A 141,842-nucleotide genomic window follows, 5' to 3' on the forward strand; every position below is an offset into this window, starting at 1 on the left:
AGAGAATGAGGTGATTTCTTGTTGATGACAGGATCTGGAATGACAACGAGTAGAGTTAATTGACAAGAACGCAAGCAGGAAAACACTAATAAGATGGAGAATTCGTGACACGTACGCATCGATATGAGCTGAACGCGCGTCGGCGGACTTTGATGGCGACAGTGGAAGCAGGTGCAGTATATTGCAGCGAGAAGCTTGACCTGAGTAGTAGATTTGTCAAGGAATGCGACGGGTCAGAGGCCAAATAAGTCTGACAGCTGATAATATAGTGTAATATAATCAAAGGTAAAAGAGCAGATGTACCACGTCTAAAGTAAAACTTGTGTGAGCTTTCAGAGGGTTATTCAATCCTATTAACGTCAGTATTCATACTCAGTATGTAAGTATTTGGATCAAGAGTAGTGATACTCAAAGAATTGACCCCCCCGTCCCCATGGAAACCGTTGAAGGTTGGGTGACTTGGTGCGTGGAGCTTGAAAATTGGTGCGTGGAGCTTGAAAATGTCCTCCTACGAATAAAATCACGATGCATGTGAGATTTTTTTTTGCTGCGGTTTCGCATACTCGGGTGTGACTAAAATCAGCAGGATGATCTCTTTGGGATCCATGTGTCAGACCTGTATCATACATCCGGGCTGAGATGGCCTACGTTTTCATGGAATCATTCAAGGCATTTCTCCGGAACTCCTAAAAGATTATTCCTCACACTGTTGCACCAATCAGCTGTTTTTTGCAGGGCAAACAGAGTATCAGCAGACTGGCTCAGTGAGGAGAACAGAGGGAATCTCAGGCATTTGATGTTGGCCGAGTGTGGCCGTTCCTTAGCGGCGGCTTCGCTGCCTTTTTAGAGTCCCAGCTTCAGGCCGTCCCCTGATCCCCTCGTGTCCCACACGACTCTCCTTTTTGAATGCTTGCCAAATCTAATAGCAGTGAAACAATTATTTTAAAAGGATATATGTATTTTATTCTCCTAAATATGTTCTGCCAGCCTTAGTTTAATGATTCTTTCCTTACTCCAGCGAGCAAACAAAAATGTGTTGGCAGGAGAAGCCCTCCAGTCGACATTTTACCTTTCGAACCCGCCTAAGTATGTCACCCAGTTTGATAGAATCCACACCGTAGAGCCGTGCGAAATAAGGATTTACTGCCCATTAACTGGGATCCCAGTGTGCAGTCGGAACGCTTAAGATGCTGTGAACCCTTGCTGCAATGCAAGCAGAGAATTTGGCATACAAATTGAGTGATTTATGGCCTTGAGGAAGAACATGAAAGGCAAGGGCACAGATTAAATGCTGATGTGCAATTTTTGAAGATGACCAACATAATTTAGTAATAAATCAAAATAAACGAGCAAAATATAAGAAACCATCCTGCAGCTGAAGTGACTTTCATGTGCAAGCCCGACAACGACTGTTTGTTTGGTTATTAGGAATGTGAGAGGATTCTCTGTGAGCCAGCATAGCTCGCCGGCTCGCCCCTTGACCCTTGGTGACGCAGTCAAGGGCCTCTGATTTGTCAAGATGTACTGAAGGCGCTAATCACTCCTTTCTCACTCATTCACCTTTATAAACGCACTCATGCAAAAACAAATTTAGACACAATATGTTGTCGTTATCAAAAATGAATAAAGGCCTGCTGTGGTTTCAAAACAAAATCCCTGTTTAAAGAAATACATTTATATTATACAATATTTACTGTTTGTAAAATAAAAAATCTGCAGCCAGTGATAATCATCTCCATATCTTGTTTTTTTTTCTCCTCTCCCTCTGGTTCCCGTGCCAACAAAATGATTATTATGTTGGTCATGCTTCACCTTGAATGCGATTTCATTATTCCAAAGCACAATCACCAAAGTGAGACTTGCCAACAGTTAAACTCATATTGATTGCTATGCTGGAGGGCAGAGTGATTGGATACCCCCCATCGTCCCTTCCCTCCCCGCCCATCACACCTACTCTCATTTTCTTTTTCATTTTAATTTCAATTTCTAATGTCTTTTTCAGACGAGGAAAATGTCCAACTGTGCAGGTAAACTGTGGCTAGTGTGCGATAAGGTGAATATGGCAATCTTAAAGACTGTTCTCATAGCAAGCTATTAGTGCAAGTCTCCATGGCTGCTCTCAGGCCCCGGGTATATACTGATGAGGGGGAAATTAGCTTGATGACTATAAAGAGCCGTGGAAAGTCTCTGAGCAGCGATTTTGGGGGGCTGTAAAAGATAAGAAATGTTACCCCGCGTTTCTTTTTGCATTGCGATTTGTTATTCTAGTGTGTCTTCAATGGCTGCTTGTATGTTACAACCGACCAACTTGCTTATTGGGGTGTCCACTTCCATCACACTGATGGCAGTCTATGTCTTCTCCTATGGGTCAGTGAGGTGCTTTAATCAGAGCATTCAACAATGAAGGTGATACATATGCCCCTTCGCCTGCTCTCATCTACATCTACGTACGTAAAATTATAACTTCATGTCCGTATAAACAATCGTGATTCCACTATGATTGTATTAATTATATATTGCTCTAAGCCATGTTGTTGTTGGCTTTCGCCCATGAATCTTTAATGCATCAATAGCTCGTTTGTCTTTTAATTGCATATTGATTCAGCCAATTCAATGTGGATGTACTTTTTTGGTCAATTCCCTTTAAGACAGCACAAATCCCTGTAGCCTGATAATAGCCTGATACAATCTTTATTTTCCCTTCAGAGGTGTATGAAAACATTTCTTTGGCGCATAATGCTCATTAGCATACCTTTGGAATTTGTTGAGCACTGATCGTTTGCTGTTTACTGGACACATGACGACAAAGGCGGGGTTGTGGCAATACACGGATGCCAAAAGAGTGCTGTGAGATTTCACATGGCAGCAAACATGAACATCCGGCGTTGTTGAGTACCTCTCCAACACCTTCCCAGACAAATTAGACACAGCTCACTAGCACTCAATGGGCTTCGCCCCTGGGAAATTATCACACGATAATGGGCTTCCCATATTCCCTTTTGTTCTGAGGGGGAAATGGATAAAGTGAGAAAAAAATAGTTTGATGACTTCGCTATAACCCCCCTCCCCTCCATCAAAAAAAAACAAGAGCTTTGAATGACAAGTCATTTTCTCGCAGGTTTCTCAATGCACAGTTGGATCCCCGGGACTCCATAGAACTGTTTTTTTTCAGTGTTTTCAAGATGATGGATGCTCGGTGGGTAATGTAGGTGACAGGAGGATGTCAAGGCTGCTGCATGGCTGCTCAATGGCTGACGACTTGCCACCGGCAGCCGTAACCACAGCCTCATTACACACATAGCACGAGCTAAACTCTTTATCCTGTAGCATGAGCACGAGACAGGTGATCTCAATAGTCTTGCTCGATTAACTAGGAGGATTTACATCCTTGTCCTGTTAGGTGGGAGTCTGTTAAGGATTCCAATCTATAAATGAGGATATCATAAAAAATAACTGCCTAGAATGCTGCAGGTAACGCCACACTCTGAGGTGCACAAGCAAAGACGTTTAATAACCCTCTTGAGAAATGCCAAAAAAGATGTTCATCGCATACAAAATTGAGAAAGCGCTTTCTTTTAGGGATGTTTTCTTGCAGGAGTCTTATTTGCATATGAGTGTGGAGCGGCACAGGTGGGCAGCGTCGACCCCTGTTATCAAGATGCACTGACCCGTTTCAAGCTGTTGACCCACACAAGCCAGGGCGCGTTTCTTTGGCGACTACTGTTTAGTGAGAGGATGAAGACGACAGTTGGAGTGCTGAAAAAAATGAATAATGTCAAACACACATAAGGAATACAGGAATCGTGTATTGGAGTGTGCGTTATTATCTCATATCTCATACCGGGAATCTCCTTTTTTTTCTATTACCACCACAACAACATTAAATAATAAATTGTGATTTGCTGCTTTTCCTGTTTTGAATAACATTAGATGTGTATCTATATGGGTATGGATAGAACAAGCGCTTTGAGGAAATGACTCTGATCTGGTCGCATACTCGCGGCTCTGTGAGGCTATACTGACCCACTACTGGGTTGGCTAAGTGTAAGCTAAGTATGCTAACCAGGGCAATAATAGGATGTTAACTGTTTAGAGAAACGTATGCGACATCCAGTATGTAGACTCACTTCCCCAGTGATCTCTACTGATTAAATCAGTGAGTCTGTTAGCCTGATGGCAGAGCACACACTAGACGAATGAGTATTTCCCATTGAAAGACCCAGATGTGTTTTCTCTGGGAAACGGCCACCTTGGCAATAACCAGCGGTAGTTTATTAGATGTATCTTTATGTGCTGTGAAAGCTGTGAAAGCTGGAGGTAGTTGTCTTACCCATCCTCCTCTCTCCGACTATTGCCTCGCAGCAGCTGTAATTCTGAGCCTGTTAGGCTGATAGCAGATGTCTGAAGACCTCACATTTTCTACATTAATCCGAGCAAAGTGGAGTACCGATCATTCGTTACATTCTTACAGTAAAAAATAAAAGATTCTGAATCCCTTGACCTCTGATTTTTATCACCGCAGACGGCCTGTTGTCCATAAATTCCCCACGTTCCTTCTTTCACAACATTATCACACGCGTCATTGAAAATACCGTACGTATGGTGTGAAGAATTCAAAACCAAGAATGACCTTTTTAGGCCCATAACACAGAATTCTTTGAGACGCACTTCTGTGATATCCAGCATGACCGTGACGCTGGTTGTCTTTGGGAACATCGGACTAGAACTGATGGATTGACTGTGATTCCACAAGAGTTTGGAACATTTCATAGTTGAATACTTACAGGCTCAACTGTCGACACACATCTTGAGTAAATGGCTCCACTCCACTCTCAGGTTAAGGCTTTAATCCGATCCAGTTTGGTGGTAGAAGGCGGCCAATTGAGTTTGTGACCAGACGTTCACCAAACCGAGGTCAACTCGTAAAGTAATTGAACAATTCTTAAAAAAAGAAAAGAAAATGGATATCAAGGTCAGACAAGCAGTGTGTGATGATTTTCTTTAAAATAACAATAACATGCGTTTGGAATATGTTAAAGGTTTTGAATATGCTTTCAAATAACTTGATGTATAAGCGATATATAAGAAGCGACATTAACCCAAGAACGCAGGAGGAGGACATTAGGAAGGTATTTTGTCCAGCAGATATGGATGCACTGAGACCAGCATCGTATTAGATCCTGGCATCCAAAGTGTTGTCAAATGTAACTTGGCATTGGTTCATCCATACCAGCAGTGTTACAGTAAGTGTGAAAGGGGACTTATTTTGCATTTGTGCAGACCAGCTTTGGCATGACAGATATTGAGTTCCAGGAGCGATGTGCACCTTTCTTTGCTTCCCTCAGGATACCAATCGCTGTGACAGCTCCTCCCCTGAGAGAAGCGTCTGTATCTTCACCAGAGAGAAAGTTCTGTGAAGAACGAAGAGAGAGAGAGAGGAAGAAAATGAGAGTTTCTGTACTAAAAATATCCATATGCACCAAGGTAGTCCACTATGCTACCGGGTCATGACCTTTGCACTTTCTTTTATGGCTTGAATTAAAAGTGTGGCAGAAATTAAGAAAACTGGAACTGAAGGTACAATATATCATAGTGTCTTAAGAGTGATATATATATTTAATGGTAGAAAAGGGAAATGGTTGAGGTAAAAAACTAATTTCTTCTGTTTTCATTAATCAATAGCCATTTTTTCCTTTTCAAAAGGTGAAGTGCTAATACTGCTATTAATGCTGGAGACAGACATGTGACCAGATCACAATCTATAGTTCAGGACTGCATAAATCGATGACGGATCCATACATTTGCCGTTGCAGACGATTCTTTTACCATGCAGGGCTCCATTTTCATCATTCCCTCAGATGGATGCACGGCATGTCCCATCTGACTGAGCATAATTAGCACCCAGTGATAAAACCAAGTCCCGCGGGAGCTGTCCACTCACAATATATTTAATTGAAGCAAATCATATAAAAGGATAAATTGTGAGTTATATTGAGCTGCCATGACCAAAGGGTTCAACCATAAAGTATTATACACAGCAGAGTCATTTTCTTTGGAGCATTCATTAAATAAAATGGCTCCAGGCAAAGGACTCAGACGGACTCGACCCCTCCTACTCCAGCTCCTCCTCCCAACAACAATGTGTGTGGATGCAGACTTGTAATGTGAACGTGCTTTTTCGCTGCAGTATTTCTTACAGTCTGTACTCACCTTTCTGACCTGGTCTGTCTGAAAGCATTCAGAGGTCAGGGCTTCTGGAGACAGGCTGCCGGGGGTTCTGATCCACTGACTTTTATCAGCGTGCACACGGAGTATGCACACAAAATCAAGTGAACAATTGCAACACGCACACAGACACCCAAAATAAACTGAAGTTGATTGACGCATAAAACCCCACAATGACTAAACAAAGACATGCACGCCTGCACGCACTCAATCACTTCACGGCGCTCGAGGGCTTCCTTAACACTTAAGACCCCAAACAAACTAAAACAATCCAATCGCAATGCAAGGAGGAGGTTTAAACGTCACATTTACATCCGTTTCTTTCTCCAGGTAATATGTCCTTACAGAGATTTGCTTTTTAATTCCAGGTAAATTTGTTCTTTTTTTTTTCAGCAAGCAGCGTGTGGGGAAAAATCCCAATTGCTTCCTTTGCTTCAAATCACTGTGTGTGTGAGTGTTTGCTTTTGTTATACAAACTGTTTCCACTTCCCAACAGAATCTTTTTAACATCAGGTAAACTTAGAAATACCATCTTGAAAAAAATAAGTGCTGTATAGGAAGAACATTTGGGATGTTGAGCTACATTGCTGACTTAATGTGTTAATCTTGATGCACACACACACAACGATCCTCGAGTTTGTACAAGAGTACAAACGGGATTGTTGGACCTCCTCAGTTAAATTTAACTGAGGATTAAGGGAGGAAGGTATTTCTAGAACAGAACGTGTACAGAAATGTTTCGTTTAACACGGTAATAGTGTGAAGGAGAGGAGCAGATTGACATAGACCTCATAATGCATGAGTGAAGATTGACAGCAGGCAGTGATTCAGTGGTAAGAGCAAATTAAGAAATATAAAGGAAGAACAAAAAAAAACTCACAAAGAATATTATCTGACTCATATAAATTCCCAGTGGGTTTACATTATAATGATTCAGCTGGCACTCCCATCAAAGATGAGTGAACAGGTAAAGTGCCAGCGGCGCGTTAAAGGCCACTTTGACACGTGACTCCAGTCAGTGACCTTTTCGCTGACGCCCGTCTACGTTCGGCACTTCACTCCTGCCTAGAAAAGATCTGCAGCATTCTTTACCATGATCGTCTGCTGCATTTCAATGGTGTGGTGTGTGTGTGTGTGTATCTATGGTTGTTGGTATCATATCCCTTTACCTTCTGGATGAATTACCATGACATTTTGTGCATTATTGTTCCTGTCAGGATGCATAGTAATGACTTTGGTGATCTCCTGTCTTCTTGTCTTTCTTTTGATTTACCTGCCGAACCAATAACAGTCCTATCCGCCTCAGCTCAGTTAATATTAATATGTTCATATAACAAACTAAAACGGTGGTAGACACGGTACCAGCAAAAAAAAACATGCTACAGTCTTGCTCTGGCGCTGGCACAAGATTTGAATCATCTTCAGATGAGGCGCCAACACACGTTTTACAACAAAAGTAAGTAATATAAATGTAAAGCTTATTTACACTGTTTGAAGTGGCTTGTGGAATTTTGTCCAACAGTTTAGTCTATTGACATTAGTTATGACAATTCAATTAACAATCAAACTACCTAATGAGACACCTGTAACTCTATCTTAAATATTAACAAGTCAGGAGGTGAGTTGATTCTTCCGAAAAAGACCACAGTTTCAAAATAAAAGGAAAATCTATTTCTCATCTTATATTTGGCCTAAATAAACTGAGGCATCATCCAAAACATTATGGGTTCAGTTATCAGATATCGTTATCCATAGAAATGTCACCTACAACTTCCGAGACAATAAATCGTTCAAACAATTAATAAACTGTGAAATATTCATCCGTTGACTTGTTGATTGACTAATATGATTACATCCATACTGTGTACTTAAAAAAAAATCTTATTTCATCACTTCACAATTGCCCCTAAACTACTGTAATAACTCATATTCGGCAGAGTAGACTCTGTATATACACAGTAAATTTGCCAGTGTCAAAAAGGCAGTGTCAAACTATTTTAATTCTTCCGGAGTTCTTCCAACAATGGACAGAGTAAAATTGAACCAGAAAACTTCCAGTGTTGGTGAAAATAATCGGAGTTAACAGAGGTTTTACTCTGTCAGTGTTATTGACTCTCTCAGGCCCTGATTCAACACTGATTAGAGCAAGATGCCTTCCAGAGTATCACAAAGAATACTCTGGAGAGCCCCGCCCACCAACTTTCCCGGTCAAACTGAGAATGTGGATTCTGGCATCGCCATCTTCCTCGCATCGAAATACTGTGGTAAGTCTTTCTACTATAAACTATTCCCGTTGTTTTTCTTCATTCCAGTAGAATCTGTATAAGAATAAAGGGACGTATTCATTCACCACACTAGTCAATGTTGGGTTCGTGTCTTCAAATACCGAATTTCAAATGGCTAACGTGATATCGGGTCGGCGGTTAGCTTAAATGTAGCAGCCACATGTCTGACCACCAACACCAAACTGAACAAAAACGACACGAGGTAACGTTAATGTCAGCGAGGACGAGCTGTCGTGGTGTGTTATGTGTCATGCTTGCACATTTATTTCAGTAAAATGACGACAAAAATTCGTTGAAGCAGTCATATTTATTATTTCTATTTGAGCCGGAGCAAATCGCTTTAGCGTCACAATTTGGTCGAGCATAGCGGGACATGTCGCGGACATGCGGACGTGCTCATAGGACCCGCTAGTTCACCGGCAGACGGCGGAATGCACCGAGTCGACCCAGTTAACGTGAACGGAGCCGCGGCTCCGAGAGGCTCGGTTCCCGTTAGCTGCTGCTGTAGCCATAGACATATAAAGAGTAGACGCTGCACTGGCTGCTGAGGCGCAAACAAATATGTATTATTATATTATATACCAGAATATTATTACTGTTACGCCTACTATGAATATTAAAATACGCCGAATCATGTTTTCGGTGTCATGCCTACAAAATCCCGTGAACATCCGCTTTTGTATTCAGCGAGTGACGCGCTGACACTTCGTTGCGCCAGCTGGCACTGAGTGGAGCGGGTGACCGGTCCAAGTTGGCGGCCCCGCGGCTCGTCAGCACCACTAGGCAGCAGCGGTCGATGTCTATTCTTTATGTCTATGGCTGTAGCTGCTGCTTAATTTATGCTTCCACGTTACGGCGGCGGCGGGTGTGGCTGTGTGTTTCTGCGGGTGCCGAATCCTTGGTGAGCCGAAGCTCATATTGAAGCGCAGGCTACGGAGAAGACGTGAATTTACAACACTGGTTCACCCACTGAGGGACCTGGACGAGCAAGTGCACTTTCGATACTTTCAAATGTCAGCAACTGCCGCAAATTACGTTCTGAGCGGACCAATCACAGCACTTGCGATCCACGTCAACTCGACTCGCAGTTTGATTTTTTCGGAGGTGCACGTCAGGCTACGGCGGAGGGGTCTACGTAGTTATGTAGTTACTTAATATGTATATTTTCCTTTTTTCTTTCAGATTGTTCTTTAATGTACTGTGGTGCTCTGGTGGTAAGTAATAAGTTGATGTACTTGACCGAAAATGTAGTTGTGTTTGTAATTTTTAAAGCTGAAATAGGGTATTTTCAGGTTGTCAGCTTGTATGGGGTTGTAGATCATAATGTTGATTTCAGTTTGCTGTCTTTGCAGATACCATCATGTTGATCAAAACATTCCTGTCATCCAGCACCAACCAAGATCTTTGCCACTGTGATAAGATGTGAGCTTTACATGTTTTAGGTTTACTTTTGATGCCAATATTTCATGTTTACTTGGAATAAATATGTATTGCAGTATGGATACAATTGTCTGTGTGTTTTTCCCCCTGCATAGATATGCAACACTGGTAGGAGTTGGTTAAAAATCAACACTCTTTGGAGTGATTTCATAATCAACATAGTGTAAAGTAGGTTTAACACTGGAAAGGTTATTTCTTTTATAACTCTTTAGTGTTACATGTGAATAACACTATGGGTGTTACTTCTTACACAGTGTAAAACTTGATTGACACTTCTTAGAGTTAATATTATTACACTACACTGCACCTAGTGTAAAATTTTAACTCTTACCAGAGTAAAATTGACTCTGGAAATTTAACTCTGTGTTCAGTGTACATTTAACACTCTGTAGATAGGGACCATATGTTCACTGAGGTAGTGTTAAAATTGACTCTTTAAGTGTTGTATTAACACTGGCGATTTTACTGTGTACATGTGTGTGTGTGTGTGTATAATTGCATCTCTGCCACTGCATGAGATCATGAACTTGTATAATAAAAAAAATGCACACTGTGCACAAAATGCACAAAAGCCATTGTGTTTACTAATGGTAAAATGATGTCACAGAGGCTTTTTGAGCCACTTAGCTCTCCAGCCAGATCAATAGTGTAGCTTTGAGATTATTTACACCGTCCACGTCTCAATTTAGGCCAAACGCACGTTCATCACTCACAGATAAACGTTGTGTTTCTGCAGCAGGCAACTGAATAAAGCGAGAGTTGTTTTGGGTCAAACAGCCAATTTGATGGACCTGATTAAGTAAGGTGGGTGTCTATTAGCGTATTGATTTTTAAGTCATTCTGGTTGAGATCATCGGCTAAGTGGGGTGCCACAAAGAACTGAACATAGGGCTGAATTATTGACCATTGAAGGGAATGAAGAGTACATGTTTACGTTTGGAGCAAAAGTCTGTGAGGTCTAGTTAAGGTCAGAATACAGTAGATTATTTACACTGATCACATTACCTGACAATAATCCAGAGGGAAATGACAAACTTAAACATTTATGCTTACACTGTTACAGACCCTGGAATTAATAAAGAGGGAAAGCTTGAAAAGCTGAAAGTAGGTCATACAAGCATACAATGTTGAACTAATGTGCTGCTTTGTATTGATTATTTTTGTTTTTCAGCTTCAACGGGCAGCGTTACAGCTAGAACAGCAGAGAGATGTGCTTAACATCGTGCCAAAACAACTGAGGTATAAAATTCCAACATTTGGCAGATATTCAGTCCTCCGTTAATCTAAAAATATCTACTTTGCGAAGCAATCTGAGAAGGCTCAGGCTGTCCAGTGTGAGTTTCCTGCTCCTCACTTTCAATGCACCTTCGGTTTGATTCTGACATCCAATTGTTTATTCCAGTAACTCCATCCCCGCCCTCAGAGGCCAAGCAGCAAGGAGTGACGGTAAGATCGCGTAACATTGCATCTTTGATTCCTGAACCTCTGCCACGGTCCCGGCCAAAGCCCCCCCGCTATGCTCGGCTACCGTGTCTCCCCACCTTTTTCACCCCGTCACAGATGAGAGAGGAATACAAATGCCTACGGTCCCTGAAGCCCAGCCCCTCCCCCTCCCACCACCCTCCTCCGACTCCACCCTCTGCCTGACTCCCTCCATCCCTGACTGCTCTCCTCCAAGGACAGCCAAAGACATTCTCCCGAGCGCGATAAGAGTGATTTCAGCCGGCAGAACATGGCAGCGCTCGCACGGCCATCTGTGGCGGCCGCCTGTGGGTGTTACTGGTGGAGGCGCCATGAGATTGAGACTTTAGATGCATACGTTTGGCTTGCTGTCGCACCACCAGTGATGTGTTGCACTGTAAAAACCATCTATATTTGTCCTTCTGCATCTACGAGCGCAGCCTATCAAAGCAGGAGGGGCCTGTCATGTTATATGTAGACATTCACGAGGCCCAGGTTGAGAGGCCAAGGCCTGCAGCAACGAATGATGAATGAATGGGACATATTCTCAACAGTCAGCAAATACTTGTTGTGCGTGAGGGTCTCATTTTTTCTCCTTCCTTTTAATCCTTTTAAAAATACCTACTTTTTGTCTTTCACCTAGTTGATCACTCGATCCTTATTGTGCACAGAATGTTTTCGTGCTATTTTCATTTTATCCACATGGAAATGTGGATAAAATTCAAATTAATTTTGTTTTTGATGCATTGTTATACCTTGAAAACAGTTCAAGGGTACAACTGCAGCAATAAATCACAGAGTGTCTCCAGTCAACTCACTAAATTGAATTACTCATTCTAACGGTATCAATTAATCTGCATTTTGTGCATTAGAAAAAAAACACACACACTTTAAAAGCTGTGCCGCTGAGAGGAAGACACAAGGCAAAAGATGCAGCAGGTGACTTGTGAACCCAGAGACCATGAATTTGTATTTGGACCCCTACACAGTTCCTGACAGGCAATGTATGGGTTTTATGACCATCATCTATGGAGTTATTTGGTTCCAGAAGGACGAGGCAGAAAGAAGGTGATTAAAAAAGCAGAATGGAATGTCACACCTAATAGAAACAGAGCCGCTCGGAGGAAATGGGAAAGTGGAGCGGGAGGGGAGAGACAAAAAGCCTGGAAGCAAAAAAGTCTATTTAAGTGCATGTCTGTGTGTTTGTGCACACCCTGTGTATCTATACATGTGTACTGTGTGTGTCTGTATAAGGGGGCCTGTACAGTGTTTGTGAACGGAGGTGTTCTTGGCTCCCCCAATCTCAGGTGTAATTACCGAGACAGAAAATGAGACTTAAGTGGATTAGACAGCCTTTCTGAGTCCCCCTTTCTTCGATAAAGCCTCCTTCCTCCTCTATGCAATTCCAGTAGGACAACATTTATAGCAATAAAGAGTACAGTATACTGTACACCACCTCGGCTTGGAGGATCTAGTGGAGGTTTCCAGCACCGTCGGCATGTCCTTTCAAAAATGTGAAATGTTGTAATGCTGACCTACTGCTTGGGTATAAAGGCAGTAAATATATTATATGGCCATTAGAATTTAAAATAGTAAAAGGTTGAAACAAACACGCTTGACATCAGCAGAAAGTCCTTAACTGAAAATTACTAAAGTTTCATGAAAAATGTGTGCAATGATGGTTTTAATTGCTTTTCTCTACTGCCAAGGAAGCGCTGCAACTGGAAGCCGACCAGTACTCCCACTCTCTTCCACTGAAGCAGTTCCAGCTTAAGGGTGCATGTGGTTCTGGAACCCCAATGTTGGCTCTGGAGTTTGTACCTTTGCTTTCTCCACAGAGAACTTATTTCGCTTTAGTGGAAGTTTCCTGGTGCGGTGTGTTTGTTCCATGGGAGGTCCAGGCAAAGTCTAAAACTGGGCAACCTCATATTCAAACTCTCAAACACACACAGGATCTTCAACCATCCCTTATCCTTGGCAAGGAAATAAACCACAGTTGTCTTTTCAGTTATGGAAAGGTTACGGCGAGAAAACAGACTTTTTAAATCCTTCAACCTCAAAAAGGAAATATCTGACTGATCTGGGGAATAATCTGATGTTCATCAAAGCCCTTTTGTGGATTCCGTCTTATTTATTATTACAAAAAGTTGACATTTACAAACCTGTGTGGTGATTTACTCAAGCCAATGGAAAATGCAGGTAGATTTGAGTGCCAGGGCGAAGGTTCGGTTGGCTCAATTGAACTGATTTGGATTGTATGTTGGACCCAGGCAAATAGTTTGGAATATTTTGAAAGTTACATTTGATCTGGTAAAACCTTCAGTAGTAGGAGTAGTAGGATTTGAAATGTCTTGTTCATTTCCTGGTTAAGACAAATCTCATACACAACTATGCAAAGATTGCCGTTTTCTCTATGTTGTTGTGTAAGGCAGCACCATTGCGCTGCTAATTCCTACAGTAATAACCATCAGTGGACACGCAAAAGGAACGCTGCCATGTCCTCTTCATGGCGCTTTGAACCACCTGCGTAGGCTGCGTATTAAATCTATTGAAAGCGACTGATGTTGTTCCTTTTTCAACCTAATGCATTCTGTGCCTGCTCAAACACCAGACTCTCTGGATACATTGATCTCTGTTATTTTTAGGCCAATTTGCTTCAGACGTCGCCTCTAATAGGTGAAGACCGGCTCTTTCTCTCTCAAAGCTCACCCAAGGCTGTTTTGAAACATGGCTCCCTGTCAGATTGTTAAATTGTTGAGCTATGATATTCAGGTCTGCGGCATTTGTGCGGAACGAGGCCTAAATGCAAGGAGACATCTATTACAGTGTGACCTTCTCAACAGACACCCCTCCTCTCCCCACCTCCTGTCTCGCTCCCTTCTGCATTCCCACTTTGCATTCTTTGTTTGTAACATTTGGTTTATATGAGTTATATTTCACCGTCCCTGCCTTTACTAACTGAAGAAGATTTTCCATTGAATGACAAAGAAATACAAACTGGAGAAGACAAACAAATAATGGATCTGATAAGGGGAAAAACGAAGAGATGCAAAATTATGAATATCATTTTCTTCCTTTTTTTGTCATTTGAAAATATGAATTACGGTACAGTGGAAGCTCAAACCAAATCATTATGAGGGGAGTAACAGACCAGGATTCACCCTCGGGCGAGGGGATGGAAGTGGCAGGTGGTGGATACAACCAGGCCGGGTAAAATGGAAACAGAGTAATTCACTGTGAAATGTGCACTCAGGAAAAAACTATTGACACGATTTGGAGGAAGAATACTCACCCCTCCAAATGTCTAGTAAAACACGTAATGTGCGTGTCTGTTAAGATGTATTGTTATATATGCTTATTTATTTAAGTATTTTGCATGTTTGAAAACTTTGAATTTATTCTGAAAAATGGGCTTGTATCTACAGTACAGAGTCTGGACACGTTTTCTCATTCAGTACTGTACATTAAAAAATAGAGTCAAAATCTTCATTTCTGGAGCCATACACTTCATAGCTGGAAAAGTAATGGACCCGAATTTCTATTCCACCTTCCTAGTGTTCAGACAGCTGGTCCCCACATGTGAACATTCTCACACACACACACACACACACGTTCATACACTGATGGCAGAGGTGCCCCCTGCACATCAGGACTCTCCACTAATTCAGATTTACGAACATTCCCACACCCTTCGGGAGCTATTTGGGTTTAGTGTCTCGCCCAAGGACACTTTGACATGCGGACTAGAGGAGCCGAGGATTGAAGTACTGATCTTCCGATTGGAAGGCGCCTCGCTCTGAGCCGCAGCCTCAGAAAGTACAGGAACTGAATGAGAAACATGTTATCTTCCTGCAGCAAGTGACTGCTGGATTAGCGAAGCCATAGCTCAAGCTGAGGCAGAGCTCCATGGTGCACGTTAGTCCTGTTGCAATAGATTTATTGATGCATGGTAACAAGGAACTCCCCCCAAGCTTTGAGCTGATGTGGTGTCTTGTAAAGGTCATACCAACATTTTAAAAAAAATTTGAGAAGAAGAATCGGATATTTGTGTGACTCACATGCTCATTGTGCTAATTTTCAACCCTGTTTTCTCCGAGTCGTCTCAGCTTGAAGAAAAATGCATTCATGTGTCGTAACATTTCATCACAAAAAAACATGCTGCTACATTTTTTTTAAATAAATTTAATTGCATTGGTTTTACTGGTCAGCAGGCATCACATGAGCCCCTTTACATTGACAAGCTTTCCAGGATAAGATGAGGTCCTTTTGTTAGTAATACCAGACCATTTGATCGACTAAATCCATGAACAATATTCTTCCGAATATATTATTTGACACCTAATATAGTTTAAAATTAAACAATGGCTTCATGCCTTTCTGGCAATGCAATTCTCATGCTGCTTCCAGCTCTCTCACACTGCATCTCTCTCTCTCTTACGCACTCACATATTCCAACGCACAGATGGTTCAGTGTCAGCAGAATGCAGTTTTATAATCAATTTGGACTCGGGGGCGGAGTGGGTTGATGCTCCTTACTGCAAAGTAAATCCTAAAGCGACTGTTGCTCATATAGTGCAAGCAGGGCAATCACTTTCACCCGTCTGACCACTGGGAAGCCGGACGCTGTGAAGGATCGGAGCTGAGCCGGAGTTCAGGCAGAGAACAGTTTCCTCATGTTCCCTCAGAGCGGGGGTACACTCAGCTCCCTCTGCCCCCATACGGAACTCCGTTTTTGACTGAAAATCCTTTTTTCCGCTCCAACAAGGACACGTTGTGGAGATAGGTGTGAAATCATATCGTAGGCTGCACTTGCATTCACGCCGAGGAAATACTGTCATGTGGAGAAAGATGAATTTCCAGTGGAGGCACGTAATAGGAATAGCAGTTCCCTTCCACTATCTTAAGCTATCTTTCCAAAATAGGCGGCCACTGTTGTCTTGAATATCCATTTTCAATGTGTTCCCTTATAATGCGATGTATTTTAAAGAGAGAAAATTTAAGATCACGTTTTTTAAATAATTAGTGTATTAGGCCAATTCAACAATTAACTTTTACACAAAGCAACAAGCAAATTATTAATGTTGGTTAAGATATGAGGCTGGATAAGTTAGGACATTAAAGAAAACAAAATAAGAACACTGCAGTGCTGCATTTCAGATACATATCACACTTTGAAGCAGGAGTTGCCAATTTGATGTAGATTCATCAAAGTCATTTGTATTCCTCAGAGGTTCCCTGGTTTTATTGGCAATCTCACAAATGTGATTCTCTGAAGTTGTGGGCTACTTTGACAGTGGGGCCACCAGGTTTTTAATCTATCTTAAAAGCCCATTAAAAGCTGTGAATCAGTGGGCGAGATAAGGAACTGTGGAGGACGCTGTGGCCGTTGCCCCGTTTAAGAACTGTGCGATAACTTCTCTCATGTTTTATATAGGTTAATGAGAACACATTTTGCTGGGAATCACTGACAAGCTATATCTCATACATAGAGATGAGGAGAAATGTCCCCTTTGTTGGGTGGACTCTTTGTCTCTCTAAGATCTTGTGACCTACGGCAGTTATTTCCTGATTGCGACTGGGAAGTTATTGCACCAAAGTTTTTTTTAAGGACCTCATGAAACCTTCTGTGGGCTGCACCAGATGGGGGTCCATCGGCCCACTGGTCTTATGGCTTCAGCTCTGTCTTTCTATGTTGACTGACAGACGGACTCAAGGAGTTGGACCCAGAAAGAAGGTCTAATTGTGGCAGAAGGGGATTGCTTATGGGCCCGACTTGTTTACCCCCAATGGGCCAATTATTACCTCATACCTCGTCCTCATATGGGACCCACTTTCAGCTCACACCTGCAAATCAACATAGCAAAGCAAATTGCCTGCTAAGGTTATAGCGCCACCTTTGGGCCAACAGAATGACGTGTCATGAAAATGGCAAGTGCCTCCTCATGCGTGTGCACGAATAAAAAATAAAAAGAAACCGGGAGCCACTTGCACTGTGTTAAAAAATGTGTGAACGTGGCAGCAGCCTGTCTCTTATTTCCTAGACCGCTGCTGGTCTACACCCACAGAGCTGTTGTAGAACATTCAAATCCATGCCAGTGAGCCAAAGCACACCTGTTGAAGTCCACTGGTCGGGACCAAATCCGCCTCTTCAAAGTCCCCATGGAGCTGGACACTTGGTTAGTCTTCCAGCCCCCCACGCTCTGTGCACCACTAGGGCCCACGCACACCTGTTCAAAGTGCTGGTCTCCTCTTCTTGTCGACTAGTTTGCGATTCATATGAAATGAATGCATGGCTAAGGCTCAAACTGTTGGCTTTCACTTCAACTCTGTATTTTATCTGGAAAGGTTCCTGGATAGGTTCCACAACCTAAATGTTTCCTGATTCCTGAACCTGAAAAAAAATCATCATAGCTATTGGTGTGTTTGTGTGTGTGTACGAGATGTACAGAGATACTCCTGTTCCTTGCCTCACATATACACGATTATTACCACGTTCAGTCGTTGTTTCATGCAGCTCCACAAATTCTCTTGCATTGTAATACAATCTTCATGTCATATATTAGTGGTTGTAGTCATTTCAAGTCATTTTCTACTTGCTGGTTGCAGTGAATAAATCCCTTTCTACACTGTAAGAAATGCATTTTAAAGATAATTGCACCTAATGAAGACTAGTGGATTCCTTCCCTTAACTATTATTTCTTTTTGTCGCATTAGAATGGGATCTCTGCGCAGACAGTAACAAGAGGGAAAATGATCTTGTCAAATATCTTTTCTACATAGCGTAATGTATGTCAAATAGGAAAACAAACTGTAGCCTTAACATAGGAGGCGCATCTCAGTGACTATGCATCATTATTCCGCCTCCAGGCATCGTTTTACCAAACTGACAAGCAGCAACTGAGTTACCAGCTTGAAGCTACAGCCCCTTAATGGCCAACCAAAGACAGCAAAACAGGCCGCATACACCAATCAATTATTCATTTATACCCATCAATTTCTCACTGTCTTCTCTTTGTCAATTTCAACTCCCATTCTTGTGTCCCCATCTATCACTGGTCCTTTCTCTTCCTGCCTTGCCTCCTCCATATGTGTCTGTCGCTTTCAGCTCTCTCATCAGTCTCTCCTCCTTCCTCTTTCTCACCGCTTCTTCCTCCCTTTTTGACTCTTTCTGCCGCCTGCATTTTTCCTCCATCGATGTTGGCACAAGTTCCTTAGGCCTCGCTGATGTAAAATGACATGTGGAATAAAGCTAATTGAAGGGTCAGGCGCTACTTAATCCCATCTGACATCAAATCAATTTCTCCCTTTCCCCCTTTCTGGACAACATTCATCAACTCAGAAACAAACTTGTTGCTTGAGGTATGTAAGGATCAATCATAAATTAGTCACAAACTTCCCCTTCAACAGGAGAACGGCGGTATATTTGCCACAGTGTTCTTGGCATGTGTGACTGATAGCCAAGAGCAGGCTCGTATTAATGCTGACAATGGTAGCTATAAGTAAAGGATTGACACCCTATTCGTTTCCCACCTTTCGTTGTGTCGCAAACCTAATGGACTCTTCAAATGTTCAGGGTTTTGCAGCGGAAACAGGACTCAGGATGCAAACCAAGGTTTCCAACATTTTTTTTTGGAATAATTACAAAGTATGCCTGGAAGGAGGCAGGAAGAAGGCAAAGAAAACCGTCGAGGTAAATCAAGAGCAGGCAAAGCAGACGGGGGACACACATGGTTTAAATACACTGGGGAAGTGCAAGTGATTGGACGCAGGAGAGAAAAATCAGGGACACGACAGACAATCACAAAGGGGGAAAAAACCCACAGGGGAGGAAGTGAAGTTAACCCAGGGACACGGGAGGCCGGGAACTACAACATAAAACCAACGCTGCGACACAAACCACGGACGGCCAGAGAGCGACGTTTCATTCGTTGTAGGAAGACAAAGCAGAGAGAGAATCTTCAAAACACACAGATAACAAAACATTCTGGTTTTAGTTGAAACAGTTTTTATACAGTTAGGTCACCTTCATCATCGTGGTTACACTATTATAACCGCACCTCAACCTTTGGGATAATTCCCTTATGATAGGAAAATGTATTCTTGTAATTAGCGCAAAGGCACTTCCAAGGTCCCCTAAGCATGTCATCCACTGTTGTATAATCCTTCTATATCTCCACAGAGTTTGCCAAGGCAGTGAATTAATAATACCGAGGGCTGCGGCTCAAAGCTCTCTCAGAAATGAGGTCTGACAAAGTCTCAGCTCTAATTGCATAAGCATTGCCACTTTTCGTCCGCTCCCAAGCACATCAGTGGGAGTGATGCTTGCGAGAGCTGCCCCCTTGGCCTCGGCGCTGCCGTCATATCTCCTCCCCGCCAGCCGCCCCCTCAGCGGGAAATCAAATACGCTTAATGGAGAGGGGAAACATTACGACTGTAATCGGAAGCTTGAACGAGATAAGTGTGTCACCAATCGCCACCTCCCTGCATCTCGCTGCTGTAGTGGAAAAAGCCTTTAAGGATAACTCCGGCGTCAGCGGTCTTCATGATTCCCCTACTCAATTGGGGGGGGGGGGGGGGGGCGACATGGCGCTTCATGCACTGAGCGTATTCGGCGACCTTCACTCACGCGGAGCCGTTTCAAAAGCTTCTGATTTAATTTCACCCATGCACAGCAGTCAGTCCTTAACAATCATGGAAATCCGCTTTTCAAAATACCGTTACCAATTTTGCAGAAAAGGTTGATGGTAGCGTGATCACTCAATGGGTTTTGTGTTCCTGTTTCTTTGGTTTTTCGTGGCCTTCTCAGCCACACGTCCATCCAGTGGGCTACAGAGTGCACGGCCAGTGGATCAAGTTCTCCCCTTGATTGAGGTCAGTGTTCCTGAGAGCGGAGGCTTAGTGGTGCCCCGGCTCACCACAATCCAGCTCCGGTTTCAGGGGAAATGGGCCGACCTCAGAGGGCAACCTCAAGGTGAAAGGCCGGATAAGTGTTGGGGAGTAGTGGAGGACCAATGAAATGTCCACATCGAAGACGCGGAGAGCTTCCGTTGAGTCAAAGGACCGAGGTTTCTGAGAGATGCGGACAGACTTTGAATATAAAGTTTGTAATTATTTTGCGTTAAAGTAGTTTATTGGATTTCTGTCTGGGAGCTGTTTTTCAAATGAGACATTTGCTGCTGCTGCTGGGTTTAAGAAGGACGGGATATACGGCAAACAGTTGTACCAGTTTCCCCAGTTTGACAACAGAAGTGAAAACCCGTAACACTATAAGGCAGCTCTAGAGATTGTGTCCCATTTTTGCAAATCAACAAGTCGTGTCCAATAATTAGCACTAAATAGCCATTCCAAGTCATGTTAAAATAATTTAAGTGAGCACTTAAATTCGTATGTTTTAGTCGCAGCAATATCAGTAAGAATTTCTTTTCTCGTGATCTGAAATTTGTAAGTACATTTCTTCTGAGTATAACACTGGGAATATTTAATTTCTCGGCTCGGATGGAAACTAATGCATGAAAATGAATCTGGAGAACACCGTGAGCCATGAAGTGTTCAATTATCCTTATAAAATACAATTGCACGGAAATAGCCATTGTTAAAGGAGCTCAGTCTATTACCTCATTGAGGAGTCGCTCCCTGTGCAGCAGCCCAGGTGACGCCAGACGGCACCACACTTACACCCATGTTCACAAATGCTGACATCAGATTCATACCATCTTGATTTGTATTAGATTCCTTTGACTGTAAATATCTTAAATATTCGTGACTTACTTTATTTATAATGATAAAGTGAGAAATATTTTTTTTGCTTTTACAATTTTTTAAAAGTATTTACTGGCTTTAATGTAACATAACGTTGAAATGACTGTAGTGTAGTTTTAACCACAACATAAAAAAGCAGTTATAACTTCAGAAATGACATCACGGTTGCAAATTCCTGTGATTACTGGTAGAAACAGTTCAATTACATATAATAACCATGTGGCCCAAAATACTGCATCACATGTGCATCAGAGTCCAAAGCACCGTCCAGCCAACTCTCCGATCCTCCCGCTGTCAAGAGCCAATCTGGTGTAGAACACACAGGCTTCTCCATTCTTCATCATGGCAATACAGTAATACATTAACAACAAATAATGAAGAAATTCATCAGAGGAGACTTTGCATATAGATAGCCTACTTAAGACGGAAGCATCCATTAACATAACTTGCAGGGAGCGTTGGATAATTAGAGTGACTCCTTCTGTCCTCCCCTTTCTGTGACTAACAGAGAACCATGGCGACACGAGGAGGACATGTAAAAGGCTTTTAGCTTAACAACCTACGATGAATCATCCATTCAATGGAAATACATTTGATATAAATCTTCAGTACGGTTTTGTTTCACCCATATTCACAAACAATGAATGTATTTTACATCCTAAACCTTTAAAATCAGTCTTTGAAAGTTGTACATTCAAAGTTCAACCAACAAATCTATTCTACCTCCACTATAAAAGAAATAAGCCAATACTGCACAGGACAGGTTCAAAATCCCCCCTCGGTTTGTTTTTAGGCCAAAACCGGAAACCGACAGAGAAGATACGACAAAGCGATTACCTGAGACAGTTTCACTGCAGTTTGGCCTCTGACCACCTGTAGACGAACAAATCTCAACCCAATAGACGAGGCGCTCATCCCTGCTAAATCCCTGACAGCACTCAACTAATTATACCAATCATTATTAAATATCCTTTGGATTAAGGCCCCGTCTATCAATCATCGTGTCTCCACTCATTGGACAGGATCGATCGTGAGCCCGTCAATCACTATAGGAAGCAGGTGGAGGAGTTGGGAGCAGACGCCGGACAGTTGAAGTTCCAGAGTTGCAGCCTGGACAGAAAGCGTTGCTTCTTGTGTCATCAACGGCAAAAATCTGCTGAAGCATTATTTTTATGATGCATCTTTCGGTCCCTGCAGTGCCAACTGAGATTTAAACAGGCGGAGATGCCGCTGTTATTATATCCAGGCGTTTTTGATAACTTTGGATGGCGCTGGGGAAATAAAGCCTTTCCCATGATTCCGTTGTAGAACAAAAACCTGCAGATGTTCTTCGTGGGGAAAAAATGCTGTTTAAGCTCTTGTGTCAAAGGTGAAACTCTAGTATCCAACTTATATTATTGATATACTTTTTGACCCTGGAAACTAACACACACCCTGAGTCATTTATCACATTAATTATTATTATTATTACCATTACAGGTAATTTAGCTGACGCTTTTTATCAAAAGCGATTTACATTTTTACATTTTTGCCTTTACCTACTAATCCTTGAACCGACTTTAATCTTAATCTCGCTTTAAATCTAAAACAGCGATATCTGAAAGGCCGCTCTCAGGCCAATCCGAATCATCCACGCAGCTTCAGCAGGATGAGGAAGGCCTGGGACGTTTCTCTCGTTGAGGAACGAGACGGGAGGAAGGAGAGAAGGTGGAGAGATCAGCGGCGGCGTTCGCTGTGACGCCACCTCACCGCCGACGATGGATGACTGCAACACTCCCCCGTCACCGTCGGCTTCTGATGAGCCCTCTTTTGAGGCCCAAGGTGGCGGGCCCTCTTAATGGAATTGCTCTCATCCGGGTAGCGGTGGTATATCGACTGCTGTCTCCAGAGAAAGAGGACCCCCCCCCCCCCCCCCTTCCTTCCCTCCCCCACCCCGCCTTCTCCCTTTGTGAATCGAATGAACTGGGAGATTGATGAGCCTTAGCTGTGTGAAACCAGCACAGCCCCATCTCCAAACCTCGCCCGCAGCCTCCAAAGGGCGCCTATTTAGGGGGGTTAATACGTACGCATGTGAAAATGCAATGCCTCCACCGGGATGTTAGACAAGCAAAGTAATGGCAGCGTATGTCCCGCTCAAGTACAAAAACACCTGGAGGTCCTCCATGTAATTGGCAACAGAAAACACCACGTAATGTAGGTCTCTGTCTCAGCGTTGTGCATCACCACTCTTTTAGTATGTGATAACATATACTGAAAAAGACCAGAGAAAGATGAACATGTTTGTGTAATAGTTCAATAATAAATGGCTCTGCATATACACTTTTAGCTCGACCTACTTTCTGCCTTAATTGATACGCTGTCAGGGATGTATGCGAGTCCTTTGTCTGCAGCTAGCGGCGGCTGTCTTGCATTCTGTAATACAGCATCCGGAGAGTTCAGGAGGAAGAAGACAGGCCGACAAGACACTTAACGCCTCTGAGACTCCATCAGCTTTGTCTTGGTCTCTCTCTAACCTTTTGTCTGTCACGCGGCCAAACGATGACTCGTTCTCAATTCAGATCTGTGTGGCGCAAACAAGTGGTTCGTAACTTCATTATATCAAAAGTGGCACAAAACATAGACGACTGCAAATTAATATAGAAAATGGATCTTTGATTGCAAAAAGGTAGTTCTGAAATTTAGTTTCTATACTAATATATACATATATTACGGATTCCATCTTTGCCTTTTTAATTTCACTACTTTGCTGTTAGAGCGAATAATTCAATTAAATTAAATGTAGAGTTTGGGACCAAGACAATTATCAGAGACTGTGAACAAAGAGTAAGCTGGCTAATAAACAACAAACAACCTCACGGGCCAGATTTGTATCATCCATGGTGATTCATCAAGCCTCAATCATCAGGGCTTCTGCAAAAGTTTAACGTTGTACATTGTTGTTTTACTTAAAGCAATGTCACCATTATCAAAAAGTCAACATCGCCCACCCCTTATTGCAACGTCTTAGGAATGATTAACACCAGCATGAGATGATGCCCTATACTTTTGTGCAAATATTAATTCAAATATTGCCTCATGGCAAAAAGCCCATTCTGTTAAAGCAATTGTCCCCCCAGTAATGGAGAGTCCTTTGTCTTTTCTGGTGGCCCCTGTCTCTTCAATGGGGGTGTAGCCATTTGGCCAATGTAGAGATCTCATTCATCAGGCCTATGAGTGCCCTCGTATCAGATCATCAGTCACCAGCGTTCCGTACGTCCTCCACATCACTCCTGCTGCTTCTCAAAATAGAGCAGGAGATTAGGAAGAGCGGAGCGTTTTAGCCCAGTCCCAGGGAGGTCCATCACCTCCCCTCCTACAAAGCTCCCAGGTCTCCACCCCCTCCTTCCCCAGTCCCTCCTTTTTAACGTTCACCCTCTCCTCCCTCCTCCTTCTCCTCCTCCTTCTCCTTCTTGCTTCTTGTCCCATTTCCTCCAGAATCCTTACCTGGTGGAGCCATCAAGGGAAATCATTGTCCAGAAGATGTGCTGTGTGCAGCGGGGGACCACCATCAGTCACAGGGAGACAGACTCGTCCAGACAGGGACACGCACTGGCGGGGAAGAAGGGATAAATATTGAGTAACTGCAGGTGCTGAATGCACCGCCACTTGTATTCGACGTCCGGGTAAAAACTCCAACATTGTTCATTTTTAATGAATTTCAAATGGTCTTAACTCAAACACTAAGTAGCGGAATAGAAATAGAGAACAAATAGAAATGCTCGCACAGTTTAATACCGTAATATAGTATCTTACTTTGTGGTGATCACGGTGACAGGCGGCTTATTTGGATCGACAGGTTGGAGGCAGATGAAATCATATATAAATGCTGTTCACACGCTACTTTGCTCTTCCATTAAGAGTCAGCACGCACAACGACAGGACCCTGGAACGCAGATGCACAAATGGCCTTCAGACACAATTAATATTGTCAGTTACACGTGTGTGTTTCCTGTCAAAATGTCCGCTCTGAAAAATGAACAGTCATGAAGAGGCCAAACTATGTGGCAGGCAATTTTTAAAGGGGTGGCGAGACCACCACCTCTTCCTTTAGTGCCTGATTGGATGCAGAGGCATTGTGCAACACTCCATTCGTGCTGTGAGCTTAAAACCATTTAAATTAACTAATTCTGAGTTAATTCAGAATAAATGATTTGAGTCAAGTTGAAATGTCCGTTTATGGCACAATTTACATTATCCCTGTTGCTGCGATAATGTAACAAGTTCTTTGGACGTACAGCGGATTACTAAATACGCACACAGGGGACGGTGGACCTCTCGGCCTGCAGACAATAATGGAAGAAAGAGAAAGTACGCACAACACAGCCAATAAATGCATTTTCAACAAATTCAGAAACTAATCCTTCCACCAAATCATTAGCAAATTGCAAAGATTTAAAAGCTGTGTCCCAACTCAAATTCCACACCCTTTGTATCAAATGAGCTATTTTCATTAAGATCCCTCCAGACTTCTGGGAGAGAAGAGAAGTGCTGCTTCGTTAGGCAGTTTGAAATCAATGCTCAGACAATAATTCAGTTCCAGCTCTCCTCTTCAGTCGAGGGGCTGCATAAGAGAATCACAGCAAGACGGATGGTCCATTTCACTGGGATCATTGCCTTTCCTATTGATCGCCCACTGCGGGTTTAGCCCGAGTCCAGGCGCTGCTGAGGAGGTATACGTAGCAGCAGTATAGGAACATAACATGCACCCACTGGCCCGAGCAACAACCCCCCCATCCGACCAAACAGTGTGGTAGTTTGAGCCACGCGGGCTGATCAGAAAGCATTTTAACTGAACTAAAAAGTGCCATCAGCTGTTCTGTGTTGCTTACTTTGCTTTTGTAGTTAGAATGTTTTCCTCTGCATGTGCATGCATGCTTCTTTTGCCAGACTGCACCCGAGCTACAGTCTCCGCCTGGTCCGATAATTGCCACACAGCACGTCTCTCTCCGGACGCCGGCTTATTTACAGTAATGTCTGGTTTTGTTGTCCCTTTGTTGTGTGTAAAGGAGACTGTCCGCTACAGTGCCCACACCGTATTGAGTAAGCATCTGAGATGAGTCATAGCCCTTGTAATGGAAATCCATTTAGCTCGGACTTGAAGTATAAGTCTGCGCGGGGAAGCGTGGCGTCACGCTGAGCTGAGCTCTTCAGCAACGGAGGGACGAGCGGGACACATTCAAGGTGAAAAGAACAATCAACTAAAACGAAACTAAAGAGCGTTTGCAGCTGACAGGCACTTTTAAAAAAAAAAAATACTTTTTTGTCTATTTTTTCACAGTTAACACAGTAAAAACCTGGCCTCGGGAACCGGGTGTCCTCAGGTTGTCTATTCCGAAGGAGAAGAGCCACAGAAGCTCCAGAATATGAAGCAAAATGCAGATCAGTGGATCATTAATATTTACACATCCTTCAAGCCAGGGAGAATTGGATTCTGAAGCTGGCCTTTTAGTGTAATATATGCGCTGTGGCTCTTGATTGTGACGTTAGCGCAGCCTGAGAGGCAAACTGTGAATACATTTGAAGTGAATCTTTTAATGGAGACATGAAAGAGAGCCGGTGAAGGTCACTCTCTCAGTGGTGCTGCGAGCTTTTGCACTCTCTTAAAATGTTTGAGTTACTTGAAATGAATCAAGACTTGGCTTCCCTTCCGAATGGGAAGTTGTGCATTGTGCGATTGTGCTGTTTTCTCCTTTTCCACTGGAAGGGCTCAGTGTTTTCTCTGGATGAGGGGATCATTACGGTAAAAGCAGAAATGTCAGGAATGAAGCATTGCACAAACATTGTGGAACAAAGGCGTTTGATATCACTAAACTAGATTTATCTAGTAATAATCTGTAACATATAAAAACAATCAAGAAAAAACACCAATAGTTAAGCTATCATACTCCTACAGAGGTGGACCTGAATGAGTAATGAGCTCTATCACCTTTTCATCTCTTTGTTCAACTTGTATTATTTTATTCTCTGTGTGTGCTCAATAGATGTGATTCATTTACAATTCTGGGCCCCATCAGCAACCAATGTAGTTCCAAGTCCTTCAAGGTAAATGTGTCCCTGACCGCTGATGTGTGTAACATCACCTCCCAATGACGCAGTGATAATTAGAGATCAAATAAATAGATGACAGACCACAGATGGATGGACAGAAAGGTAGAAGCCGCGAGACCTTCTCATCCCCCCTGAAAGCTCCTCTGCGTCCATTTGGAAAAAGTCAAAACATTAATAAATTCTGAAATATTTAGAGGATAAACATATGGGTCCACATTGGCTACTGAATAAAATATGCTCAATCACAGTGATCTCCCTGTGAAAATTGCTCCCCACATTGCCATTCCCCACCATCAGAGAATCAGAATACATTATACCGCCTCTCCAGACACCAATCACCCATTTACACAGCGCCGTTTGAGTTGTACATCTCTGCCATTCTTTTCATTTATGTGGAATATATCGTAACCTTTCATTCTAAACTGAAAGAAAGCGGTGTAGCCACAGTGTCTGTGGCGACGGCACCTGTCGCACTGCTTTCCAGATGTTCCACTCTGACGTCACAGAGGCATCGGTTCTTCTTCAGCCGCTGATTCTCCGGTATCTTTTAAAGCCAGACGTTGTTACTGCAGCTCTGGGCCCGTGTTCCCAATTTACTCCAACAAAGGCTCAGACGGACCACCATAAAAGCGTTTCACAAATCACACACTCCCTGTGAAAGTGTCTGCTTGTTTAGAGCATATTTAGGACCACAGACCAGAGATATTGTCACAAAAATTATTGTTTTGGACTTTTTCTAAGGATGAAACAAAACAGATGCATTGTGTTCATTGAGGTTAATAGGCGCTAGTAGGCGGACAGAGCTATTCTAAGTTAAGCTAAATGGCGGCTCGGTGCATATTTGAGATATGCGAATAGCATCAGCCTTCTCATCTAACTCAGGAAAGTCAACCAATCTGTACCACGATCCCTTCAAAATGACATCAATATCTGCATCCATATTGGCTCCTGCTAAACAAAAGCGACTAATGACTCCCACTTAAGCGGTGATATTGCATCCAACCTCATTGGTCAGTGGAGAGCGACGAAGCAATCAGGCCAATGGCAAAAAAAACCTTTGCAGCTTTCCCCTCTCGGACTGAATCTGGGTTTACTGCAGCGCGCTTGCTTTGGGAGGAAAAGCAGTGCCAGTCGGGCTCTGACGGATGCAGGGAACGCGGCCCACCGTGTGCCGTGCTGCGGCCCGGGGTGAAGGAGGAGCAGTCGGCTATTTCTTGCCTTCTCGGCGTGGGCACCGGCAACTTAATCACAGAGATGCACGGGCCGCTCTCCTTCTCCGATTGGCTGAAGCCGGATAAAGAAGCGTGCTCCTCTCTGGCCAAGAGGCCGGGCCCGGGCCAAAACCACAACTCAAAAGAAATAGAAAAGTGCTACATTTACAGGCATTTAAGCCTTTCGTTGGCCGACTGCAGACTTCCACTAATCTCTCTCTCTGCCACAATCTGCCCTTTTTGGTTTGGATAATGTTCCGGGTATCTTGCGAAACCTTGGTTCTTGATTTCCAAAAAAATCACAACTATCGGGAGAGGAAAAGTAGACCACAAACTCGATGGTTCGATTGAGCCGTTTATCATAGAACTGACATCTATAAGAGCGGCCCTGGTCCCCCCCCGACCACAATATCTGATTCAAACACACTCATGTAGAATATGAGCTGTCCCCATCAGAAAAATGACCTTTATTCATCCGACCTTGAAGGAAATGAGCCACAGAGGTGGCGAGAGCGCGAAGGAGAGTAACAATGGCGCTGACAGGAGTTGTGGAACGTCGACAGTGAGGGGGGAAAGAAGAAACAGCAGCCAGGAGTTAAAGGAGCGCTCCAATACCATCTAGTGGTGGTTTTTACACACACGAGAAAGAGAAAAGCCACAAGAACAAATGAGTAAGTGCTGAGAAATTTAAAAAAAACAAAAACATTGCGAATCAGATTTGTATCCACCGCAAATTCGTTACGGTTTGAAAACTGATACCTGTGCATTTGCTGATTTATTATTCTATGAATACATGAAAATGTTTAATGAGCCATGTTGCCACATGTTGGACATAAATCAAAGCTACCCTGCAGCGCGGCCCCTGAAGTGAATTAACACCTTGGTTTGAAACAGCAAGTCAGTAGCTGGTACACCTCGGACACGGAGGCCTTTAAACACACACGGTTCCACGTCAACGAGAGCAACAGTAATGCAGGTCACAGGTGAGCCAGGGCCTCGAGTCCCCGCGAAGGAGGCCGCTCTGGATAGAAACACACGTGTGAGTATTTTGGTAAACACCACCATCTCCTGGAAAAGACAAGAAACACACCAGGATCCACAAGGGACGAGCGGAGGTTGGAGTCACGTCACGCACGTGCGAGGTTCATCTCCCGGTAAGCAGAGAAGCAGCTGGACCTCCGTCTCAGAGCGTTAGTGTCAAAACAAGTTAGCTAATCAATACTTTTTATTGGTTGGTGATACATTTTCATTCAACGGCATGGAGATTTTGAATGGATTACTCTTCCAGGAAACAAATAGTTGTACACTTCCTATTGATAAACACCTCATTTAGAACAGAAAAGTGATATTTAATAAAATTCTTTATTTATAAACTTGATGCAAGTTTACAAATTACTTTACATGGACAAAATCACCCTTGCAATGGGGAAAAAAAAAAGAATGAACCCAAACCAAAGCATGCTAACAGTGCTTTATAACCCGGCCACTGCGGTTAACGAAGCAAGGTGAAGAACCCAGGACGAGGCCCATTCAGACCAACATGTCGCTCGCCAAAGCAGAGAAGGATTTTGTTAGTCAGACAACGGGAGCCTTGAATACACCAATATTCCAAATGTCAGGTCAGAAGGTGTGTGGGTTTACTGCCATTCTGATGGCACGCAAATCGGGACTGCGGCTCCTGTTGGGGATCCGAGCAGGTAGACGTCTCGTTCAGTCCACGCGTCTCATTAGGATCTGACCTGGTTAAAATAAGCGTCACGCGGGGAGAAACCGCCCGGTGCGCTGATGTAGGGAACCACGAGTAAACAATTAATGAACAACCGATACATCTACGTCTTTTTTTAATCACCCTACCCGACCACTCTTTGTCTTCAGTAGCTCGGTGCAACACACCCGTTGGATATATTGACATGCACAATACAGCAATATCAAAGAGACGGGGTACATGTGTCCTGAACCCTCTCATCGGGTTATTCCGAGGGCGGGAGCGCACCGCTGCTCCACATCAGATTCCCAAAAACAATTCCTTTTTTTTTTTCCTTTCTTTTTTTTAAAACCTCAAAAAAAGGGTTTTCAGAATTTAAACAGCAAAAACATACCGCTATAGCTTTTGGTAAAACAGACGTCTCATTCAAATGGCCTCAGAAACGAAATATCGACACGTTCAATCTTGCACTTCGTGCCGACGTTCTGAAGCAATCCTTCGCAGAGTCGAGTGTGCAGTATGTATTCCTGAGTTTGCTTCTCCAGAGAATGCGGGGGGTGGGCTCGACAAAAGTGACCAGAATGAAGTGATAAGCACGTTACCGATGGCATCACAACAGCTAACAACCATGCCAATGATTCAGTCAGGTTGGGATTTCTGCTCGTGGGGAAAGCGAGTCAAATCAAAATGTCAGACGTGTGCTGAATGCAAACAGGCTGTATGATATATATATATACGTACACCCATCTGTACCGGTTTGAAAATTATCGGTGTGCCGTGACTGAGGTCAGTCTAACTGGTGGAAATTCTAAATCAACTTTTTTTTTAAAAAACAAACGGGGGAAAAAAAACAAGGAATGACTGTAAGAATTAGCATAACTAAGCTTTCTATGCTGGTTTTCAGGACAATATACTTAAAACAATGCAAGTAACCACACAATAGAACACCCACAACAAACGTGTAACTGCATTAAATCGGAATGCTCCACACAGTTTTCTGCATATTATTCACATTACATCAAAAGACCCAGCGCGCTGAGGGGTACGGCAGCGCTGAGAGTGGTTATGAATAGTAACCAGAGAGGCGCTAATGGGAAGAGCTGTGGCAAATCGGAACCAATAATTATCGAACCCACACAAATATTCTGGAAATGGACCAGACTCCAGTCGATCTTCCCAGGTGTGAAGGTATTAGGCCGGGACTATTGCTGTGAATTTGAAAAAGAAAAATCGGGCTGCGTTTTAAAAACCAGCCGTGAGGTTGCGGAAAAGTCGGACGGTAAAAAGGTCACTTACACACCCCCCCCCCCTCCTCCAAAAGACTGGTATAACTGCAGAAGTGCTCAGGTTGTGAAACGAGCTGCAAGAACTAAGCGGGCGACGGCGCTGATGAGACTCGTCTTCCTCGGTACGAGCGAATCGTCTCCTCGCTGAGGTTCCTCCGGTTTGAGTGATACGATGTGAACGGCCGATTTCTCTGGAACGCCACGCGAAGCGGCGCCGTTATTGTTAAGAGGTGCTGTCGTAAGAGAAGAACGGTACTGCCAATAACAAGAGGATTAGAAATCAATATTTAAAAAAAAAAGAAAAGAAAAAAAAGAACAAGAACAAGAAAGGGGAACAAAAGCGCAGTAGTCATTAAGCTTACATCAGATCACGGTGAACTTTTGTTTCCTTCTGCAAGAGTATCCATGAAGCCACTTCTTTTTCTTAACTCTAAATGGGTCTTGTTGCGGCGCCCCTGCTGTTAATAGTCAAGGGTTTTTATAGTAATACAGTCTTTGCCCAGTCAAAGACCCAGACAAGGTTACATTATAAACAATTAAATCATTTTTGCAGAAATACAAATTTACATGTTTACACGTGAAGTTAAAATCAACTACATTACAGTGTGATCCCAACCGAAAACATGGCCCTGCTTGGCCTGGTCATGTTTCTTGGGCCGCCAACACACCAAACCTGTCCTGATGGGAGGGGGGGGGGGGGGGGGGTGTTAGGAGTCGTCCAGTTGCTGGTTGAGACGATGGCGGTGGTCCCCCTCACCCCCCAACAAGAGGCTGTTCTTCATTATGTGCTGTCCCACCTGGGCTGCTAAAGTCTCCACGGGGCTTTAAACAAAAACAAAAACAAAAAAAAAAGGCAAAAGCAAGCCAGCCCCGGACGCCGCGTGATTCCCAGAGGAGGAATCTTGGCATTGCGAAGATAATACGTGAGCACAATATTACAGAGGACATCCATGGAGAGAAAAGGAGAGCGGTTCTTCCACCACCAGCATTTAAATGTCCCTCTCGGGCCACCGCTGCATCACGTCGCGGTCCAGTCCGAGGCCAGAGAGGAGGAGGAGGAGCAGGTGTCCGCAGGAGCAGCCCGACGCCACTGGCGGATAAAGTCACGCGGCACCCTTTGAATTCGCAGCCGGCAAGTAACCTTTGGCTTACCGCCAAAAACAAAAAAGGGGGAGAGAGAGAGAGAGAGCGCGCAACGCTGAGCCGATTGTTTTCCTGGAGGAGGGGGTGAATGTCGCAGTGGGAAAAGCCGATTTGTCAGACAATAGACGTACAGAGATAAATATTGAGGAGTAGCTGATGAGCTTGGATGTGCATTTCAGGTAGATGTGTGTCTGAGTGAGTGAGTGTGTGTGCGTGCGTGCGTGTGTATGTGTGAGCTAGTTTCTGGGCGGACACTGAATGAGGAATTTGGTTTGAAGTTCAAACTCTCATGTTAGAGAGCCAAATGGTTTCGCAGGATAAAAAAAAAAAAAAAAAAAAAAAGATATTGGTCACAAGGAAAAAAGGAATCGAAAACATGTGGTCCCAACGCAGGAAAGGGAGGAGTCTGTTTTAGCCGTCTTCCTTCGGAGGGGTGTACCAGCCTAAAAGGGGGGAGGGGCAAAAACAAATGATGTCTATTCAGTCAAAACAAAAAGAAAACCATCAACAGTCCTCAGGTCTCCACCACAAGGGGAGTCATGGTTACACAGCGGACATTAAGTATCCGTCTGCTGCTGCTGCAAAAAGGGTCACAGTCTTCATCAACACCCCCAAAAGGTTCCGTGCACTATTGTTAGGTCAGAGAGATACAAGTGTGCACGAGTTATGGAGTTTAGTCGGTAACAGACTTTAAACAGAGTCACAGGGACAGAAAAGACCAAGTAACATGGTTACTGTTGAAGTAGGAATCTCGTCCTCACAGGCCTGTTGTACTTGTATTACGATTATCCTGCTAATTACTTTACAAATTTGCTGTAATAACAACAACAATGGATGTCAATGTCGTCCGTGTTTTGGAGATGCACAACGGTACAAGCAATCATTTCCCTCTGCTCTGATGCATTGGAGGGATTTAGTTTCAGTAAACACGGTCAGTAATGCGCACCGCAGGAAAGGGGAGACAAAAGCACTCACCGTTCTTTTCGTGGATCTGAACCAGGGATTTGTAGGACTGCTGTGCTCGGGCGAGATTGTACTGGTTCTGTGGCACAAGAGGAAACATGGAATCAACCTCGGTGTGCACTGAGGTTTATCACCAACTGAGTAAACAGATCAGGAAACAGCAGTTGATTGTTACTGGTGGCTGCCCGCATCCCTTTCACTACATCGGTACCTGCGTACCGTTCGGCACACAGATCGGGTCCAGTCGACCTCTGGAACACGGTCAGACCTTACGTCCCCGTCCTCCCGCTGCGCGTCCCTCCCCCACAGAGAGCTAAACACCCAACAACATCGCAATGGTTTGCTTTCCTGGGGCCTAAATGGTGGAATTATTCAAACTTACTTAAGAGCACTTGATTCTTGTTGCTCTGGTTCTGTTCCCTCTTGATTGAATGCACTTATTGGAAGTTGCTTTGGATAAAAGAGTCAGCTAAATGAAAAATGTAAATGTGTATGGTACGGCTAACTCTTTGGGTTAGGCTGCTTCTCGCCTGCACCTGAAATGCACTTCTATTTGAAACAATACAGCATTCTACATGTTACACATTGTGTGCGTTACGCAGCACACCGAAGCGTGCAAGTGGTTGTGAGCTACACTCACTACACCGCCTGAACATCTGTGTCTACGTGAAGCTGCTATGCTGCTTCGATATGTGTAGGAACGCAGGAACAATATGCATGTGGACATGACAAACTTAAAATTGGTTGCACATTAAAACATCCTCGCATTTAGAATAGTTAAATAAAGATTGAGAATAGATGAAAGGGAAACACATGAAATTAACTAGCGGAGGAATTTTAACCAATTTGCAGCCATGAGATTGAGACATGAAATATATATATATATGTTAACGAATTAAACTCTGGGAGAAGCCCGATTAGGATTCGGTAAGAGAACAGCACAAAAAGATAAGCATCTCCCTCAGTTCTCCCAGTGGTGACACTTTACCCTCAACTACACTCCCATGGGATAAAATAAGAAAAACACATATTATCAGGTTGGGCTGAACAAACAGAAGATGTTCCCACGGGATAATAGAACACTACTTAAGAGCAGGGACACTGAACCAGGCCTCTGTGTCAAAGCGCATTCATTGTGGTCTACAACATTCGCCGTGACTCTTGAAAACTTACTTTGTTGGCTCCAAACTGCACTCTGGCTTTTCCTTTGACTAAAGTGGCATTGATCTGCATGATGACAGACTCAATGGAATAGGCACTGCTCCAACCCTGCACAAAACACAAAACTCAATGTCGACAAAAGTAGTCTTAGAATATTACATACATATGCCGCAGTGCAAATTTACATTCATTCGCTACTTGAGGAAATACAGTACCTGTTTGGTGAGAAGTTCCATGCACAGGGCACCTCCTCCAAGAACGTAACTAAGCAAACACAGAAAAAATAGGTATGACAAAAACATAATTAAGACTCAAGTGAGAAAGTGGTCAATGGGGATGGAAGAGACTGAAAAGCGAACCAGCCAAATTCACTTACCCTCCAGAAAGCACAGGAGAAACCACCCGGACAAACGGGGGATCAAAGGGGAAATTATCCTGCAAAACAGGACCAGCAAAAAAAAAAGCTCCAGTCACAGACTGCATAGACTAAAATGTTTTATCTGTCATAAATGTAGAATAAAATGTACTCACTTTATATGAGAAGTTTAGTAAAATGTAATCCATTCCTTCCTTTTCCTTGAGGACTTGTAAATCGCTGTGTAAGGGGCTATCTGGATCCACCCTGCAGGTCGGTAAACAGTCAAGTCAGTCAGTGTTTATGCTGACGTGGAGAAAAATAACACACGACCCAAAACCCGGCCGTTACTTACGTCCTCAGCTTGATGTGCCATTCATACAAGCTGTCGTTAAGCAGCTCGACTGAATAGATGCCTGCAAAAGAAATGTATTATATTTGGGTTCCCAGAATTCTACCAATGTACAGTCTAGTAAAAGGATCCTGTCTTCCGTTTCATTTTATAAAACTGACAGGCGATGCAGTGGGGCAACGCGTAAAATGTACATGACTGATGTCCCTCCACTGTCTACTGTCTAACTTCTAAGCAGCATGGCTCTTGTACTACAAAGTCGGATGTTCACCAATACTCGTCCATCACATCCAGTGAATAGAACAGCCGATACGGTTTGGGAGGGTTTGTCGTCATGCATATGCTTGTTTCTGGGTCAAGTGCTTACCCGTCTTGTAACTCTGAGACCTGTAGATCTCTCGAAGCTCCTTCATCAGGCGGTCAGAGGCTTGCACAGAACCAGACACGGCTCCCTGCAAAATCAAAAACAACAGCTGTAACAATGCAGACCGCCAACACAGCTGTCATCTCTACTTAACACGGGCAACAATCTATGTACAATAGATCAGAGGTTCCATAGCTTATATTAAATTGCATTATGAGACTTAAAAAGATTTACTTCATTGAATAAATACTTACATTCAAGTGGTCCTGCCTCTGGTTCTTTCGGATTTTCTCCAGGATGGCCAAATTCTCCTTCTCGATGCCATCATCCTCGGACTTTTTCCCGTCCACAGGCTCCTCCTCTTTCATCTCATAGTGGTCCAGGTCTTCTATGTCCTGTTGTATCATATTTCATAATTTAGACTATTTCAATACTTACTGGAAACACAACAACACAGTGCAGGAATCCAAACCAAAAGATGTGCTAAAATGCGCTTGTTCACTAGAATACCATCGCAACAAAGCAAACATTGATTATGGAATATGAATATGCAGGGTGACTAGAGCATAATCAAATCAATATTTGCTGTTGGGGTAAGCAAAGAGGATAACTCACCTCTCCCATCTCCTCCTCCTCCTCTTCTTCAGATGTGACCTCTTCTGTCCCATGCTATATCAACACACACAAGGCATTAAGTGATGCTAAATAAAGTAATGTGAAACAGTCTCCTGAGACGACTGGTGCTCTTGTTTTACATAAGACCTTCTTTAGCTGATCAGAACCACAGAAAGCGCCTACTGATCAGCTAGCAGAGCAACTTCACAACAATCACCAAAGTCCTCAGTTGTGTAGGCTGCTATTTCGGTACTGATAAGATACGATTGTGTCCAATTCCTTAAAAGTGATCAAACGCGTCCTGGCCGAGCCAACTAGGCAGCCTTGCCTTTCGGTCTTGTGCAACGGGTCCTGCAGGCAGGGGCTGGTCGAGCATCTCCACATCTGGATGTTGGGGAAGGTTGTACAGCCGACAAAGATCACAAATGAGTTTCTTCAACTGCTGCAAAAGCTGTGAAACACAAACAGGAGGGGATGAAGAGTTAAACAAAGCATCCAAGACTGCAAATGCAGTTAAGCAGCAATGCTATGTGACAGAAATGTGACAGATTGCTTGTGTTACATTTATCTGATGCTTTAAAAAAAATAAAACAAACAATTATCAGGTTGGTCTGAAATTATAAAGCCGATCGGATTCTGAATCTGCTTTACAATCTCTACACAATACAGAATGACAGCAGTCCTGGGATTTATTATATAATTCTTACAATCCTAAACAATTTCAATAACATAACAAAGATATATATGTTTTGTAATCACAGGACTTAAAACTTGTGATTATACAAAACAGAAGACAGGGGATGATTACATCATTCGCAGAGTGCCGTGTTTATGGCATTCAACCTTAAACTGTGGAATAATGTACTAGAATCTTGCAATCTGTAAATGTAGCAATAAAGTTAGGGGCCAATTACTCACACATGATTATAATGACGGGTTTACACACGAGTATACTGACATAGTTTGTACTCTCTGACAATCATGAAAGTGCCCTCAGCTACCGTGTTGCGCCTTTGCAAAATGTGGTGCAATTCAAATATACGGTCTCTCGACAACATCTGTGCAAAAGTAGAACAATGCATTGATCTTATCTATGCACGGGAAGGTATGGCGTGTCGCTTAAATAACAGAAAAATAGATGTTAATATAGCAATGTAGACTAATTATCATGCAAACTGCAAACAACCGTCAAAAAACCTGACAACACTTCTATAAAAAGCACATTTTGAATCCTACAAAACAGAAGCATGAATAAGTAGGATAAAGAAGCTCAGGGTGTCACAACACTCGTAGGATTACATAACAATCTGCTCGTCAGAGCCACATTTTGACCTCAAAAGTCGTCCCAGTGATCTACTGTCAGTCATTTGCCGTGCTTAAAACATGCCTGTTTGCAATCGCCAGCTAAGTTTGACACGTTCAACTCATTCCAAGTCACACACCTTCATGCAAGGCGTGCCGCCCGTTTTGTTTGTGCTTGAAAACAGAAGAAATTCCACATAAACTCCAAGTCGTGTGCATCGTGTGAAGGCGGCACTAAAATGAGCATAAACCCATTACTAAGCGAACTGAGTGATTCGATGGAAGCTGCCTCACCTAATTACTCCACCTCCCTCTGATGGAGCTCAACACAGCAGACCGGCATTAAGTCAATAAATGCACAGAAAAGGCTCCTGCAGCCCTGGGCAACACTTGTTAGGCCAAGCAATTAAATGAAGTCAAATAGAGTGTTTTCCTCATTCCGGCAGACGTATCACTCGCATGGAGGTCAAGAACAAGTCCGCTCGTCATTCTTCTTAACTCGAAGCCAACAGCCGCAGCGCGTGAAGCCCGAACGTTGTGTCCCCGTAAGCATCCACGCAGAGGTCTCAACGTCCACCAGGGAAACTAAAATGGTCAGCTGTAGATCCTCACTTAGAGGGCACAGATCAGCCAAATGTTCCTCGGTGACACATAGTGGAAGAACCAAGAGAAGAATGAGGAGGAGAAGGATACCTACCAGGGTGCTGCCCTTTCTCACATCTTCCAACCGCTCCAAAACTTGCGCCAGACTCGGGTCATCAGAGTCCACAAACCATATGGGCGGCGTAGATGGATAAGATTCCTAAAGACAGTGAAATCCAGCAACAACAACAACACAAAAATAAATAATCGGATCGTTACATCAATACATCTGACCTATATTCACTCGCGTGTCGCAGGGCTAAACATAGAACCAGTACATAACGTTAGATTTGACTTAGCCACATTAGCATTCAGAATGCAGCGTTAGCCAACAGACACGGCTCATTCTTAGTTATTTGTTAATGTCGCGGTGTTAAGACAAAAATAAATCCCCCATATTATGACTGCGTAGGTCCCGCTGACACCTAAGAAACTACGCAAAACCCGTCCCGCATAGCGTCAGATTGTTTAGTTGTCGGGGAGGGCTGCTACCTGACTGGCAAGTTAACCAGCTAACTTTAGCTCGCTAACGACCAACAAGGGAAGAGTAAAAAATCCCGGCACTTGTGTTATAACTTACCGTTATATTACAGTGGATAATTAACAGTTTTTCCCCAGTTACATTAAACTGGCAGCTCAGTTCGTCGGGCTTCCAGTCAATGATCCTGAATCGTTCGTGGTTTGGATCAAAAATGGACTCCAAAAACTTCAGTTCGGCCTTGAGCCCCGACACCGACATCTTCCACGCATCTCCGGCTGGGCCGCTGGGGAGGGGGAGAAGTCGGGACTTAGCCTTTAGCTAACGTTAGCTAAAGCCACAACGCAGATTTCTGTGCAAAAAAAATGGTTCAAACGTGGCAAAGAAATGTCGGACTGTCCCGGCAGATGTACCTGGAGACCCAGTACCAGCTACGAAAGCGCCTGGACAAATTAAAGCGATTTGCTGGTTACGGTGCTAACGTTAGCTAGCCTCCAGTTAGCATTTGATTAGATGCTAGCGGGCGAGTTAGCGAGCTAGTCCGTTGTTGTTGTCTTTCCGTCTATTGTTGTTGTCAGACTATAACATACAGTTTTAGGTACTCGCAGTGTCCCGTGACCATCTCCTCACGGTATCCCCGGACTGTTTGTCATTGTTCATTTAACCAGGGTGCTGTGATCCGTTCTCCGCGATTTGAGGTTATATCCTGCTGTACGGGCAGTGTTTTTCATCCCGGTGTACAACTGTAGCTGGCCTCTTGTGGGGTTTAAAGATGGCGTCCTGCAACCTCCCCGTTCCCGCAGAATCCCGGCGTACTGCGCGTCCTCGGTATATCCGAGGGTGAGGCAAAATAAAGGAAAGTTTACAACAGTTGATTATTTAGTCAGTTATTAAAGCATGACAGTGACTTTATTGGGGTTTGATTTTTTTGATTTTTTTTTTAAAACAAAGCCTATTTCCTGAATTAGGTAATACGTGCTAGAGAATAACCGGTTCACAGAACTTGGATGGAGTTGACCCTTTGTCATATAAGTGCATCTTTTTTTGCTTTGGTACCACAAGGATGAAATACATTTAATCATTCAGTGTCTTCCATAAATTAGACATTCGTAATCTTACAACTCAACATACGTCTTGAATTCACGCAATCATAACTTTCCATTTGGCCCATATACAAAATTCTGTTGCTATTAAAATTGAATTGACCGTTTGAGGCAACGGAACCGTTCCGTCTACACACTATTCTTTATTATCTGGTTTAAGTTCAGCACATGGCTAGATGGTTTCAACTCGTTAATCTACATTCTAGTCAGTAGGTCCAATGATGGCCATCTAGTACAGAATGGTCTCACTAAGAGGGAACATTACGCAGCTTCTATATCCAAAACAAAAGTTAATTCATTAGTTGCCTACTAGAGCGTTCCTAGTCATATGATTTGTTTTTTACAATAAGCATATGTTCTCATTTTCTCAATGAAAGTTAATTCCTAATCATTCAGAATCCCTCGTGCATGCTCTTGATTTTTGCATAGCTCTGGATCAATTGCAAATTATTGGAGAATCTTATAAATGAGGCATTTATAGTATAAATCAAACTTATCATTTCCCACCATAAATAAAAAAATAAAGCTTGCTGGGGGAAAATTCACCTTTTGTTTGTAAAAAACGAAATATAGTGTGCTCACAGGGATGCAGGAGTAATATACTCCACTCTTCATCTTTCCCTAGAGGAAACAATAAAGAGTGTATCAGATCATGTCTGCTGTAGTCTCTGGTGCACACTAGGAGGTAGTGTTGGCTCAGGTTTCAAATAGTTCCAGGTTCCAGTAGGGTTAGATCATATGTTGTTGGTCATACGCTCCAATAACTGGTGGTTACGTGTTTCAGGATACACACATATCTACTATTCATCCTTGTGTATATACATGTTGACGCCTTTTGATTGTTGAATAAATGACAAAAGTGGTTTCTGTCTCCTGTCAAAGCTTTGACGTATTTTTAACTTTTCCTGTTTCAGGAGGCAGAGAGGTTCAACACCAAGCAGATGGCAGGAAATCTCAAAATGAAAGAGATATTTTTGTCCTTTCGTTTGGTTACACAGGTTTTAGGACTTCATGAAGCACACAAAACCTTAAAAGCAAACTTTTAAAGCCATCCTCTTTGTAAATGAGTCTGTTATCAGGAACGATTTTGGAGGAGCAGACGGTCCCAGAATAGTTTATTTGTTTGTCTGCCCATGTAATGAAGTATCGAATTGGAAAGCCTATGATCGTAATAATTAATTATCATTAATCTAGAGTTTTTCAACAAGTTTTGAGTAATTAAGAAGGGACATTATTTATTTCCACGTTGGCATCATAATATTACAGCCATTATGTGGAAGTACATCATTGATTGGCCGTATGAAGGGGCTGCAGAAATAAGGAAAATCAATTCACTGTATTGGTCATGAGCAAAAAAGATTATAACAAGATTTAAACGTTAAGCCTGGTCAGATAGATCGCTCATTAAATATCCTTTACTAGACTATGTCTGTTAATTCAGTCACGCTGGAATTGCATTTTCAGGTACCTATTGTTGGATGCCTGGTTATGGAATAGCAGTCATATACCATACAGACAAAAACCCACTCCACAATTTTTTTGGGATGTTCCCAAAATGTACAGTGTAAGTTGGGTTTGTTCTCTAATCAGTATTAATAATAACAGAATATGTAATTTCTTCATGACTGACATTCCCGAGTAAAATACATTATGCATATGTTGCTTGAGGCTGAATACTGATCGCAACGAAAGTATTACATCCTTTTCACTCCTGGAGAGTACGTGGAAATGAGCGGGAGGAGGCCGACAATAAGGGATCAGTGCTTATTTCATATATTTCAGATGGTGTATACAAAACATTCTTGGTAGACCTTATCATTGTTCAGTGATGTCACCAAGGCCAGTGCCATTCTTCTTTGGGGTCACAACACACCTAAACTAAGGTCTATCGTTGAATCCTGATTGTCTTTTTCAGGCCCGTTTTATGATTGAGCAGCTGACGGGCAGTTTGTCAAAGCGTGCGCTCTAATAAAGAGGCAGATTGCTGTTGTCCTTTGTGATTTATCCTGCTCTTCTGTCCTCCATCTGCACCAGACAAAAAACTTAATTAAAACCCTGCCTTGTCTCCTCATTTCATCACGGACAGCGCGAGCAAATCATCTCCCGCCATTTGCGGCCTTTATTATTTCTTTATGACAGCAGCCGGGCCGAAGAACCGGGTGGCATGAAGGCGCCATATGCCCTCTTTTTTGTCTTGAACTCAAACCTCATCATAAGACGTAAACGCATAACTGCAGACGCGTTTTATTTACGTCATCCCATTGACTTAATGGTACAGAAGGAGGGAAACCGAACCATCTGATCCCTCTTAAGCTCTACTTTGAAGGGAACTGTGCATCGGTTCGGCAAGTTCAGCTCATTAGTCCTTATCAACAAGGTTAGTAAGATAAGTGTTCAGATACAGCACTTGGGCGCTTAAGCAATGTCTTGTAGGGATTTGCGGGTGTTCAGATGTTTAACTCTGGATGGCTGGAGCCATTCCTCAAACGCCCGTGCTGCTGATTCACCACATTGAGCAGGGCAGTTTGTCAGAGGAGAGTGCACCAATCTCAACAAGGACGAGCGACATTCAATTTTCTTCTGGGGTGCAACACACGTAAACGAGCAGAGACTGAGATGGTTCATGTGCAGGACGCAGAGCCCTCATAGTGAAAGTAGCATACGCCCTTGCATCATTTACGTGAGTGACAGGGATGGTGGTTTGTTTTCCAGTATTTATGTCTCAAACCAAGCGCTGGATACAATGGCTTCATTTAGACGATACGCTACTATCAGTAAAGTCTTTCTGTTTTTCTGCAAATAGGGATAGCATATAAAAGTCCAATGCACCATAATGTGAGCAAGTTATGGTCCAATAAATGCAACTGATCTGAGGTGCTTTATTTTGTGTTGGAACCTGACGAGTAGCACAGCCTGTAGCCTTATTTCCCAGGCCTAATAGGAGGGGGCCCCCTGATACTGATGAACATTTTTTATACATTTTACTACCAAACTTTTTACACCAGTGTCTTCCAAAAAACAGTCAAAAGAACAAACAGTGAAAAGAACTAAAGACAGACACAATGAAATTATTAGGTTAATTGTCGTTTACGTACACAGTGTATTTTATGTTGTTTTGTTTTTTAAGTGTTTCTTCCATTAGCCAACGGAGGCCCATTACTCTCAAACGGTACTAAATCAAGAGCAAATGTCACCTTGAGCTGCAGTGGACTTGCCAAAATGTCTTAATCGTCTTTTAGCTTCATTAGTAGAGAAGTTAAAACCACAGATGGAGCCAGTTTTTAAGAAAGAATCTGAAGGATATTTCAAATTATATTATATGAAAATATGACAGATGCTTCACACCGATTAGCTGTTGATGATCATTCTCAAGTTTACACCCCAGCCAGTGATGAAGCCCAAGAAGAACGGTGGCAACAGGTGCAGGAACATATCATCAATAATACCGTGTGCAGCCTTCTTCATCTCAGGATAGCCAGCTGCTCACATACCGTCATATGTCTGTAACAAAATGTCAAGAATCAATCCAGATTGAAGTCATTACACACATTGATATATATATATATATATATATATATATATATAGAGAGAGAGAGAGAGAGAGAGAGAGAGAGAGAGAGAGAGAGAGAGAGAGAGAGAGAGTAAAGGTGTGGAAAAAAGCCAATTACAGAAAAACATTATTGGGAAATGGTAACATCCCAAGGAAAGAAAAGCAAAGAAAAAAGCATTGATGGCAGTCGTTATATATTGTATAGTCATCAATTTTTTGTTTTACAGGATAATGGATAAATGGACTGTGTTGTGCCAATCTAATTGGATAAAGGTTATTTGTACAGCATCGCTGTTCAGTGGGATCTGTTGTTCCTCATGTGGTCTAACCAAGTAAACTGCTGCCTAATCACATTCAAGCCAAAGTCGTAATACCTTCTGGGGCACTGCTGCTCTGGCAAGAGGCAAAATGGGCCAGTGGAAAGGGTCTCGTAAATGAGTGCACCACTGCCAATCTATCCGTCCTAATGCTAACACACTTTACAGGACCGGTGGGAGACCCTGCCAGGCTGACAATGGGGGAAGGAGGCCCAGCTTAAATCAATTAGCTAAGAGGACAAATATCATCTAAATCATACTCTGCTTAGCCCCGGGCAACGGGCCTGAATTGGATGGCACATGCAGACAGAGTGAAGCCCTAACTCAGTCCTGGCAGGCCAGAAATGGTTCATTAGGAAATATTTTAAATAAATATTGTTTTTGGCCTAAAAAAGATCACGAAAAAAGTATCATATATATATATATACACTTGGTCAAAAATGTATGGACTAAAAGGTAAAAATATATTTGCTGGAAAAAAGTAAAAAAACAAAATATAGTGTGCTCACAGGGATGCAGGAGTAATATACTCCACTCTTCATCTTTCCTCTAGAGGAAACAATTAAGAGTGTATCAAATCATGTCTCTTGTGAAAAAAATGTCAGGGAAAGTAAAAAATTGCTTTGGTTGAAAAATTATGTGAAAAAAAAATCTTTTGTGAATTTATGAAAAAGTGTATATCTATAGATAAGAATATAGTTGAGAAACTGAGTGTGGCTGATAGCAGCGACAATGCATCTGATCACAGTGGAGTAGTGGAGTCTCAAGGGGAGCAACATGCCATCTGGAATCTCGCGAACTGTGACATATCCAATTTACGGCAGCCTGTGGACCAGTCTGTAACCTCTCCGTACTCCTCACCAGGGCACCGACTAGATGTAGTCCCACCTGACACCACACAACTACCTGACAGGTCAAATTTCTTTCTAAAATAGAGCACAGCAGATTCAAGATTTTCCTTTTCTTCACTGGCTGAAAGTATTAATGTATATCTTATTCAACTGTACCCAAACAATCAATAGGATGGTTGCTGAGGTTGTTATTAGCCACTGGACGCTTCCCACATAGGCGACCAAGATGCACATACACAGGGACATAATTAGTTTTATGATTAGCAGTCCAGACTAAGTTATTCTACTCCGGGAATTAAACGTACATTAAGCCAACAACGTCTCCTTAACCTCCCTCGCTGGTTGGATGCCAGGGAGAGGCTCTTTCATTCATACCATCTCATAACCTGATCGTTAAACTGGGGATGAAAAGTCATCCATCATATTTTGCAGCTTGAAGATTTCTATGATTTCTATTAATCATTTATCTTACTTCCAAACAAATGTCTTCAGATTTGACAAACAAAAAGGGAAAATAAAATAAATAAATGCCTTATTGAAAAATGAATCACCCTCATATTACACTACCGGTAAATCTCACAAATCTAAAGTCTAATTAATATTCAAGGGCATAAGACATGCAATTTACTGTGTTGTAATTTCAAGCCAACGTCAGAACTGTCATAATCATAAACCTGCCACAAGGCAAATATGATATGGATTAAATAAAAGTGGATGTTGCAGTACTGTATAGCTCATTGTACTCATACCTTGCATACAATAAGAAAATGTACCTAATACAAATATTCACGTCAGTGTATTGTACACATATTTGCATAAAATTCAAGGAAATTCACTTTTATTAGACTAATCTTTAATTTTTTTTGTATTGTAGTGCTTGTGTCAACGAAACCCCAAAGAGAGATTTTATCATTTGTAGAGACAAGCTGTACTATTCTCTGTTTTCTTTGACAAAAATTACCTCATAGGTCAAGATCACAACATCTTCTGTTTGTTTACCTTAAAGCCATTTCACTGGTAACAAAATATCCCTTTCAGCCTGAGGGTATTTGCTTACAACTAATAGATGGATGGTTACATTTCCATGTGGGAAATGCAGCTTCCAATCCAATCTGTTTCACTTATTTTGGAGCAACCACCGGCCGTGATGCCTGTGGTTAGCTGATTATCTCTGCCCTGCATCATTAGCAGCCAGCCCAGACCGACACAGAGCAATCAGTCACTCTGCCATCTGAACCCAGCCCCCCCAGGATGAGCTCTCTGCGATGATGACGGCCTCCTGGGCCCCCCATGGATGACAGACAAGCTTCATCCTCCCCATCCTTTTCCCCGGAGAGTTGGTTTGATGGTAACACACACACACACACACACACACACACACACACACACACACACACACACATACACACACGCTGAATTAAATCACAGAGACATAACAATCCTGGTCAAATGTACAGACATCATTAACCCAAGATACAAACTGAGCAACGGCTAAAGGGATACGGTTGTGTCATGAAAGTAACATGCAGGTCAATCACGTAGCTCCTCACTCAGTAACGTGAACTTTTACGCGTATTCCGTGTCTGTTTTAGTAATTTCTATGTTTTAAGGGACCAAGGGACGACTAATGGATGATGAGTTTCCTACCTCGTCCACCAGTGGATTGAATACTGTGCTCTTAAAGATGCATCCTCCCACTGAGACGCCCCTCAGATGGTGTATTACCAATCTCAAACAGCTGGTCTGGTGCAGGCTGGACTTTTTCATGCCCACCATTGAAAGTCATTGATTAAATCTGCGCAGCTCGTTCTGTCCCACTCATCATAACAAGGTCTAGCCAGGACCAATGTCTGCAGTTCTTCCTGTTCCACACAAATGTGTTTAGAGGATTTTTTTTCATGCAATAATAAGATCAAGATGACATGATTGTGTGCAATGCAATACTGGGATTTTATGTATTTTTGGAAAACTGCGTAATACATTTTAATGACGAAACAAAATGTCAAAAAGCAAAATTCGGACTTCCAATTGATGATTTCCACGTACCTCTAGAATTTGGAGTAATTTATTTGCTGCTTGTCTAATTTTTTTGATATCTAGCGCCACCATCTATCGCCTACGTGTTCTTCCTAATCTACTTTGGTTTTTTTACTGACTGATTTGTTTGTCTGTGTCTCTGGCAGCATTGTTACGGACGTCTAACCCTTTCTTTTGACCTAAGAAGCAGAAAGAAAAGATTTACAAACAGACCCAGTTTGCTGGCTTTGCTTCGATCAGTCCTAGCATACCTCTCTAAACACATTAAGATCTCATCTAGGGCACAGAGAATGGATTCTCGTCAGCTGTGATTATGGTGATGCATGTCAGTAAATAGTGCCTATGTAGAAGCCCTCGCAGTGACAAATGAAATCAATTTTACAGCTCTGTTAACACTGAAGGACCGTTGTTTTGTTCACTAAATTACACACAAGCAGAAAACCCCCTCGCAGCAAGATTAAAATATGCATGTGCATCTGTCATTTTACCCATGACCTTTAGTGTGTGCACAACAAGATCCGTGACCCTGTCGCTGTTTCTTCTTGATCATCTTTTTACATTACATTACATTTTTCCGTTCCACTCAGCACCATCAATATGAGTTATTCCAGTTTCCGGTGTGTCAGATCGGGGATTTCCCAGACCAATAAAGCCCTTCAGGATTTGTGGTGTGGTGTCTCAAGTGAGGGGAGGTTTAACATCCCATTCTGAGCTGTAAGAAAAAAGGCCCTGCAGAGCACATTCATTGGGTCTCATTCTGCAGGTGTGACGTACGACCATTTGTCTTCCTCACTCTCGCTGAACGACATATTGAACACCACACCCGGGAGCAGTCTCTGTCTATCGCAGAGAAGCTGAATTAATTAACAAACAGGCTAATCTGTATTCTCCAGGAACCATTCATTACTGACCGACAGATATGAGCGGTTGAGATAAAAACCTCCATCTGGCTAATTACAATTTTGTTCTCCTATTTTGTATTTTTTTTCCCCAATTTCTGTTGCTGCTACTTTTTTGAGCAAAAAAACCCAGAGACAAGCCGGGCATGTGAAAAAAAGGCTCTTTAGTGAGAATGGCCATTCCCCCCCCCCCCCCCAGAAATATTGCAAATGTAGTGAGGATTTTGGATAAACATGTTTAGCCACTTTTTGTCCAGTTTCCTTTTTCAGTTTCCACCACATTGCTTATTAAAAAAACTGCCTTGGGAAATTGTTTTCTCACAGGAATATGAAATCGATGAGCAGTAATTCATTATTTTTGTGGTCAGTGTGTTTCTGCCTTTCTGCAGAGTTTGTGGATGTTGATTTGGTGGTTCAGGTCAAGTGGAAGCGCGTATTATTGGATGCCTGCCAGGGCTCAGACAATCAGACAACTTCCATGTTCCGTGTATCAGCACAGTAAATATCTTTTATAGTTGATCCAACTGTATCATTGTTGAATCTCAGAGTATTTGGATCTTTGTGAAGCATGTTTATTTCTGAGTAGCTGCGTGGAAGACGTATTCAGATAATGTATTTTCATGTAAAATTAACAATACGACAATGCAGGAGTAAAGTTTTTATATTAAATGTATGTAAGTTAAAATGCTGACTACAAGTGTTGAAAAACAAATACTTTATTTTTGGAGTTTTTACATACGGTGTAACTGGTATTTAGCTCGTAAAGCTCCGCAATTATACCGACTCATACATTTCATCATCACATTTCTTTTTTGTTTTTAAATCCAAAGTTTATCCATAAAATGTGGTGGGTTAGTATTAAGTATAGTGAAAACCACAAAATGGAAACACTCAACTAAAGTAGTGTCGCTTTACCTCAACATTTCACTGAACGCCCCATGAACAGTTTGAGTGGTCTTACAAATTTTGCGACAAAAAAATGTAGTTGTCAATCGTATCCTGAAGCTGTCATCGTCACACCGAAACACATCCCATGAACCATCGAGACGGGTTGTTCCCCCGCTGGCAATGGATTGTGGGTAATCAATATCTTCACGTGAGGCTGCGACTCGCTGGTACGGGAGCCAAGCACTCCGGCTAATGAACTGCCTGTTTGATATACACACCCCTCAGGGTGGGATTGCTGTGGTGCAACATGGTACTGAAACAACAGCAATTCTTTGATTAGATTTCTCTTCCATCATACTTCCCCACACGGGGAACTCACGCAGAGACGCGTGCTCTCTGTCTGCATGTTACCCAGCACTGTCAAACTGTGGCTCGGATCAAACTCTATATTGAAATATATATACTGAAATATATAGCACCAGGCACTTGTCATTGTGCCGGATAGGTTTGGATCCTCAATTGTTAAGAACTGTTTCCTCTTTTTTATTGTATCCACTGAGAATCCACAGACTTCCTGCTCGAGTGAACTTTATTAGGATGATTTAGAGACGTGAGCGAAAGGCTGCATGAGCCGATAATACTAAGCATCCAGAACAAGATAAAAAGGGTCTCTGCTGACATCTGAGCACAGCATCTCAGATTTCTAGACAACAGACTTCAGATGATATATATGCCGTGACCCTTGAACCTATCGGCTGTTTGTCATACTGCGGAGCATAAAATATATTGCCAGATAGAATTTTACTGCTTTACTTATTTTTAGTGTCAGAGAAGAGATTTTTCAACTAGAAACTATTTTTTGCCATACTTGTCTTACACTAGTTTTTAATTAATTTTTTAACGACATGGAGATCTAAAGCAGAAATTAAAAGTTCATAACCAAAGATACGTTCTGGTGGCTTATAAAATTACACCCTAAATTTGGTGTCTTATTCCTCGACTTCTCAGACTTCAAATCTCACTGTTGATTCTTTCAAACCAGTGATGTCATCGAATCATAGCGGACACACTTAGCCCTTAGCTCTGCAGATTAATCTGAATACTGCACACACATCATTCTTGGTTTAAACATATGACTGAGGTATGTAATGGAAATATGTATGTAACCCTTCAAAATGTTTCATTGAATGAACAAGGTTAGAAATTGCAAATGCTGGGATGGTGTGGCCTTGGTAAAGAATTGAGTGGAGTGTCTCACACCGATAAGATGCCTCCTGACTGTGGAGACACAAGAAGTTGGTTTGGAGGCCACCTGTAGGTATAAGAATTGACTGGACCTGTTATGGCAGGAGGAGGGTTCTTGGCAGTCTGCTGAGCACGTTGCTGTGCCCTTTTTCCCCTTGCAAGGAAATAAACGGAGAAAGACATATTTGACTCAGAGCCTTATTCTTATTTACCAATTGTCTGTGCAAAATGTTCTGCTAGCTTTTACAAGAGTCAACATGCTGAGCGGTTGTACTTGTCAGGGCTTTACCGTGTATTTGTGGTGTTTGCCCTCTCCTCAAGCCTCCTTAACTGCATCTCATCTACTTAGCAGCCACACGCCACGTGCACCAGTTCACCTCCATGTGTTTAGTGTTTCTGCTTCTTCATCTACATTTGGGTCCAATTCCTGTTTTCCAGCATTGCCAATCACGACCGCATTTTGAGCAGGCTGACATCTGCTAATTAGAGCTAAACCATGCGCTACTAAAAGATGTGGAAATGTTATTAGTCTCTGAGGTATTTGGTTGTCAACCAAATTGGTGGACATATTAAAACCAACGTTGGTGCTGGATGTCGAAAGGCTCTAATCGACAAATGGAGGTGATAAGATTCCTTGATTCCTTAAGATTCCAGATATGAATGTCAGCTTGCATGGCATCCCTGCACAAGGGGGTATTTCAGTGTGGACCAAAGTGTTTCTAACATGTCGGGTTCCCGGGGGCGAGGGGGCTCTTTGAGCTGCACGGAGGGGATATACTCCAAGGTTGCTGTTTTTGGGCACACTTTATTTATATATTGGCAGTAATCACACTCTATGTGTCGGCAGATTCATCCGTCCTTCTCTCCTCTTAGTGCCAGCACGCCACTACTGCATTTAACAGGCAGACAAACAATTTACTCAGATGAATCCAGCTGAGGCCAACTACACCTCCACCTGGCACAGTTCCCCGAGCCACCACCACTCTGTCCCCTCTGCAGCCGAGCCAAAGCACGCTCCACCACCAGTGTTAAGAATAAGACCATCACAAAATGGCATTGATGGATTTTTTAAGCTGCAGCTACCATGGTAAATGTATACAGTACACTGTGAAGGGGCAAAGCTTTTCTTTCTGTGGCTGAGCTTTTTACTTTTTTACTGAACCTTAGAAACATTGCTCTTTCTGATGAGAAGGGAAAGCTTTCGCGTCATTAGGAGTGCCAGAGAGCATTTTTCCAGAGGGGTCTTCTAATCGGGTTAATAAAAGTAAGCCAACATTGGGTTGAAGAGGCCTATCCTCTTCGACCCAATAAAAACACGTGAGGCTCAAAACCTAATCAGTCCCCATTGATCTGCTGTCAATAATCCAGAATAGAAGTCTTTGGCGTTTGAATTTACAGCCCAAGGCGAGTCCTCGGGGCCACTCTCCATGACGGATACACAGGCCCTTCACTGGCCATTATAATGAGGCTTTAAACTGCTTGGCCTCTGTAAATCTGCCTTGCTAAGGTTGCACTGCTCCTGGTCCGGCTGGCCCTCACCTCACTAAATCTCACACCCAGGACCAGAGAATAATTGATTGTCCTCTCCTGACTACATTCGCCAAAGCCAAGTGGCAAAGTCAGCAAATGACGGCCAGTCCCCAGGAACTAATGTGCGGGGAAAGGAATTAGACCCAGATGGGATCCCTGACTCCTGGGTATCGTCGAGGGGGACGACGTGTCTGATGAAATTAGGAAGCCTCGTGCTCACGTGGGACTAAGTTGGGGTTCGAGACATTTACATGGAGAAGTATTGAAATTCAACTTTAAGTGTGCAGAAAGGTCCCCCCTGGATGTTTTATTTCATAAAACCTCTTGGCAGGCGAAATTACTGAATGAAACAATTTTTCTGTAGAGTGGAAAGTTGCTGATTTCGAAGGGTGGGGGGTATGCGGTCAGATAAATACATATTAAGTGCATTGATTGATCTCTCTGGCGTGTTTTCCCCGTATCCAAGCACAAAAGTTTAGACATGCATACCCCCTCCCACCTTGCTTCCCTTTCAATTCGCGAAAATACAGCGTGCAGTCCGATACACCTGTTGGTAAAACGCGCTGCCGATCCCCCCGCCGGCCGTCAGACCTGCAGGACTCGCCGGGACGACGCTGCTGCTGCGTGTTGACAGCGCGTAAAGACGCACGACACTGTGGCAATTTTATGGGTCGGATTTCCAAATCAACCCCTCCAAAAAAAAGCCGCAGTAACAGATATCGCTATTTGGCGAAAAATCACGTATTTGTTTGTTGTGGCGTCAGCACCGTGTTCGTTGCCCGTAGATCCCGGCATGTCCGTGAGGGAGAGCGCTACACACCGCGGCTCCGACGCTTCCACACCGACAGCTCCTGCGGATCAGATGGTGCCGAAAAAATGACTCGGACTCTCGCCATACTCGCGTACTTCCTCTGTCTGCTCCACTGTAAGTTTGTCTTTCTTTACGTTTTGTGTTCCGATCATCCTATTTAATGCTGTGTTGTTTTGCTTTGGCATGTGTGTGGTGTGTGTGTGTGTGTGTGTGTGTGTGTGTGTGTGTGTGTGTGATCGGTTTCCTTCTTTATTCAAACGTTAACATTTTGATAAGTTATACATGGCCAAATTCATTAACCAAATTCAATCAGCCCTCATATAGAGGTTTGAGATATAAAGAATGATGACTAACACGCCACTCCATGTACACACTGTTGGACACACACAGCCCCCTGAACCAATACAAGTAACTTCTCATCCTTTTCTTGACTTCCTCAACATCACTTATTTATGTCAAACCACTGGGCTCACCTGGGAAAACCAAAACCTCATACTATGTCTCTGAGTGAGAATGTTAGTGAATACATTTCACTGGTGTGCCATGTGCGTCTACTACGTATCAAAGGAAGAAGGAAAAAGATGAACATTTTCCAATTTTATTGATTCAAATTATCATGATACTTAGTGATGGAATGTAAAAAACAAAACATTTTTGCCCCATGTTTAGGTCTATTCAAACTTAATTATGCTCTCTGGTCTCTTAACTGAATTACATTTTTGTAGATAGTTTTTTTTTCAAGTGCACAGAGTGACCTTATTAACTCAACAACAGCTGACTAGCAGTGTTTTAACATGGCTGACCTCACTCTCCATCAACGTAATGCCAACACAACACTTGAGGCGCTGTTCGTGTTACACACACACACACACACACACACACACACACACACACACACACACGCACACAGACCAGTGGCAGTTCACAGTCAAATAATCAGAAGATTGGGTGGTCTGCCATTGGCCCTCATCTCTTGAGAAGGCAATGCTTGTTTGACACGGGTCTCTCAGGGACTGTTAAAGGGCGTTGTGGCTGTTGCATGGGACTGCGGCCGAGGCACAGTCATGGCGGCGTGCGCTGACCCGTGTGGCTGAGACGTTATTCCTGTCACGCGTGGGCCGATAATGGCACACAACAGAATTTGCCACTGAGCAAGAAGAAAAGCATCGTTGAGGGTCACAAAAGGCGCGAGTTGATTCTCTGCGGTTCTGCAGCCGCGAACGTCCCTCTGCTGAATATTGACAATGGCGGTGATTACTTTTCTTCAGGCCCATCCGTATGGGTATTGTGTGCTTCATGGGCATTTGAGTGTTTCCCAAGAGTGCGCCGACTCAGCTACTCCAGACGATGGTGGCATTAATAACATGCTGTCAGGTATTGAAACACGGAACAGAGGGGTGAGTTTCAAATGCAGCTTTATTGTTGCAGACGTCGAGAGGAAAGTAGGTTGTAAGACACGGGGTGAATGGAGAATCTTAGCTGAAAGGCGAGGAGTCCTGCTTGCTCTGTGACGGATGAAGACGCCGATGGAGGTGGTGAACAGCTGATGATGACGCATGGAGTTTCAGGAAGCTCAGGAGGGTATCTGGGAAGACACGGAAGTGAGCTCGAAGAGTCTGTAGTCATGGAATGACGAGATCAGACAACGGGTGAGTGATGCATGTTGGGTTATAAAGGAGTGCTGGTGATTAGGCTCAGGTGAAGGTGATTAGTATTCAGGTGACCGGGTGATTGAATGAGAGGGAGGAGAATGGAATTGAGTGGGAGGCGATGTTGAACGGGATGAGGGTGGAATCCTGACAGTACCCCCTCCTCCCGAGGCGGCTCTTGACGCCTGCGAAGGATGTTGTCGGCGACGAGGTCTACCCCGACCTCTGGGTGCAGGACGATCCGGATGTTCCTCGTGAAACAGAGAGAGGAGCGTCGGATCTAGGACGTCATCACGAAGTACCCAGCATCGTTCCTCAGGTCCGTAATCCTCCCAGTCGATGAGGTACTCCAGTCGGGGACCTCGCCGCCGAGAGTCCAAGATGGTCCGGATCCCATAGATGGGTTCATCCTCCACAGGCACCGGAGGAGGAGGTACATCCACCGAGGGGTCATCTGAGGGACAAGGGGAGACCGGTTCAATGAAGGGTTTTAACAGCGAAACATGAAATGAGGGAGATATACGATACTGTCGGGGTAGCTTGAGTCTGTAGGTGACTTCGTTCAACTGCCTCTCGATGGGGAATGGTCCAATGAACCGAGGATTCAGCTTACGACAGGGCAGTCTGAGTCGAATATTTCTAGTAGAGAGCCAAACCTTCTGTCCTGGTTGATAAATAGGAGTTTTTAGTCTTCGACGGTCAGCTTGTGTTTTGTGCCTTCTGACTGCCTGTTGGAGTTGAACGTGAGCCGAGTCCCATACCCCCTCGCTCTGATGGAACCAGAAGTCGACAGCTGGAACCTCCGAGGGCTCACCCGACCAGGGGAAGAGAGGTGGCTGGTATCCTAGTATGCATTGAAATGGGGTGAGCCCGGTGGTGGACTGTCGCAGGGAATTTTGGGCATATTCCGCCCAGGGGAGGTATTGGTTCCAGCTGTCCTGGTACTGGTGGCAGTAGGTCCGCAGATATCGACCAATCTCTTGGATCTTGCGTTCAGTTTGGCCATTAGTCTGTGGATGGTATCCTGATGAAAGGCTGACAGTTACCCCGAGGAGCCGGAAGAAGGCACGCCAGACTCTGGAGATGAACTGGGGTCCCCTGTCCGAGACTATGTCTTCTGGAATTCCGAAGTTCCGGAAGACATTATGGAAGAGGGCTTCTGCGGTCACGAGTGCAGTAGGGAGGCCAGCTAGCGGGATTAACTTGCAGCCCTTTGAGAAACGATCCACCACTACTAGTACACACGTGAAACCATCAGAAGGAGGAAGGTCGGTCATGAAGTCGATTCCGATGTGGGACCATGGACGACGCGGAATCGGTAGAGGCAATAATTTTCCCTCAGGCAGTCTCCTCGGGGTATTGACGATGGCACAGACTGAACATCCTTTGACGAACCTTGCGACGTCCTCCGAGATGGTGGGCCACCAGTACCGTTGACGGAGGAGTGAGAGGGTCCGCTTGCTACCCGGATGTCCAGTGCCCGGAACAGAGTGGGCCGAGTCCAGAAGGGGGGTTCTCAGGTGTTCAGGGACGAATTTGCTCCCGTCTGGCCCTCCCGGCGGAGCAGGATGGAGAAGGTTTTCCTGATTGATCTGGTCGTCAAGGTCCCAGATGATCGGACTAATGAAGAGAGCTGGAGGGAGGATAGGAACCGGTTCGGCCTCGTCCGAGGAAGCATGATGGATTCGGGAGAGGGCATCTGCCCTGCAATTCTTACTTCCAGGGCGATATGATACCATGAAGTCGAAGCGGGTGAAGAAGAGAGCCCAGCGGGCTTGTCTTGGATTCAGTCTTTTAGTTTCACGAAGGTATTCAAGGTTTCTGTGGTCAGTAATTACCTCAAACTGGTGATTAGCCCCCTCCAGCCAGTGTCTCCATTCCTCAAGGGCTAGCTTGATGGCGAGTAGCTCACGGTTTCCAATATCATAATTCTGCTCCGCCGGGGCAAGTTTCCTGGAGAAGAAGGCGCATGGATGGAGTATGGGGGGTTCGCCCTGCCGCTGAGACAGTACTGCTCCTACACCAGTAGATGAAGCATCAACTTCCACGATGAACGGAAGTTCTGGGTTGGGATGAGCTAAAACAGGTGCAGAGGAGAAAGAGTCCTTTAGTTGTTGGAATGCTTCCATGGCTGCGGGTGTCAAGGACAGGGACTTGGGCCGGCCCTTCAGAGCAGATGTGAGGGGAGAGCTGAGGTGACTGTAGTTTTGGATGAAACGTCTGTAGAAATTTGCAAATCCTAGGAAGCGCTGGAGTTCTTTAATGGTGGCTGGCATGGGCCAGTCCTGAATGGCGTCTACCTTCCTCGGGTCCATTTGGATTCCCTCTTGGCTGATGATGTATCCCAGGAACTGGACGGTTGAAGTGTGGAACTCGCACTTCTCCAATTTGAGGTATAGTTGGTGTTCTCGTAGCTTTCGTAGTACTTGAAGGACATGATTATGATGCTCAGATCTGGAAGAAGAATAGATTAGTATGTCGTCGATGTACACAATGACAAACCGGTTGAGGAAGGGCCGGAGAACTTCGTTCATGTAGCTCTGGAAGACAGCAGGAGCGTTGGATAAGCCGAACGGCATTACCTGATACTCGTAGTGGCCTGAGGGGGTCACGAAGGCAGTCTTCCATTCATCGCCATGACGGATTCGTATCAGATTGTAGGCACTTCTCAAGTCTAGCTTGGAAAAGAGGCGGGCGCCACGTAGCTGTTCCAGAGCGGCAGGGACCAGAGGAAGGGGATAGCGGAATTTGATGGTTTGTGAATTCAGGTGACGATAGTCAATGCAGGGCCGCAAGCCCCCGTCCTTCTTAGCCACGAAGAAAAAGCTTGAGGCGGCCGGGGAGATGGATGGACGTATGAACTCTTGCTGTAATGCCTCTGCCACATACTCCTCCATGGCCCTTTGTTCCGGGATGGACAAAGGATATATTCGGCCCTTAGGAAGTGTAGCTCCGGGTAGCAGGTCAATTGCACAGTCCCCTGGCCGATGAGGTGGTAACTTGGTTGCCAGTGCTTTACTGAAGACGTCCTGGAACGTCCGGTACTCCACTGGAATTTCACATTGGACGTGGGTCTGGGAGCCGGTTTCAACTGCAGATAACACAGGAACCGCGGCCTCGGAGTCGTCTGGCGAGGAAGAGGAAGAAGAGATTTTCTTAACAGACTTCAAACAGGAGTGGTGACAGTCATTACCCCATCGGAGGATTTCGCCGGTTTTCCAGCAGAGTACGGGTTGATGTTGGATCAACCAGGGTCGTCCCAGGATGAGTTCAGCGGTAGACTCCTCCAGCACCATAAAGGAAATTTTCTCGGAATGCAGACATCCTAGTTGAAGAGTGATTACGGGGGAGCAGTAACGGATACGACCTCGGCCTAGCGGTTTGCCTTGGATGGTGTTAATAGAGAGATCGTGATCTAGTCGTTTTCTGCTGAGATTCATCTTCTGAAGGCAGGTGAAGGAGATGAAGTTCCCCGCGGAGCCTGAATCGATGAGGGCTTGCGCTGGGAAACACAGTTTATGGGTTAGGAGATGTACTCGTGTTTTCACTAGATGTTCTACTGGAGGGGCTACAGTAATTGAACTCACTGCTAGGCGCGGAGGTCGAACGGGGCAGTTGCTGAGCATATGCTGGTCAGAAGCACAGTATAGACATAGATGTTGTTGCATTCGTCGAAGGCGCTCAGAAGGGGAGAGATGAGAGGCGTCGACTTCCATAGGAATTGGAGCCGGAGGAGAGGCCGGGGAGGAGTCTGTTGCCGGCAGCGGGGAAGGTCTCATGTGTGTGGGCCGATCGCAAGCAGTGAGTAGTTGTGCAACTCGAATGGTTTTCTGGATGAGATTTTCGATGCCCATGACATCATCATACACCACAATCAGCTGACGAACCGTCGGGTTTAACCCCTGGCGGAATGCGGTGATTAACGCGGGCTCGTTCCATCCACTAGCTGCGGCGAGGGTGCGGAAGCGAAGAGCGTAGGCGTTCACGGAAGAATTCCCTTGTTGAAGTTGGAACAATTGATCGTGAACAGATAATGAAGCCACTGTTTGGCCAAACACCTCTTTAAAGTGACGGAGAAAATCAGGGAGAGATTTAATTACCGGAGAATCGGATTGCCACAAGGCTTGAGCCCATTGAAGAGCGGGGCCGGACAACAGTGATATGAGGAAGGCCACCCGAGCAGGATCGCCACTGAATTGATGTTCATTCATGGTGAAGTATAGAGATGTTTGTAAGAGAAACCCACTGCAATCCTCCGCCTCACCGGAGTAGGGCGCGGGCCGGGCCATGGGACTCGAAGAGGCAGAGAACAAAGCTGCGGGTGTACGCGGGAGGGACTCCGCTGCCAGAGGAGCTGAAGCCGGGGGAATTGGTAGCGGTGGATCCTCTCGTGCATCCGTAGAGCGTTGCATATTGCGGTCTGATCTTCTGTCAGGTATTGAAACACGGAACAGAGGGGTGAGTTTCAAATGCAGCTTTATTGTTGCAGACGTCGAGAGGAAAGTAGGTTGTAAGACACGGGGTGAATGGAGAATCTTAGCTGAAAGGCGAGGAGTCCTGCTTGCTCTGTGACGGATGAAGACGCCGATGGAGGTGGTGAACAGCTGATGATGACGCATGGAGTTTCAGGAAGCTCAGGAGGGTATCTGGGAAGACACGGAAGTGAGCTCGAAGAGTCTGTAGTCATGGAATGACGAGATCAGACAACGGGTGAGTGATGCATGTTGGGTTATAAAGGAGTGCTGGTGATTAGGCTCAGGTGAAGGTGATTAGTATTCAGGTGACCGGGTGATTGAATGAGAGGGAGGAGAATGGAATTGAGTGGGAGGCGATGTTGAACGGGATGAGGGTGGAATCCTGACACATGCTGGATGTGAAGCAAATGGAGGAGGCAGCACTACATGTATTCACGTTGCACCAGATGAGAAGATGATGATCATCAGTTCCAATCAGGCTGGTCTTTACCTCTGACATTGGCTTCATTTATCAGGATGGAGGAAAGGAAGTAGACTTGAAGTTCTTGAAGTTGTTATTTGTAGTTTATTCACACTTTAAATTATACATCCATTGGTTTGGTTTAAGAAAAAAGCAGGATTATTAACCTGTTGTGAAAATATCTGACCTCTGCCCAAGTGTAATTACTTATTTGGAAATTATTTTGGTGTCTTCATTACATTGCAATATAAATTGCACAACAAAGCCATCCCTGTATTTCTTAATTGCCACATGATGTGTCCCTTAATACATGCCGTTTTTATTAAAAGAGAGTTTAATAAGAGACACAGATGAAGAATAGTATTTTTCTGAACAGATTACAAAAACAGAATGTATATTATAAATAATAATTTAAATAAAATAAAAAGGGTTTTCATTCTGAAAACTGTCTGTATTGGTTTTAAATAACAACCTGTGTGACTCTAGGAAAAGGTTTTGTCTTGATACTGATATTTTGGATGTGAATACACTACCTGTGCATTCAAATTGTGGAACATCAACGTGTCACCAGGTAGCCGCTGTGCCGAATCAGAGGAGCGTCTCATGAACTGGTTGCTGGGAAAGGATCGCTACAATCCGCTCATCCGCCCGGCTGTCAACCGGACGGAGAGAGTCCCGGTGAAGCTGCAAGTGTCTCTGGCTCAGCTCATCAGTGTGGTGAGGCACCAAATACTTGTGCCCCACTGTATAGTTGCGGGTGTGTTTGCTCACGTTGGAGAGAAGCTGTGCTGTGGAGACATAAAAAGAAAGAGAGGGTGGGAGACAGAGGACGATGGAAAAGACAGAGCAAAAGCCACGAAGCTTTAAGGAAGTAGTTAGTTATCAACCGGCCTATGCAGCAAGGCCATCACTCTAAACGGATGGATGGAAAGTCGAGGATGGATGTGGCCAGCCGTGATATCTGCCTCCGCCATGTCCAGATTGAAATTTCAGCACATTGGATTAAAAGAGGCCATAAAGCTGTTTTAGCCGCAGTGATAGAGGTTCTCCTGTGATTTACAGCGGAGGCTCCTTCCCGCCGCAGACCGAGGCAGCGAGAACCACCAGCTCGGTTGATGAGTTTTCATTGTACCCCTCGATATAATTGGCACCCGACATCACTCTTTTGGACGCGCTGCGATGACAATGCCATCGACAAGCATGTTAACGCGAAATCAGGCTACAGGGGAGGATTTAAATGCAGTTGAGTGTTACAACAGCTCTGTCGTCACATTCTGATCACGCTTGCTCGGCTGACACCGCGCTGTCAAGTTAGTGATTCATCCTGAGTGCAAAAAACCTACGCCAGCCAAAACTAGCGTCGCCTCTCGGCGTTTTGAATGAAACCTGCTGAAAGGTTGGCTGGTATATAGCTGATTGAGACGATGAGATAGATAATGGATGGGGGGGGGGGGTTGGTCAAAATATTTTATGAAAAATATCTTTGATTATATAATACTGCCATGTCTTACATGCCTATGTAATCTCAAGTAGCCCCCACATAAAATGTGTTTATCCTTATAAAACAATGTTCATTATCAGCTGATGCGCAGTGTGCATTTCTACTGTATTTGTGAATAAAGAAACAATTTTTTTGCATTTGCAGAATGAGAGGGAACAGATCATGACCACAAATGTCTGGCTCACTCAGGTAAGTATGCTAGAGCTCACCTGTATTCTTAGTCAGCCTCAGTCTTGTTAAATGTCCTTCCCTTTGAACTTGAATTTAACCATATCCATTCTTCCTCTCTGGAACAAACTGCTTCTGTAATTCAGCTCCAGACATGTTTAACTGATAATGAAGCATGTAATTAGAAACGAGCCGGTCTTGAGTGGGTGTTTGGAAGTCGGACTTGACAACCCGCTCTCTCCACAGCACTGGGTGGATTACAGGTTATCGTGGGACCCGGCAAAATATGAAGGTATAGACAAGCTGCGCATCCCTTCCAGACACATCTGGCTCCCAGACATTGTCCTGTACAACAAGTAAGCATCCCTGAATCAAGCATGAAGTTAGCTTGAAACACTTTAAGTTCTACCTCTCTCTTCTCCCTCTTCCCATAGTGCCGACGGTACCTATGAGGTGACGGTCTTCACCAACGCCATTGTGATTTTCAATGGCAGCATCAACTGGCTTCCCCCCGCCATCTATAAAAGCGCCTGTAAGATCGAGGTCAAGCATTTCCCCTTTGACCAGCAGAACTGCACCCTCAAGTTCCGCTCTTGGACGTACGACCACACGGAGATCGACCTGATCTTGAAGTCCGAGGTGGCGAGCATGGATGATTTCACTCCCAGTGGGGAGTGGGACATCCTGGCGCTGCCGGGCAGACGGACTGTCAACCCCCTGGATCCCACCTACGTGGACCTCACGTACGACTTCATCATCAAAAGGAAGCCCCTTTTCTACACCATAAACCTCATCATTCCCTGTGTTCTGATCACCTCTCTGGCCATTCTGGTCTTCTACTTGCCGTCAGACTGCGGGGAGAAGATGACCCTCTGCATCTCCGTGCTCTTGGCTCTCACCGTGTTCCTGCTTTTGATCTCAAAGATTGTGCCCCCCACCTCGTTGGATGTGCCCCTGATCGGCAAGTACCTGATGTTCACCATGGTCCTCGTGACCTTCTCCATCATCACCAGTGTGTGCGTGCTCAACGTCCACCACCGCTCTCCGAGCACCCACACCATGCCTTCCTGGGTCAAGCTGATATTTCTTGTCAAACTGCCTGCCTTGCTCTTCATGAGGCGCCCTCAGAATAACTCTGCGAGCCAGAGACTCCGCAGACAGCGGTGTTTGAGGGCAAGAAGGCCCATCGGGAGCTCGGGTTACCCAGATGCAGCCAAAACAGGTTTCATCTTGTCGCCTTCTGCCCTGCAGTCCTCCAATCCTGCTTTCTCTGCCCGGGGACTAAATGTAGCTCCTCCGCTGGGCTTCAGCCATTCCAACAGGAAGGGGGACTTGCGCTCTACTGATTACATTCCTAGTGGCCAGGACCTCAAGCAGAGCACCAGCTCAGATTGGGCTGCTGATGTCCAGGAGGCTGTGAACGGTGTGCGTTTTGTGGCCGAGCACATGATGGGAGATGACGATGATCAGAGTGTACGTATCCGCATTTACCCAAATGTTTTGTGTTGTTTAAACAGCGCTGTGGCTGAATAAACAGAGTCGACAGTTTCTTTGCATGTGAGGATTCTGAAAGGAAATAACTATAAAACTTTATCACGCGACACACTTCACACATAAAAGAGATGTTTGTACATAGCAGTTTAATTGTGTTTCTCCATTTTTGCAGGTGATAGAGGACTGGAAGTATGTGGCCATGGTGGTGGATCGGATGTTCCTGTGGATCTTTGTGATAGTGTGTGTGGTGGGCACGCTGGGCTTATTTCTTCAGCCAGTCTTCCAGACTCAGATCATTCCCAACCAGCAGCCCAGCTCAGAGACTCCTCGCATATGACGAGTACGAAGACATTTTTTTGGGGTTTTTCTTTTTTTTCAGGTGCACCTGGAGGGCTGCAGTAGTTATAACTATATTAGTGGGTAGAAAAAGCAGGGACAGCATCGTCGTCCAACGCTCAAAAATAAAGCATCTGAGAGGGTTAAACCAGGTAAAAAAGTACCAACAGACGCTCATTTTATATGGTAAAGACCGAATTGCTGTATGAAATAAGACATCGATCAAATGTCTCCAAATTATCAAAACCACATGGCCAATAGCAATACAACCATCATCAGCACCAAATCCTTTGAGGAAGTGGTAACGAGGCGTCATTGCACTGAGCTCATCTCCCATGTCTACAGAGGACAGCTCCAGAACCGGACTGAATATAGCTTTCACTGCAATGCTGTACCTTTGCAGAAATATACCTAATATGTCTGAGTCACAGTTAAATGTGTCTGCTGTCAGATTGTTGTCTTAAGCCCTTGTTTAAGTAAGTTCCAATACCATTTCATCAGAAATGTGATTAAAGAATGAATAATGCCCTCTCTCATCTTCATCAAATGAATGAATTCCCCAATAAAGTCTCAGATTTGTCAGGGTAAGTGCTTCGTTAATCCTTGTTGTCCGTCCTCGGAGCCAATACATTCATTGATGATGTGCCAGTTAGAACATTTCATCACAAGGATAAGACGGCTGTTCACTTTAAATGTTAATGTGTGAACTGGCAAGAAAGAATGTTGATGCAACAAAACCTGTGGAGATTGGGTTGATCGTGCCTTTGTTGAGGCACACTGCCAAATACCCTCCAGTCAGACAGTTCTAAAAGGATGTATATGGTTTAAACAAAGTTTACTTGTTTCATTTGTGTCTTTACGCCCCGAGTTAACCTCTGTTAATTGCTCATTTGTTCAGACCGGCATATCGAGGAACAAACACGTCTGAGAAAATGCACAAGCACACGGTGGACTGAACCCACGCTGGGCATTTACTGCTCAATAAACTGTGCTGAGTGGGCTCGTTAGAGATTCTGCAGACTCGGTTGTTTTGTGAAACCCTCATTGAAATCAAGAAACAACGATCCACATCACTGCTAATGTTTTACCTTCATGTCTCGCTACAGCCTTCGAGTGCATTCCCCTTCACCTGTTAGCTTGTCTGCAGTAAAGAGACAGGCACTGGTTTCACAACATCGACAATTTTTCATCAGTTTCAATCCAAACAAAAATGGAGGAGCCGTCATTCAACAATCGATAAAAAGTCCCATAAATCGCGTCAGCAGCTTTTTGTCATTAGTCTCCAATAAGTTATGCATGGCAGCATTGTCCTTGAGAATTTCCCTGCCACATTAGCAATCATTAGTTATGTTGGAACAAATCATCAAAAATGTAACGGTGAAATCAAAATAATAAGTAATACTAAGGATAGCCATTGCAGCATCAAGGTCAAATCAATGAGCATTACTAACTGGATATGATGTAATATCCCACATGGGGGTGATTCTTTTTCCCTTGCCCCGCTCAAAGGATTTGAGCCAGTGTGGCCGAACAAAGTGGAGATGATTCAAGTGCAAACACTTTCACTTGGTTTCTAGAAGGGACTTTGTCTCTGCCAGGGGATTATTCACTGAAGAAAACCTTCTTCACAATATTGTTTTTCATTTCCGCCAATAAATTACGCTGAATCAGGGGTATTCAAATTCAATGAGTTCCAATTAAGCAGAATTAGTCTTTTCCAGTCCCATAAACTTTATATAAACGAAAGGCCAACAGTTGTATTTACGTTTGTATGGTCATCAACTGATTATCTAATCAAATAAAGATTAAGTATATAAACCTATTATGTTCTAAGTGATATTTGTTAATAGTTCCACACTCAAAATCTCAGCTTCTCAGCTTCATATAGACTGATGGAATAGATCAGATTGACAGTAACAGCCCCCAATCTTCCATCATGTGACATCCCTTTTTTATCAATATAAACGTATAGCAAATATTGAAAATATTTACTAACTTTGGCAGAAAATAATATTTGTATTTCAGGATCACTGAATGTGTTTTTGGGGACTTTACAAAAAAAAAGCGTCTTCTCTCAAACCCCGCTACAAAGTGTGTATTTCAATTGTTTGCTGTTATCTTTCTAATTCCAAGAGTTAAAGACAAACCGCTCACAGACACATCGCGAGGAGTCAAAACAAATGATGTGGAGCGGATGCGAGGCTGAAAAAATTGTGCACTCCTCACCATTTCTTTTTATTTATCACATCATAGCCCGCTATGGGTTGCACTCCTCTGGCGTTTGCAGCGCAGCGCGCCTCCTCTCAGTGGCCGCGCGCACTCGCTGCGCCCCTCCGGAACAACGCACGCGCGCTCTCACTCCACACTTGTCTCCTGCTGCCCGCTGCGACGCGGCCGCTGACCCGGGATACAACTTCAATCGCTCCTTCCAAACAGGATGAAAGCCGCGTATTTTGTCTTCGTTGCGCTTCTGTTTCTTCTTCGACGTGAGTAACGCGTTTCTACTCTAACTCGCTCTCCGTGTTGCTTAAATGCAACAAATATTTATGGAGGCTACAGAGTTAGCGATTTAAGATAATCATTTGGAAATAACCTCATGCGTGTATGCTCACATTTGTATCCTATTTTTGATATATGGTCAACATTTTGGTAAGTAATACCTTATGACTTGTTGTTAATTAAGAAATGCATGCGTTTTTAGTGGTGCAAATAATGCTTTACACTGAAGAAAACCTCAAAATAAATAGGACCAACAGCGTGATTGAAAGTAACTCTCTGAAAACAAAAAAACAAAAGAACTGCACTGAAATACATCCATAGACATACAATCTGGCTGTAAATCACCTTTGGACCAAGCCAGAGGCAGCAACACCGCATCGTCCCTGTCTGACAATCTGCTCTTTTTCAGGATGCTCCTGTTCAGACGCAGAGCACAAGCTCTTCTCTGTGATCTTCTCCAGCTACAACCAGTACATACGACCGGTGGAAAATGTCACCGACCCAGTTGTTGTGCAGTTCGAGGTGTCCATGTCACAGCTGGTCAAAGTGGTACGTGCTGACCTCTATTGCACCTGTGAGTCACGACAGTCCTACATGTATCTAATTTAGACAGCATTACAAGTAGAGGGTATGAGTTTGTGGGTAATACGTTTGTGTCAATTTATGGTCTTTGGGCAACAAAGTTTTCGAGAAGGGGACAATTGAGATGACATTCCGGCCTGTGAGCGGTATTCTCTGGATAAGAATCCTGAGGAGGGAAGAAGGAAGGAAGGGTCTGTTTATCTGGCCAAGACAAGATGGGAAATGTCAGCTGTCTAAGTACCTCTCAGTTTAGGCGCTCTCTTCAATCACTGCCACTTCAGAGGAGCACCCAGCTGGATTTAACAGGAGTTCCACTATAGATCCTGTTGACTGCAGACCGGCGGGCAGAAAGAGCCTCGGACGGCCTTTGGTTGGTGAGGGAGGAGAGCTTCATTACAAAATGAACAGACTTCATATTGTTCTCTATCTACTTGTTTGCTCATCACCTATTTTATTTCAGGCATCTAAAATAAAACATCTCAACAAGAAATAAGCCTTCAGAAATACAGTAAAAAAAAAACTATACGACAGCAAGGATGTCAAGCTTAATTTAGAATAAATATAGAATCTATAGCCCTCAGAAACTATATCTTTAAAATGTAATTTTCAATAAAAAGTGTGATCAATGTCACAATATATATCAGTAGTAGTGGACAGCTTGTGTGAACGATATGGAGTCTGACACATTGTGGGCCAGCTAAATCGGTTTTCCTTTGCTTATTGCCCTCAGACAATCCTCTTATCTTCACTTTATTTCAAGAGCTAGGTTAATACCGAAGACCTTTCCGGATCTATACGTCAAAAAGATGAAGTATATTTTGTTATGTTCTCTTTAACACAGTTGGTGTAAAAGGTTGCGGGGCTCTCCTTGCTAATGTATGTCTGTAATTTACGCACACCTGCTGACCATAACAAATACACAATTGGTATTGGTCAGCCAGAACTGTTTTTGACAGGGCCAAATGAGCTCATCTCCCAATAGACCACAGGCAATCTTCTTTAAAGCAATCTTCTTTTCAGTGTGTTGCAACCCAATTGTGTCCGTCTGTCAATTATTAGAGCAAAAAGACATTTAGTTTAGTTTAGCATAGCTTAAAGACTCAACACGGGGGAACGGCGGTCTTGTTCAATCACTGCCACTAAGATTAAACATGTTATTGTATCTTGTTTTATTTATTCCATTAAAAACCCAAGAGTAAAAAGGAATGGACATGATAGCTTATCATAAATACAGCTAGCATAACTGGCCTTAGCTTCATATCTAATGAACAGACATGAGAGCGTCATTGACCTTCTCATCTTACTGTCTCTGAATGCAAAAAAGCACATCTCACGACATTTACAAATATTATTTTAAAAGAATATTTTGATTGTTTGGAAGTTGATGTTACTCCAAACTCAGCGTAGGCGAAGCCTTGGTAGGTGTTGGGTGGCCCCCAGTTTGGAGGGACATCCAAGTGTATGGACATAATATTAAAGCAATGTAACGCTGTGAACGGAGGAAAAACATATTTTGACCAACTAAAAGAAAGAATCCTCTAAAACCCCCCACTGTTTTTCCTTTTTTTTAACATTAAGATGCTAGCATGTATTGTTTTTTCTTTGCTTTAACGTCTTTATTAACAATTCTGCTCCGTTTTCAGGATGAAGTCAATCAAATCATGGAGACAAATCTGTGGCTGAGACATGTAAGTTTATGTTCAATGACCAAGCAAATGGACCTTGAACAAGGACATCAAGTATGGATCCAGCCGTCTGACATACATGATTCTTCAGGGCTTGACTGACAGGTTGAATTATTTCCTGAAGGAAGCACATTGATTATTTTAGTCCTCTTTTTTAGAAGAAAACAATCCCTCAAACCAATTCCACTCGGAGTTGTTGGTAGATTTCCAATATTTTTTAATTATGAGGATTTTAATCATTTGACTCCTGTCTGGAGTTCAAATCATACTTATTTATAATTTTCCTTCTGACAATGTGACAGGTACCTCTTAACATCTGCAACGCTCAAAACCTTGATTTGAACTTTATTGTATTTCTTAATCATGTACAACAAACGTAAAGCAAAAGCCGGATTTATAGCTTGATGGCGTTTTGTTATTCCCTGCAAAATGTCTGCTGCAATGAGGGATGGTGCATTGAACCACATTGGATTCAACCAAGGAAAGTTCCAAGTCCCAAACTACAGTTGCCCAGAGCCTTGCTACTGCTTAAGGCTTGAGCTGTGATTGCTCTTTTGTGCTGAGTGTCAAAGCACTGTTTTACTTTATTTTAATGTCTGTTGTTTTGGAGTCTCTCTTTGCACTCACCATCCAAATCTTACAATAATATTGATAATTACTTTTTTTTTAGTTATGGTAAATCATTGCAGCTTTCTGAGGTGGATTTATTGTTGTTGCTTTACGAGTCTCACCATCATAAATAAAAGAATGCCTTGGTGGTCGGTCTGTGTAATTACCTTTGATAATCATTGGATCATCATCTCATTGAATATTTTTGTTTTGCCAATTTTATTCTGACTTAATAACTTACCAAATGAATATTTTTTTTATTTCAGATCTGGAATGACTACAAACTTAGATGGAATCCAAAGGATTTTGGAGGCGTTGATTTTATCCGAGTGCCATCCAACAGGATATGGAAACCAGACATTGTGCTCTACAACAAGTGAGTCTTACATCACAATTCCAAAACCTGGCACAACATCTCCATTTAATGTCTCCAACCTTCACTCCGCCTTCCACTTTTATTCTCTCACTCTTCGCTCCTTTTCTCCCTCTCTGCAGTGCAGTTGGAGATTTCCAGGTCGATGACAAAACGAAGGCCCTCCTTCGTTTCAACGGTGATGTTACTTGGATCCCTCCTGCCATATTCAAGAGCTCATGCAAGATAGACGTAACTTACTTCCCCTTTGACTACCAAAACTGCACGATGAAGTTCGGCTCCTGGACCTACGACAAGGCCAAAATCGATCTGGTGCTTATTGGCTCAACCATCAACCTCAAGGACTTCTGGGAAAGTGGCGAATGGACGATCATTGATGCCCCCGGTTACAAACACGACATTAAGTACAACTGCTGCGAGGAAATCTACACGGATATTACCTACTCTTTGTACATCCGCCGTCTGCCACTCTTCTACACCATCAACATGATCATCCCTTGCCTCCTCATCTCCTTCCTCACCGTACTTGTCTTCTACCTGCCATCTGACTGCGGGGAGAAAATCACTCTGTGCATCTCTGTTCTCCTGTCTCTAACTGTCTTCCTCCTTGTCATAACAGAGACCATCCCCTCCACCTCGCTAGTCATCCCCCTGATTGGCGAGTACCTCCTCTTCACCATGATCTTCGTCACCCTCTCTATTGTGATCACTGTTTTCGTGTTGAACGTCCACTACCGCACACCCAAGACCCACACAATGCCCTGTTGGGTGCGGACTGTGTTCCTGGGGCTGCTGCCCAGGGTGATGTTCATGACGAGGCCAGAGACGGACGCTGAGAGGGTGCTGGCGGCGGCCGTCGATGTTCAGACGACGCATTTGAGGCCCTGTGCTCTGCAGAAGCAGCACAAACCTCAGGCCCCGCCCCCCCCCAGCGTGGTTTCCAGCCTGACAAACCGCCAACGGCTTTTCAACAACACAGAGCTCTCGGACCTCAATAACTTGAGTGGAGACCCGGCCAAAGGTGCCGGCTCAGCGCTCTTGTGCTGTAAGGGACATTGCAACTGCTGCTGGCGCCAGAGATCCAGCAAACTGCCTGCAGACTCGGGGGGAGGCAGCGGGGGACTGGGCAGCATGGGGGCGCTGAGTGGGGGCAGTGCTGTCGGGGGGGGGAGTCATTGCTCCAGCTCCGAGTCCGTGGCAGGAGGAACAATGTCCATGTTACCGCTGTCCCCTGAGGTCCAGGAGGCCATCGAAAGTGTCAAATACATAGCAGAGAATATGAGACTTCAGAATGAGGCGAAGGAGGTGAGTGCTCATGATCATACAAACCTTGTAAACCTTTAGAGGGAACCCACTAAAATCTTTTTCAATTTGATCCTCTCATAGGTTCAGGATGACTGGAAGTACGTTGCCATGGTTATCGACAGAATCTTCCTCTGGGTTTTTGTCCTCGTGTGCATCCTGGGAACAGCTGGCCTCTTCCTCCAGCCGTTATTACTTTGGGATGACATCTGAATAAGTTTGATAAAGAAAATAACTCAATATCCCGATTTTAATACTGCACAGCAGTTATTATTTATAAGACTCGACACAGAGAGGGGAGACACAGAGCTGATCGAAAGTCGAGGAGGAAACCTTTAGGTGAATGTTTTAAATAGATGCTCTTTTTGGTTGAAGAAAGGCTCCCCAAGGCAGAAGCCACTGTTAAATGATGGCAAAGACCGCAGTGTTTAGTCATTTAATTGTTTTGCAGGAGATACAATAAATAAATAGTTAATTGTTCTTATTTTCTCTGGTTTAGGCAACATTTAAATTCTGTGAGAGTGTGAAAGACAACAGCAACCATTTGTTGGAGAGGCAGCGATCAACTCCAATCATTATCACCTGCTGGTCAGCAGCTTTGCGTGCGGCTGTTTGTTTCTTGCAGCAGAGTATCTTTGTCTGGACGTGCGCACACTTGTCCCCTTTTTATGAAAATAGTCATTAATGCCAAGGCCACAACGTTGTAGTGTCAATAACTTTGAAGGGTAACTGATTAGAATTTGTGAACTTGAAGCATCTCATTTCAAACTAAGGGTATGTGTATTCTCAAAATGCAACCATTGTGTCACCAGGAAACCCTGTGATATCTTCTTTAAATGTTAAATCCAGATTGAGTGTGTTTAACATTTATTTTCACGTTTCTGAGGAGAAAGCAATGTGGTGGACTGTGCTCAGAGAGTGCCACCATGTGGCAATGAATCGGTAATACAGTCTTTGTGTAAAGGGATATGTAGCTCATTTTGACGTCCTCTCCGTTGTCACATATTCTGTTCTCTTCCATTTTTCTACCTTTTGAAAATTGTATAATTTCTTTAAATTCCATGAGCAAATGGAAAAGCATGTACAAATTTTTTTTACTTCTGTCTTAACCAAATAATGTAACCAAATATTAAAAACATGTTGTACAAAGGCATGAGGGGGACATACGTTGTATCTGGTTTCTCTCAATTACCGGGATTTATGACATTGACAAAGATCCTGCAGGATGGAGATGTAATTTCCATTAGTACTCCGAGGCTTTGCTTTTTATTCCGTTCCACATCCTCCGTGCCCTGTAGGAGCTTATTCTTCCTGTCGGATCGCAATCAATACAGAGGGCGAGTGATGAGGGACCTTATTGGATTCCTCTCTTTTCTTCTTCGAACCCTCTTTCCCGACGAGAATACAATGTTCTGCCCTCTTACCACAAGGGGACGGCCCTGCTTCCCCAGTGCTTCCCTCACAGGTCTGATGCTCTTAAGTTTGGGTCAAATTCTCACATAGTTGAAAACCTGTCGATCAAATGTGCTGATGGGGATTAAACTTATATCAGAACCGCCATGGTAGGTACTAGTTACCTAAACACTCATAAATGTACCATCAGTGTACTCACTGATTCATTATACAACAAAACATGTGAGCAGATGGCTGTGTGATTACAAGAAAATCCAGCCCATATTTAATTGAATGCTGGCAGGGAAGCACAGACAGATACCGGCTCTTAGTCTCATCTGATAAGAACCCCTGGCTAATGAATGTAATTAAAGCTCACTGAGAACCTGTGTGTGGCTGATCTGCCAAAATGAAGTTACGCAAGGACGGAGCCTTGAAAGATGTCAGTGAATGTTTTCTCATCGGCCCTTTTGAAAAGTTCCGTTCTGAAAAATACCCGCTACGGAAAAAGAAAGCAAAGGAGCAAAACTATTTTCAAAGCAAAAGAAGATGTGGTGGTTTCACCCGTCAACAGTTGCTTAGTAAAAGCACGAGCGGTGCTTAATTTTGGAACTAGCGGGTCTCAAGTCACCACAGAACGCAGAGGAAGCGACTCAGTGCCGTTTTAGCACATTTATAATTTTCCCTTTGTGGGTTTAGACAAACCCCTGATGAGTGGCTGTATTTGGTTTCACAGTGTTGTCTGTGGAGTCGATGGCTGTTACATTGCTTATGATCATGATCATAATCACCCTCCTTTTGTGTAAGTACCTTGACAAGCAATGTGTTTATTTAACTACTACCTAATTGTTTGTATAAAGAGATTAAAATTGGCTTCTTTTTCTTCAAGGGGCTTTTGCAATTCAGGTTACCAGCCCAACTACTGGTGAGGTTTCATTTAAGATAACACATCTGTCTGATATGTTCTCAATGTGATTGTATAGCATTGCATCGTTTATAAATGAAACGTCTGTCTCTGTTTCAACAAACCAATGCAACAGATTTTGTTCCTGCGAAGATACTCACCGATCAGAAGAATATCAGCGAGAACAGCGACCTGTATGTAACCTGCAGCACATTTGGGTTAAAGAAAAACACCATGGTTTATCTTTATTTATGTAAGAATGACATATGGATTGACCATAAGAAGCAGAAGGAAGATCGCGATGATACCCTCTTCATCATACGCAATGTAAGCCTTAATCACAGTGGAAAATACAGTTGTGTTTTCTCGATAAAGAATGATTTACTCCCCAAAGCACCAATGAGAGGACTCAACGTGATTCAGATTCTGGTCATACGTAAGTATTCACATCCAAATATAAAAACATGTAAACCTTATTTCTCTCCTCTAATGTTGCCTTTTCTTTTTTTTACCGCACAGCCAATTATCTCCCTGCAGACATTTCAATAGCTGGACCTTTGGCTGTCAGTGAGGGGGACGACGTTGCATTTCGATGTTCTGTTTCTGACACCCTGCAAACACTTGGTGGTTGTCCATTCATCCACTCCCACCTGAGGAGGAATGAGACACTCGTCCAAGTGCAAACGTTCAATGTTAACCGGATGGAGGCCACTTTCACCATCCAAGGTGCCGTCAGTAGGGATGGGGGCCACTACAGCTGCGTGGTGCTGCCATCCAAATGCGTTCCAGAGCACGAGGCAACACTCCGTGGAAATAACGCAGTGTTGCTCGTGGTCAAAGGTTAAGGGGTTTACTGAAAGTAAAAAAATATGGATTTTCAGTTTGCTTTATACGGTGCTTCAGTGTTAAAAGGCTTTTTAAAATGTGTGTGTTCTTGGTCTCCAGAAAGTGTGGTCGACCGAGCGATGGTGTCTTGCGGAGTAGTAGCCCTGATGTTAGTAGTGGGTCTCTGTCTGTGGTGGATCCACAAACAGAGAAAGATCATCGAAGAGAAATCAAAAGGCAAGTTTGAGAGTTAATAACGAATGACACAAAAAGGAGCTGTTATTAGTCGAGGGACGGCTTCCATTCTCTTTGACACTGCCTTGTCTCACTAACAACATCTTCTTACTTGAACATTTAAACATATTTTATGGTTTTTTTTTCCCATTTCAGCGGCCTTCTCAGCTTCATTCAAGTGAGTTTAACTCTTAACCCAGTCTCATGATGCTGCATTCAGAGCATTTCCAATATGACATAGAGATGGTTTTCATTTCATACTCCTGTTTTCAGTGATATTTGCTCATAAGCATGTTGTATGTGCACAATGTTTACCATAAACCAAACTATACTGGGTACACTGGGTAATCTGCCAACACTGAATTGATTCAATGGTTTGAATATTTGAGTATTTGTTTTTACAGTGCGGCAAGGAGGCAGGAAGAGAGCGAGGTAGAGGACGTGGAATCACAAGACGGTACGTTGAAAATGGAGTTACAGTAAAAGCAATGAAATGATCTATGATGACTTACATGAACATAATGCAGCTACATTGTGTTCTGATTGTAATACATGGACATTGGTCTAGAAAACAATCAACCCGTTTATTGGTCTCTCTTTAAATCTTTTTCAACTCAGGAGATTCTTTCGCCTCAGAGGGAGATGAGTAAGAAACATGAATTAATTTTAATACAAACAATTATTCAATGACACCATTGTAAAGGTGTAATATTTGAATACACATGAAACATGTTCAATCTGACTTCTGTTGAAATATTATTAACTGACACCATTTTCTCAGTTATCAGAATATTGTTCATGGTGCAGTCTCCATTAATTTTGAAAATTGTGTCGCACTGTACTCTGCTGTGGGTAAGTGAAACGCTACTTTGTGCTATCATAAAAATAGTTAAAACATTTCTTTATGTTGAAAGTCACAGAGACGATAACGTCCTTGAGCTAATCACATGAGAGACATGGTGGAAAGTGCGTTAATCAGGCGTTGGCCAACTGATACACGTTACATGCTAAATTAATTTATTTTTTCTTCTTATCAAGCAGATTATTTCTTACGATGCTTGATAATAAGGCAACTTGGACAGAAAAGGAGCAGAAAGAAAAACAATAAACTTGTTTATCGAGCTATTGGCTTGAAAATCTTGACATAGTGTGATTCTACTGGTAATTTTAGATGCAAACGTTTTTCTTTTAGCATCTTACAGGAAACCACATCTTCATTTGCAGCAACAGCACGGCTGTGAATAGCATTGTTTAGCGTGCTCTCTGACTCACAAGAGCTAATTCTGCCGCCACAAGTGGTAAAAATGAATAAAGTCAAACCAGCACTAAATGCATGATTGCCTGTAAAACTATTTGCTGCACGTTCTCCTTTTTTAACCGTGAACGTCTCACTCACAGATGATCCACCTGCTGCCGCTCTGTATTCACTATCCTGCAAAAAGGCACCATGACCAGATCCAGTGCTCACCTGATTTTAGTCAACTTAGTGGCGCAACTGGAACGCCTGTTTGTGATGAACTCCTGTTTTGTTCAGCACTCGGTGTCTACCGAGTTCAATGACCTTATCTGATAAGGAAGCCACTCTATCAGTGACAGAAGCTGCAACTCCTGTGGGAAATACAACAGAGGACTTGATGGAAAGAATGGAGTTACCACTTTGTAATTAAATATTAGGGAGCAGCAGTTGGCCTGAAAAAGCCGTAAACAAATGATTTTGATTCAGTGAAGGCTTACATATGCAGCTCATCCATAATAATCCCTGCTGTACCTCGAGTAGGACAAATTGGTCCATAACTGTTTTTAAGTTGCATTTTTGTTGGAAATCTTTTCAGTTTATCAAATTCCTTACTATGAATATGTTTTCAATTTTTAAATAAAGATGTAGGACTAATTACACTGTTTTTCCGTTTTTATTGTTTTTTCTTTTCAAGCTTATCTCAATACACCAAATCTGAAAAACTGAAGAGTGAAGAGAGTGACGCAGTTTCGTTCCTTCTTTCCTGTTTAGTCCAATTTCACTTTTCTTTTACAACACAATCTAAAGCAAGACCATAGTAACCCAGCAACAAATAACAAAGCAACCACTGCAATTGTTAGTAAAAAAAGCATGACATCAACAGAGTGGTATGAGTACCAGGGCATCTTGTAGGACTCTGTTCTCAGGTGAGCTGCACCTTTGTGTCTCATGACAAACTCTACCCAGAAGAGGGCGTTATCCAGCGGCTTCATCGGCTGATCTCTGTGCAGCCTGGAGAGCCTCTGCATGTTCCTCCTGTACGATGGCTCGTTCAACACTTCCTGCATGGCGTTCAGGAAGATTTTGTCTTTGTCCACTGTGGCTAAAGTAAGAATCTTAGCCGCGCCTCTTTCTTGCAGGCGCAGAAGGTTGTCGTATTGGTCAAAAAACAGAGGCAGGCCAACTACTGGGACTCCGTGATAAATAGCTTCTTGAACTCCGTTTGTCCCTCCGTGAGCCACAAACAGTTTTATCTTGGGGTGTCCTAAAAGGTCTTTCTGTGGCATCCAGTCTACTAGCAAGGTGTTGTTCCCCAGAGTGGCCGGTCTGACCCCTTTGTGCCTCCAGATGACTTTCTGGGGTAATTTAGCGAAAGCTGCAGCCATCTCATTTGATATATCAGCAGGAAGCTCACTCACGAAAGTCCCCAGAGACATGATGATGACCCCGTGCTCTCCAGAACTCTGCACGAACTGCTCCAAGTGTTCAGGAAGAGGTTCTGCAGGTTTACACTGGAACCCGCCCATGTAGACAACGTTAGGCATGGTGGGCCGAGGGAACTCGAACACAAAATCCACTCTCATCAGCCACAGGTCTGCCCCGTGCAGTAAGTCAATATATCTGACCTCTGAGCTGAAGAACTGGTCACACAAAGCTTGATACTGTGGACGGATAAGAAGTACATCCTGAGCTAGCCAAATAATAGAGAAAAGGTGATTTTTAACCCTTTGAATGAAAGTCATTTTGTCGGATAGTCCTGAGCCGGTCGATGGGATGTAAGATAAGGGAGAAGGCGCAATTGCCATATGTCCCTCTCCGCTAGTTATCCACCGCACATTATAGACCAGAGGCAGCTTAAGAGCATGAGCCAACAATATTCCTGCTCCCCACGCCGGATCGGTTAAGACAAGGTCATATTTTCTGTCCTTTAACGTCTTCATTAAGTCCTTATCTTCAAACATGTCAGTAGACATTTTGCACATTATTCTATGCACGTTAAACATTGCAGAAAACATCTCAGCCTGCAAACTTGCAAAGCTCCAAACCGAGCTCTCCCCTCTTTCTATGTCAATGACCTTTTTCAGGATCGGGTTGATGAAGTCAGGATTAAATGCTTCTGTGACAGGAACCGTGATTGTCTTGTAATGCGGGGAGTCCTCCTTGATGTACCAGCTCTTATCGGTTCGTACCACATCAACAGAGTGTCCTCGAGAGTGGAGAGCTTTGACCACGATATCCATGTTGACCCAGTGGCTTCCCTCTAAAGGAAAAATCAAAATCTTTCGTCCGTGACAAATTCTCCATGACAACAGTACGATAGATAATAGGAGAAGAGAAGTTGCATATCTGTTGGGGGGCATCTTTGACCTGAAGGGAAAAAATAAAAAAATAAAACAATCAAGAAAACGCCATAAAATACAATAATTAAATTATTTTCTACATTCAAGTTATGCCCCAACAGAGGACAAATATTTAAATTACATGCAAGATTGATCTGTAACATACCTTATGTGAAGTACTCAGATGTCGGTGTGAAACACAAAAACGAACCTCTGGCTTAACTCCAGGGGTGCTTACATAAGTGGATTACGGATAATGTTTTTCTGCAGAAATGTCCAACAATGTGGCCTCCGAGTGGAGACCCTTTTTTTTTACCTCTGTTATAAAGGCCAGATTGGATTAGCCCCCTCCTAGAGTGGTATGCTCTAGTCCCCCCCGGCCCCTGGAGTGGTATGTTCCATCTCTTCGGGTTCAGGGTTTTTTGAACAGGTGCCTCATGTTACAACATTCACTGTGCCTTTGTTTGGTCATTACTTGTTTTTCAACTCACTTTATTGCTGAATTAATATCATGTATAATATCTGCGAGCTCAGTCAAGTACTGTCCATAAGTCAGTATTTTTTTATATTTAGACTTTAGTCTTGGTGTCCAACCTCTGGGTTCACATTATACAACTACATGTCCTGATAGTTAATCGCTGCTAACTGTGATTTAGTGTAGGTAGCCGTCACCAATGTGGCCTCATGGTTCCACCTTGTGGATGCGCTACGCGTAGCTGTGCGTGCCATGTCATTGTCTATAATGCTTGTGTGTAATGGTTTTCCTTTTGTTTATGATCGTTTTTTCAGAAAACATGCACACACCTTCAAACAAACTACAAACTATGTAGGATATTAGAGACAAATATACGACCCGGTTCATAAAATTAATAAAAATGCATATAGTGTACACCAGAATACAGCCATGATTCTGAAACTGTGTAATCAATAAAGTAATGACAATATTGTAAAACCACTGTAATTCTGTAACTGTAATAGAATAATACCAATGTACAGTTATAATTGTATTTGATGTAATCAACTGGAATGCATGCATGTAATACTTGCACAACAACTGATATTGACTAAGGGACATTCAAAATCCGAGTTACATTGAACTCACCAGAAGACCACTCCCAGAGGTGTGGACACTAAATTTCACACCTTTAAGCATTGTTATAAATACCTGTAGGAACCATTGTTCTCGAGTTCACTGGTGGATGCGACAAACGGGCACTAGGGATGGTCAAAAGGACTGACCTGGGGCCTGTTGGTTGCTGAGACCAGCGGCTCCTCAGCTGAGATGTTCTTTTTACCACAACACCATCTCTTTTATTAAATACATTTGATTTAACCTTTTGATCAGCGATGACCTCTGTCCATCCGGCGTTTTCTTCATTTTTGAATACGAGAACTACAAAGGTATTTTTGTCAATTCTACTTTTTCTATCTGGAACCACTGGACTATTTGTGAATACCAGTCACGTCAGTGGTGCGTGGTGAATTTGCAAAACCCTAAGATCTAAGAGAAAGGACTGTCAGTACAAAATCTTTCTTTCACTTCCTGTGGGAATTCTGTTCAGAATTTTTTTAATGATTAGCAAAAAGCCTTTAATCCTTGTGGAGAGAACAAACATAGTCCAAATGGTTTTCTGTGCCTTCATATCAAACCTTCTCACCAGTCAATGGTACCGACAAACCAAAAGCAGTGCATAACCCCAGCGGTCCAAGAGTGCCTCATAATATATCATAAGACATGTGAATTGATTTTATTCTGGTTTCTGGTCTCCTTCCCCATTTCTTCAATTTCATCCATATTTCTTTGGTTTATGTTAAAAGACCAAAAAACAACACCCAACTTTTCTCCGTGCTTGTTATTGTTTAGAACTTGTATTTAATCAAAAATTGGAAGTAGAATATCAGATTGTATTACTACAATCACTGCTTTATTGTTTTGTTTTTCTCAGCTGTACTATGAAGACACGGCCACGGAGAGGCAGAGCATGCTCAACCAATGGCTAAGCTCTTCAGCTATTGTGAAACACACAGTGAATGGAGGGAGTGGTGTGACCTTAGGATCACAAATCTCCATAGTACATCATGTGAGGTACGAATCAAATCAAATAAATCAAATAAAAAGACATATTTGAGGGAGCTAGGCTTTGTGCTAAGCTACCGTGTGTTAAAAACATTCAGTCAGGGCCCACGGTGCCTCTGCACCAATCTGTTGCCATGGAGCACATTGCAGCACCAATAAAGAATGTGAGACTTGTCGATGCGCTGAAAGGAAGAGCTGCCAGAGAAACTCAAGTCTGGGCATGAAAGTCCACAACTCCTGTCCGCGCATAGTCAAGAGTAATAAAGAGAGAATGCATTAAACCGTGAGTGTCCCTAAAGATAAATGTATCTGCATGACTAATCTGAATTATAATCTACAGACTGTGTAAATGTAACTGTGGTCTTTTGAATGTACACACAAAAGTTAATTGAGGGATATAGGAACTTTATATTTATTTATTATAAGAAGGATAAGCGGTTCTATTCTTTTGTTCTTTATCATATGATGTTAACAACCCTGCAACCATATGTGAAACAAATTTGGAAATGAATGCATTGGGTTTGGATTGTGGAATAACTGTAGATAACCAGCGCAGACCTCTATCCGGGAGGTAATCACAGTATCTCAAGACCCATAACAACCTGTTAATGTGCTTTGCCTCCAATTCTGATTATTTAAACTGTGGTTCTTAGAGGGTACTTCCAAAATGTTTTGGGACAATGATGTTGGCCCATTTGTAGATAACCGGGATGAAGAGGAGAGCAGAGCCGAGGATCGACACCAGGAGGAAGGCCCACAGAAACATTCGGTCCAGGACTTGTGCTACAAATTTCCAGTCTTGAACGACCTGAAACCAAAAAAAGCAGATGTCCAAAATTAGATTTCAATAATCTTCATAGTGGGCGATTAACATACATTATTCAACTAGCAACCTTTATTACAGTCTTTGTAGATATTTGTTAATTTGTTATGGGTTAATCCAACTGTTGATCATTTCTATTGTTACCGATGGAGCTATGCATGCACAAAATCCAACATACTCACCTCTCTGACCTCGTTTTCTTTAACCACATGCATGGTTATGTATCGAATGGATTCTAAAGCTGCTTGTAGGTTATGTTTGGTGTAGAGCAGAGAAGTCAGTTCAGGTGCTGAGTCCTTCATCTTGCCCTCTCTTTCTGCTCCTCCTGTTCTTGCTACTCCGGCTGTTGCGTAACGGTCGGCATGACTGCGCATGCACAGCAGCTTGGGCAGGCGGTGCAGGAAGATCCTCCGCACCCAGGGGGCCATGTTGTGATGTGTAGAAGAGGAGCGATGGTGGATGTTGATGGCGAAGACGGTGATGACGATGGAAAGCGTGACAAAGATCATAGTGAAGACCAGGTACTCCCCGATCAGAGGGATAGCCTTCGAAGAGGAAGGGATGATCTCCTCGATGACCAGGAGGAAAACTGTGAGAGACACCAGGACTGAGGTGCAGAGGGAGATCTTCTCTCCCCCGTTGGAAGGCAGATAGAAGACGAGGATCGTAAGGAAGGACAGGCCAATGCAGGGGATGATGAGGAAGAGGGTGTAGAAAAGAGGCAACCTGCGGATGATGAAGAAGTAGGTGATGGTGGGATAAGTGGAGCTGCTGTCTGTCCTTAGACCACGGCTGCCTGTGGCCTTCACAATCTCCCATTCACCGTTGTCAAAATAGTCCTTCTTGTCCACGTGGAATTCCTCCAGAGTTATGTCCACCTGTTAAACACAGAGTTAAATCCTATGCCAACCACTGGTCATGAATGACACCAATGAACTAAGAGTTGAGACTCACCTGGGAGCCATCGTATGTCCAGGAGCCAAACTTCATTGAACAGTTTTGCAGATCAAAAGGGAAGAAGGTGACATCGATGGTGCAGGCTGACTTGTAATTTGCTGGTGGTGTCCATGATATGGTTCCATTGTACTTAACAACTGCCTTGGTGACAGTAGCCTCAAAACGCCCATCTGAACTGTTGAAAGTTCAATTTCAATTAATTTATTCTTCTAAAAGATTCACTAAGCTAGAATAATGATGAGTGGTGTGAGAACATCAGTATGGTCGTACGTGTATAATTGTCATTTCCCTGCGTTTCTAATGTCACTTACTTATCATACAGCACAACGTCAGGGAGCCAGATCCGGTTGGAAGGAACTCGGATTGTTGTGATGCCCAGATAATCGTCAGGGTTCCATCTGAGTTTCCGGTCAATCCACTCCTACTCAAGAAGGAAACATATATTAAGACGGTTTGATGTTTTGCAAAATATCTAATGATGAAATTACAATTTTGGTACTTGGTAACAAAACCTGCCCACCAGCAACTCAGAACTTTACTATTTGTAAACTTGTTTTTTTAAGAAAGCCAAAAAGGATTTTTTTTTTTACGTTAAACTTTTCCTTAAAGGTAGTTTAATGTGCTGGATGTTAGTCTTCCATACCATGTCTTGCCCTGATCCAGGCCTCCGGGAGGGGTACATGGCAAGCTTCTATAGGCTGCTTCTTTAAACAATCTATTTAATTTAGCTTTATGCTTGAAGTACCTTGGAAAACAAAGGAGATACAATGACTAAATCTGACATACTTCATGCAAATGATACGCTTGATAGATAGACACGAGTACTGTGGCCCATTGCCCTTCCATCACCTGTTTTGCATAATGCAATCCATCATCGTGAAAGGGAGCAACTGACCCAAATGGCAAAAAATGGTCTGTGGGGATGACACAAAAAAGATGCATGACGGACAGCACATCCGAGGCCACGAATAAGGCTGACAGGAGCAGGGGTGGTGAGGGACAGCTTGTGGAGGCAGGTGCGTGGGCACAGGCCCGAAAGGACTCATATAAATGAGGACTGTCAGTGAAATGCCACCAGAAAAGATGAAAAAAGTGTGACTGGTTGCCTCTAAATGCTATTTAATGCCAGAGCATGTTTTAGAATAAAGGATATATTAATATCATAACTTTACCTGCATGTGTACTGCATGATGGTGAAATGCAATGTTTAGGTAAGATGTGTAGCTCAACTTGCCTGTTTCATCCACACATTGGTTGTCATTTGTTGATTTTTCTCATCCTATAACAGTGGGAAAGAAATATTTAGATATACATTATCTCTCAACCAGACTGTTTAATGACATTCATGGAATGTAGTTGACGCTTCAGTGGCACAAAGACATTTATAACAACATCAATGATCAGTGCTTTTTTGCCTCACCACATCAACTAACTGGGATATGGCCAGTCCAAACTTCACACTGATCGTCTGGTTGAGGTATTCCACAGGACGGACCCACTTCTGGTAGTTTTCAAAGAGGTATTTGAAGAGCTTGTCTTCTGCTTTTGCAAAGGAGGAGAGTTTCGGAACCCCTGAAAAAATTAAATGAATAGAAGCTGAAATTGAAAAAATACAGATTCATACCGCCGTCCTCTTTTATCCGAACCAGCAGCCCCTTGGATTTACACATCAGCCCTTTGCTTGAGGATCCATTTCTGGCTTGAGCATTGCTTTCACTGCATTCACCTGTCTGACCTGACTACAATGTTTAGTTCATCTTGTTTCTGGATATCGTTTCAATGGCTTTGGATTCCAGAGGAACTAAAGCTTTGACCCAAACATACACTGAAATGACACTGGTGTTAAGAGTCCTTATAGCATGCACTGTATATTAGCCTGAATGAGAGGTAGAGCCCATTTCCTGTTTACAGTACAGCATGTCCTTCACTACACTAACAAACAAATATGCCTTCTCTGACTCATATGCATTTGTGATTTTAAATAATACATGCACTCTCAATTCAAGGTGCAGGTTTTTATGAAATACAAGACTGCATACCAATGGATCTTGGGAGATGAAGCCATGGAAACGAATGACTTGACTGCTGTTCTATCCGTACGTGAATAAAAACATACATGTAGCCATGGTGTTGTGTGCAGTTACAATATGAGGCTAACTGGCCTGTTTCATATTACAGGAGGACTGCTTTAATCAAACTGGTGCATTGTGTTGCTGAAGCAGAGCGCCTCGGCGGTGTAGAAAGTATTGATCACATTTTGAATCACAGAGCATTTCTATTCATCCTGGTCCTTAAATCATACCCCATCATGTCAAAAACTCAATTTACTAAAGGAGAATATAGCTAAAAATCTACCACAAGGCTGGCTAAAAATGTATGGTTGTCTACAGTGTGCTTGGATATTGGATCAATAAAGACAAGGCTGATACAACCTCAACCAATGACTGTATGATAAGCAAATTCATTATCATTATCAACCGCAACTTGTCCTACTGAAATGCACACAGCAGAGTCTGCCTGACTCTATTCATTATACCTATAAAATATACTAATATAAAAATATAATGTATGTGCTACAAGGTAAACACCATACACAAATGAACATCGGCATAAACATACTGTAGATGTCTACAACAACATTGTATGGCTGACACATGCACACACACACACACAATTATATACACGCTGTCATGGCAACAGCGCTGCCTGTCTCTTCCCTCTCCTCCTACTTGTACATACAAACGGTTGATCTGTGTTGTGCACACTGAATTCACCTTTCTCATCCTCCCCCCCCCCCCCCCCCCCCCCCAGCTGAACCTCACCTTCCCACAAGCTGTCATTACAGAGTTTACTGCCCCAGCTCTCATCCCCTGACCCGCTCACCCGTACAGCTGTGCTGGATTCAACTCAGTAAACGTGCAGAAGAAAGGACAGCCATGAGTGGCCACGTTAACAAATGGTAATCTGCTGTTTGTTCGTGTGGATGTCCATGTTCTGGTTTGTTTGCCTTTTTACGACCGCATGCAACCCCAATGAAAATTGCCTTTTTTTTACATTTCCAGAACACATTCAGGGGGTGTTGTACTCATTCCATTACACAGACGTCCCTTGTTGCCCAGTGATGTAAAAGCTGCGCTCCATCTAACGTGTTAGCGTTAGCCTACTATTTCCCTGGTTTCCTGCATTATTTATTCTGTATCATGTTGTAAATAAAGATTCTTGTTATGAGTAAATCCCAGCAGTATCTAAAATGTATGAGGAGACAAGTGTATTCCTATTTTAATCATTGTGCTTCTGTCTTTCATTTGTTAGAAAATAGTTTGTTTGTTTAATTATGAACTCCCCCGCAGCTAAAATCTTCACGTTCTGAGGTAAGTTGTCTTCCCTCCATCCACTCGAGTCCAACTTTTCTTCGCCTATGCCATCCGTCGCGCCGATGCTGGTGAATCCCACCACGGTTCCTTTTGACGAGGCATTGCCGGCCGGAGGAAAACTTACGCAGTGAGTGGCACATGTGGCAGCAGCACAGCAATGGCAGCAGCAGCAGCAGTGCAAGAGAGGTGGCTGCTCCTCCTGCTCTCAGCATCATATCAGAGGAGGCACTGGATGCACGCAGCTGGTCCCTCGGGCAGCACAGAGCTGGAAAATAAATACCAAAGACAGGGGTTGTGATATTGGCATACATTTGAGCTACCCCTCAACCCGAGGCTTCAATCGTCCCTTGGGGTTAAGGGTTCAAATCCCGAGGGAGCCTGGTCCTCGCCCGTAATTCTATGCAGTCACAGGTTTCAGTGTAAGCTAAACACGCTGGTGTCAACCATACTAAACGACAAAGAGCATTCATCACACCTTTACCCTGTCCCTCCGGGGTGCATCACAGTACGCACGCACACGATGTTTACATACCTGCTTTGAGCGTCTTCCATTAACACACCATCCAGAGGGGCAGCGTCGGTGGAGGCGGTGGCCGTCTGGACGATAGTGCTGCTTTTAGCGCTCCTCCATTCCATGCAGGTTGATTCTCCCTCTCTGTCTCTCTCCTCATACAGATGCTGCTTCACTCCGCGCTGCCTTCAATTGCGTACAGGCAACGCACCCTGCTCCTCCTCCTCCTACGGAGAGCCCGCCCTGCCCCCTTCTCCTTGCCCTCCTGTGGTTACTAATCACAGACTGGGATGGTCGCCCCCCTCCCCCCCCCCTCCACACTCCACGCAGACACCACGTCGTTCCAGTGATGTGATGCTACATTTTGTACCGCTCTCAGTTGCTCTCATTCCCCATGTAGGCCTATGTGCTTCCATGAAGACGGCGTGTTTTAGGATTTGTATTTAGTGTATGGGATGGAGATATATAAAGCAAACCAGCGTTTGCTTTATATTGAATTTTCACTTTAAATTTGATTAAGATTGTATTTCTCACTTTTTATTTTTTTGGCTTGTAAAGCAAATACTGACCCTTTGATTTAATTTTGTATTTTCATTTTGTCTTGTTTATTTCATCTTTAAACGGACAGTTCACTCCATAATCAAAAACATACACATGTTTCACTTTATATGTGGTGCTATTCTTAAAACTAGATAGTTTAGGTTGTTGCCTCTAGTTTTGGAGATTGGACGTAGAGATAACCGCCTTCTCTTGAATAGGACTACATGGCCATATACGGAATTATTCCGCCAATATATATTTTCTAAATCTTCATTTATTTTTAAAAAAAAGACATTGTTAATGACGGAATTCTCCATAATGACAAAGAATGACCACTGGGGCTATAATAATAATATCCTATGCAGAATAATTGGCTTAACTTGTTCCAAAAGTTACTGGTCGATTTCATGAGGGAAAACTTTGCAAACGCGGTGTGACATCGATCAATATTAATATTAACATTGAACAAATTCCACTGACAGTTTAATGGAATGGAATGAGCGAAGACACTGCATAAGCCACACGACGAAGCCCGTCTGTGAAGTAACGGGGATCGGCGGCGATAGTTACGGTGGAATCGGTCGTGTCTTCGCCTGCGAGTCTTTTCTCACGCCAGATGTCATGTGACAGCCATCTGGAGGGGAGGGAACCGGGCTCGGGGGAAAATGACATCTTCGTTTTTACAGAGCCACTTGTCCTATTAGAGTCTCAGATCATCCCCTATTTTAAATCACATTTGTTTTCTCCTAAATGCAGTCACAAACATTTTTTAAGTAATAAAAATATCTCAAACTGATAAAAGATACAATTGGACTTCAAGTTTTTGGAAATGAAACGTAACTGAGTCCCGGGTCTGCTCTGCCTTTAACGTGTGTGATTGGTGAATTCGTGCGTGTCTCTCTTTCTCTAACCAATAGATACTCAGGAAATCTCCAACGACCCTCCCATCAGCTCTGCTGACGTCATTGTGTAAAGCGAAGGCTGCACGGCACGATTGCGAACTAAACAGCGGTTTTGCAAAGCAGCGACGACGTTAAAGGTGCTTCCGTTTTACTCCTCACATGAACGAAATGTCAGAGATCCGTTTGTCGATGGGTGAGTGTTCTTTCTGTGTCTCCTGGGACCCAGGGTGAGAGGGGAGAGGAAGTGAATACTGCAACTAAGTAACTTTAACAAGCTCGACGCTTTTGCTCCCTTTAAAAGAAAATATTTTTTCACAAGAGATTTAAAGAATTTCATTATCTTTCATATTTCTATTTCTTTAGGAATGGGAGTCTGTAGAGATATTGTTCTAAAAAGTTTGATTATGAAACACATGAGTATTATATAATATGCAAGCACCTTTTAAAAGGTGAAAGGCAAATACAGTACGTCATCAATGACCTCGATGATGATAAATCATTCAAATGGACACTTGATTTGTATACGCCTTAATTGATGATTTAAATGTTAAAACATTAGTAGTGACTGTCTACATGTCAATAGGGGCCATAGGTCCTGGTATACTTATTTCATTAATCAGTAACGTCCTTATCGTGGTGTTTGCACGCACAGTCTTGACTGTTTTCACCTTTTACTCATTTCTTGGTGGTTAGGTGGTTCCCTGCTGTGACTTTTCCTGTGTTGAGCGATAACCCAAATCACAGTAAGTGGGCATGCACACTGGCCTGTTAACAATGTCTGAGCCTATATTAGCACATTTACTGTAGTTTACTGGAAATGTGAAGGATTCGCAAAGTCCAGCTGCAGTTTGCAATCTTGCTTTAATGCTATTTTGTAAAAAACTATCACTTTTGAAACAAATCAGCAAATCAGCTCCTTCCGATTTTGACTTGTTGGGTTTGTCCGTTCTGGGCTACCATAGAATGTTGCATCCGACTCCGGACACTTGTTCCATACGTTAGCCGCTCGTCAAGTTTTTTTTTTTTTTTAAATCATTGAACATTGTTTTAATTTCAGATGAGGTTGATCTATTGTTCCAGCGTTTTGCTGGTGCTCGTGCTCTTTCCCAGAGAATGTCAAGGTGGCAACATCTTGGTCCTCCCCATCGAAGGCAGCCACTGGATAAACATGGATGTTCTACTTCAAGCTTTGCACTCCAGGGGACACAATATAACTATTGTCCGTTCCAGCAAAAGCTGGTACGTCAAGGATAAATCCCCTTATTACAATATCCTTACAGTTCAGGTGGAGAGGAGCATGGATCAGAAGTTCATCGGAGAAGTTATAAACCACACCCTGGAATTTGAAAGGGGGGCCCTTCCGCTGGCGAATTTCCTCCACCTCACTGTAGGAATGTTCGGCACGTTTGTTGATGCTCACGCTATTGTGGGTGAATTACTATCAGCAATGCTAGATGACCAAGAGTTTATGAGAACCGTAAAAGAGGGCAACTTTGACATGGTGCTCACTGACCCCTGCTGGGGTCACGGTATCATTTTGGCCAAATATTTGAACCTTCCTTTGGTTTATAATGTCCGGTGGTTGATAGCTGGAGAGGCTCATCTCGCGATCGCTCCTTCTCCCGTTTCATACATTCCCATTACAGGATCTGGAAACACTGATAAAATGATCTTTTTTCAGAGAGTCAAGAACATGATTCTGCATATTATAACTCAAACACAGCAACAACTGGTGATTAAGTTAATATACCAGAAGTTATGTGACAAATATCTTGGGCCAGATATTGACTACAACCATTTAGTGCTTAATGCAGATATTTGGCTGATGAGAGTAGACTTTGTGTTCGAGTTCCCTCGTCCCACCATGCCTAACGTTGTCTACATGGGCGGGTTCCAGTGTAAACCTGCAGAACCTCTTCCTGAACACTTGGAGGAGTTCGTGCAGAGTTCTGGAGAGCACGGGGTCATCATCATGTCTCTGGGGACTTTCGTGAGTGAGCTTCCTGCTGATATATCAAATGAGATGGCTGCAGCTTTCGCTAAATTACCCCAGAAAGTCATCTGGAGGCACAAAGGGGTCAGACCGGCCACTCTGGGGAACAACACCTTGCTAGTAGACTGGATGCCGCAGAAGGACCTTTTAGGACACCCCAAGATAAAACTGTTTGTGGCTCACGGAGGGACAAACGGAGTTCAAGAAGCTATTTATCACGGAGTCCCAGTAGTTGGTCTGCCTCTGTTTTTTGACCAATACGACAACCTTCTGCGCCTGCAAGTAAGAGGCGCGGCTAAGCTTTTGACCATTAAAACTGTGGACAAAGACAACAACTTCCTGAACGCCATACAGGAAGTGTTGAACGAGCCATCGTACAGGAGGAACATGCAGACGCTCTCCAGGCTGCACAGAGATCAGCCGATGAAGCCGCTGGATAACGCCCTGTTCTGGGTAGAGTTTGTCATGAGACACAAAGGTGCAGCTCACCTGAGAACAGAGTCCTACAAGATGCCCTGGTACTCCTACCACTCTGTTGATGTGGTTTTGTTCCTGGCTGCAGCTGGGCTGCTCGTGCTTCTAACTTTTTTCCTTTTAATCAGGTGTTTATGCACTGCAATGTGTAAACATAAGATGAAACGTGACTAATCCATAAAAGGATATACGTTTTCTATAACATTTAATATCTATTATTAATAGATAAGATATTTGATTTAGTTCCCACTTAAGCAGTATTTTAACAGTAATGGCATTATTTTGTTTTTTGAACTTGCTCAATCATATTTTAGTGAGGCATCCGTACAAACTACAAACTTTAACGAACACTACACAGTAAATTTGCCAGTGTCAAAAAGGCAGTGTCAAACTATTTTAATTCTTCCGGAGTTCTTCCAACAATGGACAGAGTAAAATTGAACCAGAAAACTTCCAGTGTTGGTGAAAATAATCAGAGTTAACAGAGGTTTTACTCTGTCAGTGTTATTGACTCTCTCAGGCCCTGATTCAACACTGATTAGAGCAAGATACCTTCCAGAGTATCACAAAAAATACTCTGGAGAGCCCCGCCCACCAACTTTCCCGGTCAAACTGAGAATGTGGATTCTGGCATCGCCATCTTCCTCGCATCGAAATACTGTGGTAAGTCTTTCTACTATAAACTATTCCCGTTGTTTTTTCTTCATTCCAGTAGAATCTGTATAAGAATAAAGGGACGTATTCATTCACCACACTAGTCAATGTTGGGTTCGTGTCTTCAAATACCGAATTTCAAATGGCTAACGTGATATCGGGTCGGCGGTTATCTTAAATGTAGCAGCCACATGTCTGAACTCGCAACACCAAACTGAACAAAAACGACACGAGGTAACGTTAATGTCAGCGAGGACGAGCTGTCCTGGTGTGTTATGTGTCATGCTTGCACATTTATTTCAGTAAAATGAAGAAAAAAATTCGTTGAAGCAGTCATATTTATTATTTCTATTTGAGCCGGAGCAAATCGCTTTAGCGTCACAATTTGGTCGAGCATAGCGGGACATGTCGCGGACGTGCCGCGGCTCCGAGAGGCTCGGTTCCCGTTAGCTGCTGCTGTAGCCATAGATATATAAATAGTAGACGCTGCATTGGCTGCTGAGGCGCAAACAAATATTTTTTATTATATTATATACTAGAATATTATTACTGTTATGCCTACTATGAATATTAAAATACGCCGAATCATGTTTTCGGTGTCATGCCTACAAAATGCCGTGAACATCCGCTTTTGTATTCAGCGAGTGACGCGCTGACACTTCGTTGCGCCAGCTGGCACTGAGTGGAGCGGGTGACCGGTCCAAGCTGGCGGCCCCGCGGCTCGTCAGCACCACTAGGCAGCAGCGGTCGATGTCTATTCTTTATGTCTATGGCTGCAGCTGCTGCTTAATTTATGCTTCCACGTTACGGCGGCGGCGGGTGTGGCTGTGTGTTTCTGCGGGTGCCGAATCCTTGGTAAGCCGAAGCTCATATTGAAGCGCAGGCTACGGAGAAGACGTGAATTTACAACACTGGTTCACCCACTGAGGGACCTGGATGAGCAAGTGCACTTTCGATACTTTCGAATGTCAGCAACTGCCGCAAATTACGTTGTGAGCGGACCAATCACAGCACTTGCGATCCACGTCAACTCGACTCGCAGTTAGATTTTTTGTGAGGTGCACGTCAGGCTACGGCGGAGGGGTCTACGTAGTTACTTAATATGTATATTTTCCTTTTTTCTTTCAGATTGTTCTTTAATGTACTGTGGTGCTCTGGTGGTAAGTAATAAGTTGATGTACTTGACCGAAAATGTAGTTGTGTTTGTTATTTTTAAAGCTGAAATAGGGTATTTTCAGGTTGTCAGCTTGTATGGTGTTGTAGATCATAATGTTGATTTCAGTTTGCTGTCTTTGCAGATACCATCATGTTGATCAAAACATTCCTGTCATCCAGCACCAACCAAGATCTTTGCCACTGTGATAAGATGTGAGCTTTACATGTTTTAGGTTTACTTTTGATGCCAATATTTCATGTTTACTTGGAATAAATATGTATTACAGTATGGATACAATTGTCTGTGTGTTTTTCCCCCTGCATAGATATGCAACACTGGTAGGAGTTGGTTAAAAATCAACACTCTTTGGAGTGATTTCTTAATCAACATAGTGTAAAGTAGGTTTAACACTGGAAAGGTTATTTCTTTTATAACTCTTTAGTGTTACATGTGAATAACACTATGGGTGTTACTTCTTACATAGTGTAAAACTTGATTGACACTTCTTAGAGTTAATATTATTACACTACACTGCACCTAGTGTAAGATTTTAACTCTTACCAGAGTAAAATTGACTCTGGAAATTTAACTCTGTGTTCAGTGTACATTTAACACTCTGTAGATAGGGACCATATGTTCACTGAGGTAGTGTTAAAATTGACTCTTTAAGTGTTGTATTAACACTGGCGATTTTACTGTGTACAAGTAAGATTCTATGAAATAGTGTAAATATATTAAAAGATGTATTGGTCACAGTGAGGATATTTCTGTATTCGTCCTCTTTGGCATTCGTCGATAATGCCAAATGTATTCAGCTATTATGAGATCGCATTGTTAATCCGAGTTGTCTGAGCTTAGTACAGATAAATGCGGCTGTATAAAAACTGTCAATGCTAACGTCTGATTCATCTCTTCTGAATGATTCATTATTTTACGTATGAGTCATTTTGTTGTACCTCTTTTTTCTTTTATCCAACATATGTCGGTACTGGGAGGCTTTTGCCATCAGCTTCAGCCTTGTGCTTCAGTTTCTCTTAACATGCTCCACGCAAAGCCACAGCCTTTGTTTATGCCCAATTCTGTGGTTTATTACTTCTGGAACATTTAAAAATCCATACGAGAATACTGGCTTAACAAGTGGTGAGCTGTAAAGGATAATACAAACAATAAACTTGTTTTGCTTCAAACTGCATATTTATTGAAACTACACTGCAAAGTCTCACAACACCTTCATCTTTGTGGTATTTTATGGGTAGGTGAGGCACTGCACTCTGTTATACCGTTTCCTTAAGATAGTGTGTTTGACTTCCTGCAACAAACCTGTTTCTCAAGAGTCGGAGTCTCAACCATAAGGGTGTGTCCAGGTTTGTGCGCTTATGGTGGTAATAGCCCTGATCGCTGCCTGCCTTTTTGACAGATCCAAAGTACAGAAGAATCAACTGAGTGAGTTCTATTCATATATTATTTCACCTCAATCACATTAAAACTATAATGTCATATCTGCATGGTGATGAAACACTTTCTTATATAATATGTTGGAGCTTTGTCACGTTACACTAGAGTCAGTGAATGTCTCTTGAATTGGTATATTCTTGCCCTGCTACATTATTAAGTATTTGCTCCGTTTCTGTTTTTATGACCGATGACATTACATTTAAATTTTACAGACTCAGGCCAAGTAGGGAAATTCTGCCCCTCTTTGTTTGTAGCGTGTGGCAAGTTTTTACACGTTGTATGTTTCACTGCCTTGCAGCAGAAGTGTCTTTTTTAAGACCACACCATATCCTGTAACACTTCTCTGCTACACCGCAGTCACGTCTTATTGCAACAAGATAACTAAGCTTCCCCAGAAAGGAACAAGAATTTAACTGTTTTGTGGGTGGGACAAAAGAAACCAGGAAGTGTTTTTTAGCCACACCAGTGCGACTTAGATCTCCTCACGGATCTGTTTTGTCTTGTTTGGGTTTTAACCATCTGGCGAAACATCAAGTGCTGGTAAAGTTTTCTCTGTAATCTTGGGTCTTGAATTGTGGTTTATGAAAAAAGAGGAAGGGATCCTGTGCATGGAATTTCTTGCACATGGATTATGTGTTCGCTAAACAGAAGCTCTCGTAATATTTCCACAGAAGGAACACTTCCAGTTGTAAAAACACTTCTGCTCAGGTCGATCCGGGTTCAACAAAAACATTGAACATTGTTTTAATTTCAGATGAGGTTGATCTATTGTTCCAGCGTTTTGCTGCTGCTCGTGCTCTTTCCCAGAGAATGTCAAGGTGGCAACATCTTGGTCCTCCCCATCGAAGGCAGCCACTGGATAAACATGGATGTTCTACTTCAAGCTTTGCACTCCAGGGGACACAATATAACTATTGTCCGTTCCAGCAAAAGCTGGTACGTCAAGGATAAATCCCCTTATTACAATATTCTTACAGTTCAGGTGGAGAGGAGCATGGATCAGAAGTTCATCGGAGAAGTTATAAACCACACCCTGGAATTTGAAAGGGGGGCCCTTCCGCTGGCGAATTTCCTCCACCTCATTGTAGGAATGTTCGGCACGTTTGTTGATGCTCACGCTATTGTGGGTGAATTACTATCAGCAATGCTAGATGACACAGAGTTTATGAGAACCGTAAAAGAGGGCAACTTTGACATGGTGCTCACTGACCCCTGCTGGGGTCACGGTATCATTTTGGCCAAATATTTGAACCCTCCTTTGGTTTATAATATCCGGTGGTTGATAGCTGGAGAGGCTCATCTCGCGATCGCTCCTTCTCCCGTTTCATACATTCCCATTACAGGATCTGGAAACACTGATAAAATGATCTTTTTTCAGAGAGTCAAGAACATGATTCTGCATATTATAACTCAAACACAGCAACAACTGGTGATTAAGTTAATATACCAGAAGTTATGTGACAAATATCTTGGGCCAGATAATGACTACAACCATTTAGTGCTTAATGCAGATATTTGGCTGATGAGAGTGGACTTTGTGTTCGAGTTCCCTCGGCCCACCATGCCTAACGTTGTCTACATGGGCGGGTTCCAGTGTAAACCAGCAGAACCTCTTCCTGAACACTTGGAGGAGTTCGTGCAGAGTTCTGGAGAGCACGGGGTCATCATCATGTCTCTGGGGACTTTCGTGAGTGAGCTTCCTGCTGATATATCAAATGAGATGGCTGCAGCTTTCGCTAAATTACCCCAGAAAGTCATCTGGAGGCACAAAGGGGTCAGACCGGCCACTCTGGGGAACAACACCTCGCTAGTAGACTGGATGCCGCAGAAGGACCTTTTAGGACACCCCAAGATAAAACTGTTTGTGGCTCACGGAGGGACAAACGGAGTTCAAGAAGCTATTTATCACGGAGTCCCAGTAGTTGGTCTGCCTCTGTTTTTTGACCAATACGACAACCTTCTGCGCCTGCAAGTAAGAGGCGCGGCTAAGCTTTTGACCATTAAAACTGTGGACAAAGACAACAACTTCCTGAACGCCATACAGGAAGTGTTGAACGAGCCATCGTACAGGAGGAACATGCAGAGGCTCTCCAAGCTGCACAGAGATCAGCCGATGAAGCCGCTGGATAACGCCCTGTTCTGGGTGGAGTTTGTCATGAGACACAAAGGTGCAGCTCACCTGAGAACTGAGTCCTACAAGATGCCCTGGTACTCATACCACTCTGTTGATGTGGTTTTGTTCCTGGCTGCAGCTGGGCTGCTCGTGCTTCTAACTTTTTTCCTTTTAATCAGGTGTTTATGCACTGCAATGTGTAAATGTGATGGGTAGAGCTCTCCCCTCCCCCCCCCTGCCTGTTTGGCCACACCACCTTAATTGGTGATGCCTAACAGGTGTGACCAGGTGCTCTTTAAATGGGAGCTTTTGCCCCACTAGAGCTAGAGGGGGGCTTGCTGTAGGTCTCCCACGGCATAGGCACAGCACTCGCCACGTGCAGATGGGTTTGAGCGGAATCTAGAGGTATGTCAGGGGTTTTCTGTTTCATGTTTTAATATGCTTTTTAGCAGTGAAATGTTTATTGGCGTTATTTACCTTTTCTTTCTTTTATACAGGAAATGATCAGGTGGTGCAACGCTGAGCCTGGTCACTGCTGTTTTTGCCTTTGATTTAAAATAGATTATGGTTACCCGGTTTATATAGTATCTTTGATTATGAATTGCGAATTTGTTTTCTTTCTGGGTTAGTGTCTTTGTTTTGTCCTACATAAACAACCATTACTGCGCCCTATACTGGGGGTCCCTTTAATGCCAGTGCAGGTGGGCATATAGTAGGCCTACAGGGGGTGGCTCACGAGGTGGAAGGCCCTTTCAGTTTATTTTGTTTGTTTGCTGTGTTTTCTTTCCTTTGACCTGGTGGTGGCCCCCTTGTCCCCTTTCACTCCCCCGCCCCGGTGGGCCTCAAGTAGTCACCTTGTACTGGTAGGTTACCCCAGTATAGTAATCCTTTTTCAAAGCATAGATTATATTTTGCCATAAAACCGACCAATGTTTCTGGGTTGATTATTCCTTTTCTTTTAAATATTAAACCTACTTGTAAATAAAACATTGTTACAAAACTGGAACTTCACCTCTCTGCTCCCCTTTCTTTTTCATTACAACTGATATACTTTGGGTGAGAGTCCCAAAGTGACGTTGTCACCCTTGTGACCAGGCGAACGGCCGCCCCGGTTACATAAACATAAGATGAAACGTGACTAATCCATAAAAGGATATACGTTTTCTATAACATTTAATATCTATTATTAATAGATAAGATATTTGATTTAGTTCCCACTTAAGCAGCATTTTAACAGTAATGGCATTATTTTGTTTTTTGAACTTGCTCAATCATATTTTAGTGAGGCATCCGTACAAACTACAAACTTTAACGAACACTACAAGTAAGATTCTATGAAATAGTGTAAATATATTAAAAGATGTATTGGTCACAGTGAGGATATTTCTGTATTCGTCCTCTTTGGCATTCGTTGATAATGCCAAATGTATTCAGCTATTATGAGATCGCATTGTTAATCCGAGTTGTCTGAGCTTAGTACAGATAAATGCGGCTGTATAAAAACTGTCAATGCTAACGTCTGATTCATCTCTTCTGAATGATTCATTATTTTACGTATGAGTCATTTTGTTGTACCTCTTTTTTCTTTTATCCAACATATGTCGGTACTGGGAGGCTTTTGCCATCAGCTTCAGCCTTGTGCTTCAGTTTCTCTTAACATGCTCCACGCAAAGCCACAGCCTTTGTTTATGCCCAATTCTGTGGTTTATTACTTCTGGAACATTTAAAAATCCATACGAGAATACTGGCTTAACAAGTGGTGAGCTGTAAAGGATAATACAAACAATAAACTTGTTTTGCTTCAAACTGCATATTTATTGAAACTACACTGCAAAGTCTCACAACACCTTCATCTTTGTGGTATTTTATGGGTAGGTGAGGCACTGCACTCTGTTATACCGTTTCCTTAAGATAGTGTGTTTGACTTCCTGCAACAAACCTGTTTCTCAAGAGTCGGAGTCTCAACCATAAGGGTGTGTCCAGGTTTGTGCGCTTATGGTGGTAATAGCCCTGATCGCTGCCTGCCTTTTTGACAGATCCAAAGTACAGAAGAATCAACTGAGTGAGTTCTATTCATATATTATTTCACCTCAATCACATTAAAACTATAATGTCATATCTGCATGGTGATGAAACACTTTCTTATATAATATGTTGGAGCTTTGTCACGTTACACTAGAGTCAGTGAATGTCTCTTGAATTGGTATATTCTTGCCCTGCTACATTATTAAGTATTTGCTCCGTTTCTGTTTTTATGACCGATGACATTACATTTAAATTTTACAGACTCAGGCCAAGTAGGGAAATTCTGCCCCTCTTTGTTTGTAGCGTGTGGCAAGTTTTTACACGTTGTATGTTTCACTGCCTTGCAGCAGAAGTGTCTTTTTTAAGACCACACCATATCCTGTAACACTTCTCTGCTACACCGCAGTCACGTCTTATTGCAACAAGATAACTAAGCTTCCCCAGAAAGGAACAAGAATTTAACTGTTTTGTGGGTGGGACAAGTGTTTTTTAGCCACACCAGTGCGACTTAGATCTCCTCACGGATCTGTTTTGTCTTGTTTGGGTTTTAACCATCTGGCGAAACATCAAGTGCTGGTAAAGTTTTCTCTGTAATCTTGGGTCTTGAATTGTGGTTTATGAAAAAAGAGGAAGGGATCCTGTGCATGGAATTTCTTGCACATGGATTATGTGTTCGCTAAACAGAAGCTCTCGTAATATTTCCACAGAAGGAACATTTCCAGTTGTAAAAACACTTCTGCTCAGGTCGATCCGGGTTCAACAAAAACATTGAACATTGTTTTAATTTCAGATGAGGTTGATCTATTGTTCCAGCGTTTTGCTGGTGCTCGTGCTCTTTCCCAGAGAATGTCAAGGTGGCAACATCTTGGTCCTCCCCATCGAAGGCAGCCACTGGATAAACATGGATGTTCTACTTCAAGCTTTGCACTCCAGGGGACACAATATAACTATTGTCCGTTCCAGCAAAAGCTGGTACGTCAAGGATAAATCCCCTTATTACAATATTCTTACAGTTCAGGTGGAGAGGAGCATGGATCAGAAGTTCATCGGAGAAGTTATAAACCACACCCTGGAATTTGAAAGGGGGGCCCTTCCGCTGGCGAATTTCCTCCACCTCATTGTAGGAATGTTCGGCACGTTTGTTGATGCTCACGCTATTGTGGGTGAATTACTATCAGCAATGCTAGATGACAAAGAGTTTATGAGAACCGTAAAAGAGGGCAACTTTGACATGGTGCTCACTGACCCCTGCTGGGGTCACGGTATCATTTTGGCCAAATATTTGAACCTTCCTTTGGTTTATAATATCCGGTGGTTGATAGCTGGAGAGGCTCATCTCGCGATCGCTCCTTCTCCCGTTTCATACATTCCCATTACAGGATCTGGAAACACTGATAAAATGATCTTTTTTCAGAGAGTCAAGAACATGATTCTGCATATTATAACTCAAACACAGCAACAACTGGTGATTAAGTTAATATACCAGAAGTTATGTGACAAATATCTTGGGCCAGATAATGACTACAACCATTTAGTGCTTAATGCAGATATTTGGCTGATGAGAGTGGACTTTGTGTTCGAGTTCCCTCGGCCCACCATGCCTAACGTTGTGGGACAAGTGTTTTTTAGCCACACCAGTGCGACTTAGATCTCCTCACGGATCTGTTTTGTCTTGTTTGGGTTTTAACCATCTGGCGAAACATCATGTGCTGGTAAAGTTTTCTCTGTAATCTTGGGTCTTGAATTGTGGTTTATGAAAAAAGAGGAAGGGATCCTGTGCATGGAATTTCTTGCACATGGATTATGTGTTCGCTAAACAGAAGCTCTCATAATATTTCCACAGAAGGAACATTTCCAGTTGTAAAAACACTTCTGCTCAGGTCGATCCGGGTTCAACAAAAAAACAAAAACAGGAGGCACTCTGTGCACCCATTTCCTGGAATGCTAAAGTGGCAGCGTTTGCTTTTTCTCTCTTCTTGTGTTTCAGACGGCGCCGTTTCAGAAGATTCCAACATGTTTTTGACTTTGGCCTCCATCATCTTTCTTTTGGCTGGCATCATTCCAGCTGCCTACGGTGGGAAAGTTCTGGTCTTCCCACACGACGGCAGCCACTGGGTGAACATGAGGGTACTTGTTAATGAGCTGCATTCAAGAGGGCACGCGGTGACTGTCATTCGAGCGGCAGACAGCTGGTACATCAGTGAGACCTCGCCTCATTACAGCGCTGTCACAGTGGATGTTGCCGGTGGTGCAGATGAGGCCTTTTTTCGCCTCTTTGTCTCTCAGGTCATTAAGATCAAACGAAGCAAGTCGTCAGCGTGGGCCCGTTTTGCTCTGGACATGGAGTTGAAGGACAAGTTCTTTGAATTACACAAAAAAATCTGTGAAGTGGTCACGAACATATTTGAAAATAAAGAGTTGATGAAGTCCTTTCGAGATTCCAAGTTTGATGCTGTGTTGACGGATCCTGCCAACGGAGGAGGAGTAATGCTGGCTCACTATCTCGGACTGCCGTTAATGTTTAATGCTCGATGGACTGTTCACGGTGAAGCCCATTTTGCTATCGCACCCTCTCCCCTTTCCTACGTACCACTTCCACCCTCAGAATTAACGGATCAAATGACTTTCTTTGAGAGGGTGAAAAATGTTGTTTTTTACACCATGAGGATGCATCTGTACAAGCAGATAGTCGCCCCACATTATTCTGTATTGTCCAGGCGCTACTTTGGTCCAGATGCAGATTACTTCTCCCTGTTTCAAGCAGCAGACCTGTGGCTGATGAGAGTGGACTTTGTGTTCGAGTTCCCTCGGCCCACCATGCCTAATGTTATCTACATGGGAGGCTTCCAGTGTAAACCGGCAAAACCTCTTCCTGAACACTTGGAGGAGTTTGTGCAGAGTTCTGGAGAGCACGGGGTCATCATCATGTCTCTGGGGACTTTGATTGGAGAGTTTCCCAGTGACCTAGCTGATGAGATCGCTGCCGCTTTCGCTATATTACCGCAGAAAGTCATCTGGAGGTATAAAGGGGACCGACCGGCCGCTCTGGGCAACAACACTTTACTTGTAGACTGGATGCCACAGAATGACCTCCTGGGACATAAAAGTATTAAACTATTTGTAAGTCACGGAGGAACAAATGGAATATATGAGGCCATATATCATGGAGTTCCAATTGTAGGCATTCCCATTGTTTTCGATCAAGCCGACAACCTTTCTAGACTCAGAGCAAAGGGCGTTGCAGAAGTTATGGATGTTTCTGAATTGAACACAAAAAACTTCCTAAATGCAATGCAGGAAGTCATGAACGAGCCATCGTACAGGAAGAACATGCAGATGCTCTCTAGGCTGCACAGAGATCAGCCGATGAAGCCGCTGGATAAGGCCCTCTTCTGGATGGAGTTTGTCATGAGACACAAAGGTGCAGCTCACCTGAGAACAGAGTCCTACAAGATGCCCTGGTACTCCTACCACTCTGTTGATGTGATGCTATTTTTACTAGCAATCACAGTGGTTGCTTTGTTGTTGATTGCTGCGTTACTGTGGTCATGCTTTAGATTGTGTTGTAAAAGAAAAGTAAAATTGGACTGAATAGAAAAGTAGGAATATATATTTTTTACCTGAAATGTTACTCTATAATATCTTATAATATAAATCTTTCTTACTATAAGTAACAACTGAGTCCTGGGACGATAAAATAAAAAAACTTGAGAAAAGACCATTTTAAAGTATGAAATCTCCGTGCAGAGAAGGTTCTAACTGACCATTCTGTGATTATTTCTTATTAACAAATAAATGCTCAACTGTCTGCACCCCATTCAGCCGCTTCCCGTTGTTTAAGCTGAGCAGGCAGATCATTAATGGCTTTTTCCTTTACTAAGACACACCCACACCGTTTGTACCCTGGCTGCTCTATGTCCCATGTCGAAGTGTCCCTGAGCGAGATACCAAACATTACATTACATGTCATTTAGCTGACGCTTTTATCCAAAGCGACTTACAATAAGTGCGTTCAACCATAGGGTACAAACTCAGAAGAACAAGAAAGGGCAATTTCATCAAATAAGCCAATTTACAATTTGCTATAGACGAGTGGCATTATAAGTACAATTTAAGTGCTACAATTTGTTAGTCTTTAGTCGAGGTAGAGTCTGAAGAGGTGTGTCTTTAGTTTGCGGCGGAAGATGTGAAGGCTCTCTGCGGTCCTGGTGTCTTCAGAGAGCTCGTTCGACCATTTCGGCGCAAGGTCAGCAAAGAGTCGAGATCAAGTCGAGTGTTTTGCTCTCAGTGAGGGAGGGACGAGTAGTTTTGCAGATGCAGAGCGGGTATTCAGGAAGTGTTGAACGAGCCCTCCTACAGGAGGAACATGCAGATGCTCTCCAAGCTGCACAGATATCAGCCAATGAAGCCGCTGGATAACGCCCTGTTCTGGGTAGAGTTTGTCATGAGACACAAAGGTGCAGCTCACCTGAGAACTGAGTCCTACAAGATGCCCTGGTACTCCTACCACTCTGTTGATGTGGTTATCTTCTTAGGTGGAGCTGTGCTGATAATTATATGCACTTTAGCTGCATTGATAAGGTGTTTGTGCTGCAGGTGTCTGAGAAGAAAAAGTCAATGTGATTTGAAAAAATGTAAGTAGAAATCACCATGAAATATGATTCCAGTATTTGAACCATGAAAATATTGATTGAATAATTACTGTAATTAAATGTGGATGACCGAAAAATACCTTCTTTAGGTGAAAGAAAAAAACATTTGATTTTGGTAAAAAAGACAATAGTCATTTAGTGCTTTATAATTCTTTTCTTTATCAACAAAGAAGAACATAGAGGTTTAAGGTCTATCATTTGTCAAAATAGGCTGCAAAATTGCTGCTTTAGAAGGAAGTAATAATTTTTTCTAAATATGGGTACTTCTAGAACACGGAGGAACGAGCCGGTGCATGTTTTGCTCCACTGATTTCCATGAAGTTTCCAACTCACTGTGAAACACTGAAAGATGATAGAAGACTGAAAAGACAAATCCAAACCTGGCCCTTAAATACGTAAATAATTTCTTTATATTAGTGGGATTTTGTAATAAGGTACACTATTTTGGTACAAAACAATAATACTATCTTAATGTCAATGTTGATGGAGAGCTTCTCTCATTTTGATCTGATCTTTAGATTTAAATTGTATTAAATTATTTTGGGATAAGTGATAATGGCTTATTTTGGACATGGTAACCACTTATATATAAAAATAAAAATGTTCAACAGTCTATACAGTATTTCTAATTTCTTCTAACTATGTCTTGCATGATATGAAACAAATCCCTTTTGGTTTTGTCTTGCGTCTTCAACCTAACGAGTATTAGGTTTAACAAGTGTTATAAAAAACAAATAAATAGCAAAGAAACAATTGGCTCAGGTCTCCTCAGTTTTTTTCCAAATAACGGTTGTGTGTTATCTTTGATGAATCCGTTTGATCTGGAGGCTCATAATAGAGTATCTTTGGCTCTGGAGAGTTAACAATGTGTTTAAATATTGTCCCATTGCCCTCAAGGCTTTCACAAAATTCTTGATTGTGAAGATGTCTCATGAGATTGTATTGCGTAAAAGTCTGCGCGCCGGGCACTAACAACTCCCTCGAACTGTTACATTATTGTACGATAAAGTACAGCCTCTCGTACCTTATTGCTTTATTTCTCATACATTTTACCACATCTTTGTTTGTTTTTCATCCAGCCTGCATGTTTACTGACCTCCTGTCATTTCAGATCCTCCCACATAAGCTCATCACCCTCACCTGGTTCTCCTTGCCCTTCTCACCTGCAGCACATCCCCTCGTCAGCCAATCACTATTTAATCCTGTCACATTCTGTTGCTCCCTGCCAGATTATTTTGTGTCTAGGCAAAGTCTTCCAGCGTTTCTGAATTAGGCTATCTGCTCTGACCTTACCTGCCTTTTGACCACGTATTCTCTGCCTGCCCCGTTTTGGATTTATCTGCCTCTCTGATTGCCATCCTGGTTCTGACCCTGCCTGTTTTCTTCTACGGATTCCCTGCCTGCCCCTCTGGATTTGGTTGCCTGTCTGATTGCCAGGGGTGTTCCTAGACCCCCTGGGGGCCCCAGGCAAAAAGGACCATGGGGCCCCCCTAGAATCATGATAAGTGAAGTCCAGGACTACGGATCAGTAAAGAAATATTTTATTAAACAATTAAAATATAAAAGTCAATAACATCACTATCTGAATGCAAACTTTACACACAACATATAAATAACAGAAAAACAAACATAACTGAAATGTGCAACATTTTCAGAATGATAAAAATACTACCAATAAAAAAAAGTGGAAAGGAAGCTTGCTGTGACACCTTGGTCCTATATCCACAGTCCAATAGTAGTGCCTTTTTTTTTTTTTTACTTAAAACGTATTGTCTGGCTCTTAATGTGTTTAGAATAAAATGGCTAAATTCACTTTACAAGGAGTGTCTGCTTTCTTATGCGACGCTGTTTCATTGCGTAGCATATTGATACGTAGCGTTAGCCCCCAAAACGCATCAATTGGTTGACAAAGTTCTGCAATAGGGATTTTAAATATTTGCTAATTCAGAGAATTACTGACCCTGCCTGTTATACAGATTCTCTGCCTGCCACTCTGGATTTGTTTTGCTTACTGACGGACCTCCCGGTTTTTGACCTTGCCTCAACTTCCAGTCAAATCTATTTGTCTCGCCCACTGTTGTCTTAGTCATGCTTTTGGGTTCCTTCCTGCACCGGTACCAGTACCCGTGACATGATTATAATATGGGTAGATGAAATTGAGATTGGTTGTGAGTGAGTCACGGGGGTTGAAAACCGGAAATCCCACAAATGATGGATTTCGGGCAATGCGAGCTTTCGCACCCGGACAATTAAAGTGGACGCTCTGAGCGATGTGAATGTGGTGCGGGACCCGATGGTGTTTACGTGCACGTACGGGGACTATATTTTCTCTAGACTACTGAAATGAGATACACAACGTGTGGTGGCCACAACTATTTTGTGCTGAAAGGCAGCTATTTACTTCCTGTATATAATTTCGCTGGTAACCGCCGGTACTTGAGGCACCACTTTACCTTCAATAATGTTCGACCCCTGAATTGTTACATTATTGGACGATAAAGTACAGCCTCTCTTACCATATTGCTTTAGTAACAGCGATTATTAATTTGTCATGAGCGCATCATCCACGAACCCACAACGCTCGCTTGGTGGCAGCGGTGGTTTTTGCGTTGAAGATTTGTTGACTGTACATATACGTTTGATGTAGTTTGGATTTGAGTGTTTAAAAGGGTCATTTAAAGTTCAGAGAAAACCGTAGTCGACTTTAATCAAATTAAACTCAATTTCCCAACAACAAATATTGTGGCCAATGAAATTGCTGAGTGGCTAGTAACTTTGGAAAACCTCTAGCCACAGTGTCTGGAGTTCCCTATGACAATCCTCTGGGGTATACTCCTCATCAAACCCCATGCCTCTTGATTGTCTTCGTTTTGCTACTCACTGGTGCAAGTCCCCCCTCAGTACGTCCTGGTCCGCAGGGAGCTCATCCTAAGCACAGTGAGCTTGGCTACATCTGCATCCTGCATCTCCACCTCTTGTTTACAGCTTCCTCTGATTACATAAACTGACACAGATGAAAATGGAGAGCCTCTCCTTTTAATCTGACCTTTATTAATCAATATGTTGGGATAATCTAAAATACCGGTTGTATGTTATCTGACTAATCTGTTTGATTTGGAGCCTTGTAATACAGTATCTTTGGCTCTGGATGAACATGCAGAGTCTTCCCCAATTTCTACAGTTAATGGGCTTAACTGGCACTAAGGAAACGTAAGTAACAAGAAATAAGTCAAAACTGCATAACTGCCGTTTGCGTAGGTTTCAGCAGACGTGCACGGTAACCAGATCAGTCTCTTCTCAACAAAGGATGTGGTAAAACACAAAGGCGTCGACAGCGTGAAAATCTATAGGCTTTGTGTTCCTCTGCAGATTGCATACTATTGCTCTGCTGTTGTCTTAGCAAGTGCTAGAAAGATTTTCACTTGCCACCGGTGTAAACCGCTGCTCTATGTGGTTGGAAGATAAACATGCTAAAACAGGGTGGTCCTCTGGGCAAAACCCAGGTGCTGGTAGTCAATCTTGGACGTAGATGATTGTCTTTGGCACCACAAGGTTATATATACCGATGCACAAACATCTTGATTATCGGATGACCCATAACACCATGTGCTCTATGTGAAAGACCACAGACTCTCTGTCGTGCTAAGGTAGAACATTATTGCAGTTTTTCCAACAGCAGGTTTTTCAACATTTTACACATGTCCAAAGTTTAAAAAGTTTTGTCCCACCATGGTATTCGTAAAAGTTGCTTGATAGAGAGATGTTACAATCACACCTGGTTTCGCAGCTAAGTTCATCACATGTTAAGACAAATTCAAATTCAGTGAAGGTTTGTGAGGCTGGTGAAAACAATCTACTGACCAAATGCTATGATAATGCGGCTGATAAAAAAAGAGCGTTTTTTACTAAAATAAATAAATAGTTTTATCATAAAACAATAACAAAATAAAAAAACTGAAAAGAATTTGTGTATATCCCACTATTAACTGGTTGCAACCATGAGACAGAGCATCATGAACTAGATGTCCAAAAGATAAATCATTAGGAATATCAGTTCAGTCTGGAGACAGTTTCTATCCAGGAGGAGAAACAAAAACATTTCAATTGAAATTTCATAAAATAGAAGGGAGTTCTTTTAATTCTTTGCTATCACAGTGACAGTGGAAAATACTCACATCGAGTGAATGAACCAGGCTGACTACTTCCTCCCTGGTTACAAAGTTTACACTCAACTAAGCCCACCAACTGTTGGCTGAAGCATCATATTTAATGGACAGACATATTATTCATCTCCTCATTCCACTAAAAAGACTGATAAGCCCTGAAAAGTGTTATGTCCAGCCCTGAGAATTAAGTTAAGTTGGCTGGATATTTATAATTTATTCTTCGGTTATGTGTTGTTATTGTTTACTCACCTCTCCTCTCGTTTCAGACTCCTCACTCCCTCCCTCATGTGTGTGGGTTCCACCTGGGTGATTGTCAGCTCCTCCCTGATTGTTTGCACCTGGTCCTCATCACCCAGTGTATTTAGTCTGTGGGTTCCTGTCCTCTGTTGCCAGTTCGTCTTCGATACTCCATGTTCCTAGCGTTCCAGCATTCATTCCTGATAGCCTTCCTGTTACTGATCCCTACCTGGTTAACGAGTTACGTCTCTCTGTCGTCTCTCTTGAGTCAGATACTTGTCTGCACACCTCACAAAAAGCTGATAAGTTGCAGCACTGACGTATGGGATGAAAAAGGCACAAGACCAGTTACATATTATTCACAGATACGTATCACAGTGACAGTGGAAAATACTCGAGTGAATAAAACCTAAAGCTTTTATCATATTCTGAAAGTACTTATCAAGGTTGCACAACATCAAACCGTGGTCAAGCTGTTGTTTAAGATAAGACACTGGCTATGTGTGTACATGCATACAAACAGATTTTCCTTTTATAACGACTATGGCAAACCTATTTTACCTTTTTGATTACTTAATGATCACACTAAACAATATAAAATAACCTTGTGAAAAAATCAAAAACAAGATAAAATGGACAATCAAAACCTGAAAAATAAAACATAAAAAATAAAACCTGAATAGTAACACATGAAAAATAGAACATGAATAGTAACAATAAAACTGGGTTGAATTGGAGTTTCCTTTGGAGTTTGGGTGAGAAATACTTGGAACAGTTGGAATTGCAACTGAGGGAAAAGGAGAACAACGATGCAGCTCAGGATGCAGGCCTGTCGGGGAGAAAGCAGAAAAAGAACGTAGTATGTACGGCAGATTGGGAAGCTTTCAAGATGTGGAAATATGAGTCGGAGAGAAGGGAGAGACAGAGGTTGGTAGCATTTAATTCATTAAGACCGAAGATCCTACAAACGGTTCTGAAATGTGTACCCCTTCTAACCCCAAAACACATTATCCTTGTTTTCATGAGTTCCTGAGGATATTGGTGGACACGGATCTGGACTCCCCCCCCACCGGATCTTCAGCAATTTGACAGAGAATATCATCCTAGCTTGTCAGAGCTGCGGCGTCTGATGTGCAGACTTCTGACACATGACTATCACAAAGTTGAAAGTGTGTTCACCACCGCTAGAATGACTGCTCGCCTTAAAGATCCTGATTGTGAGCATGGCACAGATATGGACATTAGAAATACTGTAGATGCTCTCATTGTGTTGGTAAAAGAAACATTTCTTCTGAGACTGAACCTCCCGACCGTCACATCCATGACACAAGGACCAAAAGAAACATGCAGCTCATTCCTGGCACGCCTGATGACAGCTTTTGACATCCATAGTGGCCTTAAGCGACCTGATCCAGTGGGGGCACAGCCCCTAATGCAATATGAAGTCCATCTAAAAAGATATTTTATAAGCAGAAGGAGACCTGAACTCATACAGATGGTGAAGAGATTATGTGTAACCTTGAAAAGGCTCCGTATGCGATGTTTACGGGCTTGCAGAGCCAACAATTTGCCCAATGCCAATGTGGAAGAGGAAGAGGTTATGGAAGAGCTCGTGGCAGAGGCAGATCAGACCGGAGTTACAGGAGTGATGATTGAAATGTGTGTTACAATTGTGGACAACAAGGACATTGGCGAGCGGAGTGTCCTTAGCACATGAGGATGAGACACACCACATGTCTGACTGAGGGAGGCAGAGGGAGAGGTGGACCCCAGAGATGGATCACCCCACCATGGAGGAGAAAGTAACACACCCTATACACACACTCATAAACAAAGTAAAATAGTTAAAACAATTGCACACCCACACATCACAAATTGCATGTTGAGTAGCTAACTCATTTTTATATTTACAAATTCCCATAAGTAACATTGATGATTTCTTGGCCTCCTGTAACACTTTGTAGTTGACTCAGGAGCATTTGGCAATGTGTTTGAGCTCAACATCAGATAGCATTGTTCTTTCAGACAGTACGGGGGCGGAGCCAGTCACCATGGTATCTACACCTGATTGGTTACAAACCCCGTCTTTGGATTTGCTGGAGTGATGCATTCACACAACTATAGAAGCCCATTTCCGCACTAAAGAAAAGGGATAGAAAGTCGAAATTATGAGATAAAACGTTTTCAAAACACAAACAACACCTTTTATGTAACCGTATTGGACCGTAGATGACAACCAGCTACAACCATAATTTACCATCATTTACCATCATTACCGGCACATTAAGACCAATGCGCCCAGCTCGCAGACCGGCTGGTGATTTGCCGCCATAGCAGTCAAACGTTTGGCGTCGGGGCGGGTGGGTACGATGCTTTCAGGGTCCGATCGATGCTGCGAGGTGGTTCCCCCCCCCCTCGCCATCCATGCCTTAAATCTTCGGCTGCTCTCCAGCCACGCCGCCTGCCAAGGGCTCCTTTTAGAATAACTTATTTTCCCCGTTAAGATGGTTCAGCTACTGTAAAGAAAAGGGCACCGTCTCTCGCTCTTTAATCTCATGAAGTGTTCGGCAAGAACGACAGCTTTGTTTCTCTGACGCGCCCTGAAACAAGCTCCATATCTCACGCGCTTGAGCGCCGCTCAGCATCTCGCCGTCGTAGACCGAGCTTTGCATGTTTGGCAGAGCGCCTTGCGCGCCGTGTACAACCAGTATGGATCAACCGATTAACCAATCTGTTCGTTTAAATTGTTTGTGCTTCATCAATTAATGTTTCACATAACTAATGTGCCGCATCATACATATTTTCATATAAATTTCAAACTTTTCAAAATTGAAAATTAAAAACTTTTTATTTATTTAAATATTTATATTTATCCGTGGTTACAAACTTTACACTCAACTAAGCCCACTAACTGTTGGCTGAAGCATCATATTTAATGGACAGACATATTACCATCTCCTCATCCCAAAAAAAAAAAAACAGCACTATGACAGTTATGACTATGGCAGTTATTTTACCATTACATTTCACCTTTTTACTTAATAATCACACCAAATAATATAAAATAACCTTGTGGAAAAATAAAAACAAGATAAAATAGACAATAAAAACCCGAAAAATAAACCATGAAAAATAAAAAACCTGAATAGTAACACATGAAAAATAGAACATGAATAGTAACAATAAAACATGATGAGTAGAATGTGAAACAAAAAGTCAAAAAAATACTCACACTATGCTCGTCAGATTCAATGGACAGACATATTATCCATCTCTTCACCTAAAAATAAAAGCTAAAATATACAACTATTCTTTTAAAGAGCCCTTAAAAGCTGATCAGTTGCAGCACTGGTATGGGATGAACAGAGGCACAAGACCGGTTATTAAATGGTAAAACAGAAAGAAAAAAACGCTTTCCAAAATATCCTTATTTACGGCAAATGCGGCATCATTCACCACTCAATACTAAATTCATATCTGTGTGGTGGGCAAATACTTTCAAGCAACATTTCTTGACAACAGTTACAGAAGGTCATGCTAAAGTCTGTTGATGGTATTTGCACAGTGTCCATGACAGCTGGGCAGGTATGTTGGGTGGTGTAAGTCCCCCTCAGATCGCTTCGGCCTCGGCCTTGGCCTCCTGCAACGAAACATTTCCTCCATCCTGATTTTTCTTTTCTTGCTTGCATCTTCCTTTGATTACACACGCTATGAGACCCACAAAGATGACGAGGACCAAAGATGTTCCCTGGAGTGCAAAAGAGTAGAGCACACTTTGTTTAGTAAACATCCACAGGAGAAGTGCATTCTTGTTTATCAAAGTGTATTATATTGATAGATTCCAAAGGCCAATAGCATTACATTAAATATACATATTTTTCAACCAGGCATACTCAAAGTGGGAGGTGTTTTTGCTCCACTGATCATAAGAATTCTCTAAAGTAGAAAGCATTCAACTTACCTGAGAAATATAATAGAATAGACCCATATTGTCGTTGTCTTTTCGTTCTATTGAGGTGACATTTGGCTTACACCACTTTCTCGATGTTTTGTCGATTGAAAGATTACCCTCCCAGTATGTCATTGCACAAGTAAGGTATTGGCCATTGAAGAACAACAAAATCAGCCACACGATAGCAGGAACGGAGCTGGAGAAGAATTTCTTGCACCACACGTCACATTTGCATATGTGAATGATCCGCATCAAGGCGAAGGCCATGATGGCAGGAATGATGAACACTGCGGATGAGAATACTGTGTTCCATATAGGCTTGCAAGGGCAGTTAAACTTCTGCTCCAGCCAATGCTCCAGTCCAATTTGGATAAAGCCAAACACCAAATTTGTTACTAGAGGATGCTTGCTAAGTTCTTCTCTCAGCATGGCGAGCGACCATTCTTTTCTACTTTCCATACTAGATTGAGCGAAAAATGAAGGCAGCCGCTGCAAAAAGCCTAAAAAAGGGTCTAGCAATGTAAACACATTGGCAACAGATGAGCAATGTGTGATTAACGCATCCAGGGGTATGTTTTCACCTCAGCAACATGCTGCACTTTCACTCTGATTGGTTTCAAACAAAGGAGGGTGTGCCGACAGCTCTGACTCTTCTCCAGCTGATTGGTCCTTGTGAGGTTTCAGGTGGGGTTACATTTTAAATGTGTCTCTGATGGACAAAATGTAGGGAGGGCGGTAATGTGGAGGGAAATTTGTTCTGCACAGACTGGCCCCTTTCCAGAATGAATTCTTGGAGTTAGATGCATTTATAAGAATAAATATGTATCAGTGACTTCTACAGCTCTGATGGACGGGAAATTAAAAGGAATAAGAACATGGATTCATCATCATGTCACTTGGGACTTGGAGAGCTTCCCCATGACTTAGCTAATTAGATAGCTGAAGCTTTTGCTAAATTACCACAGAAGGTAATCTGGTTTTAAGGGGACCAACCGGCCACTCTGGGCAACAATACTTTCCCTGTACACTCGATGACACAGAATGACCTCCTGGGACATAAAAATATCTATCATCAGTTCCAATCGTATGCATTTCCATTGTTTTCAAGCCGACAACCTTTCTAGACTCAGAGGAAAGGGCGTTGCAGAAGTTATGGATGTTTCTGAATTGAACACAAAAAAACTTCACCTCAATGCAATACAGGAAGTGTTGAACGAGCCCTCCTACAGAAGGAACATGCAGATGCTCTCCAGGCTGCACAGAGATCAGCCGATGAAGCGGCAGGATACCGCCCTCTTCTGGATAGAGTTTGTGATGAGACACAAAGGTGCAGCTCACCTGAGAACTGAGTCCTACAAGATGCCCTGGTACTCCTACCACTCTGTTGATGTGGTTTTGTTCTTAGGTGGAGCTGTGCTGATAATTATATGCACTTTAGCTGCATTGATACGGTGTTTGTGCTGCAGGTGTCTGAGAAGAAAAAGTCAATGTGATTTGAAAAAATTTAAGTAGAAATCACCATGAAATATGATTCCAGTATTTGAACCATGAAAATATTGATTGAATAATTACTGTAAATAAATGTGGATGACCGAAAAATACCTTCTTTAGGTGAAAGAAAAAACATTTGATTTTAGTAAAAAATACAATGGTCATTTGGTGCTATATAATTCTTTTCTTTATCAACAAAGAAGAACATAGAGGTTTAAGGCTGATTATATGCGATATCAGTATATTCCTAGACATTTCCTAGAAATACGATCTCAGTATATAAATCATGAAAATATTGACTCAAGAATTATTGTAATTAAATGTGGATAACCGAAAATTCCTTTTTTTATTAGATGAAAGAAAAAAACATTTGATTTTCGTAAAAAAGACAATAGTCATTTAGTGCTTTATAATGCTTTTCTTTATCAACAAAGAAGAACATAGAGGTTTAAGGTCTATCATTTGTCAAAATAGGCTGCAAAATTGCTGCTTTAGAAGGAAGTAATCATTTTACTAATATGGGTACTTCTAGAACAGGAACAGGAACGAGCCGGTGCATGTTTTGCTCCACTGATTTCCATGATGTTTCCAACTCACTGAAACACTGAAAGATGATAGAAGACTGAAAAGACAAATCCAAACCTGGCCCTTAAATACGTAAATAATTAGTGGCATTTTGTAATAAGGTACACTATTTTGGTACAAAACAATAACACTATCTTAATGTCAATGTTGATGGAGAGCTTCTCTCATTTTAATCTGATATTTAGATTTAAATTGTATTAAATTGTTTTGGGGTAAGTCAAAATGGCTTATTTTGGACATGGTAACCACTTATATATAAAAATAAAAATGTTCAACAGTCTATACAGTATTTCTAATTTCTTCTAACTATGTCTTGCATGATATGAAACAAATCCCTTTTGGTTTTGTCTTGCGTCTTCAACCTAACGAGTATTAGGTTTAAAAAACAAATAAATAGCAAAGGAACAATTGGCTCAGGTCTCCTCAGTTCTTTGCCAAATAACGGTTGTGTGTTATCTTTGATGAATCCGTTTGATCTGGAGGCTCATAATAGAGTATCTTTGGCTCTGGAGAGTTAACAATGTTTTAAATATTGTCCCATTGCCCTTAAGGCTTTCACAAAATTCTTGATTGTGAAGATGTCTCATGAGATTGTATTGCGTAAAAGTCTGCGCGCCGGGCACTAACAACACCCTCGAACTGTTACATTATTGTACGATAAAGTACAGCCTCTCGTACCTTATTGCTTTATTTCTCATACATTTTACCACATCTTTGTTTGTTTTTCATCCAGCCTGCATGTTTACTGACCTCCTGTCATTTCAGATCCTCCCACATAAGCTCATCACCCTCACCTGGTTCTCCTTGCCCTTCTCACCTGCAGCACATCCCCTCGTCAGCCAATCACTATTTAATCCTGTCACATTCTGTTGCTCCCTGCCAGATTATTTTGTGTCTAGGCAAAGTCTTCCAGCGTTTCTGAATTAGGCTATCTGCTCTGACCTTATCTGCCTTTTGACCACGTATTCTCTGCCTGCCCCGTTTTGGATTTATCTGCCTCTCTGATTGCCATCCTGGTTCTGACCCTGCCTGTTTTCTTCTACGGATTCCCTGCCTGCCCCTCTGGATTTGGTTGCCTGTCTGATTGCCAGGGGTGTTCCTAGACCCCCTGGGGGCCCCAGGCAAAAAGGACCATGGGGCCCCCCTAGAATCATGATAAGTGAAGTCCAGGACTACGGATCAGTAAAGAAATATGTTATTAAACAATTAAAATATAAAAGTCAATAACATCACTATCTGAATGCAAACTTTACACACAACATATAAATAACAGAAAAACAAACATAACTGAAATGTGCAACATTTTCAGAATGATAAAAATACTACCAATAAAAAAAAGTGGAAAGGAAGCTTGCTGTGACACCTTGGTCCTATATCCACAGTCCAATAGTAGTGCCTTTTTTTTTTTACTTAAAACGTATTGTCTGGCTCTTAATGTGTTTAGAATAAAATGGCTAAATTCACTTTACAAGGAGTGTCTGCTTTCTTATGCGACGCTGTTTCATTGCGTAGCATATTGATACGTAGCGTTAGCCCCCAAAACGCACCAATTGGTTGACAAAGTTCTGCAATATGGATTTTAAATATTTGCTAATTCAGAGAATTACTGACCCTGCCTGTTATACAGATTCTCTGCCTGCCACTCTGGATTTGTTTTGCTTACTGACGGACCTCCCGGTTTTTGACCTTGCCTGAACTTCCAGTCAAATCTATTTGTCTCGCCCACTGTTGTCTTAGTCATGCTTTTGGGTTCCTTCCTGCACCGGTACCAGTACCCGTGACATGATTATAATATGGGTAGATGAAATTGAGATTGGTTGCGAGTGAGTCACGGGGGTTGAAAACCGGAAATCCCACAAATGATGGATTTCGGGCAATGCGAGCTTTCGCACCCGGACAATTAAAGTGGACGTCGTGAGCAATGTGAATGTGGTGCGGGACCCGATGGTGTTTACGTGCACGTACGGGGACTATATTTTCTCTAGACTACTGAAATGAGATACACAACGTGTGGTGGCCACAACTATTTACTTCCTGTATATAATTTCGCTGGTAACCGCCGGTACTTGAGGCACCACTTTACCTTCAATAATGTTTGACCCCCAAACTGGTATATTATTGGATGATAAAGTACAGCCTCTCGTACCATATTGCTTTAGTAACGGCAGTTATTAACGTGTCATGAGCACATTATCCACGAACCCACAACGCTCGGTTGGTGGGTTCTTGCAAACCGACTACGGACCGCGGAGACTGTTTTACACTCCGGCGAGCTTGTGTGTGCACTACCTTAGTTTAGCTCGACTGTCTCCGTAACAGACCGTCACAGTAGTCTTCTCTAAGCACATCTAAAATAATATTCTCACGGTACTTCAAGCCTCACTCATTGACCGTGAGACACGCGCGTTCAGCCAGTTCACACGCCACATCTTGAGAGGGTCGCAAGAAAAGAAAGACTGTTCAGTCAAAAGTGGAGGTCCAGTCGAGAATGGCTGGTTTATGATCCAGCAAAAAGATACAATATTGCGCTGATTGTAGGCCGTAGTGAAAAGGTTAAAGGTCGCTTTGCTAGTTGGGACAAGCAATTTCACAGTGGAAACAATAAAGGACCATGGTGTTCCCGTAGGCCATGACAAAAGCTTTGCGACTAAACGGACAAAGACAACAGTTTTGCAGTAAATGTCCTCGTGAAGTCTAAGAGTTTTACACCTCTGCACCAGTTATATGCAATGAGCTTCTCTTTTTGTCTTTAGTCAGTCACATTTGTGTTCATACAGAAGGAGCTTGAAAAAGCTGAAGATTTGTTGACAGTACACAGTCATAAAATGTACATAAAATGTATATGTATATAGGCAGACTCACGGGCTGTGCCATCACAGTGGGAAAATACTTGGTCAAACAGCTGCGAAAAGTCATAGTAAAGTCTTTTGAGGGTATTTGCAAAGTGTCCATGCCTGCAGGGCAGGTGTGTTGGGTGGTGTGAGTCCCCCTTCAGGATGCCCTGGTCCGCAGGGAGCTCATCCTAAGCACAGTGAGCTCGGCTACATCTGCATCCTGCATCTCCACCTCTTGTTTACAGCTTCCTCTGATTACATACACTTTGAGACCCACACAGATGAAAATGGGGAGCCTCTTCTTTATAATCTGACCTTCATTAGTCAATATGTTGGGATAATTTAAAATACCGGTTGTGCGTTATCTGTGACTAATCTGTTTGAACTGGAGACTTGTAATTCAGTATCTTTGGCTCTGGATAAACATGCAGAGTCTTCCCCAATTTCTACAGTTAATGGGCTTTACTGGCACTAGGGAAACGTAAGTAACAAGAAATAAGTCAGAGCTGCATAACTACCGTTTGCGTAGGTTTCAGCAGACGTGCACAGTAACCAGCAGTTTCTTCTCAACAAAGGATGTGGTGAGACACAAAGGCGTTATTAGCCTGACAATCTACAGGCTTTGTGTTCCTCTGTAAATAGCATGCTATTTGTAGCATGTGTTATGCTGATTGTTCTGCTGAGTTTGAGTTGAGCAAGTTTGGGCATTCAACCCAAGTCCAAAGTTGAAATGATGTTCTTTATATTACCATATAGTTAGGTCCCACCATGGTGTTTGTAAAGGTTGCTTGATAGAGAGATGTTACAATCACACCTGGTTTCAAGACAAATTCAAGTTCCCATGCATGCATACAAACGGAGTAACAACTATGGCAAAGCTATTTTACCCTTTTGATTACTTAATGATCATACTAAAAAATGTAAAATAACCTTGTGGAAAAATAAAAACAGAAGATAAAGTTGACAATCAAAACCTGAAAAATAAACCATGAAAAATGAAACCTGAATAGTAACACATGAAAAATAGAACATGAATAGTAACAATAAAACATTAAAGTAGAATGTGAAAAAATAACAGTCAAAAAAAGGAAAATACTCACACTAAGCTCTCAGAATGGTTGTCTACGTCAGAGTCGGAATATGGGATGGAGTTGGGATGAAGTTTGTCAATATCGGAGTCAGAGGGAGACAGCAGTGACATGTACAGTGGTGGATTTTTCTCCTTAGTTAACGCAGTGACAGTTTGTTTAATAAGGTGTGGATACATGGAATGCAGCAAAAGCCACATGTAACTAGAATGGCGAGGAAACACCCAATGGATGGTAGGATGGAAAAAGGGATGGCCTTATATTTACCAAAATGACGATCAAAGAAACCCCTAAACGGGTTGCTCTGCCAGAATGATCTGCCAATTGCGGTTAGACCCTCTAGGGAACGGGTCTCAAACTCAAATCAGGTGCGGGCCGGATGCAGCCCACTTTGACCGAACACGGGCCAGACCATTACGGTCAACGGCGGGGGGGAAGCGCTCACGGACCGACCGGCGAACGGTACGTTGACGGAGGGGGGGTTACGCCAAAGTCGGTACCTCTCGGCGAGTTCATGACCCCTGCTCTAGGGCCCTCGTTTTACTTCCATCAGTGGCTGTATTGTTGGGAATAAATGTACAACAGAAATATCCAAACATTTTACAGACGTAGCCTTTTACAGCTAGCAGCATGTCTAAAGCCATACGATTCTGCCAGGTCATGAGTAAAGTAGCATCTAGCTGTCCAGCAATTGCTTTCACTGCATCTCTGGTGTAATTCACAAATCTCTGATGGTTATAATAGAGGCACCACAGGTCAGCTGGGGCGACAATATGGTTAGTAAAGGAAGATGGAAGATATCCTTTGTTGTGACTTTGTAGTAACATCAATGTTCTTTTAGTAATAGTAACTGGTAACTGGCCTACAGCCTTTTCCTGGTCTACACGAGAAAAATACGTATATTTATTTGAATTCACTATGACAGATGGTGGGACTGAGGTGTCCCGCTATTTGTCCGTCAATCTAGCAAGTTAAAGTATTCCAATAACAGGACTCAACTGCTGACAAGTGGCTTAAACAGCCAGAGTAAAATGGATCATGTCTTTAGTTTGCTAGCTAGCCTTTGTGGCTAGTCTTCACTTGCCTGCTTGGCCGTTTCATGCACAGGCACCTGCTCTTAAACCACACTCTTAAAATGACTGCGGAATTTTCTAGTTTTATATTTTAAAATGTCCAGATGCACTTCAGGGCGGCACGGTGGCGTGGTGGTTAGCACTGTTGCCTCACAGCAAGAAGGTCCTGGGTTCGATTCCAGGGGCCTTTCTGTGTGGAGTCTGCATGTTCTCCCTGTGTCTGCGTGGGTTCTCTCCGGGTTCTCCGGCTTCCTCCCACAGTCCAAAGACATGCTCTGGGGATCAGGTTGATTGGTGACTCTAAATTGCCCGTAGATGTGTGAATGTCAGTGCGAATGGTTGTATGTCTCTGTGTAGCCCTGCAATTGGCTGGCGACCAATCCAGGATGTACCCTGTCTATCGCCCGAAATTGGCTGGGATGGACTCCAGCCCCCCCCGCGACCCTGTGTGCTTAGGTTTGACAATGGATGGATGGATGGAGATGCACTTCAGACATTTTTGCAGAGACCCTCACCTCCTGAAGAAAGCTAATCCTCCATGTTCACCTCTCTCTGGACCTTGTAAGTTTGTTTACTTGTTATAGTTATTGGTGGTAGCAATTGTTTTAGTTTTAGTAGAAGAAGTAGTACTCTATAAATGCATATTAATGAAGCTATAATCATCTGTAACCGTTCAAGATTATGTAAATACACTCAAAATATGACCTCTCACTTCCATTCATTGTAAACCACTTTCAACATCATTCTCGATCGTTTCATAATTTTAAAGAACTCCACTGATCTGGTAATACTCTGTGCTTAAATACAGCTGCGGGTGAAGGGACATCTAGGATCACATCTGGTCTACCTGGCACAGCAGCCAGTGAAACAGACCAAAGACACAGAGCATGCAGCAGTTACATTTTTAATAATCTTTATTTTACTTTACACTTAAAAGCTTACAAAACAATGATTTATTTACACTGAATTCTTATTTTCAAAAGTTTGAATACGTGTTTACGCCATTAAACACCACTGATCTAGTTAAAAGAAAATGCTACAAGGTGTTGTTGTGGATGATGATTTATATGTATTTACTGCCTGTTTTATTATGACTCAAAAGATCAGTGATAAACATATTGCGTAGCAACATATGAACAAGTCAATGTATTGCCATATTGTATCTGTATTAAAAGATTTGCTTTTAGGTGAAGTAGCAACAGACACACCCTGCCCATATTCTACGCTACAGCCTAATTTATCTGTAGTTTGTATTAATTTGGCAGGGAAGTGCAGAATGTATGAACGAGAGACACATAAATGTACTGTATAATACATACAACAAAGTGTATCTATAATGTATATCGGAATGATGACATGGAAAGGATATGGTTCAAACTGGCTCAGTGGTAGATGGCAATAAGTTTTCCATTTCAACACCTTCAGGCGGACGATCTCCTCCAGGCGGACGATCTCCTCCAGGCGGACGATCTTCTTCACCCGGGGGATCTCCTTCAGCCTGAATTCCTCCGCTTCCACAGCAGCGTTCTTGGGATACATACACTATGAGACCCACACAGATGACGAGGAGGAGGCCTTCGCCTATACCCTGGAGTACAAACGAGTTGAGCAAAATTTAAAAAGTGCATTCTTGATTATCAAAGTGTATTAACAGAGCTATATTGATAGTTTCCAAAGGCCAATAGCGTTACATTATATATAAATATTTTTCAACCAGGCATACTGCGAGGGGGAGGTGTTTTTGCTCCACTGATCATAAGAATTCTGTAAACTAGAAAGCATTCAACTCACCTGAGACCTAGAATAGAAATTCTGTGTGGTGGCTGCTTTGTCGGAGGTGACATTTGGCTTACACCACTTTATCTTAGCTTCGTTGTCATCTACTACAAATCTACCCTCCCAGGTTGACATGGCACAAGCAAAGTATTGGCCATCGAAGAACAACAAAATCAGCCACACGATAGCAGGAACAGAGCTGGAGACGATTATCCTGAACCACGCGTCACATCTGCGTTTTTCAATGAGCAGCATCAAGGTGAAGGCCATGACGGCAGGAATGATGAAGAATCCTGATGAGAATAATGCGTTCCATTTAGGGTCACAAGGACACCGAAACTCCATCTCCACCAGCTTCTCCAGTCCCGTTTGGATGAAGCCAAAAGCCGCATTTGATACCAGAGGACTTTCACGAATTAAAGATTTCACCTGGTTGAGCCATTGTTGTCTATCTGCCATACTAGATTGAGCAAAAAATGAAAGAAACCACTACAAAAAGCCCAAAAGAGGGTCTAGCGTGTGAACACATTGGCAACAGATAAGCAATGTGTGATTAACGCATCAGGTATGTTTTCCTCTCAGCCACACGCTACTCTTACACTCTGATTGGTTTCTAACAAAGGAGGGTGTGCCGACAGCTCTGACTCTTCTCCAGCTGATTGGTCCGTGCAAGGTTTCAGGTGGGGTTACATTTTGTGGTCTCTGATTGACAAACTGTAGGGAGGGTGGTAAAGTGGAGGGAAGTTTGTTCTGCACAGATTGGCGCCTTTGCAGAAAGAATGCTAGGAGTTAAATGCATTTATAAGACTAAATATGTATCTGTGACTTTAAACATTAACATTAAAAGGAATAAGAGCATGGATTCATCATCATGTCACTTGGAACATTAACTGGCAAGCTTCCCCATGACCTAGCTAATAATGAGCTGAAGCTTTTGCTAAATTACCACAGGAAGTAATCTGGAGGTATAAAAGGGACCGACCGGCCACTGAGGGCAACAATACTTCACTTGTACACTCAATGACACAGAATGACCCCCTGGGACATAAAAATATCCCAAATATTCATCATCATGGAGTTCCAATCGTAGGCATTCCCATTGTTTTCTATCAAGCCAACAACCTTTCTAGACTCAGAGCAAAGGGTGTTGCAGAAGTTATGGATGTTTTTGAATTGAACACCAAAAAGTGTGAATTCAATGCAGGAAGTAATAGTTCCGGTGTAACTGAGATGCTTCCGAATGCTACCAGTGAGTTTTCACTCACACACACCAGTGAGTTTTCACTCACACACACTAGTGAGATGCACACGAGTGCTTCATTAGTAGGCGTAAGAGTGTCTTAGTATTGTGCACGAGAGAATTTCAATAGCAAACGTAATAGTGTCTCAGTTTTATTAGTATGCGTGAGAGTGTCTCAGTAGTTAAATCCTAAACGGGACCCTCATAAAAGACAACAACTACAGGAAGTACTGAATAAGCCTTCCCTCATGATGAACAGGCAGGGTCAGCCCCAATGTATACAGTTAATGGGCTTAAATGGCACCAGGGCAACAAGTATAAGAAATATAAAAAACTAGAAAATGCATTTCCTGCTGAAAATGTGTTTGAATGCAAAATGCTGAAAGCTGAAATCAATTTTTAAAAATAGCTGAAATTACACAAAGTTGAAGGGAATTTGAATACATTTGCTGAAATTACAGATATTATACAGAAAAGCTGAAATTAATTTGAAATTGCTGAAAATACAGAAATGAGAGAAGCTGAAAGGAATTTCAATAGATTTGCTGAAAAAGCAGAAATGAAAACAGCTGAAATGAATGTGAAATATTGCAGAAAATACAGAAATTAATATTAAAAAATTGCTGTTAATACAAGCATAAGAAAAGCTGAAATTATTTTAAAGAACTGCTGAAAATACAGGAAGTGGGGAAGCTGAATTTCAATAGATTTTCTAAAAAATACTGAAGTTTCTGGAACTTAAATGAATTTTAAAAAGCAAAAAAAATAACAAAAGCTAAGATGACTAAAAAGAGGTTTTAAATTGTTTGTAGTTATAGTAGTAGTAGTATTAGTTATAGTTGTAATTGTGGTATTAGTAGTACTAGCTATAGAAGTAGGTTTAGTATCAATAGCAGTAGAAACAGCTTTAATACTAATACTATTAGCCATAGTAGTATTTGTGATAAAATTAGTAGTAGTTGTAGTATTAATAGCAGTAGAAATACTAGTATGGTAGTAGAAGTATCAGTTTTAGTACTAGAAGTACTAGTAATATTCATAGTGGTTGTAGTAGTATTTGAAAGAGCAATACTTATTTCAATGAAACTGCTTCATTCTGAGCTTCATGGTTACGGTACAGATAATCATTGAGGCTTTTATTTTAATATGACGGAATTGGGTGAGGGGGGGTTGGGAGACAGAATGTTTGTTATTCAAACTAAGAAGTTTTTAATTAATAGGCCTCATCACAAACATTAAAGTAAAAATTCCCTCCATGGGGCTTTTATTTTGAAATCTATTTATTTTATTGGATTATTGGATTGGGTGTGGAGTCTGCATGTTCTCCCCGTGTCTGCGTGGGTTCTCTCCGGGTTCTCCGGCTTCCTCCCACAGTCCAAAGACATGCTCTGGGGATCAGGTTAAATGGGGACTTTAAATTGCCCATAGATGTGTGAATGGTTGTGTGTCTCTGTGTAGCCCTGCGATTGGTTGGCGACCAGTCCAGGTTGTACCCTGTCTATCGCCCGAAGTTGGCTGGGATGGACTCCAGTTTTTATGTCTGTCTGGTAATAAATACGGCTCCTGTCGTATCTGAAAGTCAAAGAAGCTTAAGAGGATTTGAACACAATCTCCATTGGAAAACCATTAAAAGAAATATTCATGATTACTGATTCATATAAATTCAAACTCAAGAGGTAGAAAGCTGAAAAGTCATAACTGGAAAGCCGGAAAGGAGCTGAATATTTTAATATTTGAACGGTTTTAATAGCTGAAAGTGTGAAGGAGTTGAAAGGTGCCACGGAAGAAATAGAGGAATAATAAGTTGATTAAAGATTCGAAGAACAATACTTGGAATGCTACAAACTTTACGCTCAACTAAGCCCAAAAATTGTTGGGTGAAGCTTCATATTGAATGGACAGGCGTAATATTATCCATCTCCTCATCCCACCCAAAAAAACAGCCAAAAGATAAAACTATTCTTTTAAAGAGCCTTTGAAAGCACTGACGTATGGAATGAACAAACGCACAAGACCGGTTACATATTAAATGGTAAAAATCTTTTTTAACACACTTTCCATCCATATTTACAGCAAACGGCAGCATCATTCCCAATTTAATACTAAATTAAAATCTGTGTGGTGTTGTGGGAGACAAGCAGGGCTTGAAATTAGCACACGCCAAATGTGTGTAGAATTCAGCTGTGGCAAGTAAAGCACTCTCTCTCACGAGTTACATTGGCGGGTGGAATTCTATACATCTCTCTAAACGTCATGTAGTGTAACGGCGGTTATTAACGTGTCATGAGCGCACCATCCACGAACCCAGAACGCTCGGTTACAGTAGTCTTCTCAAAGCACATCTAAAATAATAAACTCAGTTCAGGGTTCTCAAGCCTTACGCATTGAGCGTGAGACGCACGCATTCAACCAGTTCACAAGCCACATCTTAAGAAGCTTGTTAAACCGCCTCGGCCACCATACGTTCGTTACTAAGCAACATAGACACTCTAACACGAGTGACGGGTGGAGTCTTTTGCTACAACGTGAGGATACGTGCTCAATGAGCGAGGATGTGGCGGCACAGAGCAGATGTAGGAAAACCCACGCAGACAAAAGAGAAAAACTGGTGATGAAACCAAAAATGAAGACAAAGAAAAAGGTTAACGGGGTGTCTTTGGTAGTTGGGACAAGCAATTTCCCAGTGGAAACAAAGGACCATGGAAAGGGGCAACGCAGAATCCATTTTGTTTTTTATGTTGCGTCTTCAATCTAACGAGTATTAGGTTTAACTGGTGATATGTTCAAAAACACGAACTATTGGCTCACGTCTGCTCAGTTCTTTGTCAAATAACGGTGTGTTTAAATATTTCTGTCCCATTTCCCTTAAAGCGTAGTTTATGCTTCTGCATTTTCAGAGCAACGCAAGGAAATGCAGATGCAAGAGCCCCTTGCGTGTCCCTTGCGTGCCATTTCACACCTCCTTGCATACTTCGAATGTCAGAACGACATTTGAAAGTGAAGACAGGAAACAAAGGAAAAAAGAGATTTCCCTGTTTTTCTCGGGTTATGTACCGAACTACTTCTTGCGGTTGTTTCTTGAAGTGTTTTTCGGTTGCATGGAAACTGAACTTACATGCAAGTTGAAAGTCTTACATAACCACTCATGACAAGCAATTTCACAGTGAAAACAAAGTACCATGAAGTTTCAGTTGGTCAAAAGCATTACAACTAAGGATGAAGACAATAAATAAATGTCCTCGTGAAGTCGAAGAGTTTTACACCCCTGCATCAGTCATATGCAATGAGCTTCTCGTTCTGTCCTCAGTCAGTCACATTTGTGTTCATACAGATGGAGCTTGTAAGAGCTGAAGATTTGTTCACTGTACATATACATTTTATGTAGTCTTGATTTTGGTGTTTATAAGGGTCATTTATAGTGCAAAGGAATGCAAATCTAGTTCAAGTAAATTGTGGCAAATCACAGTAAACTTTAATGAAATTAAACTCAATTAGCCAACAACATAAATTGTGGCTGAGGAAATTGCTGAATGGCTAGTAACTTTGGAAAACAACTAGCCAGTGTCTGGTGAGCAAACATGTTATTGTCAAGCCCTGCTTACAAGGGTAAACAGCTGGTACACAAACCGAAATAGAGCAGACACAGGAGTTGCATTGAATATAACAATTTTTTTTTATAAACTGAAAATTCACCATGCCAACCTTCCGAAATGCCTCACCAGTATGCCTAATTTGCAACAAAACTGTTACAAAAGAATACAATCTGCGCCTTCGCGACGACACTAAACATTGAAATTAAGATTTCATATCCTGAGCAGTCAGAGAAAAATCGCCACATTGAAATATGCATACTCCCTTGCAAGTGGCATAATTACTCAAACTTGATCCTGATCAACAGATCAGAGTGAGTGACGTGTGCATCCATGCAGGCTGCTTTGCAGACATAACCGGCCTTTCACGAAAAGTGAAGTTTTAAAGGAGTGCATGATCACCGTTCTGGAGGAACTTGCGATAAATCAATGGACAGAGTTATTGCATCTGTCAAACAAGTACCTCTATCTGCCTCAACTAATGGACGTTGTTTTGGCACGTTTTGGCAGAGCAAGTCCAGCGAGCGGCCATTGACGGGTTCAAGGAAGCCAAATAAATTTCACTGGCTATTGATGAGTCCATTGACACAGATATCGCAGTTGTGCCTTTTTGTCAGGTACTTTGAGTTTGTGGCGAGGTTAGGGTGTAAATTAAACCAAATTAAGAAAGAAAAAACAACGGCACCCAGGGAATTTCACCCAGAGAAATCTGGGAAGCACAAGGTACATAGGTAAGTTTACTCGTTAAGGCAAGAGACGCAGTTCAGTTTAGAAAAATACAACTTTATTTCAAATGGTTTTAAAATGCAATTTCATTAATCCCCCCCCCCCCAAAAAAAATCAATTAGAGTGCTGGAGCTGAGCGGATGGACAAGGCTAGGTGTAAAGGGGGGAGAGGGCATCAAATTAAGAAAACAAACTGAAAACCACGCAACATAGTGAGAAACCTGCTTCCCAGGACACAGAAAACAAAGGGGTAGGACACCACCACCCGGCCACCAGCAACTAAAAGGCAAAAACAAATTAGTGGAGAGTTATAATAAAAGGAAAACGAATATACAAAATTACAATAAGATAAACATCCATTCAACAATGAACAGGGACACAGGGTGATAAATGTTTTAAGGAGCTGATCTGGCTCACGGTATGAACTGGGGACACCAGACAGTGCAGCGTGGCAACAAATATTCGGCACGCCAAGCACCAGAATGACCGCACGCAGCCCTACACAGCGCAGCGAGATGTTTCCAAGGGGAGATAAAACCTCAAAAGGATTTTTTCAAAGCCATGGATTGTCCCTGGATAAAATCAACCTGACAGTGACAGATGGTGCACCTGCCATGATTGGAAAAAATAAGGGACCTGTGAGCAGAATAAAGACAGTCACTCCTAAAACTAACGCACTCCATTGTATCATCCATCAAAGCGTGCTGTGCGCAGGGCTAAGCGGGGAGCTCAAAGAGGTGATGGAAAACAATGGAAATGATTAACCACATCAGAGGAACTTCAAGCACGCAGCACCGCTTGTTCCACAAATTTGTGCTGGAATCCCAGGCTTCTCATGATGACCTGTTATTCCACAAAGACCTGCACTGGCTTAGTAAGGGCAAAGCAGTGGAGCGCTTCGTTTAACTCTGTGCCCAAGTAGTGCATTTTTTAAAACAAAGTCCAAAGCGGCAGCTGACCATCTCTGCATCATGCAAGACATGGGATACATGTGCAACATTTACAGCGGTTTTAACAGACATTTTCTCCCATTTGAATACACTTAATCTCCAGCTGCAAGGAAATTAAAAATCAGTGGTGGATTTGGTGGGGTTAGGGTTAGGGTTAGGGTTAGGGAAAAACTTGATTCCTTTGGGAACAAACTTGATCTGTTCCATGCAGATTTATTCTCAGGGAGGCTGCTGCATTTCAACCAACCAAGTCTCACAGCAAAATGTGTAATAGTAACGTTGGTCCACAAGGACTTATTGTCACAATTTGTACTACATTTTATTTGGTCTATTCATTTACATTGCTTTGCAACTAAGTCACGTGACTATCAAGTTTCCCCCAGCTAAAAAAAGAAAATGGCGGGCTGTCGATCTATTATCTGTGAAAAGCAATATTTTAAGAAAGCATCAGCACTTGTATGCATGTCGATGGCATTTCTAGCGAGAAGTATGCGTTATATTTTGGGGGAGAATTGGTTGAGCTGCAAATGTTTAATGTCTCAGGAAGTCGGGGTGTGACCTTTCTTGGAAAACTCGTGACCTGACCTTTACACAAAGGCATCCTGTTCTTGAAGATGTGCTTTGACTGATCCATATCATGTTTTCCTCTGTCTGTCTTATATGATTGACTAGGCCCCATTAAGGGAGGATCACGGGCGTCTCCCAACGACATCTGTTAAGACCTATTCTTCCTTTTTCAGGGAGGTGAAGGGGTCTTCTGTTTTCTTCGACACAAACCTGTTAGAGTTGTATAAAAGCTCATGTCCCCCCCCCCAGAAAGTTGGTCAGATCTTCTAGCTCCTCTGAGGGAGAGATAACCATCTGCCCCTTATCAGCTGAATTGTTGTCATTTGACTTCGGTCTGTACTTACGGCTTGTGTTGATGATTTTGGTATTCTTATGATTCTTCTATATCCTAGTTATACTTAATCACAAAGCAAGTTCAAGATACTTTTGATTTCTCACAGGGGCTTAATCCACCACAATTTCCACCACAAACTTGGCGACGAGGATGGGATGGACGTGTTATCTGGACTCTGACGGACAGACAGAAGGCCATATAGTATAGGTGATTACTCCCTGAGGGTGAAAAGCTGCCATCCAGACGAGACCCGGACCATCCATTTCAAGAAAAGTAACGAAAAACACGCAGTGAGAGATTAAAATTATTTTAAGGCAGACAGAGTCATGACAAAGGGGTTTTCGGCCTATCTCACAACGAGTGTGTTGTAGACAGACGTGTCTGGATCACCTGTGGTATTCGTCACAGAGTTGCAACATCCTGTGTCTGAAGTTCTCAGGCGCGACTTTGTATCAATGCAGTAGACTGAGTGACCAGAGAGAGCAACGGTCACTGACTTGCCTTAGTTATGCATGTGGTATTTCTTTGTTTGTATGCACCTTTATAGGCGGGCACACTCCGGGTATACTGATACTGATACTGATATCTGTGTTCAGAGTAAAGGGGAGACGGGTGATAACCATGAGACTAATATCCTGCCACTATTGTTTAAATTTATGTCAGAGCGTTATCCTGACAGTTTAAATTATATACAGAAATGGGTTGAATTGGAGTTTCCTTTGGAGTTTTGGTGAGAAATACTTGGAACAGTTGGAATTGCAACTGGGGGAAAAGGAGAACAACGATGCAGCTCAGGATGCAGGCCTGTCGGGGAGAAAGCAGAAAAAGAACGTAGTATGTAAGGCAGATTGGGAAGCTTTCATGATGTCGAAATATGAGTCGGAGAGAAGGGAGAGACAGAGGTTGGTAACATTTAATTCATTAAGACCGAAGATCCTACAAAAGGTTCTGAAATGTGTACCCCTTCTAACCCCAAAACACATTATCCTTGTTTTCATGAGTTCCTGAGGATATTGGTGGACACGGATCTGGACTCCCCCCCCCCCCCCCCCCACCCCTCACTGCTCCTCCAGCCTACGTGAGCCCGCAGTCTCCTCAGCAAGAAGCAGCACGAACAAACCTTCCTCGGTTTGACAACCTTCCAGATCTTGGTCAGATGCCGATGTGACCAAGGCAATGAGCCCGACTGCAAGTGGACAATCTTGCTAAGTGGGAGACTGATCTTCAGCAATTTGTCAGAGAATATCATCCTAGCTTGTCAGAGCTGCGGCGTCTGATGTGCAGACTTCTGACACATGACTATCACAAAGTGGAAGTTTTCTAGCCCACCGCTAGAATGACTGCTCGCCTTAAAGATCCTGATTGTGAGCATGGCACAGATATGGACATTAGAAATACTGTAGATGCTCTCATTGTGTTGGTAAAATAAACATTTCTTCTGAGACTGAACCTCCCGACCGTCACATCCATGACACAAGGACCAAAAGAAACATGCAGCTCATTCCTGGCACGCCTGATGACAGCTTTTGACATCCATAGTGGCCTTAAGCGACCTGATCCAGTGGGGGCACAGCCCCTAATGCAATATGAAGTCCATCTAAAAAGATATTTTATAAGCAGAAGGAGACCTGAACTCATACATATGGTGAAGAGATTATATGTAACCTTGAAAAGGCTCCGTATGCGATGTTTACGGGCTTGCAGAGCCAACAATTTGCCCAATGCCAATGTGGAAGAGGAAGAGGTTATGGAAGAGCTCGTGGCAGAGGCAGATCAGACCGGAGTTACAGGAGTGATGATCAAAATGTGTGTTACAATTTTGGACAACAAGGACATTGGCGAGCGGAGTGTCCTTAGCACATGACGATGAGAGACACCACATGTCTGACTGAGGGAGGCAGAGGGAGAGGTGGACCCCAGAGATGGATCACCCCACCATGGAGGAGAAAGTAACACACCCTATACACACACTCATAAACAAAGTAAAATAGTTAAAACAATTGCACACCCACACATCAGAAATTGCATGTTGAGTAACTAACTCATTTTTATATTATATTCACAAATTCCCATAAGTAACATTGATGATTTCTTGGCATCCTGTAACACTTGTAGTTGACTCAGGAGCATTTGGCAATGTGTTTGAGCTCAACATCAGATAGCATTGAAAGAAAACTAAAGAGACTACATTTTAGATGTTTCACTACAGTCCAAAAACCCTCCCTATATGGATGAAAACTACTAGTATACCTTGATGCATTAATTACTCATGACGATGTAAAAATTGTGCATATACACACAGCACTACAACAGAAGATTACATGAATAGTCATTAAATTGCACATCCCGTGTAGCATAAGGGGAGATAGAAAGTATGTGGAAGTATGGCATGACCAAAAGTTGGAGAAATAGAGATTATGGTTGAAGCATGTGTATTGGTCAGAGGAGGCTGCTGCGGTGTCTGTATCTCTCTCTCCATCCCAGGAAAAAGTCTTGCTTGGTTCCACTCCACACATTTCATTGGCCAAACCATCTCACTGGGAATGGAAGGATCTTGGTCCATTGTTGCAACAGTGTCTCGGCCTAACAGATTTTAGACCGGGTGCAGAGGATCCTCAAGAGTATAGCGCTAGTAGTAATGTAGGTCGCACTACATTGATCACACGAGTAAGTGTACACAGAACGGTAGAGCTCGTTGAGGAATACACACAACACGTAGAGTTGTATCCGATCCCAGCAGCAGATCAAATTCCAGAGCTGTCACAAGTACCGCCTTCGCTATGGGCCGCACACAAGTACTCATAAGGGTCTCATAAAAGGTGTGGCGTCATTGGTAGCGTATCTTAAATCAAATTACAGGCCATGCCTTAAACCAGCGGTTCCCAAACTCAAGAATGCTGCGGTCCACTTTGAAATCTGAAAATCTTTTGCGGCCCACCCAAACCTTTAATCACAACTCTGATCAAAACATAAACTAGGGATGATTAAATGACCTTAAGAATTTAACCGATTAAAAATGTATTAACCGACAATGTATGTTTTGTATACCATTTTCTCCGGAGCTCATGTGCCGTGTTTTCCACACAATAAGGCTCATAAGATACTGCAGTCTATCAGCACAAATCACTGTCAAAATTCGAGAGCACAAATCAGGTTGATGCGCGCGCGTAAATCAAACATCCGCCAGCAAAAGTCCGTCTCGAGCGAGGTATTTGCTCGCTTGCGAGACGTGAACTTCGTTGCTCGCGAGGTCAGTCTCTGCTCGCGCTCGAAGGAGTTTTCTACGCGCTCGCTGTTGTTCTTTCAGACAGTAAGGGGGCGGAGCCAGTCACCATGGTATCTACACCTGATTGGTTACAAACCCCGTCTTTGGATTTGCTGGAGTGATGCATTCACACAACTATAGAAGCCCATTTCCGCACACTAAAGAAAAGGGATAGAAAGTCGAAATTATGAGATAAAACGTTGCCAAAACACAAACAACACCTTTATGTAACCGTAGTGGACCGTAGATGACAACCAGCTACAACCATAATTTACCATAATTTACCATCATTACCGGCACATTAAGACCAATGCGCCCAGCTCGCAGACCGGCTGGTGATTTGCCGCCGTAGCAGTCAAACGTTTGGCGTCGGGGCGGGTGGGTACGATGCTTTCAGGGTCCGATCGATGCTGCGAGGTGCGTCCGCCCCCCCCCCTTTCCTCCCCTTGCCATCCACGCCTTAAATCTTCGGCTGCTCTCCAGCCACGCCGCCTGCCAAGGGCTCCTGTTAGAATAACTTATTTTCCCCGTTAAGATGGTTCAGCTACTGTAAAGAAAAGGGCACCGTCTCTCGCTCTTTAATCTCATGAAGTGTTCGGCAAGAACGACAGCTTTGTTTCTCTGACGCGCCCTGAAAGCAGCTCCATATCTCACGCGCTTGAGCGCCGCTCAGCATCTCGCCGTCGTAGACCGAGCTTTGGCATGTTTGGCAGAGCGCCTTGAGCGCCGTGTACAACCAGTAAGGATCAACCGATTAACCAATCTGTTCGTTTAAATTGTTTGTGCTTCATCAATTAATGTTTCACATAACTAATGTGCCGCATCATACATATTGTAACGTTTCGTGTAAATAAAGAGCCAGGTTCTTATCGCTCGGGTTTATTGTTGTCTGTCGGCCACAGCCACGCCATTTCACACACCCGGTCATCAACTTAGTCCGAACAGAACTTCCCCTTCCTGTGCTCCCCGAAAACTACCCACATTCCCCGGAAGGGGCGGTACCCCAACAATGGCCTACGTAACAGTAACATTAATCAGAGCCATATACATTCATGAACTTAAGGCACGCTACATTAACCCCCCCCCTTCTTAAGTCCTCGTCCCCGAGGGCAAAGTCTTTAAGCCTCAGTGGCGTCCGCCGCTTCCTCCTCGGTCGGCCCGCGGGTGTTGACTTTTCCCGTTGCCCCCCTGTGTGTCCCAGGTCAGGTGGGTCCAAAGCCGCAGGTGGCAAACTGCATGCACTTGCGATGTCCCCCAGGCCACCTGCGACGACTTCCCGGTTAGGTGATGCCACGACAGGCACCCCAGGCGTTTCTCCCTCTCCTCCAGCTGTCTGAGGGGAGGCGATGCCCCGGTATGGTGCCAGCCTGTCCCGGTGTAACGCCACCCGGCGCCCCCTGTCAGGCATCTGCACCCGGTAGACGACCTCTCCAAGCCGCTCCAGGACCAGACACGGTCCCACCCAGTGGCTATCCAGCTTAGGGCACCTGCCTTTCTTCCGTTTAGGAGTGTAGGTCCACACCAGCTCCCCAGCCGCAAAGTGTCGGCCTTTCGCCCGGACGTCATAATTCCTCTTTTGTCGCACGCCCGCACATGTGCATGTGCAGAGTCCAAGCGGTCCTGCAGCCGCCTGGCGTAGTCCGGGCCAGCAGGGACCCGCGGCGCATCCGGGGGTCGTCCAAAGGTCAGTTCCGCTGGTGTTCTCAACTCTCTGCCCAACATGAGGAGGGACGGTGTACATGAAGTGGAGTCATGGACCGCAGTGCGACACGCCATCAGAACCAGGGGCAAATGCATATCCCAATCGCGCTGATGGTCGGCAGTCAGGATAGATAGCTGTTCGCCCAGAGTCCGGTTAAATCTTTCCACTAACCCATCACTCTGGGGGTGGAGCGGTGTTGTACGGGTCTTTGTGATGCCCAGACGTGTACACATCGTGGCAAAAACTTTAGATTCGAAATTTCTCCCCTGATCGCTATGGATTGACTCTGGCACCCCCAGCCGACTGATTATCCCCTCCACTAGGGCATCAACAATGGTCTCGGCCTCCTGGTCCTTAATGGCATAGGCCTCAGGCCATTTAGTGAAATAATCCACAGTAGCGAGTATGTAGCGATTACCTCTGTCTGTGAGTGGGAGAGGGCCCAGAATGTCTACACCCAGCCGCTGCATGGGCTCCCCCACCGGAAACTGCTGTAGCTGAGCCCTGGACTGGCCCGGTGGACCTTTGCGGGCAGTGCAGAGATCACAGCACCGACAAAAGTCTTCAACGTCTCTCCTCAGCCGCCCCCAATAGAAGGCCTGACGGACCCGCCGGAGTGTTTTGGTCACCCCAAAGTGACCGGAGCCTGCAGAGCCATGTATGGCTTCGAGAACAGCCCCCTGCATCCCTCTGGGTACCACGGTCTGCCACTTTTTCTCTCCCGACGCTGGTTCTACCCATGCCCGCTGAAGGACCCCATCAGCCAGCTGCAAAGAATTAAATTTAGCCCACAGCCCTTTTGTCCATGGGGAGAGAGCGGCCACCTCCTCCCAGGGCGGCCGCTGACGCGCCTCCACCCACAGCATCACTGGCTGCACGTCCGGGTCTCGTTGCTGTTCCGCGGCCCAGATAGCATTGTCCACCACCAGCAGCTCTCTACAAGCACTGACAGTCTCTTCACACTCCTCTCTGTCCCGCTTGTTTGGCCCCAGAACCAGCTGCTGTTCTCTGACCTCTCTGCGGTCACAATACCGGCAGTCGTCTTCACTGCAGGGTCGACGGGACAGTGCGTCAGCGTTGCCATGCCGTTCTCCAGCACGGTGAACCACGCTGAACTCGTAGCCTTGCAGCTCCTCCAGCCAACGAGCCAGCTGTCCCTCAGGCTCTCGGAATGTCATCAGCCACTGCAGTGATGCATGATCAGTGCGTACAGTGAAGGGGCGGCCACACAAGGGGCCGGTTTCGGAGACAAGGCTCAAGCCTAGTCCCAGACTAAAATGCTGTTTGAGCTGGCTTAACTGAAATTCACTTGCACAGACGTAGCTTAAAATACTCGTGGATTAAGCCTGTTCTGGATTAAACAAAGCTGATTGCAAAATTGAGCATTAGAGCTACTCCAGGACTAAATTGGACTGAATTGAAGCTTAAACTAATCTGCCAAGGAGGCGGGTTTAACTCCCGCTTAGTAGGCTAGGCTACTGTTTGTGAAACTGAGCTTGGATTGTTTGGGAGCATGGACTATTTGGAATATCTAAATGAGGACCAACATGCACGACAAAGGCCAGCCAGACGAATACTGCTGGATAGGAGTGATCCATTGAATCAGTTTGATGAAATAACTTTTCGAGACCGCTTTCGTATGCACAAGGAAAATGCATTGGAGATAATTACTTTGCTTGAGCCTAGACTTTCCTCTCTGTCTCAAAGAGGAAGGCCTGTGTCCAATCAACTGCAAGTTCTGATCACTTTGAGGTTCTTGGCATGTGGAATCTTTCATCGTGAAACTGGTGATTTGTGTGGTGTCAGTGAACCAACTGTATGTAGAATAGTTCACAAAGTCTGCAGTGCCATTTGTGAACTGAGGAGTCTTTACATCAAGTTCCCTGATGCTGCTGGGCAAGCCAACTATAAAGTGCAATTCTATGAATATGGGCACTTTCCAGGAGTGATTGGCTGTATAGACGGATGTCATGTTCCCATCAAGTGTCCATCAACTCCTGATGCAGAGGAATACAGGAATCGTAAGAACTGTTTTTCAATCAATGTTCAGGGTGTATGCACTCCTAATTTGGAGTTTTCAAACATTGTTGCCCGTTGGAAAGGTGCAACCCATGATTCAAGGATTTTTCTCAACTCTTCATTGTGTGCACAATTTGAGAGTGGACAACATAGTGGACTACTACTTGGTGATAGTGGATATGGTCAGAGTAACTATTTATTCACACCACATCTAAATCCCACAACAGCTGAGCAGCAAAGGTACAACAGAGCTCATATCCGTACTAGAGGGATGATCGAGCGTATGTTTGGAGTATGGAAAACTCGATTCCAGTGCTTACGAAATACGATTCGTTTCAAGCCAAGAAGATGCTGCAAAGTGATCATTGCTACAGCTGTGCTGCACAACTACCTGAAGCAGCATGGCTGTCCTGACCTGCCAATGGAAGATCAGGATGATGCAGATGTGCCCATGGTGGCAGAGGCAGCCAATGACCAGCGAGGACTTGCACACAGAGCTGCTTTCACAGTGCAGCACTTCAGCATTTAAATATGGAATGTATCCATTATGGTATGGTGGTGCTTGCATACTGTTTCTGTACAAAATTACAATAATGTAGCAAAATTAAACTAGTGAACCAAGTCGGGTAAAATGTAGTTTGTGATGATTAATACTCACTCGCACGCCAAATGACAATACATTTATTTTTATTTTTCACAATTCCTCATATTCACCATGGCTACTAGTATGCAGAATTCTTTTTTGGAGCATAGCCCTCTCTCCCAATTTCATATCCAGTTCAACCTCTAGAATTCTCATTTTCATTTCATGTTCTTCTTTTAAATATTCAATTTTACGCTCATGAAATTCTCTGGCTAACTTTTCATGCATAGTTATCTTTTTTGGTCTCTGTTGGATGGTAGCAGCTTCATCTCCCAGGGGTGCCATAGCAGATGTGGAGGGTTCAGGCTCGTTGTGAACTGGCTCTTGATTGGTTTCCTCTGGAAAAAAAGACCACTGTTCCAAACTCAAATCAACTAATATGGTCCTGTAACCAATTTACTTCCTAAGGTATATTTACCATTTGTGCTCAGTTCTCCATGTTCACTGTCCAAATGGTCATTGTCTGGTATACCATCCAGAGGTTGCTGGTGCTCTATTATACCAGACAGCAAGTCACCCAATTCATCACATGTGTCCTTTATTGGTGGTCCACCACCTGTAATAAATCGCTCTCTTCTGCTTGCTGCATTCTCTTTTTTTAATCCCAGTTTAATGTTCTTCCATAGAACCTATGAAGGCAGATATCATTCATTAGTTTTCTTTTTTGATGTCACAAAAATAGTAATATGGGAAATCTGAAATACTGGTACTGATAAGGCATAATAAAAATAAGTTTGTCTCCTGATAATTTAGGTCATGGTGGAGAAATGATTGTATATTTCTTTCCCCCTCACATATAGGTATGGATTTTCCTTTGTGCAACATATCTTACTCTACCACCATGTTTAACATGCATATGCCCCTTTAAAATAGGTTACTATCCTTTTAAACAGGATATTCATTCAATGTGAATGCTACAAGCAGCAGGAGTATTGTATTTGGGTAGGCCATAAATAAGCAGGGTATAGGCAACAGGAAACAAACACATATTTTTGTGCCTAATAATGAAGATTAACTCACCTGCAGTTGTTGTACTGTTCTTGTGGTGACATCTTCATTTGCATTGAATTCTTTGCCAATTGCAGTCCAAGCACTTCTTTTCTTATGTTCAATAGCAGCAGTATGGATTTTGCTTTCAATGACTGGATGGTTCGATACAATTAGTTTTAGTAGTGCTTTTTCATGCTCACTATAATTTTTGGAGCGAATTCTCTTTGCCTCTGACATTGTGTTGTCTCAAAATTCACTGCAACAATGGTGTTTCATACTCCATTTCAGGTTTTCATGAGCACAATTGGACCAACAGCCTGTGCTTCCACTTAGTCTAATGAGGCTTGAACCAGGTGTTCTCATTAAGCTTACTCCAGGACTCCATAGTCTCAGACTAACTAAGCCAAATTTATGCCATGTTCATGCAAGCCACTTAAATAGCCAGGATTAACTAGTCTGATTTAGGCCTACTTCAGTCTTGATTTAAGCCCTGTCTCCGAAACCGGCCCAAGTAGTACTTAAAATGCCGTGCGGCAAAGACGACAGCATGCAGCTCCCTACGTGTGACGCAATACCGCCGCTCAGCTTTATTCAGGGCTTTGCTGTAGTAGGCCACAACCCTCTCTCCTTCCGGCCCTGCCTGTGATAAGACTGCCCCCACTCCATCGCCGCTAGCGTCTGTGTCCAGAACAAAAGGCACTTCGGGGTCAGGGGCTGCCAGGATGGGTGCGCTTGCCAGAGCCTCTTGGAGGGTGTTGAATGCGCTTTCACAGTCCTCCGCCCACACAAAGGGCTGGTCCTTCTGCAGGAGCCTGTACAGGGGGGCCGCAATGCCTGAAAATCCCCGCACAAATTTCCTGTAATAGGAAGCTAAACCCAAAAAACTTTTTAGTCCCCTCTGGTCTGTCGGGCTGGGCCACTCGCGTATGACACGCACCTTCTCCTCCACTGTGCCGATACCCTCGCTGCCTATTCGGTGCCCCAGAAAGGTCAGCTCCCTGCACAGCAGCCTGCATTTGTCCGGGTGTAGCTTCAGTCCAGCCCCTTTGATCCTCTCCATAACTCGGCGCAGTGCTGCCATAGCTGAATCAAATGAGCTGCCATGGGCCAGAATGCCATCTAAGTACACCAGGCACTCCGTGTGTGGAACTCCAGCTAACACCCTCTCCATCAAGCGTTCGAATGTGGCAGGCGCATTACACAGTCCAAAACAGAGCACCTTAAACTGCCACAGCCCCTTTCCTGTGCAGAATGTGGTCTTGGGCCGGGCCTCTTCGGCCAGGGGGACCTGCCAATAGCCGCTCCTCAAGTCCAAGGACGAGAACCAGGAAGAGCCAGCTACTAGGTCCAGACATTCATCCACGCGTGGAAGGGGGTAGGAGTACTTCTTAGTGACGTCATTAAGCCTCCTATAATCCACACAGAAGCGCCACTCACCTCCTTTCTTCGGCACCATCACGACTGGTGATGCCCAGGGGCTCTCAGAGGGCTCTATTATGCCAGCTCGCTGCATTTTCTCCAAAGCCCGCTCCGCTGCGTCTTGTCGGCCCAGGGGGAGGCGGCGTGGCCGCTGCCGTATAGGCGTCGCATCACCCGTGTCAATTGTGTGCTGTACGAGAGAGGTCTGTCCCAGCTCCTCCTCGTCGCATGAAAAGCAGTCACGGAACTCTATCAGCAGCTGCCATAGTCGCTCCTGCTGTTCAGAATCCAAGTCCCCGGCACATCTCTGCCAGACCTCGCGCAGAGCTGTCATCCTTTTCGCTTCACTCTCCTGCAGACTCTCACAGCCCTCCACCGCAGACGGGATCAGCCTGACCGGCGAGTCCAGGCTACGGGTGGCTGGCTCAGGGCCTAGCCGAGGCTCCGACAGGTACGACATGGCAGCCTTTGTCTGTTTTCCTTCCCCCACACAGCACCTGTGAGGTCCGGCTGTGTGTGTAGTTGCGCGCTGGGAATCCAGCGGTCTCATATGCACCACCTGCCCATCAATAAAGCTCAGTGTGGCTTTCCCCAAGTCTATTTGACAGCCCTGCTCCCGCAAAAAGTCCAAGCCTAAAATACAGGCATCTTGTACTTCCGCTACCCACACAGTGTGTCTCATTTTCCGTCCCCCCACAGTCAATATCAGCTGCCCTCTCCCTTTCATTGGTGCTAGCTCACCAGTTACTGTGCGTAGCTGAACTGCTGTGTCCTCCAGCTGTGTACCCACTGGCACCACCTCCGGCCGGACCACTGTGACCGTTGACCCGGTGTCCACTAGGGCGGTGCAGGAAACCCCCTCGATGCAAATGGGAATATGGCAGAAGTCCGATATGGAAGTCCTTCCCACCACAGCCACATTCTGCCCCTGGCCCATGCTGTACTGAGAGGCGCTGCTGGCCACAACCAGTGACGAACGGGACTTAAGGGTGGGGGCACGCAGCGTCCCGTCTACTGCGTCCCCTTGCCGTTTCCCAGAGCTTTAGTCGAGGCTGGGCAATCCCTCACCATGTGTCCAGCTTGGCCACACCCCCAGCAGAGGCGCGGCTGTTGTTGTGGCCGCACCGGGGCCTGTGTTTGTTGACGCCTGGCAGGGGGCATAGCCAACCCCCTGATCATCTCGGTCACCTCGTCCACCCACAGCGGCCGCTCCGACATTGTCTCTCCTACCGCCCTGACCATTGGGGAAGCATCGTGCTGTGCAGCGCTCATGACCATCTCCCTCTCCAGCGCGTACTCCAGTGCGTCAGTCAGGGTTTGGGGGCGAGCCAACTGAGTGTGAGCCCGCAGATCAGATGGAGAGAGAGCCCTGACGAACTGATCACGTGCAAGCTCCGTTTGCACTGGCGTAGGCATATGCGCGTATGCACGTCGTGTCAGTCCTTCGATGTCGTTTGCCAACGTGCGCAGGGATTCCCCAGTTCGCCTCTGACGTCCATGCAGCTCCGAGCGCAGCAGCTCCGAACGAAAACATTGTCCAAACCGGCGCCCTAGAGCACCAGCCAGGGCTCCATAATTACCCCTCTCACTCGGGTCCAAAAGCAGCAGACAAGACAGTGCATCATCCGTCAAACAAAGGGCGAGCTGGAGGGCTTTCTGTTCATCTGACCAGCTGTTTGCACGAGCTAAAAGCTCGAACTGAGCATGAAAAGCCTCCCAGTCAGACTTCCCCGCGTATTTCGGCGTTTTTATGCTCACCGGCACTCGCTGTCCCTGGGCGCCGCCATCTTTGTTTACGTTTTGTCCATGCACGTTCCCGGGCGGCAATTCCCCGCGCGCCGTGTAGCAAGCTTCAGCGCTAGCCGTCGGTACGCCAGGACCCCCAGCGGATGTTGGTGGTTGTAACTCACGTATCATCCCCCTTCCTAGCCCGTCCACGGAAAAACGCTGTCCTTCCAGCACTTGAACAGGACGAGGATATCCGTACTCATTGTCCTCCTCCTCATTCTTGACACAAAAACCTCTGCCAAAAGAACGCTCCATCTCCACCAGAAAAAGCGCCCACCAAACAGTAGTCCGCCCACGCCTGAGCGGTCGACTACGTTAACAAAATCAGACTTAAGTTTACTTCTGACACCAGTTGTAACGTTTCGTGTAAATAAAGAGCCAGGTTCTTATCGCTCGGGTTTATTGTTGTCTGTTGTCGGCCACAGCCACGCCATTTCACACACCCAGTCATCAACTTAGTCCGAACAGAACTTCCCCTTCCTGTGCTCCCCGAAAACTACCCACATTCCCCGGAAGGGGCGGTACCCCAACAATGGCCTACGTAACAGTAACATTAATCAGAGCCATATACATTCATGAACTTAAGGCACGCTACAATATTTTCATATTAATTTCAAACTTTTCAAAATTGAAAATTAAAACCTTTTTATTTATTTATATTTATCCCTGGTTACAAACTTTACACTCAACTAAGCCCACTAACTGTTGGCTGAAGCATCATATTTAATGGACAGACATATTACCATCTCCTCATCCCACAAAATAAAAAACAGCACTATGACAGTTATGACTATGGCAGTTATTTTACCATTTACCACCACACCAGCAGGAATGATGAACACTGCGGATGAGAATACTGTGTTCCATATAGGCTTGCAAGGGCAGTTAAACTTCTGCTCCAGCCAATGCTCCAGTCCAATTTGGATTAAGCTAAACACCAAATTTGTTACTAGAGGACGCTTGCTAAGTTCTTCTCTCAGCATGGTGAGCGAGCATTGATTTTTACTTCCCATACTAGATTGAGCGAAAAATAAAGGCAGCCGCTGCAAAAAGCCTAAAAGAGGGTCTAGCAATGTAAACACATTGGCAACAGATGAGCAATGTGTGATTAACGCATCCAGGGGTATGTTTTCCCCTCAGCAACATGCTGCACTTTCACTCTGATTGGTTTCTAACAAAGGAGGGTGTGCCGACAGCTCTGACTCTTCTCCAGCTGATTGGTCCTTGCAAGGTTTCAGGTGGGTTACATTTTAAATGTGTTTCTGATGGACAAAATGTAGGGAGGGCGGTAAAGTGGAGGGAGGTTTGTTCTGCACAGACTGGCCCCTTTCCAGAATGAATTCTTGGAGTTAGATGCATTTATAAGAATAAATATGTATCAGTGACTTCTACAGCTCTGATGGACGGGAAATTAAAAGGAATAAGAACATGGATTCATCATCATGTCACTTGGGACTTGGAGAGCTTCCCCATGACTTAGCTAATTAGATAGCTGAAGCTTTTGCTAAATTACCACAGAAGGTAATCTGGTATTAAGGGGACCAACCGGCCACTCTGGGCAACAATACTTTCCCTGTACACTCGATGACACAGAATGACCTCCTGGGACATAAAAATATCTATGATCAGTTCTAATCGTATGCATTTCCATTGTTTTCAAGCCGACAACCTTTCTAGACTCAGAGCAAAGGGCGTTGCAGAAGTTATGGATGTTTCTGAATTGAACACAAAAAAACTTCACCTCAATGCAATACAGGAAGTGTTGAACGAGCCCTCCTACAGAAGGAACATGCAGATGCTCTCCAGGCTGCACAGATATCAGCCGATGAAGCGGCAGGATACCGCCCTCTTCTGGATAGAGTTTGTGATGAGACACAAAGGTGCAGCTCACCTGAGAACTGAGTCCTACAAGATGCCCTGGTACTCCTACCACTCTGTTGATGTGGTTATCTTCTTAGGTGGAGCTGTGCTGATAATTATATGCACTTTAGCTGCATTGATACGGTGTTTGTGCTGCAGGTGTCTGAGAAGAAAAAGTCAATGTGATTTGAAAAAATGTAAGTAGAAATCACCATGAAATATGATTCCAGTATTTGAACCATGAAAATATTGATTGAATAATTACTGTAATTAAATGTGGATGACCGAAAAATACCTTCTTTAGGTGAAAGAAAAAAACATTTGATTTTAGTAAAAAATACAATGGTCATTTGGTGCTTTATAATTCTTTTATTTATCAACAAAGAAGAACATAGAGGTTTAAGGCTGATTATATGCAATATCAGTATATTCCTAGACATTTCCTAGAAATACAATCTCAGTATATAAATCATGAAAATATTGACTCAAGAATTATTGTAATTAAATGTGGATAACCGAAAATTCCTTTTTTTATTAGATGAAAGAAAAAAACATTTGATTTTCGTAAAAAAGACAATAGTCATTTAGTGCTTTATAATGCTTTTCTTTATCAACAAAGAAGAACATAGAGGTTTAAGGTCTATCATTTGTCAAAATAGGCTGCAAAATTGCTGCTTTAGAAGGAAGTAATCATTTTACTAATATGGGTACTTCTAGAACAGGAACAGGAACGAGCCGGTGCATGTTTTGCTCCACTGATTTCCATGATGTTTCCAACTCACTGAAACACTGAATGATGATAGAAGACTGAAAAGACAAATCCAAACCTGGCCCTTAAATATGTAAATAATTAGTGGCATTTTGTAATAAGGTACACTATTTTGGTACAAAACAATAACACTATCTTAATGTCAATGTTGATGGAGAGCTTCTCTCATTTTAATCTGATATTTAGATTTAAATTGTATTAAATTGTTTTGGGGTAAGTCAAAATGGCTTATTTTGGACATGGTAACCACTTATATATAAAAATAAAAATGTTCAACAGTCTATACAGTATTTCTAATTTCTTCTAACTATGTCTTGCATGATATGAAACAAATCCCTTTTGGTTTTGTCTTGCGTCTTCAACCTAACGAGTATTAGGTTTAAAAAACAAATAAATAGCAAAGGAACAATTGGCTCAGGTCTCCTCAGTTCTTTGCCAAATAACGGTTGTGTGTTATCTTTGATGAATCCGTTTGATCTGGAGGCTCATAATAGAGTATCTTTGGCTCTGGAGAGTTAACAATGTTTTAAATATTGTCCCATTGCCCTTAAGGCTTTCACAAAATTCTTGATTGTGAAGATGTCTCATGAGATTGTATTGCGTAAAAGTCTGCGCGCCGGGCACTAACAACACCCTCGAACTGTTACATTATTGTACGATAAAGTACAGCCTCTCGTACCTTATTGCTTTATTTCTCATACATTTTACCACATCTTTGTTTGTTTTTCATCCAGCCTGCATGTTTACTGACCTCCTGTCATTTCAGATCCTCCCACATAAGCTCATCACCCTCACCTGGTTCTCCTTGCCCTTCTCACCTGCAGCACATCCCCTCGTCAGCCAATCACTATTTAATCCTGTCACATTCTGTTGCTCCCTGCCAAATTATTTTGTGTCAAGGCAAAGTCTTCCAGCGTTTCTGAATTAGGCTATCTGCTCTGACCTTACCTGCCTTTTGACCACGTATTCTCACGAGCTTCTCTCATTTTAAGAGAAGCCTGTCCCGTTTTGGATTTATCTGCCTCTCTGATTGCCATCCTGGTTCTGACCCTGCTTGTTTTCTTCTACGGATTCCCTGCCTGCCCCTCTGGATTTGGTTGCCTGTCTGATTGCCAGGGGTGTTCCTAGACCCCCTAGGGGCCCCCAGAATAATAAGTGAAGTCCAGGACTACGGATCAGTTAAGAAATATTTTATTAAACAATTAAAATATTAAATAGTCAATAACATGACCATCTGAATGCAAACTTTACACACAACATATAAATAACAGAAAAATGAACATAACTGAAATGTGCCAACATTTTCAGAATGATAAAGATACTACTAAGGAAAAAAAGTGGAAAGGAAGAACTTTGCTTGCTGTGACACCTTGGTCCTATATCCATAGTCCAATAGTAGTGCCTTTTTTTTTACTTAAAACATATTGTCTGGCTCGTAATGTGTTTAGAAGAAAATGCGACGCTGTTTGATTGCGTAGCATATTGATACGTAGCGTTAGCCACCAAAACGCACCAATCGGTTGACAAAGTTCTGCAATATGGATTTGGTAATTCAGAGAATTTCTGACCCTGCCTGTTTTCATCAACAGATTCTCTGCCTGCCACTCTGGATTTGTTTTGCTTACTGACGGACCTCCCGGTTTTCGACCTTGCCTCAACTTCCAGTCAAATCTATTTGTCTCGCCCACTGTTGTCTTAGTAGTGCTTTTGGGTTCCTTCCTGCACCGGTACCAGTACCCGTGACATGATTATAACATGGGTAGATGAAATCCAGCGTTCTGATTGGTTACGAGTCAGCCACGGGGGTTGAAAACCGGAAATCCCACAAATGATGGATTTTGGGCAATGCGAGCTTTCGCACCCGGACAATTAAAGTGGACGTCGTGAGCGATGTGAATGTAGTGCGGGACCCGATGGTGTTTACGTGCACGTACGGGGACTATATTTTCTCTAGACTACTGAAATGAGATACACAACGTGTGGTGGCCACAACTATTTACTTCCTGTATATAATTTCGCTGGTAACCGCCGGTACTTGAGGCACCACTTTACCTTCAATAATGTTCGACCCCCGAACTGTTATATTATTGGATGATAAAGTACAGCCTCTCGTACCATATTGCTTTAGTAACGGCGGTTATTAACGTCTCATGAGCGCATTATCCACGAACCCACAACGCTCGGTTGATGGCAGGTTCTTGCAAACCGACTACGGACCGCGGAGACTATTTTACGCTCCGGCGAGCTTGTGTGTGCACTACCTTAGTTTAGCTCGACTGTCTCCGTAACAGACCGTCACAGTATCTTGCGGTCGCAAGAAAAGAAAGACTGTCAAAAGTGGAGGTCCAGTCGAGAATGGCTGGTTTATGATCCAGCAAAGAAAATACAATATTGCGCTGATTGTAGGCCGTAGTGAAAAGGTTAAAGGTCGCTTTGCTAGTTGGGACAAGCAATTTCACAGTGGAAACAATAAAGGACCATGGTGTTCCCGTAGGCCATGACAAAAGCTTTGCGACTAAACGGACCAAGACAACAGTTTTGCAGTAAATGTCCTCGTGAAGTCGAAGAGTTTTACACCTCTGCACCAGTTATATGCAATGAGCTTCTCTTTTTGTCTTCAGTCAGTCATTTTTGTTTTAAAGTCTTATATAACCACTCATGAGACAGCAAACAGTTTTTTTTATTCTTGTACAGATCAGACTAATGAGATAACTGTTCACTCATTCGGTTCAGATACCGGCAAGCACTGTTTGAACTTTGTCTCTTGTCAACAAAGGATGTGGTAGGACGCAAAGGCGTGGATAGCCTGACAATCTGCAGGCTTTTGCAGATTGCACGCAATTATTGCACGCTGTTGTCTTTGCAAGTGTTTTGTATTTGTATTCATTTGGCAGGGACAGCGTAGAATGTATGAACGAGGGACATGTAAAGCCAGATAGTCTC

The 141,842-nt window shown here is 43.2% G+C and overlaps 8 protein-coding genes, 3 long non-coding RNA genes, 1 other non-coding gene and 3 pseudogenes across 23 annotated transcripts; 8 read left to right on the forward strand and 7 right to left on the reverse strand.

The window, feature by feature from the left end:
* The first annotated feature begins 8,174 nt into the window (after positions 1-8,174).
* On the forward strand, positions 8,175-10,009 carry LOC144385330 (uncharacterized). Its single transcript, XR_013451566.1, has 3 exons — positions 8,175-9,411; positions 9,693-9,724; positions 9,863-10,009. It is a non-coding gene; the product is annotated as an uncharacterized LOC144385330 (long non-coding RNA).
* A 13,873-nt stretch (positions 10,010-23,882) lies between these two features.
* LOC144385331 (uncharacterized) lies at positions 23,883-25,096 on the reverse strand. Its single transcript, XR_013451567.1, has 3 exons — positions 24,963-25,096; positions 24,654-24,758; positions 23,883-24,445 (listed from the first exon to the last, which is right to left on the reverse strand). It is a non-coding gene; the product is annotated as an uncharacterized LOC144385331 (long non-coding RNA).
* Positions 25,097-29,811: 4,715 nt separating this feature from the next.
* Positions 29,812-39,743, reverse strand: ube2q1 (ubiquitin-conjugating enzyme E2Q family member 1). Of its 2 annotated transcripts, none has more exons than XM_040204991.2 (14): positions 39,425-39,743; positions 38,937-39,120; positions 38,412-38,516; positions 36,741-36,863; positions 36,413-36,466; positions 36,052-36,192; positions 35,801-35,885; positions 35,437-35,497; positions 35,258-35,348; positions 35,103-35,161; positions 34,942-34,990; positions 34,739-34,834; positions 33,578-33,644; positions 29,812-33,045 (listed from the first exon to the last, which is right to left on the reverse strand). In XM_040204991.2, exons 1-14 carry the CDS (start codon positions 39,454-39,456, stop codon positions 33,014-33,016), a joined length of 1,179 nt encoding a protein of 392 aa, XP_040060925.2. In that variant the 5' UTR covers positions 39,457-39,743; the 3' UTR covers positions 29,812-33,013. The 2 variants fall into 2 exon arrangements, with proteins under 2 accessions (XP_040060925.2, XP_040060933.1); XM_040204999.2 differs by having other exon boundaries at positions 39,248-39,743.
* Positions 39,744-51,803: 12,060 nt separating this feature from the next.
* chrnb4 (cholinergic receptor, nicotinic, beta 4 (neuronal)) lies at positions 51,804-62,736 on the forward strand. Its single transcript, XM_040165592.2, has 6 exons — positions 51,804-52,179; positions 59,221-59,366; positions 60,295-60,339; positions 60,565-60,674; positions 60,753-61,791; positions 61,985-62,736. The coding sequence occupies exons 1-6, from the start codon at positions 51,921-51,923 to the stop codon at positions 62,147-62,149; spliced, it is 1,764 nt and encodes a 587-aa protein (XP_040021526.2). The 5' UTR covers positions 51,804-51,920; the 3' UTR covers positions 62,150-62,736.
* On the reverse strand, positions 53,464-53,988 carry LOC144385333 (uncharacterized). Its single transcript, XR_013451570.1, has 2 exons — positions 53,872-53,988; positions 53,464-53,650 (listed from the first exon to the last, which is right to left on the reverse strand). It is a non-coding gene; the product is annotated as an uncharacterized LOC144385333 (long non-coding RNA).
* A 1,640-nt stretch (positions 62,737-64,376) lies between the features above and the next one.
* chrna3 (cholinergic receptor, nicotinic, alpha 3) lies at positions 64,377-70,348 on the forward strand. Its single transcript, XM_040165566.2, has 6 exons — positions 64,377-64,634; positions 65,057-65,196; positions 66,873-66,917; positions 67,790-67,899; positions 68,019-69,201; positions 69,283-70,348. Exons 1-6 carry the CDS (start codon positions 64,586-64,588, stop codon positions 69,409-69,411), a joined length of 1,656 nt encoding a protein of 551 aa, XP_040021500.2. The 5' UTR covers positions 64,377-64,585; the 3' UTR covers positions 69,412-70,348.
* An 851-nt stretch (positions 70,349-71,199) lies between these two features.
* Positions 71,200-74,449, forward strand: LOC120810754 (uncharacterized). Its single transcript, XM_040165606.2, has 10 exons — positions 71,200-71,392; positions 71,480-71,515; positions 71,631-71,930; positions 72,014-72,334; positions 72,440-72,556; positions 72,710-72,731; positions 72,958-73,010; positions 73,172-73,199; positions 73,335-73,405; positions 73,952-74,449. Exons 1-10 carry the CDS (start codon positions 71,344-71,346, stop codon positions 74,002-74,004), a joined length of 1,050 nt encoding a protein of 349 aa, XP_040021540.2. The 5' UTR covers positions 71,200-71,343; the 3' UTR covers positions 74,005-74,449.
* An 88-nt stretch (positions 74,450-74,537) lies between these two features.
* LOC120810740 (UDP-glucuronosyltransferase 2C1 pseudogene) lies at positions 74,538-76,433 on the reverse strand (annotated as a pseudogene). Its single transcript, XR_013451568.1, has 2 exons — positions 76,296-76,433; positions 74,538-76,157 (listed from the first exon to the last, which is right to left on the reverse strand). The product of XR_013451568.1 is annotated as a UDP-glucuronosyltransferase 2C1 pseudogene (transcript).
* A 1,550-nt stretch (positions 76,434-77,983) lies between these two features.
* chrna5 (cholinergic receptor, nicotinic, alpha 5) lies at positions 77,984-84,153 on the reverse strand. 4 transcript variants are annotated; one of them, XM_040201516.2, is made up of 8 exons: positions 83,893-84,153; positions 83,485-83,625; positions 81,407-81,558; positions 81,221-81,265; positions 80,298-80,407; positions 79,984-80,161; positions 79,212-79,907; positions 77,984-79,014 (listed from the first exon to the last, which is right to left on the reverse strand). In XM_040201516.2, the coding sequence occupies exons 2-8, from the start codon at positions 83,573-83,575 to the stop codon at positions 78,856-78,858; spliced, it is 1,431 nt and encodes a 476-aa protein (XP_040057450.2). In that variant the 5' UTR covers positions 83,576-83,625; positions 83,893-84,153; the 3' UTR covers positions 77,984-78,855. The 4 variants fall into 4 exon arrangements, with proteins under 4 accessions (XP_040057450.2, XP_040057468.1, XP_077941593.1 ...); XM_040201534.2 differs by lacking the exons at positions 81,221-81,265; positions 81,407-81,558; positions 83,485-83,625; positions 83,893-84,153 and adding exons at positions 80,630-80,731; positions 80,836-80,904; XM_078085467.1 differs by lacking the exons at positions 81,221-81,265; positions 81,407-81,558; positions 83,485-83,625; positions 83,893-84,153 and adding an exon at positions 80,836-81,084.
* A 1,218-nt stretch (positions 84,154-85,371) lies between these two features.
* On the forward strand, positions 85,372-90,777 carry LOC120833886 (UDP-glucuronosyltransferase 2C1). Its single transcript, XM_078085466.1, has 5 exons — positions 85,372-85,506; positions 86,007-86,056; positions 86,371-88,443; positions 89,563-89,594; positions 89,733-90,777. The coding sequence occupies exon 3, from the start codon at positions 86,371-86,373 to the stop codon at positions 87,952-87,954; it is 1,584 nt and encodes a 527-aa protein (XP_077941592.1). The 5' UTR covers positions 85,372-85,506; positions 86,007-86,056; the 3' UTR covers positions 87,955-88,443; positions 89,563-89,594; positions 89,733-90,777.
* On the forward strand, positions 85,414-99,912 carry LOC120833874 (UDP-glucuronosyltransferase 2A2). Of its 6 annotated transcripts, none has more exons than XM_078085462.1 (3): positions 85,414-85,504; positions 86,006-86,056; positions 97,171-99,912. In XM_078085462.1, exon 3 carries the CDS (start codon positions 97,197-97,199, stop codon positions 98,772-98,774), a length of 1,578 nt encoding a protein of 525 aa, XP_077941588.1. In that variant the 5' UTR covers positions 85,414-85,504; positions 86,006-86,056; positions 97,171-97,196; the 3' UTR covers positions 98,775-99,912. The 6 variants fall into 6 exon arrangements, with proteins under 6 accessions (XP_077941588.1, XP_040057377.2, XP_077941591.1 ...); XM_078085465.1 differs by lacking the exons at positions 85,414-85,504; positions 86,006-86,056 and adding an exon at positions 95,015-95,220 and having other exon boundaries at positions 97,171-98,604; positions 99,641-99,912; XM_040201443.2 differs by lacking the exons at positions 85,414-85,504; positions 86,006-86,056 and adding an exon at positions 94,946-95,220.
* LOC144385332 (UDP-glucuronosyltransferase 2A2 pseudogene) lies at positions 85,439-94,964 on the forward strand (annotated as a pseudogene). Its single transcript, XR_013451569.1, has 3 exons — positions 85,439-85,504; positions 86,006-86,056; positions 91,800-94,964. The product of XR_013451569.1 is annotated as a UDP-glucuronosyltransferase 2A2 pseudogene (transcript).
* Positions 99,913-109,065: 9,153 nt separating the features above from the next.
* On the forward strand, positions 109,066-109,781 carry LOC120814080 (UDP-glucuronosyltransferase 2B15 pseudogene; annotated as a pseudogene).
* A 6,381-nt stretch (positions 109,782-116,162) lies between these two features.
* LOC120833913 (uncharacterized) lies at positions 116,163-117,595 on the reverse strand. The gene is made up of 2 exons (XR_013451582.1): positions 117,053-117,595; positions 116,163-116,849 (listed from the first exon to the last, which is right to left on the reverse strand). It is a non-coding gene; the product is annotated as an uncharacterized LOC120833913 (transcript).
* Positions 117,596-135,493: 17,898 nt separating this feature from the next.
* Positions 135,494-136,736, reverse strand: LOC144385336 (uncharacterized). Its single transcript, XM_078085494.1, has one exon. The coding sequence runs from the start codon at positions 136,523-136,525 to the stop codon at positions 135,494-135,496; it is 1,032 nt and encodes a 343-aa protein (XP_077941620.1). The 5' UTR covers positions 136,526-136,736.
* Between the last annotated feature and the right edge of the window lie 5,106 nt (positions 136,737-141,842).

The sequence above is a fragment of the Gasterosteus aculeatus genome, chromosome 12 (assembly GCF_964276395.1).
Source record: "Gasterosteus aculeatus chromosome 12, fGasAcu3.hap1.1, whole genome shotgun sequence".
NCBI classification, from domain to species: Eukaryota; Metazoa; Chordata; class Actinopteri; order Perciformes; family Gasterosteidae; genus Gasterosteus; species Gasterosteus aculeatus.

Bases quoted from the DNA above. Each gene is read 5' to 3' on its own strand.
- ube2q1 (XM_040204991.2), bottom strand. From the start codon at position 39,456: ATGGTCACGGGACACTGCGAGTACCTAAAACT. The intron at 39,121-39,424 runs GTATGTTATAGT...CCCCCTCCCCAG, and splicing joins CACTGCGAGTACCTAAAACT to CGGCCCAGCCGGAGATGCGT. The intron at 34,991-35,102 runs GTAAGTGAATTT...GTGTTTGCTTAG, and splicing joins TCTCCTGTGCTTTCTGGAGG to TTACGTTCTTGGAGGAGGTG.
- chrnb4 (XM_040165592.2), top strand. From the start codon at position 51,921: ATGGGTCGGATTTCCAAATCAACCCCTCCAAAAAAAAGCCGCAGTAAC. The intron at 52,180-59,220 runs GTAAGTTTGTCT...ACGTGTCACCAG, and splicing joins CTTCCTCTGTCTGCTCCACT to GTAGCCGCTGTGCCGAATCA. The intron at 60,675-60,752 runs GTAAGCATCCCT...CTCTTCCCATAG, and splicing joins GACATTGTCCTGTACAACAA to TGCCGACGGTACCTATGAGG.
- chrna3 (XM_040165566.2), top strand. From the start codon at position 64,586: ATGAAAGCCGCGTATTTTGTCTTCGTTGCGCTTCTGTTTCTTCTTCGA. The intron at 64,635-65,056 runs GTGAGTAACGCG...GCTCTTTTTCAG, and splicing joins GCTTCTGTTTCTTCTTCGAC to GATGCTCCTGTTCAGACGCA. The intron at 67,900-68,018 runs GTGAGTCTTACA...CCCTCTCTGCAG, and splicing joins GACATTGTGCTCTACAACAA to TGCAGTTGGAGATTTCCAGG.
- LOC120810754 (XM_040165606.2), top strand. From the start codon at position 71,344: ATGGCTGTTACATTGCTTATGATCATGATCATAATCACCCTCCTTTTG. The intron at 72,732-72,957 runs GTGAGTTTAACT...TTGTTTTTACAG, and splicing joins GCCTTCTCAGCTTCATTCAA to TGCGGCAAGGAGGCAGGAAG. The intron at 73,200-73,334 runs GTAAGAAACATG...CCATTTTCTCAG, and splicing joins TTCGCCTCAGAGGGAGATGA to TTATCAGAATATTGTTCATG.
- chrna5 (XM_040201516.2), bottom strand. From the start codon at position 83,575: ATGATGCTGAGAGCAGGAGGAGCAGCCACCTCTCTTGCACTGCTGCTG. The intron at 80,408-81,220 runs GCAAGTTGAGCT...CTTCTTGAGTAG, and splicing joins CCAATGTGTGGATGAAACAG to GAGTGGATTGACCGGAAACT. The intron at 80,162-80,297 runs GTAAGTGACATT...AACTTTCAACAG, and splicing joins GACGTTGTGCTGTATGATAA to TTCAGATGGGCGTTTTGAGG.
- LOC120833886 (XM_078085466.1), top strand. From the start codon at position 86,371: ATGAGGTTGATCTATTGTTCCAGCGTTTTGCTGGTGCTCGTGCTCTTT.
- LOC120833874 (XM_078085465.1), top strand. From the start codon at position 95,154: ATGGTGGTAATAGCCCTGATCGCTGCCTGCCTTTTTGACAGATCCAAA. The intron at 95,221-97,170 runs GTGAGTTCTATT...CTTGTGTTTCAG, and splicing joins AGTACAGAAGAATCAACTGA to ACGGCGCCGTTTCAGAAGAT. The intron at 98,605-99,640 runs GTGCAGCTCACC...TGAGACACAAAG, and splicing joins GTTTGTCATGAGACACAAAG to GTGCAGCTCACCTGAGAACT.
- LOC144385336 (XM_078085494.1), bottom strand. From the start codon at position 136,525: ATGGAGCGTTCTTTTGGCAGAGGTTTTTGTGTCAAGAATGAGGAGGAG.